Here is a 144,179-nt window from a genome sequence, read left to right on the forward strand (position 1 = left end):
GTAACCCAATAAAGCTTGGACAAGGACTGAGACGGAGGGACCCGCTATCTCCTCTCCTTTTCTTGCTTGCCATCGACCCGCTACACCATATCCTCCGGAAGGCAGCGGAACAAGGAAATCTACACCCGGTTGGTAGTCAGGCAATGCCTATTAGGGCCTCCCTCTACGCAGACGCCGCCGTCGTTTTTCTGGCCCCCAACAAGGATGATGTCAAATTCTTTGCTGAAACTTTGAAACATTTTGGAGAGGTCACTAGACCGATCACAAACTGCAACAAAAGCCTTGTCACCCCAATCGTTGTGAGAATCTCGACCTCATGGACATCCTTCAATCTTTCCCGGCCAATGCTCTTCATTCCTTATGAAATATCTTGGTCTCCCTCTGTCAGTGAAGAGGCTGAAGCGGATCCACTTTCAACCACTTGAGGATAAGATCACGGCCCAACTTGCGCCTTGGTTAGGAAAACATGTGGCCTCCCCTGAGAGGGTTGTTTTGGTAAAATCTGTTCGCACAGCCACTGCGATTTACTTCATGACAGCCTTGAATCTTCCGATTGAGCTCCTGAACAAGATTGATGCTCTGCGGCGGGCTTATTTATGGGCAGGATGTGATAAAGTTACCGAAGGCAAATGTAAAATTAACTGGGAGCAAGTTTGAAAATTAAAAACTCAAGGAGGCCTGGGTATCCTAAATTTAAAAAAGTTTGCCGCTGCACTGCGTATTCGGTGGTTGTGGTTTGAATGGATGGACCCGATCAAACCTTGGGTGGGTCTTGGGAACCCATGTGACAAGGCTGATCGTGCCATTTTTGGGGCTGCTACAAAGGTGGAAGTTGGCGATGGCCTCTGTGCTTCCTTTTGGGAGTCTGCCTGGCTCGATGGGTTACGACCCAAAGACATCGCCCCCAGCATCTTTCTGGTGTCTAAAAAGAAGAATTTCTCTATCCAAAAGGCCATGCACAACAACTTCTGGGTCGCCCAAATCAACATCAGCGCAAGCATCTCTATTGACCACCTAAACGGAGTTTGCTAATCCTTGGGAAAAGCTATCTTCTATCAATCTTAATCCGAACAGGGCGGACACCATCTATTGGAAGCTAATGAACTATGGACACTACTCCGCCAAGTCTGCCTACGAGGTCCAATTCAGAGGATTGATTGATACTGACCTCGTACAAACTCTTTGGAAGAACTGGGTGCCCCCCAATGCTAGTCTTTTTGCTTGGCTTGTCATAAATAACAGGATTTGGACAGCAGATCGACTCCAAAGAAGAGGATGGTCTAACTGCAACCTATGCCCCCTTTGTAAGCACATCCAAGAAACAGCGGCTCATCTTCTCTTTTATTGCAGATACACAACAAGAGTTTGGGACATGATCAAGGGATGGCTAGGTATGCATGATGTGAACCTACTACAATGGGGTCAAATGGAGTCTGTTAAAGAGTGGTGGAGCCTTAATGCAACCAGCAGGATGCAATTCTGACGACCACTCATCTCCCTAATGCTTCTCATATCATGGGAAATATGGAAGGAACGCAATGCCAGGGTCTTCCTCAACGTTGTAGTGCCGGTTGGAGTAATCGTAGCTAAGATTAAAGAGGAACGTAGTCTATGGGGTCTTGCTGGGGCGAAGTATTTGCGTACTCTAATGCCTCGAGAGTGATGTTTTGTAATCTAGCTTGTGGCCAAAACCTCTAAACCTTCCTCCTTATTCAATGAAAATGGCAAATCTTTTGCCTAGTTTCAAGAAAAAATATGTATGTGTTTATTCCAAGTTCACCAAATTGCCATAGTCATTCCCATCGTCCCCAACTTCAAATGGCTTGCATAATATCCGTCCACTCCCTCCTCAAAGTTCTGGCAAATTCAAAAATTGCCCAAAACAAATTTGTAATGTTATGCATCATAAATCTCAAAGTGCCTTCCTTTTATTTTTTTTAGCATTGCATGAGAGCTGCTAGCTCCACTTGGATGAACCCTCCTACCCAAAGATTAAAATCACCCATACAAAAGAATAGCCTAGCACTTTACATCCTCTTAATAATTTGTTGCTCCATCACTAACCCTAACATAGCCCAATATCACCAAGGACACCTACACGCCAGTGCCTTCATCTTGTCTCTCCCTTCTCCCTGCCACTTGGTCCACTTGTGAGTTCGTTATAGAAAGAAAAGCTTCACAAGATATTGAATGCACTGCAGTTTACATGGACTAGTCGGCAAAAAGCTTGAAAAACATGTGGTTTCTTGATGGATTAAGTAGGTCCATTAGGCCTAATAGGAGATCTCGGGATCCAAAAAGAAATTGTATGAGACCGGATCTCATAGGCGAGGATGTGAGACCCATCCCGATGAGTGACACGTGGCACACACAATCTTGAAGCATCTAATCCCACTGTGCCCACCGATTTGCAATCCCGACTCCTATTCCCGATTCCAATTCCGTAGTTCGCTTCACGTATCGTAAGGATCTGTATGAGATATGTACGTAACCATGGGGAGCTAGGGTTCGCTTCTCCTCCTGCGAAGCTCTTCCATGGCGGCACCGAATGACCTCGGCGGTGGCGGCTGCACAATACCTCCCAACCAAGACTTGTTGTCCATGGCCACGTCGAATGACCTCGTCGGCAGCGGCCGCATGGCTCCATGCTACCATATGACTCTCCATCCATGGCCGGCCGCGCCGAACAATCTTGTTGCCGGTGGCCATGTGGCATGATGCTATGACGACTTCTCATCTATATGCCACGCCAAATGACCTCATGGCCGGCAGACGCGCAATGGTAGCCGTGCGGCAAGATGCATCCAGCTGCTATGTGACGCCGCACTTGTCCACGACGGCGAACTCCGTTGGTTCCAGTGTCAGCTAACATGTCACGTCTGTCCAGGCTCTTCCACTCCCGGTAGTGAACAATATGATTTCATGAGAAGCAGTACATGCCTACATCCTACATGGATCGATCTGTTTGTACTCATGAACTTGTGATATACAAGCAAATAAGCAACGAAATTGATGCATCCTGGTGCTCACTAGTAGAAAAACGACCTTATGTTCACCTCATTAGTTCCGGTTCAATTACAAACTGGCACTAATGTGACTATTAGTGCCGGTTCCAACGGTTAGGAGGGCGGCACTCATTAGTCCCGGTACGTGTTGAACCTCTAGTACCGGTTTGTGCCATGAAATGGGACTAAAGAGGTGGTGGCAGGTTGGTGTCAGGTGGGGCCCCACCAACACCTTTAGTTCCGGTTTGTGGCACTAACCGGGACTAGAGATGCACCTTTAGTCCTGGTTTGTATAACCAACCGGGACTAAAGATGCCTCTATATAAACCCTTCATCGAGCCTTCCCGGTTTGCATATGTAGGTGTGGTTTACTTAGTGCCTTCCCGTCCCCGTCCTAACCACCGTCGATCGCCCGCACCGTTCTGTCGCCGGCACCACCTTGGTGATCCTCTTGGTCTTATCTTTTTATATATAAAAAATCATGTTTATGTGATTTAGATATATAGTTACTTGTATAATTTTCTTACCCGTACGTTGTTTGTTATACATAGTGCCATGGTTTTGATATCCGTCCCCGTCGGCCCTCGTCCAGTTTATGATTTAGATGTGGTATATTCTCTTTTATAACTATTTGTTGCATTTCGTGTTTATGACAAATTATGCCCATCAAGTTGACATAGATATTTTTTATCTAGGAGGTATGTGAACCAGAAATTCCAACCGACCCTCTTGCCCAGAGGTTAAATTTAGTTGAAAAAGAAAACGAGTATTTGAAAGAAAAATCGAAAAGAATTGAAGAAGAGAAGATGAAACTGGAGTTGTATGTTGCCGATGTCGTTGATGATCACAAGATCAAGATGGTGAAAATGCGCTTGAAGGTTAGAAAGATTAGAAAATGCCATTGATAGTGAGGCTTGGTATCATTATCATGTTGGATCAATTGTTACCTTAATTGCGATCTTGATCGCATTTGTTGTTGCATTTAAATGCTTTAGTTAGAGAGTTTGTATGTTGTTTTATGAGAATAAGTGTGTCTGAACTTTATGTATGAACTTGTATTAATTTGGTATTTTCGGTGTGATGTCTGCTAGAACTACGCCGGTATTTCCCCAAAGAGGAAGGGATGATGCAGCACAACAACGGTAGGTATTTCCCTTAGTGATGAGACAAAGGTTATTGGACGAGTAGGAGAACCATGCAACACTACGTGAACGTCATTGCACACAAATAACAAATACTTGCAACCCGATGTATTAAAAGGGTTGTCAATCCCTTTTGGGCAACGACGCTAGAAATTGGCAAGTAGACGGGATAAAATATGATAGATTGGATAAATAGATCTCGACGGAACGCAAGATAAAATAAATAAGAATAAATTGTAGCAAGGTATTTTTGGGTTTTTGGAAATATAGATCTGGAAATAAAAGCAAATGAAAATAGATCACAAAGGCAAAAATAATAAGGAAGATACCCGGGGGCCGTAGATTTCACTAGTGGCTACTCTCGAGAAAAATAGAAAATAGTGGGTAAATGAATTACTATTGAGAAATTGATAAAACTTCAAATAATCATGATGATATCCGGGCAATGATCATTATATAGGCATCACGTCCTAGATTAGTAGACTGACTCCTGCTTGCATCTACTACAATTACTCCACATATCGACCGCTATCTAGCATGCATCTATTGTATTAAGTTCATGGAGAAAGGGAGTAATGCAATAAGAACGATGACATGATGTAGACAAGATCTATTTATGTAGAAATAGACCCCATCTTGCTATCCTTAATAGAAACAATACATACGTGTTGGTTCCCCTTCTGTTACTAGGATCAAGCACCGTAAGATCGAACCTATCCCAAAGCACCTCCTCCCATTGCAAGATAAACAGATCAAGTTGGCCAAACAAAACCCAAATATCGGAGAAGAAATACGAGGCTGTAAGCAATCATGCATATAAGAGATCAAAGGAGACTCAAATAACTTCCATGGATAAAAAGAAAGATCTGATCATAAACTCAAAGTTCATCGGATCCCAACAAACACACCCCAAAAGAGTTACATCATATGGATCTCCAAGAGACCATTGTATTGAGAAGCAAGAGAGAGAGAGAGAGAGAGAGAGAGAGAGAGGAAGCCATCTAGCTACTAACTACGGACCCGTAAGTCTACAAAGAACTACTCACGCATCATCAGAGAGGCACCAATGGACATGGTGAACCCCTCTGTGATGGTGTCTAGATTGGATCTGATGGTTCTGGAACTTGCGGCGGATGGAATTGATTTTTGTCAACTCCCCTAGGATTTCTGGAATATTGGGGTATTTATAGAGCAAAGAGGCGGTGCAGGAGGCCACCAAGGTGGGCACAACCTACCAGGGCGTGCCTGGGCCTCTAGGCGCGCCCTGGTGTCTTGTGCTCACTTCGGGCTCCCTCTTCAATACTTCTTTGGCCCACTGGATGTCTTCTGGTCCAGAAAAAATCCACAAAAAGTTTTATTGCGCTTGGACTCCGTTTGGTATTGATTTCCTGCGATGTAAAAAACAGGCAGAAAACAACAACTGACACTGGGCACTATGTCAATAGGTTAGTACCAAAAAATAATATAAAATGACTATAAAATAATTGTAAAACATCCAAGAATGATAATATAACAACAAGGAACAATCAAAAATTATAGATACGTTGGAGACATATCAGCATCCCCAAGATTAATTCCAGCTCGCCCTCAAGTAGGTAAATGATAAAAATAGAAATTTTGATGTGGAATGCTGCCTAACATGCTCATCTCATATTCTTTTCTTTGTAGCATGGACATTTGGACTTTTATATGGTTCAAAGAAATAGTCTAGCTTTGACATGAGTACTTTAATACTCAAGCATATTAACAAGCAACCATGTCTTTCAAAATGTCAACGCTAAAATAAGTTATCCCTAGCCCATTATGCTCAGTCATTGATCCATTCATGAAACACACTCGCATATTAGCTACACCGAATGCTCAAGTACGATCATAGTGCCCCTTAGTTGGTGCTTTATAAGAGAAGATGGAGAGTCAAATAAAAAAATAAAAATTGCATAAAGTAAAAGAAAGGCCCTTCGTGGAGCGAAGTAGGGATTTGTAGAGGTGCCAGATCTCAAAGCGAAAAAGATAGAGATAAACAAAATTTGGGAGGCATGCTTTTCCTGTCAACGAAAACGATCGAGTAATTCCCAATACTTTCCATGATAGATATGTCATAGGCGGTTCCCAAACAGAAATTAAAGTTTATTCCTTTTTCAACCATACTTTCACTTTCCATGGCTAGCCGTATCCACGGGTGCCTTCCATACCAACACTTTCCAGGGAATTTATTATTTGACAACATAAATTAAATTCATTTTTCATTTCGGGACTGGGCATCCCTAATACCTTTGCCTTACTCTTGTGCAATGACAAGTGAATAAACACTCATCTTGAGAATAACACATCTAGCATGGAAATATACTAGCCACTCCCTACCGTTTCATGAGTGGTACGAGCACACAAAAGAGAAATTTATTTTGAAAATTAGAGATGGCACATACAAATTTTCTTAGAACGGCAAAAGAATACCACATATAGGTAGGTATGGTGGACTCATATGGCAAAACTGGTTTAAAGGATTTTGGATGCACAAGTAGTGATCATACTTAGTGCAAAATGAAGGCTAGCAAAAGATTGAGAAGCGACCAACCAAGAAACAAAAAATCTCATAAGCGAGCATTAAGCATAATTAACACCGAATAATGCACCACAAGTAGGATGCAATTTCATTGCATAGCTATTGACTTTCGTGCATGCATAGGGAATCACAAACCTTAACACCAATATTCTTACTAAATCATAATTACTCACCAACATGACTCACATACCACATCATCATATCTCAAAACTATTACCAAGAATCAAGTTTATTTTGTCCAATGATCTTCATGGAAGTTTTTATTATATCCTCCTTGGATATCTATCACTTTGGGACTAATTTTCATGTATTGCTTTTGATAAGCTCAAACAAATATAAGTGAAGATCATGAGCATAATATTTCTTTCTCTCAAATTAATTTAAGTGAAGCAAGAGAGAATTTCTTCAAAAATACTAAAGCACACCATGCTGAAAAAGATGTGAGTGAAGCACTAGAGCAATTCCATAGCTCATAAAGATTTAAGTTAAGCATAGAGAGCAATTCTAACAAGTCATGGCATAATTTTGGCTCTCTCAAATAGGTGTTTCCAGCAAGGATTCATAACTTAAAACAAATTTCAAAACAAGCAAAGACTCATATCATACAAGATGCTCCAAGCAAAACTCATAGTATGTGACGAATAAAAATATAGCTTCGAGTAAAATACCGATGGTCGTTAGAAGAAAGAGGGCATGCCACTCGGGCATCCCCAAGCTTAGTTGCTTGCTTCTCTTTGGATAAGAGCTTGGTATGCCATGGGCATCCCCAAGCTTAGGCTCTTCTTACTCCTTATTTCCTCATCCATCGTAACATCACCCAAAACATGAAAACTTCAATCACACAAAACTCAAGAAAACCTTCATGAGATCCGTTAGTATGAGAAAGCAAATCACTACTATAAGTAATGTTGCAAACCCATTAATATTTTATTCTTGCATTATATATACTGTATTACAACTTTTCTATGGCAAAAACTCTTCAAAGAAAACCATAGAATCGTCAAACAAGCACACAACGCAAAGAAAACAGAATCTGTCAAAAACAGAACAACATGTAGGAATCTGGATATTTCGAATACTTATGTAACTCCAAAAATTCTGTAAAATTAGGAATACGTGATTAATTTGTATATTAATCTTCTTAAAAAATAATTGGTATTTTATCACGCTTCTTTTAAAAATGAGAAGCGTTTTCGTGAGTGCAAAAGTTTCTGTTTTTCAGCAAGATCAAATCAACTATCACCCAACATGATCCTAAAGCCTTTCCTTGGCACAAACACTAATTAAGACACAAAAAACACAATCATAACAGTAGCATAGTTGTTCAAACACTCAAGAACAAAAATCAAAAGACAAAAAATAAATTTCATTCATTGGGTTGCATCCCAACAAGCGCTATCGTTTTACGCCCCTAGCTAGGCATAAAACACGGATCTAAGTATTGTCATCCTTGTTTCTAGATCCATAAGACTCCCTCATGATTGATTAGTATGGTGGCCTAATTCTTGTTCTAGGTAAGTATTCCATATCTTCCTTAGTGTAAATTGAAATATAATATTGCCTTCTTTCATATCAATCACGGCACCAATAGTACGTAAAAACGGTCTACCAAGAATAATTGGACAAGACAGATTGCAATCATATCAAGAACAATAAAATCTATGGGCACATAATTCCTATTTGCAAGAATAAGAACATCATTAGTTCTTCCCATAGGCTTTTTAGCAGTAGAATCCGCCAAGTGCAAATTTAAAGAACATTCTTCAATATCGGTAAGACCAAGCACATCACATAAAGATTTCGGAATTGTAGAAACACTAGCACCCAAGTCACATAAAGCAAAACACTCATAATTTTTAATCTTGATTTTGATAGTAGTTTACCACTCATCATGTAATTTTCTAGGAATTTAAACTTCTAATTCCAACTTTTCTTCCAAGGATTTCACCAATGCATCAACAATATGTTTAGTAAAAGCTTTATTTTGTTCATAAGTATGGGGTGAATTTATCATGGATTGCAACAAAGAAATACAATCAATCAAAGAGCAAATATCATAATTAAAGTCTTTGTAATCCAAAAGAGTGGGCACATCACTAGTTAAAGTTTTGACCTCTTCAAACCCACCTTTATCAATTTTCTCAACAAGATTTTCACCCTCCAAATTATTGGGACGCCTTCTAGCTAAATTAGACTTTTCTTCAGTCCCTTTATTATCAATCCTAATTTTACTAAACAAAGAATCAATATAAGAAACACCAATCATTTGAATATCTTCATCATTCTTATGAAAGCAATCACTAGAAAACACTTTTTCTAGAAATTCTCTTCTAGCTCTAAGCATAGCGGTTCTTTTCTTACTTTCTTCCATAGAAACATAAAGAGCTTTAATTGATTCCTGAAGCTTAGGCACAAAAATTTCATCTTGAGATTTTCTACATCATGAGAAATTCTATCAACACTTCTAGACAAATCATCAATCTTATTCATCTTTTCTTCCATTGTAGCATTGAAAACTTTTTTAGTGTTGATAAAATCTTTAATATTATTCTCAAGATAAGAGGTGTTCCTATTATTATTATAAGAAGGATTACCATAGGAATTACCATAATTATTAGAGGAATTACTAGGAAAAGGCTTAGGATTAAAATTACCTCTATAAGCATTGTTATTGAAATTGTTTCGCGATATAAAATTCACATCTATGGCATCACTATTTTGCTCAATCAAAGTAGACAAAGGAATATCATTGAAATCAATAGGAGCACTTTTATTAGCAACCAATTTCATAAGAGCATCAACTTTTTCACTCAAAGAAGAAATTTCTTCAACCAAATTAACTTTTTTTACTAGTAGGAGCTCTTTTGGTATGCCATTGTGAATAATTTGGCATGATATTATCAAGCAATTTGGTGGCTTCACCAAAAGTAATTTCCATAAAAGTACCACTCGTGGCGGAATCTAAAAGATTACGAGAAACAAAATTCAACCCCGCATAGAAAATTTGTATGATCATCCAAAGTACCGAAAACTTGATCTTTCATAACAAGATTCAACAAAGTGGTATTAATATCACAAGACTCCGCACTAGTGGTGGGAGGAGCAATCAGAGTGCTAATAAAATCATTGTTGTTGGTATTGGAGAAATCACACAACTTGGTGTTCTCTTGAGTCATTGTGGCTATGCAACAAGATTGCACTCAAAAACAGATCCGGCAAGAAAACGGCGAACGAAAAACAGGGTGAATAAAACGACAAATTTTTGTGAAGTGGGGGAGAGGAAAATGAGAGGCAAATGGCAAATAATGTAAATTTCAGGGAGATGAGATTTTTGATTAGGAACCTGGTAGATGTTGATGATGTCTCCCCGGCAACGGCGCCAGAAATTCCTTTTGATGTCTGCTAGAACTATGTCGGTATTTCCCCAAAGAGGAAGGGATGATGCAGCACAACAACGGTAGGTATTTCCCTTAGTGATGAGATCAAGGTTACCGAACCAGTAGGGGAACTAGGCAACACTACGTGAATGGCATGTGCACACAAATAACAAATACTCGCAACCAGACGTATTAAAGGGGTTGTCAATCCCTTTTGGGCAACGGCGCCAGAAATTGGCAAGTAGACGGGATAAAATATGATAGATTGGATAAATAGATCTCGCGGGAACGCAAGATAAAATAAATAAGAATAAATTACAGAAAGGTATTTTTGGGTTTTTGGAAATATATATCTAAAAATAAAAGAAAATGAAAATAGATCGCAAAGGCAAAAATAATAAGGAAGAGACCCGGGGGCCGTAGATTTCACTAGTGGCTTCTCTCGAGAAAAATAGCAAACGGTGGGTAAATGAATTACTGTTGGGCAACTGATAAAACTTCAAATAATCATGATGATATCCAGGCAATGATCACTATATAGGCATCACGTCCAAGATTAGTAGACCGACTCCTGCCTGCATCTACTACTATTACTCCGCACATCGACCGCTATCCGGCATGCATCTAGTGTATTAGGTTCATGGAGAAATGGAGTAATGCAATAAGAACGATGACATGATGTAGACAAGATCAATTTATGTAGAAATAGACCCCATCTTGTTATCCTTAAGAGCAATGATACATACGTGTCGGCTCCCCTTCTCTCACTGGGATCAAGCACCGTAAGATCGAACCCATCATAAAGCACCTCTTCCCATTGCAAGATAAATAGATCAAGTTGGCCAAAAAAACCCAAACATCGGAGAAGAAACACGAGGCTATAATCAATCATGCATATAAGAGATCAAAGAAGACTCAAATAACTTTCATGGATAAAAAGATAGATTTGATCATAAACTCAAAGTTCATCGGATCCCAACAAACACACCGCAAAAAGAGTCATATGGATCTCCAAGAGACGATTGTATTGATAATCAAAAGAGAGAGAGAGAGAGAGGAAGCCATCTAGCTACTAACTAAGGACATGTAGGTCTACAAAGAACTACTCACGCATCATTGGAGAGGTACCAATGGACGTGATGAACCCCTCCATGATGGTGTCTAGATTCGATCTGCTGGTTCTAGAACTTGCGGCGGCTGGAATTGATTTTCGTTGACTTCCCTAGGGTTTCTGGAATATTGGGGGTATTTATAGAGCAAAGAGGCGGTGCAGGAGGCCACCGAGGTGGGCACAACCCTCCAGGGCACGCCTGGGCCTCCAGGCACACCCTGGTGTCTTGTGCTCACCTCGGGCTCCCTCTTTGGTACTTCTTTGGCCCACTGGATGTCTTCTAGTCCATAAAAAATCCACAAAAAGTTTCACTGCATTTGGACTTCGTTTGGTATTGATTCCCTGCGATGTAAAAAACATGCAGAAAACAGCAACTGGCACTTGGCACTATGTCAATAGATTAGTACCAAAAATGATATAAAATGATTGTAAAACATCCTAGAATGATAATATAATAGCATGGAACAATAAAAAATTATAGATACGTTGGAGACGTATCACGGTGCTGCGTAATGAAGATGAACTGACAATGGATGTACGATGACCAATGCTCTCTCCAGTTTGTTAATGGCGTGCGTACTTTTCTACTCGTGGCTGAGGCAAACAAGCGGGCGGATGGTTTTATGTGTTGTCCATGTGTTGGCTGTAAGAATGATCGGAATTACTCTAAGTCAAAAACCATTCACGTCCACCTGTTTGAGTTCGGTTTCATGCCCCACTGCAATGTTTGGACCAAACACGAAGAAAGAGGGGTTATGATGGAAGACAATGAATAAGAAGAGGACGACGACAGATATCCTGGCCATGGGTTCCCTGAATACGATGATACAACAATGGGGGAAGAAGCTGAGCCAGCAATGCGGGAAGAAGCTGAAGAAGAGGCATCAGATGACCCCGTTGATGATCTTGGTCTGGCCATTGCCGATGCAAAGAGAAACTGTCCAAGTGAAAAGGAGAGGCTGAAGTTGCAGCGCATGTTAGAGGATCACAAGAAATTGTTGTACCCAAATTGCAAAGCTGACAAGAAAAAGCTGGGCACCACACTGGAATTGCTGCAATTGAAGGCAGAGAATGGTGTATCTAACAAGGGATTTGGAAAGTTGCTAATAATGATAAAGAAGATGCTGATAACCCACAAGTATAGGGGATCATTTGTAGCCTTCTTCGATAAATAAGAGTGTCGAACCCAACGAAGAGCTAAAGGCAGATCAAATATTCCCTCAAGTTCTATCGACCACCGATACAACTCTATGCACACTTGACGTTTGCTTTATCGGAAACAAGTATGCAACTATTTTGTAGGTGTGATGCTAGAAATACTTTGCAAGATAATAAAAGTTATATGTTCAATAAAAGGGTATGTGCCACAAGAAAGTAATTTGTCCCTAGGCAATCGATAACAAGTACCAGTAATCATTCTTGTAATTTTATATGAGGCAGAGGTGAAGGAAATATTCCCTAGAGGCAATAATAAAGTTATTATTTATTTCCTCATACCATGATAAATGTTTATTATTCATGCTAGAATTGTATTAACCGGAAACATGATACATGTGTGAATACATAGACAAACAGATTGTCACTAGTATGCCTCTACTTGACTAGCTCGTTGATCAAAGATGGTTATGTTTCCTAACCATAGACATGAGTTGTCATTTGATAAACGGCATCACATCATTAGGAGAATGATGTGATTGACTTGACCCATTTCGTCAGCTTAGCACTTGATCGTTTTAGTTTACTGCTATTGCTTTCTTCATGACTTATACATGTTCCTATGACTATGAGATTATGTAACTCCCGATTACCGGAGGAACACTTTGTGTGCTACCAAACGTCACAACGTAACTAGGTGATTATAAAGGTGCTCTATAGGTGTCTCCAATGGTACTTGTTGAGTTGACATAGATCAAGATTAGGATTTGTCACTCCGATTGTCGGAGAGGTATCTCTGGGCCCACTTGGTAATGCACATCACTATAAGCCTTGCAAGGATTGTAACTAATGAGTTAGTTGCGGCATGATGCATTACAGAACGAGTAAAGAGACTTGCCGGTAACGAGATTGAACTAGGTATTGAGATACCGACGATCGAATCTTGGGCAAGTAACATACCGATGACAAAGGGAACAACGTATGTTGTTATGTGGTTTGACCGATAAAGATATTCGTAGAATATGTAGGAGCCAATATGAGCATCCAGGTTCCGCTATTGGTTATTGACCGGAGACGTGTCTCGGTCATGTCTACATAGTTCTCGAACCCGTAGGGTCCGCACGCTTAAAGTTCGATAACGATCGGTATTATGAGTTTTTGTGTTTTGATGTACCGAAGGTAGTTCGGAGTCCCAGATATGACCACGGACATGACGAGGAGTCTCTAAATGGTCGAGACATAAAAATCGATATATTGGACGACTATATTCGGACACCAGAAGTGTTCCGGATGATTTCGGAGAAAACCGGAGTGCCGGAGGGTTACCGGACCCCCCCCCCCCGGGAGAAATAATGGGCCTTATGGGCCTTAGTGGAGATAGAGAGAGGGCTGGCCTAGGGAAGGCCGTGCGCCCCTCCCCCTCTGGTCCGAGTTGGACTAGGAGAGGGGGGGCGGTGCCCCCCTTTCCTTCTCCCTCCCCCCTTCCTTTCCCCCTCCTAGTAGGAGTAGGAAAGAGGGGAGTCCTACTCCTACTAGGAGGAGGACTCCTCCTCCTGGCGCACCATAGAGGGCCGGCCGGCCTCCCCCCTTGCTCCTTTATATACGGGGGCAGGGGGCACCTCTAGACACAAGTTGATAATTGATCCCTTAGCCGTGTGCGGTGCCCCCCTCCACCATAATCCACCTCGATCATATCATAGCGGTGCTTAGGCGAAGCCCTGCGTCGGTAGCAACATCATCACTGTCAACACGCCGTCGTGCTGACGGAACTCTCCCGTGAAGTTCTGCTGGATCAGAGTTCGTGGAACGTCATCGAGCTAAACGTGTGCTGAACTCGGAGGTGCCATACGTTCGATACTTGGATCGGTCGGATCGTGAAGACGTTCGACTACATCAACTGCGTTCTCATAACGCTTCCGCTTATGGTCTACGAGGGTACGTGGACGATACTCTTCCCTCTCGTTGCTATGCATCACCATGATCTTGTGTGTGCGTAGGAATTTTTTTGAAATTACTACGTTCCCCAACAGTGGCATCCGAGCCAGGTTTATGCGTACATGTTATATGCATGAGTAGAACACAAGTGAGTTGTGGGCGATACAAATCATACTACTTACCAGCATTTCATACTTTGGTTCGGCGGTAGGGATGAAGCGGCCCGGACCGACATTACGCGTATGCTTATGCGAGACTGGTTCTACCGACGTGCTTTGCACACAAGTGGCAGGCGGGTGTCAGTTTCTCCAACTTTAGTTGAACTGAGTGTGGCTATGCACGGTCCTTGAGAAGGTTAAAACAACACTAACTTGATAAACTATCATTGTGGTTTTGATGCGTAGGTAAGAACGGTTCTTGCTCAGCCCATAGCAGCCACGTAAAACTTGCAACAACAAAGTAGAGGACGTCTAACTTGTTTTTGTAGGGCATGTTGTGATGTGATATGGTCAAGACATGATGCTATATTTTGTTGTATGAGATGATCATGTTTTATAACCGAGTTATCGGCAACTGGTAGGAGCCATATGGTTGTCGCTTTATTGTATGCAATGCAATCGCCCTGTAATTGCTTTACTTTATCACTAAGAAGTAGCGATAGTCGTAGAAGCAATAGTTGCCGAGACAACAACGATGCTACGATGGAGATCAAGGTGTCGCGCCGGTGACGATGGTGATCATGATGGTGCTTCGGAGATGGAGATCACAAGCACAAGATGATGATGGCCATATCATATCACTTATATTGATTGCATGTGATGTTTATCTTTTATGCATCTTATTTTGCTTAGATCGACGGTAGCATTATAAGATGATCTCTCACTAAATTTCAAGGTAGAAGTGTTCTCCCTGAGTATGCACCGTTGCGAAAGTTCATCGTGCCGAGACACCACGTGATGATCGGGTGTGATAAGCTCTACGTTCACATGCAATGAGTGCAAGCCAGTTTTGCACATGCAGAATACTCGGGTTAAACTTGACGAGCCTAGCATATGCAGATATGGCCTCAGAACACTGGAGACCGAAAGGTCGAGCATGAATCATATAGAAAATATGATCAACATATTGATGTTCACCATTGAAAACTACTCCATCTCACGTGATGATCGGACATGGTTTAGTTGATATGGATCACGTGATCACTTAGATGATTAGAGGGATGTCTATCTAAGTGGCAGTTCTTTAATAATTTGATTAACTGAACCTTAATTTATCATGAACTTAGTACCTGATAGTATTTTGCATGTCTATGTTGTTGTAGATAGATGGTCCGTGCTGTTGTTCCATTGAATTTTAATGCGTTCCTTGAGAAAGCAAAGTTGAAAGATGATGGTAGCAATTACACGGACTGGGTCCGTAACTTGAGGATTATCCTCATTGCTGCATAGAAGAATTACGTCCTGGAAGCACCGCTAAGTGCCAAACCTGCTGCAGGAGCAACACCAGATGTTATGAACGTCTGGCAGAGCAAAGCTGATGACTACTCGATAGTTCAGTGTGCCATTCTTTATGGCTTAGAACCGGGACTTCAACGACGTTTCGAACGTCATGGAGCATATGAGATGTTCCAGGAGTTGAAGTTAATATTTCAATCAAATGCCCGGATTGAGAGATATGAAGTCTCCAATAAGTTCTACAGCTGCAAGATGGAGGAGAATAGTTCTGTCGGTGAACATATACTCAGAATGTCTGGGTACCATAACCACTTGACTCAACCGAGAGTTAATCTTCCTTTTGATAGTGTCATTGACAGAGTTCTTCAATCACTGCCACCAAGCTACAAGAGCTTCGTGATGAACTATAACATGCAAGGGATGAATAAAACAATTCCCAAGCTCTTCGCAATGCTAAAGGCTGCGGAGGTAGAAATCAAGAAGGAACATCAAGTTTTGATGGTTAACAAGACCACTAGTTTCAAGAAAAAGGGTAATGGGAAGAAGAAAGGCAACTTCAAGAAGAACGACAAACAAGTTGTTTCTCAAGAGAAGAAACCCAAGTCTGGACCTAAGCCTGAGACTGAGTGCTTCTACTGCAAACAGACTAGTCACTGGAAGCGGAACTGCCCAAGTATTTAGCGGATAAGAAGGATGGCAAGCTGAACAAAGGTATATGTGATATACATGTTATTGATGTGTACCTTACTAATTCTCGCATTAGTGCCTGGGTATTTGATACTAGTCTTGTTGCTAATATTTGCAACTCGAAAGATGGACTACGGATTAAGCGAAGATTGGCAAAGGACGAGGTGACGATGCGCGTGGGAAATGGTTCCAAAGTCGACATGATCGCAGTCGGCACACTACCTCTACGTCTACCTTCGGGATTAGTATTAGACCTGAATAATTGTTATTTGGTGCCAGCGTTAAGCATGAACATTATATCTGGATCTTGTTTGACGCGAGACGGTTATTCATTTAAATCAGAGAATAATTGTTGTTCTATTTATATGAGTAATATCTTTTATGGTCATGCACCCTTAAAGAGTGATCTATTCTTTTTGAATCTCGATAGTGGAGATACACGTATTCATAGTATTGAAGCTAAAAGATGCAGAGTTGATAATGATAGTGCAACTTATTTGTGGCACTGCCGTTTAGGTCATATTGGTATAAAGCGCATGAAGAAACTCCATTATGATGGACTTTTGGAATCACTTGATTATGAATCACTTGGTACTTGCGAACCGTGCCTCATGGGCAAGATGACTAAAACACCATTCTCCGGAACAATGGAGCGAGCAAAAGATTTGTTGGAAATCATACATACTGATGTATGTGGTCCGATGAATATTGAGGCTCGCGGCGGGTATCGTCATTTTCTCACCTTCACAGATGATTTGATCAGATATGGGTATATCTACTTGATGAAACATAATTCTGAAACATTTGAAAAGTTCAAACAATTTCAGAGTGAAGTGGAAAATCATCGTAACAAGAAAATAAAGTTTCTACGATCTGATCGTGAAGGATAATATTTGAGTTGCGAGTTAGGTCTTCATTTGAAACAATGCAGAATAGTTTCACAACTCACGCCACCCGGAACACCACAATGTAATGGTGTGTCCGAACGTCGTAATCGTACTTTACTAGATATTGTGCGATCTATGATGTCTCTTACTGATTTACCGCTATCATTTTGGGGTTGTGCTTTAGAGACGGTTGCATTCACGTCAAATAGGGCACCATCTAAATCCGTTTAGATGACTCCTTTGTGAACTGTGTTTTGGCAAGAAACCAAAGTTGTCATTTCTTAAAGTTTGGGGCTGCGATGCTTATGTGAAAAAGCTTCAACCTGATAAGCTCGAACCCAAATCGGAGAAATGTGTCTTCATAGGATACCCAAAAGAGACAGTTGGGTATTCCTTCTATCACAGATCCGAAGGCAAGACTTTTGTTGCTAAGAATGGATCCTTTCTAGAGAAGGAGTTTCTCTCGAAAGAAGTGAGTGGGAGGAAAGTTGAACTTGATGAGGTAACTGTACCTGCTCCCTTATTGGAAAGTAGTTCATCACAGAAACCGGTTTCTGTGACACCTACACCAATTAGTGAGGAAGCTAATGATGATGATCATGAAACTTCTGATCAAGTTACTACCAAACCTCGTAGGTCAACCAGAGCAAGATCCGCACCAGAGTGGTACGGTAATCCTGTTCTGGAAGTCATGTTACTATACCATGACGAACCTACGAACTATGAGGAAGCGATGATGAGCCCAGATTCTGTAAAATGGCTTGAGGCCATGAAATCTGAGATGGGATCCATGTATGAGAACAAAGTGTGGACTTTGGTTGACTTGCCCGATGATCGGCAAGCCATCGAGAATAAATGGATCTTCAAGAAGAAGACAGACGATGATGGTAATGTTACTGTCTACAAAGCTCGACTTGTTGCGAAAGGTTTTCGACAAGTTCAAGGAGTTGACTATGATGAGACCTTCGCACCCGTAGCGATGCTTAAGTCCGTCCGAATCATGTTAGCTATTGCCGCATTTTATGATTATGAGATCTGGCAAATGGATGTAAAGACTGCATTCCTGAATGGATTTCTGGAAGAAGAGTTGTATATGATGCAACCTGAAGGTTTTATCGATCCAAAGGGTGCTAACAAAGTGTGCAAGCTCCAGCGATCCATTTATGGACTGGTGCAAGCCTCTCGGAGTTGGAATAAACGTTTTGATAGTGTGATCAAAGCATATGGTATTATACAGACTTTTGGAGAAGCCTGTATTTACAAGAAAGTGAGTGGGAGCTCTGTAGCATTTCTAATATTATATGTGGATGACATATTGGAAATTGGAAATTACATAGAATTTCTGGATAGCATAAAAGGATACTTGAATAAGAGTTTTTCAATGAAAGACCTCGGTAAAGCTGCTTACATATTGGGCATTAAGATCTATAGAGATAGATCAAGACGCTCAATTGGACTTTCACAAAGCACATACCTTGACAAAGTTTTGAAGAAGTTCAAAATGGATCAGGCAAAGAAAGGATTCTTGCCTGTGTTACAAGGTGTGAAGTTGAGTAAGACTCAATGCCCGACCACTGTAGAAGATAGAGAGAAAATGAAAGATGGTCCCTATGCTTCAGCCATAGGCTCTATCATGTATGCAATGCTGTGTACCCGACCTGATGTGTGCCTTGCTATTAGTTTAGCAGGGAGGTACCAAAGTAATCTAGGAGTGGATCACTGGACAACGGTCAAGAACATCCTGAAATACCTGAAGAGGACTAAGGATATGTTTCTCGTTTATGGAGGTGACAAAGAGCTCATCGTAAAAGGTTACGTTGATGCAAGATTTGACACTGATCCGGACGATTCTAAATCGCAAACCGGATACGTGTTTACATTAAACGGTGGAGCTGTCAGTTGGTGCAGTTCTAAACAAAGCGTTGTAGCGGGATCTACATGTGAAGCAGAGTACATAGCTGCTTCGGAAGCAGCAAATGAAGGAGTCTGGATGAAGGAGTTCATATCCGATCTAGGTGTCATACCTAGTGCATCGGGTCCAATGAAAATCTTTTGTGACAATACTGGTGCAATTGCCTTGGCAAAGGAATCCAGATTTCACAAGAGAACCAAGCACATCAAGAGACGCTTCACTTCCATCCGCAATCAAGTCCAGGTGGGAGACATAGAGATTTGCAAGATACATACGGATCTGAATGTTGCAGACCCGTTGACTAAGCCTCTTCCATGAGCAAAACATGATCAGCACCATGGCTCCATGGGTGTTAGAATCATTACTGTGTAATCTAGATTATTGACTCTAGTGCAAGTGGGAGACTAAAGGAAATATGCCCTAGAGGCAATAATAAATTTATTATTTATTTCCTCATATCATGATAAATATTTATTATTCATGCTAGAATTGTATTAACAGGAAACATGATACATGTGTGAATACATAGATAAAAAGATTGTCACTAGTATGCCTCTACTTGACTAGCTCGTTGATCAAAGATGATTATGTTTCCTAACCATAGACATGAGTTGTCATTTGATAAACGAGATCACATCATTAGGAGAATGATGTGATTGACTTGACCCATTTCGTCAGCTTAGCACATGATTGTTTTAGTTTATTGCTATTGCTTCCTTCATGACTTATACATGTTCCTATGAATTGAGATTATGTAACTCCCGATTACCGGAGGAATACTTTGTGTGCTACCAAACGTCACAACGTAACTGGGTGATTATAAAGGTGCTCTATAGGTGTCTCCGATGGTACTTGTTGAGTTGACATAGATCAAGATTAGGATTTGTCACTCTGATTGTTGGAGAGGTATCTCTGGGCCCACTCGGTAATGCACATCACTATAAGCCTTGCAAGCATTGTAACTAATGAGTTAGTTGCGGGATGATGCATTACAGAACGAGTAAAGAGACTTGCCGGTAACGATATTGAACTAGGTATTGAGATACCGACGATCGAATCTCGGGCAAGTAACATACCGATGACAAAGGGAAAAACTTATGTTGTTATGCGGTTGGACCGATAAAGATCTTCGTAGAATATGTAGGAGCCAATATGAGCATCCAGGTTCCGCTATTGGTTATTGACCGGAGACGTGTCTCGGTCATGTCTACTAGTTCTCGAACCCGTAGGGTCCGCACGCTTAAAGTTCGGTGACGATCGGTATTATGAGTTTTTGTGTTTTGATGTGCCGAAGGTAGTTCCGAGTCCCGGATATGATCACGGACATGACGAGAGTCTTGAAATGGTCAGGACGTAAAGATCGATATATTGGACGACTATATTCAGACACCGGAAGTGTTCCGGGTGATTTTGGAGAAAACCGGAGTGTCGAAAGGTTACCGTGATACGTCTCCGTCGTATCTACTTTTCCAAACACTTTTGCCCTTGTTTTGGACTCTAACTTGCATGATTTGAATAGAACTAACCCGGACAGACGTGGTTTTCAGTAGAATTGCGATGGTGTTATTTTTGTGTAGAAATAAAAGTTCTCAGAATGACCTGAAAATCAACGGAGAATTATTTTGGAATATATAAAAATACTGGAAGGAAGATCCACGTCAGGGGGGCCTCCACCTATCCACGAGGGTGGGGTGGCGCGCCCCCTGCCTTGTGGGCCCCTTGACGCTCCACCGACCTCAACCTTGACTCCATATATTCACTTTCGTGGAGAAAAAAATCAGGGAGAAGGATTCATCTCGTTTTACGATACGGAGCCGCCGCCAAGCCCTAAACTCTCTCGGGAGGGCTGATCTGGAGTTTGTTCGGGGCTCCGGAGAGGGGAATCCGTCGCCATCGTCATCATCAACCATCCTCCATCACCAATTTCATGATGCTCACTGTCGTGCGTGAGTAATTCCATCGTAGGCTTGCTGGACGGTGATGGGTTGGATGAGATTTATCTTGTAATCGAGTTAGTTTTGTTAGGGTTTGATCCCTAGTATCCACTATGTTCTGAGATTGATGTTGCTATGACTTTGCTATGCTTAATGCTTGTCACTAGGGCCCGAGTGCCATGATTTCAAATATGAACCTATTATGTTTTCATCAATATATGAGAGTTCTTGATCCTATCTTGCAAGTCTATAGTCACCTATTATGTGTTATGATCTGTTAACCCCGAAGTGACAATAATCGGGATACTTACCGGTGATGATCGTAGTTTGAGGAGTTCATGTATTCACTATGTGTTAATGCTTTGTTCCGGTACTCTATTAAAAGGAGGCCTTAATATCCCTTAGTTTCCGCTAGGACCCTGCTGCCATGGGAGGGTAGGACAAAAGATGTCATGCAAGTTCTTTTCCATAAGCTCGTATGACTATATTCAGAATACATGCCTACATTACATTGATGAATTGGAGCTAGTTCTGTGTCACCCTAGGTTATGACTGTTACATGATGAACCGCATCCGACATAATTCTCCATCACCAATCGATTGCCTACGAGCTTTCCATATATTGTTCTTCGCTTATTTACTTTTCCGTTGCTATTGTTATCATCACTACAAAACACAAAAATATTACTTTTGCTATCGTTACCTTTTACCACCATTACCACTACTATCATATTACTTTGCTACTAAACACTTTGCTGCAGATACTAAGTTTCCAGGTGTGGTTGAGTTGACAACTCAGCTGCTAATACTTGAGAATATTCTTTGGCTCCCCTTGTGTCGAATCAATAAATTTGGGTTGAATACTCTACCCTCGAAAACTATTGCGATCCCCTATACTTGTGGGTTATCAAGACTATTTTCTGGCACCGTTGTCGGGGAGCATAGCTCTATTCTTTGAGTTACTTGGGATTTATATCAGCTTATCATTATGAAGAACTTGAAAGACGCGAAAACAAAAATTTATCCCTCAACTACGAGGGGAGGTAAGGAACTGACATCTAGTTTCTACACTTGATTCACCTTCTGTTTTGAGTAAGCTTGCAACACCTAAACCTGCTTCTGCTATTAATTCTGATATGTCGCATGTTATTGATGATGCCACTTCTACTATGCATGATACTTATGATGAAACTACTTCTATGCTTGATACTACTATGCCAGTTGGTGAATTTCTTGATGAACATCTTGCTACGGCTAGAGAGAATGAAATTATTGAAACTAATAATATTGATGAAAGTGATGATGAAGACTCTCCCCCTAGATATGAATTACCTGTTTTTCATGAGGGTTATGTTATGGATGAAGAAATTGCTAGAGATTTTCTTGCTTGCAATGATAGGAGTGTAGCGACTAGACCTCAAACAGTCTGATCTATGTGCTCCAGTGTCATCCCTGGATCAGTAATGCTGACACCACACAGTACTCGAAGGATTTATAACAGAGTAGCAATCACACACTTATTACATCAAGTGTCTCCATAGAGAACTTATTACAATAAATATGGCTTAAGGCCATCTAATAACGATAACAGCAGAAGGCTTGGAAGATAAGTGAGTCCATCAACTCCAACGACATCACTGAGTATAGAACCACGACCTAAAAACTCCTTAATCGTCGTCTGAAAAATCTGCAACATTAACGTTGCAGCCCGAAACGGGACAACACATGGAATATGCTGGCAAGGTAACGCATAGAGACATAGAGAGTAATGGAATGAAACTATACTATATGCATATTTGGCTGGTGGAAAGCTCTATGGTTACAGTTTTGCGTAAAGCCAATTTTTCCCTACTTCAAAGGAATAAATTATTTAACTATCATGGTAGTTGTTAAACATTGAGAATGGTTGACAGCATCTCAATCCCAATTAAGCATCATCATTAAACAAAACCCAACAAAATTAATTTAGAGTAACATGTTGAGATTCACATGATAATCCAAGTACTAGATACTCAAGATGTCCATAACCGGGGACACGGCTAACCATGATTAGTTTTACACTCTGTAGAGGTTTGCGCACTTTTCCCCACAAGACTCGATCGCCTCCGTTTGGTTTCTCGCACTACATGGTGTTTGAGAAGACGGATGACCGAGACATAGTCTTTCAGAAGCGCTAGCACCTTAAGCACCTTACGATCGGGTAGATCGTACCACCTACATCCCCTACATCTGCTAGTCTACCACTGTAAGAGTTTGCACGACTTAGTCAACTATGCTAGAGCCCATAATAGCTTGTGGCTGCACACAGAAGTCTCTAGTATGAATAGTCTCATGATCCCTTTGAGCCTGGGTGGCAGTCCAAAAGAAAACAGGCAAGTCCTGGAATACCCAGGTGCCTCAATCCACCCAGATGTGTGTTTAAGTTGCCACGTTAGATAAACCATTAATTAACAAACTCACATCTGTCATGGATATCACTCACCCAATCCATGTCTACTAGCATAGCATGGCATAATAAGCAAATGCAGAAGTAACTCCCAAAGGTTTGATAATAAACAGGTAATAGGTACTACCTCAACTACTTCCCATCCCACAATTTAATTAGATCCTAATCATGCAATGTTTGAGGATTGATCTAATGCAATAAAACTGGGTAGTAGGAAAAGTATGATCAAAGTGTTACTTGCCTTGCTGATGATCCGGGAAACCAAGCGATTCGAAGTAACAAGCGGCGCACTCCGGGTATTCTATCACAGACAAACAAACAAGCATACAATAAGTACTCATCTAATGCACAGGTAAAAGTCAAATAAGAGATCTAACCAGAAGGTTCAACGTAAGAACTCTGGTTGGTAAAAAGAATCAAATCAAACAAAGCAACGCAAGTCCAACGGTGAAAGAAAACAACTTCGTTCTACTAATCTGGATCTAAGGCAAATTTAAAGTAGCAAAAACTTGTTTAAGTTGGTTAAACGGATAGAGGGTTTCGATACGAAACTCCAGGCGCTTGAATCACCTGATTCTGATAAACGAGCGAAAAGTTATACTAAAACAAAAATCGGATCAGGAATCGCGATCAGAAAAATCGCGGATTTAATCCGAGAAAAAGAAAAACGACGAACGTTCGTTAGAACGAACGAACGGACGAACGCTCGCTATTTAAATAAATTGGAAAAACCGATCTATTTAAAAAAACGAAACTAAAAAAACCGACGGAAAAACCGGATGGTTTTTCGAAAAAAACAAAAAAAACGGCGCGGAAATCGAGGCGCAGCGAACCTCGGGCGGCGGCAGCGTCGGCGGCGTCGGCGGCGGGCGCTGGCGGCGACGCGGCGGCGCTGGGGGCGGCTCGGCTAGGGTTTGGCTGGGGCTGGGCCTCCTCCCGGCTTATATAGCCTAGTCGGCCGGAGTCCTAGTCGGACACGGCCCGTTAGGTCGGTTCATTTTTTTAATAATTACGCGTGGAAGAAAAATTAAAAGAAATACTAAACGGACTCCAATAATCCCGAAATAAATTTTCCCGGGATTGTAAAATCAAGCCGCACAAGGTGAACATTTATTTGGGGCCTAAATGCAATTTTGGAAAACGCACATTTTTCCTAAATTCAAATAAAATAACGAAAAACTCCGAAATAAAAATCTTATTTGATTTTATTATTAAATCCTCAATATTTCTTTATTTTGGGAAAGTCATTTTATTCCCTCTCTCATATTTTTGTAATAGAAATAATTGATGATAAAATAAATAAAATCAAATGATCATATTCTCATAATTTGAGAAAACTCAAATATGAAAATAACGAAATCCCCAACTCTCTCCGTGGGTCCTTGAGTTGCGTAGAATTTCTAGGATCAAAACCAAAAGCAAAATAAAATATGATATGCATTTATGATCTAATGTATAACATTCCAAATTGAAAATTTGGGATGTTACAAACCTACCCCCCTTAAGATGAATCTCGCCCTCGAGATTCGGGTTGGCTAGAAAATAGGTGAGGGTGGTCCTTGAGCAAATCTTCCTCTTGTTCCCAGGTGGCTTCGTCCTCCGTGTGGTGGCTCCACTGAACTTTGCAAAACTTGATAACCTTGATGCGAGTGACTCGGGTGGCAAACTCGAGAATTTTAATTGGTTTCTCCTCATAGGTCAAATCGTTATTCAACTGAATAGTTTCCAATGGCACTGTATCCCTCAAAGGTATGTCAGCCATCTCCGCGTGGCATTTCTTCAACTGGGAAACGTGGAACACATCATGAACTCCTCAGCTGAATAGTTTCCAATGGCACTGTATCCCTCAAAGGTATGTCAGCCATCTCCGCGTGGCATTTCTTCAACTGGGAAACGTGGAACACATCATGAACTCCTGACAATCCTTCGGGCAATTCCAACTTGTAGGCCACTTCTCCCATACGCTCCAAAACTCGGTATGGTCCTACAAATCGTGGCGCTAACTTTCCTTTAACCCCAAAACGCTTTGTTCCCCGAAGTGGTGATACTCGAAGATAAGCTCTATCTCCAACTTCATAAACTATCTCCTTGCGTTTTGAATCCGCACAACTCTTCTGTCTGGACTGGGCTACCTTGAGCCTATCGCGAATCAATTTCACCTTCTGTTCAGACTCTTTAATCAAGTCAGGTCCAAACAACTGCGGTCTCCAACTTTGTCCCACGACAACGGTGTCCTGCACATCCTTCCGTACAAGGCTTCGAAAGGGGCCATCTTCAAACTGGTTTGGTAACTGTTGTTGTAAGAGAACTCTGCATATGGCAAATTATCATCCCAACTAGATCCATAATCTAGCGCACAAGCTCTCAACATATCCTCCAAAATCTGATTGACTCTCTCGGTCTGTCCATCTGTCTGTGGATGAAAAGCTGTACTGAATTCTAGCCTGGTTCCCAAAGTTTCATGCAACTGCTTCCAGAACTTTGAGGTAAACCGGGTTCCTCTATCCGATACGATACTCCTCGGAACTCCATGCAGACATACGATCCTGGTCATGTATATCTTTGCCAACTTTGCACTGGTGTAGGTAGTCTTTACTGGGATGAAATGAGCTACTTTCGTCAATCGATCAACTACAACCCAATCGAGTCATAGCCTGAACGAGTCCTGGGTAATCCCGTGATAAAATCCATGCCTAATTTATCCCACTTCCATTCGGGTATCGGCAATGGTTGTAACAATCCTGCTGGCTTCTGATGCTCTGCCTTTACTCTCTGACATACATCACAAACTGCTACATACTCCGCAATATCCTTCTTCATTCCGGTCCACCAGAAAATATCTTTCAAATCCAAATACATCTTGGTATTTCCTAGATGAATCAAATATGGTGAATCATGTGCCTCTTGCAGAATCAACTTCTGAATCTCCGGGTCATTGGGCACATAAACACGGTCTTCAAACCATAGGGTGTCGTTCTCATCCTCACGAAATCCTTTAGCCTTTCCTTTGCTAAGTTTCTCCTTAATAGAGGCAATCTCCTTGTTAGTCTTCTGAGCTTCTCTGATTCTATCCATCAAAGTTGACTGAATCTCCAATACTGCTACATAGCCTCTCGGAACTATTTCCAAACATAGTTCACGAAGATTTTCTGCTAACTCCCTTGGTAATTCTCCCATCATTAGGGTGTTGACATGACTCTTACGGCTTAATGCGTCAGCTACTACATTAGCCTTTCCGGGATGATAATGCAATTTCATATCATAATCCTTGATGAGCTCCAACCATCTCCTTTGTCTGAGGTTTAACTCCTTCTGGGTGAAGATGTATTTCAAATTCTTATGATCCGTGTACACCTCACGATGATTTCCCATCAGAAAATGTCTCCATGTTTTCAATTCATGCACTATGGCTGCTAACTCCAAATCATGCATAGCATAATTCAACTCATGAGTCTTAAGTTGTCTTGAGGCATATGAAACAACTCTCCCTTCCTGCATAAGCACTGCTCCAAGTCCTCGACGTGAAGCGTCGCAATACACCTCATAATCCTTGGTGTGGTCTGGCAAAATCAACACTGGTGAGGTAACCAAACGTTTCTTCAACTCTTGGAAACTAGCCTCACATTCCTCCGTCCATATGAACTTGGTATCTTTATTCAACAACTCAGTCATAGGCTTCGCAATCTTTGAGAAATTCTCAATAAATCTCCGGTAGTATCCTGCGAGTCCAAGAAAACTCCGTATCTCTCCAACCGTGGTTGGTGCTTCCCACTTGGTCACGGTATCAACTTTAGTGGGATCCACTGCTATACCTTCTCCAGATATAACGTGTCCGAGGAATCCGACTTCCTTCAATCAAAACTCACATTTGCTGAACTTGGCATATAATTGATGTTCTCTGAGCTTTCCAAGTACCAAACGCAAATGCTCCTTATGCTCCTCTTCATTCTTCGAGTAGACCAGGATATCATCAATGAACACTACGATGAACTTATCCAAAAACTCCATAAATACTTTGTTCATCATGTTCATAAAATAGGCAGGTGCGTTAGTCAGACCAAATGACATAACGGTATACTCGTACAGCCCATACCTGGTGGTAAAAGCTGTCTTAGGTATATCCTGTTCTCGAATCTTCAACTGGTGGTATCCTGATCGCAGATCGATCTTGGAAAATACCTTAGCTCCTTGCAATCGATCAAACAGATCATTGATCATTAGTAGTGGGTACTTGTTCTTGATCGTTACTTCATTCAATCCTCGATAATCAACAACCATCCTTAACGATCCATCCTTCTTCTCCACTAGAAGTACTGGCGATCCCCAAGGCGAAGAACTTGGGCGAATATATCCCTTATCCAGTAACTCCTTAATCTGCTGCTTAATTTCCACCAAATCCTTTGCAGGCATCCTGTATGGTCTCTTTGATATTGGCCCTGTGCATGGCAATAGCTCTATCAAAAACTCAATATCTCTATCCGGTGGCATGCCTGGCAAATCTTCTGGAAATACATCAGGGAAATCCTTTACTACTGGTACTTCCTCCTGCACCACTCCTGTTAAGCAATTTACTTGAGTCCTCTTTGGCACATGCCGGGATACATACTTGATCCTTCTCCCTTCTGGGGTGGTAAGCAAAATTGACTTACTAGCACATTCAATATTCCCTTCATACTTTGACAACCAATCCATGCCTAATATCACATCCAATCCTTGGGATTCCAATACTATTAGGTCTGAGGGAAAAACATAGTTACCAATCCTTAATGGTAACCGATCACACTATCGACTAGCCATATATTCTGCTCCAGGCGAGGTTACTAACATGGGTGACCTAAGGGCTTGGGTTGACAGGTTATACTTATCCACAAACCCCCTTGAGATGTATGAATGCGATGCACCAGTATAAAAAAGAACGAGTGCAGTAAATGACTTAACCAAAAACTTACCTATTACTGCATCAGGCTGAGCTTCAACCTCCTCCACGCTAACGTGGTTCACCTGTCCCCTGTTGAAAGGGTTCGGCTTCTTCCCAGAGCTTCCATTGCTATTTCTATCTTGCAATTCAGGGCATTCATTTGCATAATGTCATGTCTTCAAACACTTAAAGCAAGTGACTTGGCTCAGGTCCTTCTTGGCTGGGGTTGATGGGTTGGTGCGATTCTGGCCATTGCTTCCTCCATTCCCATTACCATTCCTGGTGCCATTGTGGTTGTGCGAGCTACCTCCTCCATGGGTATGTTGAAAATGTCCTCCCGGTCTAGGGGTAAAACGTGGCTTCTGCTGAGCTCCTGAATTGTACTTTCCTTGTCCATACTTCCTCTTGCGATTCTCAATTTGCTACTGCTTGCCTTCAATCATAAGAGCACGGTCTACCAATTCCTGGTAGTTGTTGAAGGTTTCTACCATCAATTGCATGCTCAACTCATCATTCAATCCTTCTAGAAACTTCTCCTGCTTAGCTGCATCCGTAGCAACGTCATCTGGGGCATAACGTGCTAACTTACTAAAGTCCTCCACATACTGGCCAACTGTCCGTCCTCCTTGGCGCAAGTTGCGAAACTCATGCTTCTTCATGGCCATGGCTCCTGCTGAAACATGGGCAGTACGAAAAGCCTGTTGAAACTGGTCCCATGTGACAGTGTCGACAGGGAAAGTGGCTGTGAAATTCTCCCACCATGATGCTGCGGGTCCTTCAAGCTGATGTGCGGCAAACTTCACCTTCTCCGCATCCGTGCATCCTGCTGTGGTCAACTCTCTAGCTGTCTTGCGGAGCCAATCATCTGCTACTATCGGCTCGGTGCTACTGGAAAACACCGGCGGATTCAGCCTAAGAAATCGGGCTAAGCGATCAACATGTGGTGGTGGTGGTGGTGGTGGGTTGTTGTTGTTGTTGTTCCCCTAGTTCTGATTCTGGACTAGCAACTGCATCAATGTGTTCTGCTGCTGGATCAACTGGGTGAGCTCCGGTGGAAAGGTAAATCCGGGGTCACGTCTCGAAGGCATCTGAGGGTTTAGAAAAGATGAGATGTAAGAATAGAGGGGGTCTAAAGAGAAAATACTATCCATATGCACATGAGGCAAAAGCAAACAATTCACTTCATTCAATCAAACAAGGGCATACAATCGATCTAACTATCGCAAAAGTGCTCGGACTACTGTATTTACATGGTGGACTACTACTACTGATGGGGTGATCTACTAGAAATATTCTTCAGTTGCAGACTCCATGATATCTGCTCCAGCTTCATCAATATAGTCATCATCGCTATCATCTGGATCCGAATCGATGTCATCGATGATGATATAGTCTTCTGGGCGAATCTCCTTGGGTTCTTTGTCTTCATCTACTGGTGTAGGGCCTCCCATAAATATCCCGATCTTCTTGATCAGATCGTCATTCTTCTCCACCAATACTTCAATTTCCTCTTCATAATCTTCACATGTAGCCTTGAGTTCTTCCTCCAGTTCCTTGATTCTAGTCTTAGCCTCCTTTAGATCTATCGTGTCGGCGCACATCTGGTTCTCCTGTCGTCGAATGTGCTGGTTTAACTCCTGGATAAAAGTTGCAATTGATCTATCCTTTCTGGTGCTGATCATCTCCCAGTGCTCATCTCGGTGCCCACAAATCTGGTAGATAGTATCCTTGAGATCATTGCGGTAGACTTCTCCAATGCGTCCCATGGCGATGTGAGCTGCCATGCTCTTTCCTAGACTCCAAGTTGGTGCATCAAAAGAAAACTCTATGGGCTCAGTGACTGGCATGAACGTCCTTCCTGGAACTTGAACTTGAATCATCCAACGCTCTTCTTCAGGTAAAGTGGCGTTGTAGGTTCCGGTGAAGCTTGGTACTCCTATGTTCAGGTATCTAGTGACTTCCTTCAAGTGACGTCCAAAGGGTGTATCTTCATCCGGTTGTATGAACTTGTTCCTTGCATCCGCCATCCTAAAAGAGTAGAAAAGATGAGAAGTCAGAAGAGAAGAGAGTGAGTAGTGATCTAGGTCTTTAGCTTAGTGGTCGTGTCCTACAGTCAGCGTGTGCTCTGATACCATCTCTGTAGCGACCAGACCTCAAACAGTCTGATCTCTATGCTCCGGTGTCATCCCTGGATCAGTAATGCTGACACCACACAATACTCGAAGGATTTATAACAGAGTAGCAATCACACACTTATTACATCAAGTGTCTCCATAGAGAACTTATTACAATAAATATGGCTTAAGGCCATCTAATAACGATAACAGCAGAAGGCTTGGAAGATAAGTGAGTCCATCAACTCCAACGGCATCACTGAGTATAGAACCACGACCTAAAAACTCCTTAATCATCATCTGAAAAATCTGCAACATTAACGTTGCAGCCCGAAACGGGTCAGCACATGGAATATGCTGGCAAGGTAACACATAGAGAGTAATGGAATGAAACAGCTATACTATATGCATATCTGGCTGGTGGAAAGCTCTATGGTTACAGTTTTGCGTAAAGCCAATTTTTCCCTACTTCAAAGGAATGAATTTATTTAACTATCATGGTAGTAGTTAAACACTGAGAATGGTTGACAGCATTCTCAATCCCAATTAAGCATCATCATTAAACAAAACCCCACAAAATTAATTTAGAGTAACATGTTGAGATTCACATGATAATCCAAGTACTAGATACTCAAGATTGTCCATAACCGGGGACACGGCTAACCATGATTAGTTTATTACACTCTGCAGAGGTTTGCGCACTTTTCCCCATAAGACTCGATCGCCTCCGTTTGGTTTCTCGCACTACATGGTGTTTGAGAAGACGGATGACCGAGACATAGTCTTTCAGAAGCGCTAGCACCTTACGATCGGGTAGACCGTACCACCTACATCCCCTACATCTGCTAGTCTACCACTGTAAGAGTTCGCACGACTTAGTCAACTATGCTAGAGCTCATAATAGCTTGTGGCTTCACACGGAAGTTTCTAGTATGAATAGTCTCATGATCCCTTTGAGCCTGGGTGGCGGTCCAAAAGAAAACAGGCAAGTCCTGGAATACCCAGGTGCCTCAATCCACCCAGATGTGTGTTTAAGGTGCCACCTTAGATAAACCATTAATTAACAAACTCACATCTGTCATGGATATCACTCACCCAATCCACGTCTACTAGCATAGCATGGCATAATAAGCAAACGTAGAAGTAACTCCCAAAGGTTTGATAATAAAAAGGTAATAGGTACTACCTCAACTACTTCCCATCCCACAATTTAATTAGATCCTAATCATGCAATGTTTGAGGATTGATCTAATGCAATAAAATTGGGTAGTAGGAAAAGTATGATCAAAGTGTTACTTTCTTTGCTGATGATCCGGGAAACCTAGCGATTCGAAGTAACAAGCGGCGCACTCCGGGTATTCTATCATAGACAAACAAACAAGTATACAATAAGTACTCATCTAATGCACAGGTAAAAGTCAAATAAGAGATCTAACCAGAAGGTTCAACTTAAGAACTCCGGTTGGCAAAAAGAATCAAATCGAACAAAGCAACGAAAGTCAAACGGCGAAAGAAAACAACTTCATTCTACTAATTTGGATCTAAGGCAAATTTTACAGTAGCAAAAACTTGTTTAAGTTGGTTAAACGGATAGAGGGTTTCGAGACGAAACTCCAGGCGCTTGAATCGCCTGATTCCGATAAACGAGCGAAAAGTTATACTAAAACGAAAATCAGATCAGGAGTCGCGATCAGAAAAATCGCGGATTTAATCCGAGAAAAAGAAAAACGACGAACGTTCGTTAGAACGAACGAACGGACGAACGCTCGCTATTTAAATAAATCAGAAAAACCGATCTATTTAAAAAACCGAAACTAAAAAAACCGACGGAAAAACAAAACGGTTTTTCGAAAAAAATAAAAAAACCGGTGCGGATATCGAGGCGCGGCGAACCTCGGGTGGCGGCGGCGTCGGCGGCGGGCGTCGGCGCGGCGGGGCGGCGGTGGCGGCGGCGGGCGCTGGCGGCGGCGGGGCGGCGCTGGGGGCGGCTCGCCTAGGGTTTGGCTGGGGCTGGGCCTCCCCCCGGCTTATATAGTCTAGTCGGGCCGGAGTCCTAGTTGGACAAGGCCCATTAGGTCTATTCGTTTTTTTAATAATTACACGCGGAAGAAAAATAAAAAGAAATACTAAACGGACTCCAAAAATCCCGAAATAAATTTTCCCGGGCTTCTAAAATCAAGCCGCACAAGGTGAACATTTATTTGGGGCCTAAATGCAATTTTGAAAAACGCACATTTTTCCTAAATTCAAATAAAATAACGAAAAACTCCGAAATAAAAATCTTATTTGATTTTATTATTAAATCCTCAATATTTCTTTATTTTGGGAAAGTCATTTTATTCCCTCTCTCATATTTTTGTAATAGAAATAATTGATGATAAAATAAATAAAATCAAATGATCCTATTCCCAAAATTTGAGAAAACTCAAATATGAAAATAACGAAATCCCCAACTCTCTCCGTGGGTCCTTGAGTTGCGTAGAATTTGTAGGATCAAAACCAAAAGCAAAATAAAATATGATATGCATTTATGATCTAATGGATAACATTCCAAATTGAAAATTTGGGATGTTACAAGGAGTGATCTTAAGAAATTATTAGCTAAGCTGAAACAAAAAACTCTGAATGCTAGAATGAAATATGATCCTGCTTATGGTACTTCACCTATTTTTGTTACTGATAAGGATTATGATTTCTCTGTCGACCCCGAGATAATTACTTTAGTTGAATCTGATCCTTTCTATGGCTATGAACCTGAAACTGTTGTGGCACATCTTACTAAATTAAATGATATAGCCACCCTGTTCACTAATGATGAGAAAACTCACTATTATTATATCCTTAAATTATTTCCGATCTCATTAAAGGGTGTTGCTAAGATATAGTTTAATTCTCTTGATCTTAGTTGTGTGCGTAGTCCCCAGAATATGATTTATTACTTCTCTGCTAAATATTTCCCTGCTCATAAGAAACAAGCTGCTTTAAGGGAAATGTATAATTTTGTGCAAATTGAAGAAGAGAGTCTCCCACAAGCTTGGGGGAGGCTTCTTTAATTACTTAATGCTTTGCCTGATCATCCTCTTAAGAAAAATGAAATACTTGATATGTTTTATAATGGACTAACCGATGCTTCCAGAGACCACATGGATAGTTGTGCTAGTTGTGTTTTCAGGGAAAGAACACCAGATGAAGCTGAAATTTTATTGAATAATATATTAACTAATGAAAATAATTGGACACTTCCTGATCCAATTCCTGAACCAACTCCTAAGCCAACTACGAAGAAGAGGGGTATTCTATTTCTCAGTCCTGAAGATATGCAAGAGGCAAAGAAATCTATGAAGGAAAAATGTATTAAAGCTGGAGATGTTAAGAATTTACCTCCTATTGAAGAAATACATGGTCTTAATTTACCGCCTGTTGAAGAAATACACGGTCGATAACCCGACACAGGTAGTAAAGGTAAATTCTCTCTATAGATATGATAAAGCTGAAATCCCATCAACTAAGTTTGCTAGCCCATGATTGGATGAGTTTGATGACTTTATGGTTAAACAAGCAAACGTCAATGCTTATTTTGGTAGAGAATTAAAACGCAATGCTGATATGCTTGAACACTTGGGTGATTATATGGTTAATATTAAAGGTGAACTTAAAGTTATTAGTAAACATGCTTCTATGGTTACCACTCAAGTAGAACAAGTACTTAAAGCTCAGAATGATTTGCTCAATGAATTCAATAATAAGAAGAATGATAATGCTATTAGAGTTATGACTAGAGGTGGTAAAATGACTCAGGAACCTTTGTATCCTGAGGGCCATCCTAAGAGAATTGAGCAAGATTCTCAGAGAACTAATATTGATGCACCTGGTCCTTCTAAGAAGAAGAAAAAGAAAAATGATAGGACTTTGCATGCTTCTAGTGAACCTATTGTAGACACACCTGAGAGTCCCAATGATATTTCTATTTCTGATGCTGAAACACAATCTGGTATTGAACATGAACCTAGTAATAATTGTAATGATGATGTTCATGTTGATGCTCAACCTAGCAATAATAATGATGTAGAGATTGAACCTGCTGTTGATCTTGATAACCCACAATCAAAGAATCATCGTTATGATAAGAGAGACTTTGTTGCTAGGAAGCACGGTAAAGAAAGAGAACCATGGGTTCAGAAACCCATGCCTTTTCCTCCTAAACCATCCAAGAAAAAGGATGATGAGGATTTTGAGTGCTTTGCTGAAATGATTAGACCTATCTTCTTGCGTATGCGTTTGACTGATATGCTCAAAATGAATCCTTATGCTAAGTATATGAAAGAAATTGTTACAAATAAAAGAAAGATACCGGAAGCTGAAATTTCCACCATGCTTGCTAATTATACTTTTAAGGGTGGAATACCTAAGAAACTAGGAGATCCCGGAGTAGCAATTGTACCATGCTCCATTAAAAGAAACTATGTTAAAACTGCTTTATGTGATCTTGGAGCCGGTGTTAGTGTTATGGCTCTCTCTTTACATCGTAGACTTGATTTGAATAAGTTGACACCTAGTGAAATATCTTTGCAAATGGCTGATAAATCAACTGCTATACCTGTCGGTATTTGTGAGGATGTGCCTATTGTGGTTGTAAACGTTACTATTTTAACGGACTTTATTATCCTTGATATTCCCGAGGACGATAGTATGTCTATTATTCTTGGAAGACCGTTTTTGAATACTACAGGGGCTGTTATTGATTGCACCAAAGGCAATGTCACTTTTCATGTTAATGGCAATGAGCATACGGTACACTTTCCGAGGAAACAACCTCAAGTTCATAGTATACACTCTATTGGAAAAATTCCATCGATTATTTTTGGAGGTTTTAAATTTCCTCTTCCTACTGTCAAGAAGAAATATGATATTCTTATTGTTGGGGATGTGCATATCCCCGTTGAGGTAACCTAGTGTTATTCGAAAATTCTCCGGTTCCATGTTATTCAGAATGAGTTTGTTAACAAGACCTGATCAACCTTGTTAGTGGACTCCTTTTGATGAGCATGAGATGGATGAATTTAGAAAACACAACTCTTTGTACCCTCTTTTTACTTTCTATTATTTATATTAAATAAAGCAAAAATAGTAATTTTTTCTGTTTTCTGAATTATCAATGCAATAAAAAATACCCCGAAAATATAAGTTGTCCAAATGCCCTGAAAATTAAATATGATTTTTTCTAGAATATTTGAGAATATCTGGCACTGAGAACACAACAGGGGGAGCAAGCACGTGGCCACGAGGGTGGAGGGCGCCGCCTACCCCCCTGGGCGTGCCCCCCTGCCTCGTGGGCCCATGGTGGCTCCCCTCCACTTATTTCGGCTACCACACACTCTTTATTCCTCCCACAAACATCACTAACCAGCTCAAACCCGAGTCCAAGCTCATTTTGCTGCCATTTTCGATCTCCTTGCTCAAAGCACCTCTCACAAAACTGCTTGGGGGGATTGTTCCTTGGTATGTGACTCCTCCAATGGTCCAATTAGTTTTTTTTCTAGTGCTTTATTCATTGCATATTTTTGCTGCTTCGGTGACCCTGTTCTTAAGCTTGCATGTCAAATTTATGTGGTCAAAAGTAGTTTTGATGCATGATATTGCCTCTAGGCACTTGTAGTAGTTGCTATCAATATTGTTGAGTTTGGTTCACTTTTATTTTGAAGTTACTAAAAATTTTGAAATTTTTCAGAGGAAAAATATGTTTAGGAAAATGTACCAAGGTGGTCCTTCAAGGAAGCAAGGACCCAGGCTCGCAATATGCGATGCCAACGAAGAACCACCGAGGGAAGCTCAAGTGCGGGCTTGTGAATGGCCTTCAGAGGACTTTATGGATCGAGCAAGAATCAAGGAAGAATTTAACGCATATGTGCGTAATGCTGATCTTGAGAGCTTCGAGGAAGATAAGTGCTGCCAGTACCACTATCTCACTGATTCCTTTGTGAGGAGGCAAAAGGGAGATATGTTATAACAAAGGAGGAGGCGGACGAGTATAAGAGGAGGACGGAGATGGCCCGTCTCCAAGCGGAAGCTCATGAGGCAATAGTTGTTGCATCTCAGTATGACCCCAGCTACAACTTTGGATATCCGCCAGGCCAGCCGTGGCCATAGACCAACTTAGGCCAAAAGCCTAAGCTTGAGGGAGTACGTATTTCTCACCGACATTACATTCATGTTCACACACTCATTGCTAGTTGTCGGTGCTCATACTTTTTCATTGTATCATCCATGATAGTTTATTTTCCTTTTTATGCTTTCTTCTTGTGTGTTTAATAAACCTTAATAAAAACAAAAACAAATTAGTTGTAGCTTTTAATTACTTTACTTTCCATGCTTGTAGTAGTAATTAAAAAGAAAACTCAAAAAGATTTCTCGTTCTTCTTTTGCTTGTTGGGAGCTTTCCCATGTAAATAGTTTTATTTCTTTTCTTGTTCTTTGGGGGTCGATAGGAGAAGACCATAATGAAAATGTTAAAGTGGCTCTTATATGCATTATCGTTGATCTGACAAAGATCCCATATTACCTTGTCTTCTCTCTCTTGAATTGAATGCTTGCAGATTCCAGCTTAGTCCAATGCATGTGCACTATTATTATTATCCACACTATTTGGTCGTCCAAGTGAAAGGCAATAATGATGATTATATGATGAACTTATTGAGATGAGAAAAGCTGGTATGAACTCGACCTCTCTTGTTTTTGTAAATATGATTAGGTCATCATTCCTGATTCAACCTATTATGAATAAACATGTTTGCAATGACAATTAGATATTATAGTTGCTTATGCCATGCTTAATCAGCTAGGAGCTTATAATGGTTTACCTTGCGTGCCAACATGCTATTAAAATGGTTGTGATGTGGTATGATAGGGTGGTATCCTCTTTTGGATGATTCGAGCGGCTTGACTTGGCACATGTTCACGCATGTAGTTGAAACAAAATCAACATAGCCTCTATGATATTTATGTTCATGGTGCATTATATCCTACTCATGCTTGCATTCGGTGTTGATTAATTTTAATGCATGTTCATGACTGTTGTCGCTCTCTAGCTGTTCGCTTCCCAGTCTTTTGCTAGCCTTCACCTGTAGTAAGCGGGAATACTGCTTGTGCATCCAATTCTATAAACCCCAAAGTTGTTCCATATGTGTCCACCATACCTACCTATATACGGTATCTACCTGCCATTCCAAGTAAATTTGTATGTGCCAAACTCTGAACCTTCAAATAAACATTCTGTTTTGTATGCTCGAATAGCTCATGTATCAACTAGGGCTGTCCGTATCTTCCATGTTAGGAGGGTTATTCTCAAGAGGACTGGACTCCGCTCCTCACTCACGAGAAAATGGCTGGTCACCGGGATGCCTAGTCCCATGCTTTATGCAAATCAAATCAAAATAACTGCAAACAAAACTCCCCCGGGACTCTTGTTAGTTGGAGGCACTCGTTGTTTCGAGCAAGCCATGGATTGATGCTTGTTGGTGGAGGGGGAGTATAAACTTTACCATTCTGTTTGGGAACCGCCTATAATGTGTGTAGCATGGAAGATATGGCCATCTCTTGGTTGTTATGTTGACAATGAAAGTATCCGGCTCAAAATATTATTCATATCTATTTCAAAACCGAGCTCTGGCACCTCTACAAATCCCCGCTTCCCTCTGCGAAGGGCCTATCCATTTACTTTTATGCTGAGTCATCATCCTCTTATTAAAAAGCACCAGTTGGAGAGCACCGCTTGCATTTATGTTTTGCGGTCTCAGAAAGGGCTAGCGAGATACCATCTTGTTATATCATATCATGATTGTTTTGAGAAAGTGTTGTCATCCGAGATTTATTATTATTTCTCGCTAGTTGATTATGCCATTGATATGAGTAAACATGAGACCTAAATGTTATTGTGAATATGGTTAGTTCATAATCTTTGCTGAAAACTTGAATGCTAGCTTTATATATTTACAACAACAAGAGCAAACATAGTTTGTAAATGTTTTTCTTTATCACTTTTAGTTTATCAACTGAATTGCTTGAGGACAAGCAAAGGTTTAAGCTTGGGGGAGTTGATACGCCTCCGTCGTATCTACTTTTCCAAACACTTTTGCCATTGTTTTGGACTCTAACTTGCATGATTTGAATAGAACTAACCCGGACTAACGCTGTTTTCAGCAGAATTGCCATGGTGTTATTTTTGTGCAGAAATAAAAGTTCTCGGAATGACCTGAAAATCAATGGAGAATTATTTTGGAATATATCAAAAATACTGGAAGGAAGATCCACATCAGGGGGCCCTCCACCTGTCCACGAGGGTGGGGGCGCTCCCTACCCCCTGGGCACGCCCCTGCCTCGTGGGCCCCCTGATGCTCCACCGACCTCAAACTTGAGTCCATATATTCACTTTCGGGGAGAAAAAAATCAGGGAGAAGGATTCATCGTGTTTTACGATACGAAGCCGCCGCCAAGCCCTAAACTCTCTCGAGAGGGCTGATTTGGAGTCCGTTCGGGGCTCCGGAGAGGGGAATACGTCGCCATCGTCATCATCAACCATCCTCCATCACCAATTTCATGATGCTCACTGCCGTGCGTGAGTAATTCCATCATAGGCTTGCTGGACGGTGATGGGTTGGATGAGATTTATCATGTAATCGAGTTAGTTTTGTTAGGCTTTGATCCCTAGTATCCACTATGTTCTGAGATTGATGTTGCTATGACTTTGATATGCTTAATGCTTGTCACTAGGGCCCGAGTGCCATGATTTCAGATATGAACATATTATGTTTTCATCAATATATGAGAGTTCTTGATCCTATCTTGCAAGTCTATAGTCACCTATTATGTGTTATGATCGTTAACCCCGAAGTGACAATAATCGGGATACTTACTGGTGATGATCGTAGTTTGAGGAGTTCATGTATTCACTATGTGTTAATGCTTTGTTCTGGTACTCTATTAAAAGGAGGCCTTAATATCCCTTAGTTTCCGCTAGGACCCGCTGCCACGGGATGGTAGGACAAAAGATGTCATACAAGTTCTTTTCCATAAGCACGTATGACTATATTCGGAATACATGCTTACATTACATTGATGAATTGGAGCTAGTTCTGTGTCACCCTAGGTTATGACTGTTACATGATGAACCGTATCCAGCATAATTCTCCATCACCGATCTATTGCCTATGAGCTTTCCATATATTGTTCTTCGCTTATTTACTTTTCCGTTGCTATTGTTATCATCACTACAAAACACCCAAAATATTACTTTTGCTACCATTACCTTTTACCACCGTTACCACTACTATCATATTACTTTGCTACTAAACACTTTGCTGCAGATATTAAGTTTCCAGGTGTGGTTGAATTGACAACTCAGCTGCTAATACTTGAGAATGTTCTTTGGCTCCCCTTGCATCGAATCAATAAGTTTGGGTTGAATACTCTACCCTCGAAAACTGTTGCGATCCCCTATACTTGTGGGTTATCATACCGGACCCCCCCTCCGAGAGAAATAATGGGCCTTATGGGCCTTAGTGGAGAGGGAGGGCTGGCCTAGGGCAGGCCACACGACCCTTGCCCTCTGGTCCGAATTAGACTAGGAGAGGGGGGCGACGCCCCCCTTTCCTTCTCCCTCTCCCCCTTCCTTTCCCCCTCCTAGTAGGAGTAGGAAAGAGGGGAGTCCTACTCCTACTAGGAGGAGGACTTCTCCTCCTGGCGCGCCATAGAGGGCCGGCCGGCCTCCCCCCTTGCTCCTTTATATACGGGGGCAGGGGGCACCTCTAGACACAAGTTGATCATTGATCCCTTAGCCGTGTGCGGTGCCCCCCTCCACCATAATCCACCTCGATCATATCATAGCGGTGCTTAGGCGAAGCCCTGCGTCGGTAGCAACATCATCACCGTCAACACACCGTCGTGCTGACGGAACTCTCCCGTGAAGCTCTGCTGGATTGGAGTTCGTGGGACGTCATCGAGTTGAACGTGTGCTGAACTCAGAGGTGCCGTACGTTCGGTACTTGGATTGGTCGGATCGTGAAGACGTTCGATTACATCAACTGTGTTCTCATAACGCTTCCGCTTACGGTCTACGAGGGTACGTGGACGATACTCTTCCCTCTCGTTGCTATGCATCAGCATGATCTTGCGTGTGCGTAGGAATTTTTTTGAAATTACTACGTTCCCCAACAAGAGGCATGAGTTAACATACTTTCTCTACTTGGATCATATGCACTTATGATTGGACCCCTAGCAAGCATCCACAACTACTAAAGATCATTAAGGTCGTGAAACCCAACCATAGCATTAAGTATCAAGTCCTCTTTACTCCCATACGCCATAACCCACTTATCCGTGTTTAGGCTGATGTCACCCCCGCAACACTGACAATAAGTAAACCATGAACATATTGCAACACCCTATAGCGGGGCCCCCTCACGTTTGTGCGAGACGGAGGGTACCGTAGGACAGCACCATAAATAAAATATACAATCATACCAACCAAGATCACAATTAACCCATAGGACAAAGCGGATCTACTCAAACATCATAGGATAACCATAGATCATTGGGAAATAATATATGGAGTTGAGCACCATGTTTAAGTAGAGATTACAACGGGGAGAAGAGGTGTTACACTGCTGCATAGAGGGGGAGAAAGTTGGTGTTGACGGTAACAAGATTGTTGATGTAGATCGTCGTCCCGATCGTTGCCCCGGCGGCACTCTGGTGCCACCGGGAGAGAGGGGGAGAGAACCCCCATCCTTCTTATTCTTCCTTGCCCCCCCCAGATGGGAGGAGAGTTCCCCCTCTCTGTTCTCTTCTGTTTCACTCTCTCCAGATCTGGCCAAAAACCGTTTCTTATATTCCGGAGATCCGTAACTCTGATTGCGCTGAGATTTTAACATGATTTTTTGGATATAAGCTTCCTTGCACCTGAAGTAGAGCTCCAACTGACGTGCGAGGTGAGCACAACCCACCACCGCGAGCCAGGCTCCTCTAGCGCGCCCTGGTGTCTTGTGGGTTGTGTGTGCCTCCGTTTGCGGTGATTCCAACTCCCAAAAATCACATATATTCCAAAATAATTCTCCGTGAAATTTTATCGCATTTGGAATTCATTTGATATGGATACTCTGTGATACAAAAAATGTAGAAAACAAGAACTGGCACTGGGCACTGGATCAACAAGTTAGTCCAATAAATCATATAAAAAGTTGCCAAAAGTATGTAAAAGTTGTATAATATTGGCATGAAACAGTCAAAAATTATAGATACAGCGGAGACGTATCAGCATCCCCTTAATTCCTGCTCGTCCTCGAGTAGGTAAATGATAAAAAAGATAATTTTTGATGTGGAATGCTACCTAGCATAAACTTGATCATATATCTAATTATGGCATTAATATTAAGACATAAGTGATTCAAAGCAATAGTCTATAATTTGACATAAAGACATCAATACTCAGGCATCCCAATAAACAATCACGTCTTTCAAAATATCAACGCTAAAGAAAGCTATCCCTACAAAATCATATAGTCTTGTCATGCTCTGTCTTCTTAACACAAAGTATTTATCATGCACAACACCGATGACAAGCCGAGCAAGTGGTTCATACTTTTTAATGCGCTTCAGCTTTTTCAACCCTCACGCAATACATGAGCGCAAGCCATGGATATAGCACTATAGGTGGAATAGAGTATGACGATGGGGTAAATATAGAGAAGACAAAAAAATAAGAAAGTCTCACATCGATGCGGCTAACCAACGGGCTATGGAGATGCCCATCAATTGATATCAACATGAGGAGTAGGGATTGCCATGCAACGAATGCACTAAGAGCTATAAATGTATGAAAGCTCAATATGAAACTAAGTGGGTGTGCATCTAATCCTATAATGAAAAATTCCCACTAGTATATGAAAGTGACAACATAGGAGACTCTCCATATGAAAAACATGGTGCTACTTTGAAGCACAAGTGTGGTAAAGGATACTAACAATGCCCCTTCTCTCTTTGTTTATTTATTTTTATTTTTATTTTTTTTCTTTTTCTTTTTCTTTTTTTCTTTTTCTTTTTTTTTCTTTTTCTTTTTTTCTTTTTTTTTTCTCATTGTCCGGAGTCTCATCCCGACTTGTGGGGGAATCATAGTCTCCATCATCCTTTCCTCACTGGGGCACTGCTCTAAAAATGAATAATGATGATCATCACACTTCTATTTACTTATAACTCAAAAGAAATAAAAATTACAACTCGATACCTATGACAAAGTATGACTCTATGTGAATGCCTCTGGGGTGCCCTACCCCTCCTTATATATGTTGAAGGGGCGACTTACATGACTAGTCCTAGTAGGACTAGGATTACTCTATTACAAGTGGAGTCCTAGTGTTGCTTCCTTTGTAAGGGAACATTCCTTATGCTTTCCTCTTAAACCGGCCCACCATAGCTTGAGCCGGACTTCCATGAACTGCCTTCTGGGCCACCGGGCCTTGTCGTTCGCCTGACCCGCCCGTCGGGTTACTAATGAGCCGCCACGATCGGGCGGGTTACCCGTGAATCACCAAGCTCCGGGCGGGTCACCGGTGAGTCGCCAAGATCCAGCCGGGTTACTCCTAGGGGTATATCCCGACATTAGCCCCCAGTTTAATTTGGATTTATCCATGTTAAACTGATCTGCAAAAACAAACACAAGAACAAATTTGACAGGCTGTGCTCCGGGTTAACAATTCTTGTAAGCTGCACCTGATCATCCTTAGGTCCTTGTCATTTCCTTCTTCTGGAAAGTCCGGGTGAATAGGCCAGCCTCATAATTAATTTGCTGACATTGGCTTCTCACAGCAATATTGTGAAGAATGATCCACTTGAGTCGGCTTCTAAAGCGCCGGCTTAAAAATATTGGTCTTGAAATACTCATCTGATATTCAGCAAGCTTGAAGATGTAGAACTTGTCGGTTTATCATTGCCAAAACTACCAGTTTGTAAATATTGATGGCACCGGGTCATAATTGTTGCTTACGTTGGGTCATAATTGTTGTAGACACCGGGTCAATCTGGTTTACTCAAAACTAAGAATTTGAAGATTTTTCTCCCTTATATCCATATTACATGTAGCCCCCAAGTCTTGAGCATAACAAAGTGATGACTTAACACTTGCTTCAATATAAATACTACCACTTTGAAGAAATCCATGTTGTTCATCTCAATCACTAGTAAAGACTGAATACTCCATATATGTGGCCCCCAAGTGTCGGGTTGTCATGCTTGCAGCAACCTAGGACTTGTAATTACCTTATGCTCATAAAAACTTCAACCCGTGTAGCCCCCTGCTACCTCTTGAGCACTGCGTTGGTTTTCCCTTGAAGAGGAAAGGGTGATTCAGCAAAGTAGCGTAAGTATTTCCCTCAGTTTTTGAGAACCAAGGTATCAATCCAGTAGGAGGCTACGCGCAAGTCCCTCGCACCTGCACAAAACAAATAAATCCTCGCAACCAACGCGATAAGGGGTTGTCAATCCCTACACGGCCACTTACCAGAGTGAGATCTGATAGGTATGATAAGATAATATTTTTGGTATCTTTATGATAAAGATGCAAAGTAAAATAAAAGGCAAGTAAAAAGCAAAGAAATAACTAAGTATTAGAAGATTAATATGATGAAGATAGACCCGGGGGCCATAGGTTTCACTAGTGGCTTCTCTCAAGAGCATAGGTATTTTACGGTGGGTGAACGAATTACTGTTGAGCAATTGACAGAATTGAGCATAGTTATGAGAATATCTAGGTATGATCATGTATATAGGCATCACGTCCAAGACAAGTTGACCGACTCCTGCCTGCATCTACCACTATTACTCCACTCATCGACCGCTATCCAGCATGCATCTAGAGTATTAAGTTCATGAAAACAGAGTAACGCCTTAAGCAAGATGACATGATGTAGAGGGATAAATTCATGCAATACAATAAAAAAACCATCTTGTTATCCTCGATGGCAACCATACAATACGTGCCTTGCTGCCCCTACTGTCACTGGGAAAGGACACCGCAAGATTGAACGCAAAGCTAAGCACTTCTCCCATTGCAAGAAAGGTCAATCTAGTAGGCCAAACCAAACTGATAATTCAAAGAGACTTGCAAATATAACCAATCATACATAAAAGAATTCAGAGAAGAATCAAATATTGTTCATAGATAATCTTGATCATAAACCCACAATTCATCGGTCTCAACAAACACACCGCAAAAAGAAGATTACATCGAATAGATCTCCACAAGAGAGGGGGAGAACATTGTATTGAGATCCAAAAAGAGAGAAGAAGCCATCTAGCTAATAACTATGGACCCGTAGGTCTGAGGTGAACTACTCACACTTCATCGGAGGGGCTATGGTGATGATGTAGAAGCCCTCTGTGATGGATACCCCCTCCGGCGGAGCTCCGGAACAGGCCCCAAGATGGGATCTCATGGATACAGAAAGCTACGGCGGTGGAATTAGGGTTTTGGCTTTGTATCTGATCGTTTGGGGGTACGTAGGTATATATAGGAGGAAGGAGTACATCGGTGGAGCAACAGGGGGCCCACGAGGGTGGAGGGCGCGCCTGGGGGGGCTAGGCGCGCCCCCTACCTCGTGGCCTCCTCCTTTGTTTCTTGACATAGGGTCCAAGTCTCCTGGATCATGTTCGGTGAGAAAATCATGTTCCCGAATGTTTCATTCCGTTTGGACTCCATTTGATATTCATTTTCTTCGAAACCCTAAAATAGGCAAAAACAGCAATTCTGGGCTGGGCCTCCGGTTAATAGGTTAGTCCCAAAAAATAATATAAAAGTGGATAATAAAGCCCAATAATGTCCAAAACAGTAGATAATATAGCATGGAGCAATAAAAAATTACAGATACGTTGGAGACGTATCAAGCTTCCCCAAGCTTAATTTCTGGTCGTCCTCGAGTAGGTAAATGATAAAAACATAATTTTTGATGCGGAGTGCTACTTGGCATAAATTTAATGTAATTCTTCTTAATTGTGGTATGAAATTCAGATCCGAAAGATTCAAGATAAAAGTTCATATTGACATAAAATAATAATACTTCAAGCATACTAACTAAGCAATTATGTCTTCTCAAAATAACATGGCCAAAGAAAGTTCATCCCCACAAAATCATATAGTTTAGTCATGCTCCATTTTCATCACACAAGAATGCTCTCATCGTGCACAACCCCGATGACAAGCCAAGCAATTGTTTCATACTTTAGTAATCTCAAACCTATAAACTTTCACGCAATATATGAGCGCGAGCCATGGATATAGCACTATGGGTGGAATAGAATATGATGATGAGGGTTATGTGGAGAAGACAAAAAGAGAAAGTCTCACATCAATGAGGCTAATCAATGGGCTATGGAGATGCCCATCGATTGATGTTAATGCGAGGAGTAGGGATTGCCATGCAACAGATGCACTAGACCTATAAATGTTTGAAAGCTCAACAAAAGAAACTAAGTGGGTGTGCATCCAACTTGCTTGCTCACGAAGACCTAGGGCACTTGAGGAGGCCCATTGTTGGAATATACAAGACAAGTTCTATAATGAAAATTTCCCACTAGTATATGAAAGTGACAAAACAAAAGACTCTCTATCATGAAGATTATGGTGCTACTTTGAAGCACAAGTGTGGCAAAGGATAGTAGCATTGTCCCTTTTATTTTTTTATTTTTTATTTGGCCTTTCTTTTTTTGGCCTTTCTCTCTTTTTTAGGACAATACTCTATGAATGATGGTCATCACACTTCTATTTATTTACAACTCAAGAATTACAACTCGATACTTAGAACAAGATATGACTCTATATGAATGCCTCCGGCGGTGTACCGGGATTGCAATGAACCAAGAGTGACATGTATGAAAGAATTATGAACGGTGGATTTGCCACAAATACTATGTCAACTACATGATCATGCTAAGCAATATGACAATGATGAATGTGTCATGATTAACGGAATGGTGGAAAGTTGCATGGCAATATATCTCGGAATGGCTATGGAAATGCCATAATAGGTAGGTATGGTGGCTGTTTTGAGGAAGATATAAGGAGGTTTATGTGTGAAAGAGCGTATCATATCACGGGGTTTGGATGCACCGACGAAGTTTGCACCAACTCTCAATGTGAGAAAGGGCAATGCACGGTATCGAAGAGGCTAGCAATGATGGAAGGGTGAGAGTGCGTATAATCCATGGACTCAACATTAGTCATAAAGAACTCACATACTTATTGCAAAAATCTACAAGTCATCAAAAACCAAGCATTACGCGCATGCTCCTAGGGGGTAGATTGGTAGGAAAAGACCATCGCTCGTCCCCGACCGCCACTCATAAGGAGGACAATCAAAGAACACCTCATGTTTCAAATTTTCATAACGTTTACCATACGTGCATGCTACGGGACTTGCAAACTTCAACACAAGCATTTCTCAAATTCACAACTACTCAACTAGCACGACTTTGATATTATTACCTCCATATCTCAAAACAATCATCAAGCATCAAACTTATCTTAGTATTCAAAACACTCATAAGAGAAAATTTTACTAATCTTGAATACCTAGCATATTAGGATTATTTAAGAAAATTACCATGCTATTTAAGACTATCAAAATAATCTAAGTGAAGCATGAGAGATCAATAGTTTCTATAAAACAAATCCACCACCGTGCTCTAAAAGATATAAGTGAAGTACTAGAGCAAAACTATATTACTCAAAAAGATATAAGTGAAGCACATAGAGTATTCTAACAAATTCCAAATCATGCATGGCTCTCTCAAAAGGTGTGTACAGCAAGGATGATTGTGGTAACCAAAAAGCAAAGACTCAAATCATACAAGACGCTCCAAGCAAAACACATATCATGTGGTGAATAAAAATATAGCTCCAAGTAAATTTACCGATAGAAGTAGACGAAAAGAGGGGATGCATTCCCAGGCATCCCCAAGCTTTGGCTTTTAGGTGTACTTAGATTATCTTCGGGGTGCCATGGGCATCCCCAATCTTAGGCTCTTGCCACTCCTTGTTCTATAATCCATCAAATCTTTACCCAAAACTTGAAAACTTCACAACACAAAACTTAAAGTAGAAAATCTCGTGAGCTCCGTTAGCGAAAGAAAACAAAAGACCACTTCAAGGTACTGTAATGAACTCATTATTTATTTATATTGGTGTTAAACCTACTGTATTCCATCTTCTCTATGGTTTATAAACTATTTTACTAGCCATAGATTCATCAAAATAAGCAAACAACACGCGAAAAACAGAATCTGTCAAAAACAGAACAGTCTGTAGTAATATGTAGCTAGCGCAATATCTGGAACCCCAAAAATTCTAAAATAAATTGCTGGACGTGAGGAATTTATCTATTAATAATCTTCAAAAATAATTAACTAAATATCACTTTCCAAATAAAAATGGCAGCAGTTCTCGTGAGCACTAAAGTTTCTGTTTTTTACAGAAAGATATCAAGACTTTCCCCAAGTCTTCCCAACGGATCTACTTGGCACAAACACTAATTAAACACAAAAAACACAAACTAAACAGAGTCTAGATAAATTATTTATTACTAAACAGGAGCAAAAAGCAAGGAATAAAAACAAAATTGGGTTTCCTCCCAACAAGCGCTATCATTTAACGCTCCTAGCTAGGCATAAAAAGCAAGGATAGATCTAGGTATTGCCATCTTTGGTTGGCAATCCATAAGTGGATCTCATAATAGATTCATAAGGTAATTTAATTCTTTTTCTAGGAAAGTGTTCCATGCCTTTACTTAACGGAAATTAGAATCTAATATTTCCTTCCTTCATATCAATAATTGCACCAATCGTTCTAAGGAAAGGTCTACCAATAGGACATGAAGGATTGCAATCTATGTCATGAACAATAAAATCTATGGGTACATAATTCCCATTTTCAACAATAAGAACATCATTAATTCTTCACATAGGTTTCTTAATAGTGGAATCCGCAAGGTGCAAGTTTAGAGAGCAATCATCAAAATCACGGAAACCTAACAAATCACACAAAGTCTTTGGAATCGTGGAAACACTAGCACCCAAATCACATAAAGCATAGAACTCATGGTCTTTAATCTTAATTTTAATAGTTCGTTCCCACTCATCATAAAGTTTTCTAGGGACAGAAACTTCGAACTCAAGTTTTTCTTCATAAGATTGCATCAAGGCATCAACGATATGTTTAGTGAACGCTTTATTTTGACTATAAACATAAGGAGAATTTAGCACGGATTGCAACAAGGAAATACAATCAGTCAAAGAGCAATTTTCATAATTAAATTCCTTGAAATCCACAATAGTGGGTTTAGCAACATCTAGGGTTTTAATTGAAGGAAATATGCCCTAGAGGCAATAATAATGTTATTATTTTATTTCCTTATATCATGATAAATGTTTATTATTCATGCTAGAATTGTATTATCCGGAAACATAATACTTGTGTGAATACATAGACAAACTAAACGTCACTAGTATGCCTCTACTTGACTAGCTCGTTAATCAAAGATGGTTATGTTTCCTAACCATAGACATGTGTTGTCATTTGATTAATGGGATCACATCATTAGGAGAATGATGTGATTGACATGAACCATTCCATTAGCTTAGCACCCGGTCGTTTAGTATGTTGCTATTGCTTTCTTCATGACTTATACATGTTCCTATGACTATGAGATTATGCAACTCCCGTTTGCAGGAGGAACACTTTGTGTGCTACCAAACGTCACAACGTAACTAGGTGATTATAAAGGAGCTCTACAGGTGTCTCCAAAAGTAAATTTTGGGTTGGCGTATTTCGAGATTAGGCTTTGTCACTCCGATTGTCGGAGAGGTATCTCTGGGCCCTCTCGGTAATGCACATCACATAAGCCTTGCAAGCATTGCAACTAATGAGTTAGTTGCGAGATGATGTATTACGAAACGAGTAAAGAGACTTGCCGGTAACGAGATTGAACTAGGTATTGAGATACCGACGATCGAATCTCGGGCAAGTAACATATCGATGACAAAGGGAACAACGTATGTTGTTATGCGGTCTGGCCGATAAAGATCTTCGTAGAATATGTGGGAGCCAATATGAGCATCCAGGTTCCGCTATTGGTTATTGACCGGAGACGTGTCTCGGTCATGTCTCCATTGTTCTTGAACCCGTAGGGTCCGCACGCTTAAGGTTTCGATGACAGTTATATTATGAGTTTATGAGTTTTGATGTACCGAAGGAGTTCGGAGTCCCGGATGAGATTGGGGACATGACGAGGAGTCTCGAAATGGTCGAGACGTAAAGATCGATATATTGGACGACTATATGCGGACATCGGAAAGGTTCCGAGTGATTCAGGTATTTTCGGAGGTACCCGGGAGTTACAGGAATATGAGGAAGAAGCAATGGGCCTTAATGGGCCTTAGTGGGAAGGACCAGGAGGTGGCGCGCGTCCCTCCCAAGCCCAGTCCGAATTGGACAAGGGGTTTGGGGCACGGCCCCTCTCTCCCTTCCTTACCCTCTTCCCCCCTTTCCCCGCTTCTCCTAGTTGGACTAGGAAAGGAGGAAACCTACTCCAACTAGGAGTAGGAATCCTACTCCATGGCGCGCCCCTCCTAGGGCCGGCCTCCTCCCCCTTGCTCCTTTATATACGGGGCAGGGGGGCACCTCTAGACACACAAGTTGATCTTCATGATCGTTCTCTTAGCCGTGTGCGGTGCCCCCCTGCACCATAATCGTCGATAATATTGTAGCCGTGCTTAGGAGAAGCCCTACGACAGTAGAACATCAAGATCGTCACCACGCTGTCGTGTTGACGGAACTCTTCCTCGACACTTTGCTGGATCAGAGTCCGGGGATCGTCATCGAGCTGAACGTGTGCTAGAACTCGGAGGTGCCGTAGTTTTGGTGCTTGATCGGTCGGGCCGTGAAGACGTACGACTACATCAACCGCGTTGTCATAACGCTTCCGCTATCGGTCTATGAGGGTACGTAGACAACACTCTCCCCTCTCGTTGCTATGCATCACCATGATCTTGCGTGTGCGTAGGAATTATTTTGAAATTACTACGTTCCCCAACAGTGGTATCAGAGCCTAGGTTTTATGCGTTGATGTTATATGCATGAGTAGAACACAAATGAGTTGTGGGCGATATAAGTCATACTGCTTACCGGCATGTCATACTTTGGTTCGGCGGTATTGTTAGATGAAGCGGCCCGGACCGACATTACGCGTACGCTTACACGAGACTGGTTCTACCGACGTGCTTTGCACACAGGTGGCTGGCGGGTGTCAGTTTCTCCAACTTTAGTTGAACCGAGTGTGGCTACGCCCGGTCCTTGCGAAGGTTAAAACAGCACCAACTTGAAAAACTATCGTTGTGGTTTTGATGCGTAGGTAAGATTGGTTCTTGCTAAGCCCGTAGCAGCCACGTAAAACTTGCAACAACAAAGTAGAGGACGTCTAACTTGTTTTTGCAGGGCATGTTGTGATATGATATGGTCAAGGCGTGATGAGATATAAGTTGTTGTATGAGATGATCATGTTTTGTTGAAGTTATCGGCAACTGGCAAAATCCTTATGGTTGTCTCTCTATTGCATAAGATGCAAGCGCCAAATAATTGCTTTACTTTATCGCTATGCGATAGCAATAGTTGCAAGAGCAATTGTTGGCGAGACGACCATGTGACGACACATTGATATAGATCAAGATGATGGAGATCATGGTTTCATTCCGGTGACGATATAGATCATGACAGTACTTTGGAGATGGAGATCAAAGGCGCAAGATGATGATGGCCATATCATGTCACATATTTTGATTGCATATGATGTTTATCTTTTATACATCTTATTTTTGCTTAGTTTGACGGTAGCATTTTAAGATGATCTCTCACTAATTATCAAGAAGTGTTCTCCCTGAGTATGCACCGTTGCAAAAGTTATTCGTGCTGAGACACCACGTGATGATCGGGTGTGATAGGCTCTACGTTCAAATACAACGGGTGCAAAACAGTTGCACACGCGGAATACTCAGGTTAAACTTGACGAGCCTAGCATATACAGATATGGCCTCGGAACACGGAGACCGAAAGGTCGAACATGAATCATATAGTAGATATGATCAACATAGTGATGTTCACCATTGAAAACTACTCCATCTCACGTGATGATCGGACATGGTTTAGTTGATTTGGATCACGTGATCACTTAGATGACTAGAGAGATGTCTGTCTAAGTGGGAGTTCTTAAGTAATATGATTAATTGAACTTAAATTTATCATGAACTTAGTCCTGGTAGTATTTTGCAAATCATGTTGTAGATCAATAGCTCGCGTTGTTGCTTCCCTGTGTTTATTTTGATATGTTCCTAGAGAAGATTGTGTTGAAAGATGTTAGTAGCAATGATGCGGATTGGATCTGTGATCTGAGGTTTATCCTCATTGCTGCACAGAAGAATTATGTCCTTGATGCACCGCTAGGTGACAGACCTATTGCAGGAGCAGATGCAGACGTTATGAACGTTTGGCTAGTTCAATATGATGACTACTTGATAGTTTAGTGCACCATGCTTAACGGCTTAGAATTGGGACTTCAAAGACGTTTTGAACGTCATGGACCATATGAAATGTTCCAGGAGTTGAAGTTAATATTTCAAGCAAATACCCGAGTTGAGAGATATGAAGTTTCCAACAAGTTCTATAGCTAAAAGATGGAGGAGAATCGCTCAACTAGTGAGCATGTGCTCAGATTGTCTGGGTACTACAATCGCTTGAATCAAGTGGGAGTTAATCTTCCAGATAAGATAGTGATTGACAGAATTCTCTAGTCACCATCACCAAGTTAGTAGAACTTCGTGATGAACTATAGTATGCAAGGGATGACGAAAACGACTCCCGAGCTTTTCATGATGATGAAATCGATGAAGGTAGAAATCAAGAAAGAGCATCAAGTGTTGATAGTTGAAAAGACCACTAGTTTCAAGAAAAGGGCAAAGGGAAGAAGGGGAACTTCAAGAAGAACAGCAAGCAAGTTGCTGCTCAAGTGAAGAAGCCCAAGTCTGGTCCTAAGCCTGAGACTAAGTGCTTCTACTGCAAAGGGACTGGTCACTGGAAGCGGAACTACCCCAAGTGATTGGCGGATAAGAAGGATGGCAAAGTGAACATAAGTATATTTGATATACATGTTATTGATGTGTACTTTACTAGTGTTTATAGCAACCCCTCAGTATTTGATACTAGTTCAGTTGCTAAGATTAGTAACTCGAAACGGGAGTTGCAGAATAAACAGAGACTAGTTAAGGGTGAAGTGACGATGTGTGTTGGAAGTGGTTCCAAGATTGATATGATCATCATCGCACACTCCCTATACTTTCGGGATTAGTGTTGAACCTAAATAAGTGTTATTTGGTGTTTGCGTTGAGCATGAATATGATTTGATCATGTTTATTGTAATACGGTTATTCATTTAAGTAAGAGAATAAATTGTTGTTCTGTTTACATGAATAAAACCTTATATGGTTACACACCCAATGAAAATAGTTCATTGGATCTCGATCGTAGTGATACACATATTCATAATATTGAAACCAAAAGATGCGAAGTTAATAATGATAGTGCAACTTATTTGTGGCACTGCCGTTTAGGTCATATTGGTGTAAAGCGCATGAAGAAACTCCATGCTGATGGGATTTTGGAATCACTTGATTATGAATCACTTGGTGCTTGCGAACCATGCCTTATGGGCAAGATGACTAAAGACTCCGTTCTCCAGAACAATGGAGCGAGCAACAGATTTGTTGGAAATCATACATACTGATGTATGTGGTCCGATGAATATTGAGGCTCGTGCCAGGTATCATTATTTTCTGATCTTCACAGATGATTTGAGCAGATATGAGTATATCTACTTAATGAAACACAAGTCTGAAATATTTGAAAAGTTCAAAGAATTTCAGAGTGAAGTGGAGAATCATCGTAACATAAATAAAAGTTTCTACGATATGATCGCAGAAGTAAAATATTTGAGTTACGAGTTTGGCCTTCAGTTAAAACAATGTGAAATAGTTTCACTACTCACGCCACCTGGAACACCACAGTGTAATGGTGTGTCCGAACGTCATAACCGTACTTTATTAGATATGGTGCGATCTATGATGTTTCTTACCGATCTACCACTATCGTTTTGGGGTTATGCATTAGAGACAGCTGCATTCACGTTAAAAAAAGGGGCACCATCTAAATCCGTTGAGACGACACCGTATGAACTGTGGTTTGGCAAGAAACCAAAGTTATCGTTTCTTAAAGTTTGGGGTTGCGATGCTTATATGAAAAAGTTTCATCCTGATAAGCTCAAACCCAAATCGGAGAAGTGCGTCTTCATAGGATACCCAAAAGAAAATGTTGGGTACACCTTCTATCACAAATCCGAAGGCAAGACTTTTGTTGCTAAGAATGGATCCTTTCTAGAGAAGGAGTTTCTCTCGAAAGAAGTGAGTGGGAGGAAAGTAGAACTTGATGAGGTAACTGTACCTGCTCCCTTATTGGAAAGTAGTTCATCACAGAAATCTGTTCCTGTGACTACTACACTGATTAGTGAGGAAGCTAATGATGATGATCATGTAACTTCAGATCAAGTTACTACCGAACCTCGTAGGTAAACCAGAGTGAGATCCATACCAGAGTGGTACGGTAATCCTGTTTTGGACGTCATGTTACTTGACCATGACGAGCCTACGAACTATGAGGAAGCGATAATGAGCCCAGATTCCACGAAATGGCTTGAGGCCATGAAATCTGAGATGAGATCCATGTATGAGAACAACATATGGACTTTGATTGACTTTCCCAATGATCGGTGAGCCATTAAGATTAAATGGATCTTCAAGAGGAAGACGGACGCTGATAGTAGTGTTACTATCTACAAAGCTAGAATTGTCGCAAAAAGGTTTTCAACAAGTTCAAGGTGTTGACTACGATGAGAGTTTCTCACTCGTATCTATGCTTAAGTCTGTCCGAATCATGTTAGAAATTGCCGCATTTTATGAAATCTGGCAAATGGATAAACAAAACTACATTCCTTAATGGATTTATTAAAGAAGAGTTGTATATGATGCAACTAGAAGGTTTTGTCAATCCTAAAAATACTAACAAAATATGCAAGCTCTAGCAATCCATCTATGGACTGGTGCAAGCATCTCGGAGTTGGAATATACGCTTTGATAAGTTGATCAAAGCATATAGTTTTATACAGACTTGCGGTGAAGCCTGTATTTACAAGAAAGTGAGTGGGAGCACTACAGCATTCCTGATAAGCATATGTGAATGACATATTGTTGATCAGAAATAATGTAGAATTATTCTGCAAAGCATAAAGGAGTGTTTGAAAGGATTTTTTCAAAGAAAACCTCGGTGAAGCTGCTTACATATTGAGCATCAAGATCTATAGAGATAGATCAAGACGCTTGATAAGTTTTTTCAATGAGTACATACCTTAACAAGATTTTGAAGTAGTTCAAAATGGAACAGTCAAAGAAAGAGTTCTTGCCTGTGTTACAAGGTGTGAAATTGAGTAAGACTCAAAACTTGACCATGGCAGAAGATAGAAAGAGAATGAAAGTCATTCCCTATGCCTCAGCCATAGGTTCTATAAAGTATGCCATGCTGTGTACCAGATCTATTGTATACCCTACACTGATGTTGGCAAGGAAGTACAATAGTGATCTAGGAGTAGATCACTGGACAGCGGTCAAAATTATCCTTAGTGGAATAAGGATATGTTTCTCGATTATGGAGGTGACAAAAGGTTCGTCGTAAAAGGTTATGTCGATGCAAACTTTGACACTGATCCAGATGATTCTAAATCTCAATCTGGATGCATATTGAAAGTGGGAGCAATTAGCTAGAGTAACTCCGTACAGAGCATTGTTGACATAGAAATTTGCAAAATACATACGGATCTGAATATGGCAGACCCGTTGACTAAACTTCTCTCACAGGCAAAACATGATCACACCTTAGTACTCTTTGGGTGTTAATCACATAGCAATGTGAACTAGATTATTGACTCTAGTAAACCCTTTGAGTGTTGGTCACATAATGATGTGAACTATTGGTGTTAAATCACATCGCAATGTGAACTAGATTATTGACTCTAGTGCAAGTGGGAGACTGAAGGAAATATGCCCTAGAGGCAATAATAATGTTATTATTTTATTTCCTTATATCATGATAAATGTTTATTATTCATGCTAGAATTGTATTACCTGGAAACATAATACTTGTGTGAATACATAGACAAACTAAACGTCACTAGTATGCCTCTACTTGACTAGCTCGTTAATCAAAGATGGTTATGTTTCCTAACCATAGACATGTGTTGTCATTTGATTAACGAGATCACATCATTAGGACAATGATGTGATTGACATGACCCATTCCATTAGCTTAGCACCCGATCGTTTAGTATGTTGCTATTGCTTTTTTCATGACTTATACATGTTCCTATGACTATGAGATTATGCAACTCCTGTTTGCCGGAGGAACACTTTGTGTGCTACCAAACGTCACAACGTAACTGGGTGATTATAAAGGAGCTCTATAGGTGTCTCCAAAGGTAAATGTTGGGTTGGCGTATTTCGAGATTAGGATTTGTCACTCCGATTGTCGGAGAGGTATCTCTGGGCCCTCTCGGTAATGCACATCACATAAGCCTTGCAAGCATTGCAACTAATGAGTTAGTTGCGAGATGATGTATTACGAAACGAGTAAAGAGACTTGCCGGTAACGAGATTGAACTAGGTATTGAGATACCGACGATCGAATCTCGGGCAAGTAACATACCGATGACAAAGGGAACAACGTATGTTGTTATGCGGTCTGACCGATAAAGATCTTTGTAGAATATGTGGGAGCCAATATGAGCATCCAGGTTCCGCTATTGGTTATTGACCAGAGATGTGTCTCGGTCATGTCTACATTGTTCTCGAACCCGTAGGGTCCGCACGCTTAAGGTTTCGATGACAGTTATATTATGAGTTTATGAGTTTTGATGTACCGAAGGAGTTCGGAGTCCCGGATGAGATCGGGGACATGACGAGGAGTCTCGAAATGGTCGAGACGTAAAGATCGATATATTGGACAACTATATTCGGACATCGGAAAGGTTCCGAGTGATTCGGGTATTTTCGGAGGTATCGGGGAGTTACTGGAATACGAGGAAGAAGCAATGGGCCTTAATGGGCCTTAGTGGGAAGGACTGGGAGGTGGCGCGCGTCCCTCCCAAGCCCAGTCTGGATTAGACAAGGGGTTTGGGGCGCGGCCCCTCTCTCCCTTCCTTCCCCTCTTCCCCCCTTTCCCCCTTCTCCTAGTTGGACTAGGAAAGGAGGAAACCTACTCCAACTAGGAGTAGGAATCCTACTCCCTGGCGCGCCCCTCCTAGGGCCGGCCTCCTCCCCCTTGCTCCTTTATATACGGGGTCAGGGGGCACCTCTAGACACACAAGTTGATCTTCATGATCGTTCTCTTAGCCGTGTGCGGTGCCCCCCTCCACCATAATCCTCGATAATATTGTAGCCGTGCTTAGGAGAAGCCCTGCGACAGTAGAACATCAAGATCGTCACCACGCCGTCGTCTTAACGGAACTCTTCCCCGACACTTTGCTGGATCGGAGTCCGGGGATCGTCATCGAGCTGAACGTGTGCTAGAACTCGGAGGTGCCGTAGTTTCGGTGCTTGATCGGTCGGGCCGTGAAGACGTACGACTACATCAACCGCGTTGTCATAACGCTTCCGCTATCGGTCTACGAGGGTACGTAGACAACACTCTTCCCTCTCGTTTCTATGCATCACCATGATCTTGCGTGTGCGTAGGAATTTTTTTGAAATTACTACGTTCCCCAACATTAATTTCTTCGATCCCACTTTCATCAATTTTAGCATCAAGATCTAAAAACTCCGAATTCTTGGAACGCCTTCTAGGTAAAGGTGGATCATATTCAGTTCCATCATTATTAAGATTCATATTTCAAAACAAAGATTTAATAGGGGACACATCAATAACTTTTAGATCTTCATCTTTATTTTCATAGGAACTAGAAAAACATGCTCTTACAAAGGCATCTTTCTTAGCACGCATCCTAGGGGTTCTTTCTTTGCACTCTTCAATGGAAATTCTCATGCCTTTGAGAGACTCATTGATATCATGCTTAGGTGGGATAGATCTAAGTTTCAAAGAATCAACATCAAGAGAAATTCTATCAACATTCCTAGCGAACTCATCAATCTTAAGCAATTTTTCTTCAATCAAAGCATTGAAATTCTTTTGCGAAGTAATAAATTCTTTAATATTAGATTCAAAATCAGGGGGCATCTTATTATAATTTCCATAAGAATTGTTGTAGGAATTACCATAATTATTAGAGGGATTACTAGGATAAGGCCTAGGATTAAAATTTCCTCTATACGCGTTGTTACCAAAATTCTTCCTACCAAAAAAATTCACATCCATAGATTCATTATTATTCTCAATCAAAGTAGACAAGGGCATATCATTAGGATCAGAGGAAACATTCTTACTAGCAAATAATTTCATAAGTTCACCCATCTTTCCACTCAAAACATTAATTTCTTCTATGGCATGCACCTTTTTATTAGTAGATCTTTCAGTATGCCATTAAGAATAATTAACCATAATATTATCTAGGAGTTTAGTAGCTTCTCCTAAAGTGATTTCCATAAAAGTGCCTCCCGCGGCTGAATCTAAAAGATTTCTAGAAGCAAAATTCAATCTGGCATAATTTTTTTGTATAATCATCCACAAATTCAAACCATGAGTAGGGCAATTACGTATCATTAATTTCATCCTCTCCCAAGCCTGTGCAACATGTTCATGATCAAGTTGCTTAAAATTCATAATATCGTTTCTAAGGGAGATGATCTTAGCGGAAGGAAAATACTTAGAGATAAAAGCATCTTTGCACTTATTCCAAGAATCAATACTATTTTTAGGCAAACACGAAAACCAAGCTTTAGCACGATCTCTAAGCAAAAAAGGAAATAGCTTCAATTTAACAATATCGTTATCCACATCTTTCTTATTTTGCATATCACACAAATCAACGAAGCTATTTAGATGGGTAGCGGCATCTTCACTAGGAAGGCCGGAAAACGGATCTTTCATGACAAGATTCAGCAAAGCGGCATTAATTTCACAAGATTCAGCATCGGTAATAGGAGCAATCAGAGTGCTAATAAAATCATTGTTTTTGGTATTGGTAAAGTCACACAATTTAGTGTTATCTTGAGCCATCGTGACAAGCAAGAAATCCAACACACAAGCAAACAAAAAGCAAGCGGGCAAAAAGAGGCAAATAGAGAAAGAGAGGGATGATAGAGAGAGAGGGGGCGAATAAAACGGAAAGGGTGAAGTGGGGGAGAGGAAAATGAGAGGCAAATGGCAAATAATGTAATGCGGGAGATAAGGATTGTGATGGGTACTTGGTATATTGACTTTTGCGTAGACTCCCCGGCAACGGTGCCAGAAATCCTTCTTGCTACCTCTTGAGCACTGCGTTGGTTTTCCCTTGAAGAGGAAAGGGTGATGCAGCAAAGTAGCATAAGTATTTCCCTCAGTTTTTGAGAACCAAGGTATCAATCCAGTAGGAGGCTACGCGCGAGTCCCTTGCACCTGCACAAAACAAATAAATCCTCGCAACCAACGCGATAAGGGGTTGTCAATCCCTACACGACCACTTACGAGAGTGAGATCTGATAGATATGATAAGATAATATTTTTGGTATCTTTATGATAAAGATGCAAAGTAAAATAAAAGGCAAGTAAAAAAGCAAAGAAATAACTAAGTATTGGAAGATTAATATGATGAAGATAGACCCGGGGGCCATAGGTTTCACTAGTGGCTTCTCTCAAGAGCATAGGTATTTTACGGTGGGTGAACGAATTACTGTTGAGCAATTGACAGAATTGAGCATAGTTATGAGAATATCTAGGTATGATCATGTATATAGGCATCACGTCTGAGACAAGTAGACCGACTCCTGCCTGCATCTACTACTATTACTCCACTCATCGACCGCTATCCAGCATGCATCTAGAGTATTAAGTTCATGAAAACAGAGTAACGCCTTAAGCAAGATGACATGATGTAGAGGGATAAATTCATGCAATATGATAAAAAAACCATCTTGTTATCCTCGATGGCAACAATACAATACGTGCCTTGCTGCCCCTACTGTCACTGGGAAAGGACACCGCAAGATTGAACCCAAAGCTAAGCACTTCCCCCATTGCAAAAAAGATCAATCTAGTAGGCCAAACCAAACTGATAGTTCAAAGAGACTTGCAAAGATAACCAATCATACATAAAAGAATTCAGAGAAGAATCAAATATTGTTCATAGATAATCTTGATCATAAACCCACAATTCATCGGTCTCAACAAACACACCGCAAAAATAAGATTACATCGAATAGATCTCCACAAGAGAGGGGGAGAACATTGTATTGAGATCCAAAAAGAGAGAAGAAGCCATCTAGCTAATAACTATGGACCCGTAGGTCTGAGGTGAACTACTCACACTTCATCGGAGGGGCTATGGTGATGATGTAGAAGCCCTCCGTGATGGATACCCCCTCCGGCGGAGCTCCGGAACAGGCCCCAAGATGGGATCTCATGGATACAGAAAGCTACGGCGGTGGAATTAGGGTTTTGGCTCCGTATATGATCGTTTGGGGGTACGTAGGTATATATAGGAGGAAGGAGTACATCGGTGGAGCAACAGGGGGCCCACGAGGGTGGAGGGCGCGCCTGGGGGGGTAGGCGCGCCCCCTACCTCGTGGCCTCCTCCTTTGTTTCTTGACGTAGGGTCCAAGTCTCCTGGATCATGTTCGGTGAGAAAATCACGTTCCCGAATGTTTCATTCCGTTTGGACTCCATTTGATATTCATTTTCTTCGAAACCCTAAAATAGGCAAAAACAGCAATTCTGGGCTGGGCCTCCGGTTAATAGGTTAGTCCCAAAAAATAATATAAAAGTGGATAATAAAGCCCAATAATGTCCAAAACAGTAGATAATATAGCATGGAGCAATCAAAAATTATAGATACATTGGAGACGTATCACCCCCAAGGGCCGAGTCATTATGCAATGATGAGCAGAGACTTTGTAGATATGATCATGTAGACTTGAACATCAATGTGTAGCCCCCAAGGGTCGGCTCAGCAAGATAATACTGAGCTGGGACTTTATGTATACTTCTTTGAAAAGAATATCATATGATGTAACCCTCACCATGGGGCTCGAACCCACGTCCACAAGGTTAAGAGCTTTGTGCTTTACCAACTGAGCAGTGGACCCTTCAATATAATGGAATAAGACTTGTGTACCTTGAATTGTTGACAGGAGCAATTGGTAGCCCCCAAGGGCCGGCTCATTATGATGTGATGAGTCGGGTCTTCAATAAGGCCAGTAAAAATGATTTTGCATTAGCCCCCAAGTGTCATGGTGCATGCTTGCAGCGACATGAGACTTGCATATCTGATGTAATCTCAACTTGAATAATGTAGCCCCCAAGTGCCGGGTCGTAAGCCTGCAGCGACTTGGGACTATTCCTTACATTGTAGAATAAATCATGTCCATTGATAAAATAATAGCCATTGCGCTGAAGTGACTTATCGGTCGACAAGTAAATCTGGAGTTTAAATACTCAGTGGCTCTTGGCCGATAGCGACATAATGCGCATCCATTGTAATCCGGGATGTTTGTAACCCAGCGGCTTATAGCCTTTGTGAAAATCAATAATTGATAACCCTTTTGAAACACCAATATCATTTTTTGACGATGGGCTTTGAACTTAATCATTTACATAAGTCATAGCTCTGCAAATCCTGCACAGAGTTTAAACAACATATGCCCTGGCGACTTAACATCAAAACCAGGGCAGGTTATCAAACCTCAGATAACAAAAATGAATATCATACCTGTGATACTTATGAATATTGCCGGCTTATCATGCCAGTAAGGGTAATAACCCTGAAGATATAGAACACAACGCCCTGTCCACTTTAGTCATGCCGCCTGCTTATCACGCCATATGCAGCAAGGGGTAATATCCAAAACTTAGAGCACAACGCTGCCAAGTATATAAGACCATCATATACTGGCGACTTATAGTCCAAAGCCAGGTCGGGTTAATAAACACCGGATAATTTCTCATCATACACTGGCGACTTATAGCCAAAGCCAGGCCGGGTTAATAAACACCGGATAATTTCTCATCATACACTGGCGACTTATAGTCAAAAGCCAGGCCGGGTTAATAAACACCAGTGAATTATAATCATAAAGCCTTATAAGCCTCATCAAATAAACCTCAAAAAAGAAAATCTGTCGAATAAAAACAAACGAAAAAACGAGGCCTTTCATGGGCTGCCAGGCCGAAAATCGAGTGCTTTCACGGGCCGCACAGCCACTGAGTTAAACCTATATACAAACCTTATAAGATGGACCTCACATAACCAATCATCATTTTAGCTTTGACAAGTTCAGTGTCTGCATAAGATTGACTTGTCAAACGTTCAGCGGGTCATTCCAGGATTACCTGGGTGGAGTGGCTTACTTAAAAAGGCAGGATAACCTGGGGTTTTAGGTGAATACACCTGGCTTTCAAGCCTGGCTTTTAAGCCTATTACAAGGGTTATAAAAACTCTTCGTTCTTTAGAACAAAAGAGCCCCCAAGCAATATTTTTGAGTTGTGCTCAATGGCCGCCTATGTTTGAGTTGTGCTTTTGCAACAGACTCTCTTTGGTCCTTGTTAACCTGGGAAGCAAACCCCCAAGTGTTTTGTAAGCATGGCGTATAAGCCGGATCAAAGGGTAATTATAGCTTCACTCAATGAGCAGGAAGCCCCCATGTAACCATAATAAGATAAGCCCATAAGGCAGGATACCCATGTTTGAACCGCGCATCATGGTAGCAAGTTCTCTTTGGCAACCTTTAATTTTTCTGAGAACTCGAACTTGCGAGAGATTAATTCTTTTTGAACCGTAAATTTAAACCGGATTTGAAAGCTTCAAAACTTTGTGGGAGATAGATTATCCTTGAGCCGAATTGTGAACCGGATATTTCAGAGCTTTGTGGGAGACAGATTATCCTTGAGCCGGATTGTGAACCGGATATTGAGAGCTTCAGAGCTTTGTGGGAGATAGATTTCCCTTGAACCAGATTTTGAACCGGATATTGAGAGCTTCAGCGCTTTCTGGGAAACAAGATTTTCCCTTGAAACGGATTGTAAACCGGAAGCATCATTGCGAGCCGGAATTTGCTGACGGCCTTGAAATTTTTATCAATATAACAGCAGCCCCCGGGATCAGGTTATCTTCCCTCCACTGACCCGGAGTTCTTAACTTGCTTTAAACTGTCAGGTATTTTACTGAGTCATATCATTGTAGCCCCCGAGTCTTAAGATGACTCGAGGAGTTGGCTTGAGACTCTCCATACTTGACCGTGATATGAACCGGCATATAGCTTGAACAGCGGAACACTGTCATATGTTGAAGCTGGAAGCAAGGTGGCAAGTTAATGATCTTCGCAACACTCATTATATATCCTTGGCGTCGATAACGTGATATGAATCTACGGAAACTTGAGGTCGACCGTGGCGGGTTATAAATGACCCCATATGATTTGTGTCAGTAATCTGGCCAGCGGTTCATCCCAGCTGGATGTTGAAGTTAATCAAACTGCGGTGACGGCGACTTGTGCGCCTGTCTATTGAGTCATCCGGTGCAGGCGGAGGCTGATAACATATTATGGCTTGCTTCAGAATTGTTGAAGTAGATGCTCGTTAAGCAATTTGTGCATACAGGTGCGACCCGGTGTGTTGATGTAGACCAGACCACGAGAGACGGATGGTAAAGACGACCACAACATCAGAAGCGGCACAGACAGACGAGTCGGCTGTGATGTTGTAAGCCGGCGCAGACGGGTGAGCCGGCTGTAGGTGTTGTTGTTGTAGACTGAGCCACCAAGGCAGCGGCTTGCACACACATTTATTGAACAATGCGGCATGGTTAGATGCTGGTGCTTGATAATATTGGTGCGAGCTTTATATCCGTGACAAAACGATCTTTCTTTGCAGTGGATAATTGTCCTTCATAGAAAACATCGTGGGCCAGAGCAATTGTTCTTGGATAAATTAATATGTATTTAAAAATAGATAGAAAAAATAGCACCTGGTATTTTTATCGGGTGAATTCGGATGCTGATAATGGATAAACAACTTGGCGACTCAACACAGCCCCCAAGTAGGAGCGGCTCAAAGTGATGCATCTGTGGCTGGTCCCTCCTTTTTGATGGCAGGCTAGGTTCCAATTTGATTGATTTTTCATATGTGCAAACAGCACCCCAGCAGTATAAATGTGGAAGCTTGTATTGTACGTTCACATCATTGCAAAAAATGATGCTGGCGCATGCTCCGTATCCGCGGTATAACAACCCCTTTGTAGTGAATATTGTCCTGATATTTTTGTTAGATGGCTGCAAACCAAGCAAACCAAGCTTTGACATGTAGATCAAACCATTCTTCGTCTTTTTTACTCAATCAAACTCCTTGGTCTTTTGTTATCTAGTAGCGTCCATACCCATAAATATCTCTAGAGATAAGAAGCGAATAACTCTGGTGACAGTTGAAGCAAGTCGACAGCTCAACAGTAGGAGAACAGCGGGGTCAGAGTCCCGTGATAGAGGTAGGGCGACTCGTGGTCGGAGGCTCGGCCGTGGCGAGCCACGGTGAGTCAACGAAGCAGGGGGGGCTCATCCGCAATCAGAGGTAGAAAGGCGGCTCAAGGGAGCAGCGCGGCGGTTTAGCGAAGATGGCCACGGGGCGGCGGCTCTAAAGGCCGCGTGTGTAGCAGAAAACAGTGCAGAGGCGACTAAGGCCGTAGTGGCACGGCGGCTCTCCGCAAGGATGAGACGGTAGCGGAGGCGCGAGGCACTGGGTGGCTCGAGAACAAGTATGGGCCGGCGGAAGTGGATCCAGCGGGTCAGCTCATGGAGGCATGGGCGGAGCCGTAACCGGTCCGTAGCAGGCGGAGGTGACTTAACGGGGCCCAGCAGAGGAGAGCACGGCGGCGACTCTGTAGTGATGGTGATTTGATGCAGCGGACGGATTTTGACAGTGGTGTCTCTATGAGCAGTAGTGGTGGATATGCGTGGTACTCTCGAGCCGCTGCTGAGCTTGCTTCGTTCGTATACACAAGAACAAACGTGGTCGCAATGGCAGAGGCGACACGGCCGCTGAGGTGGCAAATCCGGCTCCCTTGACAGTTCTTGTTTTCCATATTTCTATCTTCCTCAATCCGTGTGTGTGTCAGGCAATTGCATGAGAGAATAAAACAGATCCAGTAGTACTCAACTATACTAATCTTCATTACGTACTAGTGGAAGTACTTTTTGATTTGTCCTCCACGCTTAAAATAGCAGGAGCAATAGTTGATTCCCTCAGGACTCGTAGCTTGGGATTTCTTTATGTGGAGTAGCAATATTCCGGCTGATTGGACTGCTTCTTGTCGATAGAGTAGCAATCAGACCCGGACACTGACCCTGCAGCGAAAAATGCTGATAGCTTCGGTTGACTGCCGTAGCAGTTTGGCTTCGGCGGAAAAAATCTCCTCTCGAACTCGGCGAGTTATGGTAGTCGCACTGATGCAACCCTAATTTCCTCTGGGTCTTAAATATTGAACACGCCGTTTTGACTAATTGGCAGGTCTTGACGGATTGATACTGTTGCCTCCGATTAGACCATAAGTCGTATGTATAGATATGATCTGCAGTGGAAAAACTCCTTCGCCTCAGGAATGTGCTCCATAATTTGATCTGGCGGTAGATTGCCGGATCACAAGCACACGTTGTGCCGTGCCATGCAACCCTAACTTTTGATGTAAATATTTTTCAAACCGGCTCTTCTTCATAGAAAAAATTGTGAACTTCTCGATTCCTGAGAAAGATCCCTCCAAGAACTCTACATCACCGTGCGCGAGCCCCATGGTGGGCGCCAACTGTCATGGAATTGTCACGGCAGATGTCTTAGTGTGAGGACTTAGTCGTGAGGCTAACACATCTTTGTAGTAGCTTGAAGGGGTTGGTCAGAATCGAGAGACGCAAGGTTTTACCCAGGTTCGGCCCCTCACGGTGGAGGTAAAAGCCTACATCCTGCTTCATTGATGTTGATGATGATGATCACAATTACAAGGGTGCTCTATCTCGAGAGCTATTGACTTGTCTGTCTAAACCTAACTTGTGAAAACTTGTAAAACTTGTCCCTCTTGGGGTGCCCTGCCCCTCCTTATATATGTTGAAGGAGCGGCTTACATGACTAGCCCTAGTAGGACTAGGATTACTCTATTACAAGTGGAGTCCTAGTCTTGCTTCCTTTGTAAGGGAATATTCCTTATGCTTTCCTCTTAAACCGGCCTACCATAGCTTGAGCCGGACTTCCATGAACTACCTTCTGGGCCACCGGGCCTTTTCGTTCGCCTGACCTGCCCGTCGGGTTACTAATGAGCTGCCAAGATCGGGCGGGTTACCCGTGAATCGCCAAGCTCCAGGCGGGTCAGCAGTGAGTCGCCAAGATCCATCCGGGTCATACATCCAGTCGGGTTACACCGCGGGGTATATCCCCGACACCAACCAAGATCACGATTAACCCATAGGACAAAACGGATCTACTCAAACATCAAAGAATAACCATATATCATTGGGAAATAATATATGAAGTTGTGCATCATGTTTAAGTAGAGATTACAACGGGAAGAAGAGGTGTTACACTGCTGCATAGAGGGGGAGAAAGTTGGTGTTGACGGTAGTAAGATTGTTGATGTAGATCGTCGTCCCGATCGTTGCCTCGGCAGCACTCCGGCGCCACCGGGAGAGAGGGGGAGAGAGCCCCCCTCCTTCTTCTTCTTCCTTGGACTCCCCCCTAGATGGGAGGAGAGTTCCCCCTCTCTGTTCTCATCTGTTTCACGCTCTCCAGATCTGGCCGAAAACCGTTTCTTATATTCCGGAAGATCCGTAACTCCGATTGCGCTGAGATTTTAAGAAGATTTTTTTCCGGATATAAGCTTCCTTGCGCTTGAAGTAGAGCTCCAACCGACGTACGAGGTGAGCAAAACCCACCACCGCGAGCCAGGCTACTCTAGCGCGCCCTGGTGTCTTGTGGGCTGTGTGGGCCTCCATTTGCGGTGATTCCAACTCCCAAAAATTAAATATATTCCAAAATAATTCTCCGTGAAATTTTATTGCATTTGGACTTCGTTTGATATGGATAATCTGCGATATGAAAAGCATGTAGAAAACAGGAACTGGCACTAGGCACTAGATCAATAAGTTAGTCCAATAATTCATATAAAAAGTTGCCAAAAGTATGTAAAAGTTGTATAATATTGGCATGAAACAATCAAAAATTATAGATACGACGGAGACGTATCAGATACTTCCAAAGGACAACGAATTGCCCGAGAGTACATACGAAGAAAAGAAGGCTATCTGCCCTCTAGGATTAGAGGTGCAGAAGATACATGCATGCCCTAATGACTGCATCTTCTACTGCAGTGACTACGAGGATTTGAATGCATACCCGGTATGCGGTGCATTGCACTATAAGATCAGCTGTGTTGACCCTGGTGATGTCGAGGGCGAGCGCCCCAGGAAGAAGATTCCTATCAAGGTGATGTGGTATGCTCCTATAATACCACAGTTGAAATGTTTGTTCCAAAACAAAGAGCATGCCAATCCATTCAAAAAAAAGAGCATGCCAAGTTGATGCGATGGCACAAAGAAGACCGTAAGAAAGATGGGAAGTCGAGAGTACCCGCTGATAGGTCGCAGTGGAGAAAAATGGAGAGGAAGTGGAGGGACTTTGCAGATGACGCAAGGAACATATGGTTTGGTTTAAGTGCAGATGGCATTAATCCTTTTGGGGAGCAGGGCAGCAACCATAGCACCCGGCTTGTGATTCTATGTATGCATAACCTTATTCCTTAGTTGTGCATGAAGCGGAATTACATTATGATGCCAGTGCTCATCCAAGGCCCTAAGCAAACCGGCAATGACATTGATGTGTACCTAAGGCCATTAGTTGAAGAACTCTTACAACTATGGAATGAAAAAGGTGTACGTGCGTGGGATGAGGACAATCAGGAAGAATTTGACCTACATGCGTTGTTGTTTGTGACCATCAATGATTGGCCTGCTCTCAGTAACCTTTCAGGACAGACAAACAAGGGATACCGCGCATGCACGCACTGTTTGGATGATACCGACAATATATATTTGGATAATTGTAAGAAGAATGTGTACCTGGGACATCATCAATTTCTTTCGAGCGGGCATCCCGTAAGAAAGAAAGGCAAGCATTTCAAAGGTGAGGCAGATCACCGGACGAAGCCTCGCCACCGTACTAGTGATGATGTACATGATATGGTCAAGGATTTAAAGGTAATCTTTGGAAAGGGTCCTGGCGGACAATCTGTTCCGAATGACGATGACGGACGCGCACCCATGTGGAAGAAGAAATCTATATTTTGGGACCTGCCCTATTGGAAAGACCTAGAGGTCCACTTTGCAATCGATGTGATGCACATGACGAAGAATCTTTGCGTTACCCTGCTTGGCTCCTTGGGCGTGTATGGGAAGAAAAAAGATACATCGGAGGCACGGGAGGACTAGCAACGTATGCACGGAAAAGATGACATACATCAGGGTCATACCAGCTATGCTCTTACCAAAGAAGAGAAGGAAATCTTCTTTGAATGCCTGCTCAGTATGAAGGTCCTTTCTGGCTTCTCGTCGAATATAAATGGAATAATAAATATGGCAGAGAAAAAGTTCCAGAACCTAAAGTCTCATGACTGCCACGTGATTATGACGTGACTGATTCCAGTTGCATTGAGGGGGCTTCTATCGGAAAACGTTCGATTAGCCATTGTGAAGCTATGTGCATTCCTCAATACAATCTCTCAGAAGCTAATCGATCCAGAAATCATATTAAGGTTAGAGAATGATTTGGTGCAATGTCTTGTCAGTTTCGAGTTGGTATTCCCACCATTCTTCTTCAATATCATGACGCACGTCCTAGTTCACCTATGCAAAGAGATTGTCGTTCTGGGTCCTGTATTTCTACACAATATGTTCCCCTTTGAGAGGTTCATGGGAGTCTTAAAGAAATATGTTCATAATGGTGCTAGGCCAGAAGGAAGCATCTCCAAGGACCATAAAAATGAGGAGGTCATTGAGTTTGTGTTGACTTTATTCCTGACCTTAAGCCGATTGGTGTTCTGAATCGCGGCATAAGGGCAGACTGGGTAGAAATGGCATGCTAGCTAGGACCGAAACAAATAATATGTATGGACGGGCATTCTCTCACTCAAGCACACTACACAATTCTACAAAATTCCGCTTTGGTGGCTCCATATATTGAGGAACACAAGAATATTCTACGCTCCAAACACCCAGAGTAGTCTGGCGACTGGATTACACGTGAACAAACGGGGACTTTCACCGGTTGGTTGCAGACATGTGCCATGCATGATGACACTATTGAAGATGAGATGTACTTGCTGTCCCAGTTACCATCTTCGAATATAATGACTTTCAAAGGGTACGAGATAAATGGAAATACATTTTACACGATCGACCAAGATAAAAAGAGCACCAACCAAAACAGTGGTGTCCGCTTTGATGCAGCAACCAAGAGGGGAAAGGACACATATTATGATTACATAGAGGAGATATGGGAACTTGACTATGGATGTGGTTTGAAGGTCCCTTTGTTTCGGTGCAAATGGGTCAATCTGACATGAGGCGGGGTAACGGAAGACCCGCAGTACGGAATGACAATAGTGGATCTCAACAATCTTGCGTACGCAGACGAACCATTCATCCTAGCCAATGATGTGGTGCAGGTTTTCTATGTGAAGGACATGTCTATGAAGCCAAGAAAAAGAAAAGATAAGGAAGTTAATACATCATACGATGATCCAAAGCGCCACATAGTTCTTTTAGAGAAAAGAAACATCGTGGGAGTGGATGACAAGACAGACATGTCAGGAGATTATGAAAAGTTTCATGAAATTGCTCCCTTCACAGTGAATATTGACCCGAGCATCTAGTTAAATGATGAATATTCTCCATGGTTACGGCGCAAAGGGACACATGCGAAGAAAAAGTTTTACATCCAAAGATCCCACTCTGGGATGTGACCGGCTTCTCTAGTGAGTTTCCGGACTTATATATCTGGAAAGTCCCACTTTGGACAAACCATAGGGAATCTTTGTAATAGTTAGTGTGCTTATGTGTTTTGGCATTTTAAATATGTAATTTTGTGCTTCGGACAAACGTCATCAATTTTCAACCCTTTTTGACTTCATTTGCTATTTTTCATGCATTTACTGATTTTTTTATCTAAATGACCCTGAAATTGAAAAGCAGTACAAATGAACTCTGAAAAGATTGAAAGTTAGCATGGTATCATCATTTCACCCACATAGCATGTGCTACAAAGTTGAGAGGGTTACGTCAAAAACTGGATGCACTTCGTGTACAAAATGGACAGTCTCTTTCAAAGTATCATGGTTTCGGACAAAAATTCATCTGTTACAAAGGCATTTCATTTTTTAATCTTATTTCAACTCCATACTTTTTGCGCATTTAGTATGAACCATTCAAAGCCACGTCATGAATTTTCAACCCTTTCTGACTTCATTTGCTATTTTTCATGCATTTACAGATTTTTTTAGCCAAATGACCCTGAAATTGAAAAGCAGTACAAAATGAACTCTGAAAGGGTTGAAAGTTTGCATGGTATCATCATTTCACCCACATAGCATGTGCTAAAAAGTTGAGAGTGTTACGGCAAAAACTGGATGCACTTTGTGTACAAATTGGACAATCTCTTTCGAAGTATCAGGGTTTCGGACGAAAACTCATCTGTTACAAAGGTATTTCATTTCTTAAAATAACCTAAGAATTAACAAATTGAATATAATGATAAAACACACTAATATTAAATAGCGGAAAAAAGAATCACTGGAAAATCTATTTTTAAAGTAAAGTTATTCACAAACTAGTGATTCACACAAAATTCAAATAATTCAAATTTAAACTATCCAAATTTGAAAACTACTGGAACTAACAGAAAGTTTATAATTTTTTTACCTAAAGTAAAAAGAATCACAAAGAAACTCTAAATAAAGCAAAAAACGACTCAGAAATAAAAGAAAATAACTAAAGCAGAAAAAAGACCGCCTACTGGGCCACAGCGGCCTGCATACGACTAGAAAGCCAACGTGTAGTTGGGCCAGGATGTAGGCCCGCAAAGCCCAGTAGGCCCATCAGGACAGAGCAGGAGAGGCCCAGAAGGCTTGCATTTGAGAGGAGCTCAATGCAGTGCCCACGCCGGGGCTTATAAAAAGGTCATGCCGCTCCTCAACTAGCAAGGTGGGACTAAACATCCACCGCGCCCTCGCCTGGCAGTGCACTACCTTTAGTCCTGGTTGCTGGCTCCAACCGCGACTAAAGGCTCCCCTTTAGTCGCGGTTGGAGCTACCAACCGGGACTGAAGGCCTAGCTTCCCGCCGCTTGGCTTGGCCAAAATTGACCTTTAGTCCCGGTTGGTGGCTCCAACGGGACTAAAGACCTCCACATATATATACACAACTTGAATTTTTTTAGTTTCCCTCTGCTCCATCGTCTCTTCGACCATGAACAGAGGAGATCGCCGCCGCCCCTGACGCACCGCCTGCCCCGACGCACCGCCCACGCCGTCGCCGCCCCCATCGGGCCGCCCCCTCCTCGAGCTCGCACGCCGTCACCATCATCGTCGCCGACGAGTCGCCTCGCCTCGCCGGCCGTCGCCCCGCTACGAGCCCCTGCCGCCATGGCCGCCCTCCCATCGATCGAGCCCGCACACACATGCATGAACACACACACACATTTTCTTATTTTTTTTGTTTTTGTTTTACCTTTTTATACTTTTAGTTATAGAAATGTTAGATGAATTAGATATATAAATGTTAGATGAATGTTTTTTAGTTTTTTATACTTTTAGCTATAGAAATGTTAGAGGAATTTTAGATATATAAATGTTAATTAGATGGATTTTGACATTTTTTCACTAGATGATTAGATGTATATTGAAAAAAGTTTGAATGATGCATATTTCACGATGCAACATTTGATCCAATGTAACTAGATGCAAGAATTTTGACATATGTCAAAGTTTGAATTTTGAAATATGCAACATTTGATCATATGTCAAAGTTTGATCTAGTGAAATATGATCAAATATGCAACATTTGATCATATGTCAAAGTTTGAATTTTGACATAGATGAAAGAATGACATAGATGTACATTTGAGAGGAAGTTTGAATTTTGACATCCAATGTATCTAGAATTTTGACATTTGATACAATGTATAGCAATTAGTATTTGCAAAATTGCATATTTTAATGTTGTATTTGCAAAAGTTTGTTATGTATTTGCAATTAATTAGTATATGTATGTATAGTACAATAGATTCTCCTAGTCCTATAATAAGGGATTTATCAAGAATGCCGCCATTATGGATGTGCACAAGTTGATCCATTTTTTTTCTGATCTCATCTATAGATATATTCTTCTATAGTTCATGTTGCCTGTCAAGGTATTGAATAAATCCATGGCTTCATCATTAGCCGGAAGTAACAGGCGCATGATGGTACGAAGCTCTCGAAAGTTGTTTTGGAACGGAGTTCCTGATAGGATAATTTGCTTTTTGGTACGAAGTTCAGCAAAGGCCTTCCAAATAGCGATATTCGGAAGGCTCTTGCTGAACTTCATAACAAAAAGCTAATTATCCTATCCGGGACTCCATTCCAAAACAATTTGGAGAGCTTCGTACCATCATGTGCTTGTTACTTCTGGCTAATGATGAAGCCATGGTTTTCTTGAATCATTTGATACTAGACAACGTGACATATAGAAGGGTAGATGAGATCAGGAAAAATATGGACCATTTTCTACACATCCAGAATGGCGCCATTTTGTTAAATCCCTTAAAGGTTAAGAGAATACGTTATGATTCTAAATCATGTTCCTAGCCAGGGACTGAAGGTTCCTCGTATATTAAGAAATCACAACCCAAGCATTTAAAAAATGTTACATTTGCATAGAATTTGTTCTCAACATCAACGATGCCCGACTCGCATCCTCGTCGTCGACCCATTCGCGACGACGTCCTGCTTCAGAGGCACCATGTCCGGGACTGGGCTCTGCCGGGCTGGCACTGGGAGGTGCTACCTTCAGGGGCGCGCATCTTGGTGAGGAACCCGGGTCCCGTCGTTGACCCGGTGTTTCTTTGGTGGCGGGCGCGTGGGCCACATTCGGTGGTCAGTGCGGAGGCTGGCATCCCCCGCGAAGGTCGTACGTCACCTTGTCAGGGAGGAGGACGAGCACGTCCATCTCTACATGGTTGCATTGGACGTTAGGTTCTCCAATACCTGGCAGGTTCTTCAGGGATCTCACCGGAGCTATGATCATGTGATGGTTCCTTCTCTTTGGGTGTCCACCACGAGTGAACTAGATTATTCGATGGTATTCGATCTGTATTAGCTAGTGATGTATTCAAGATAATATTTGAGATTATATTATTCAATAATATTAGAGATGATGTATTCGAGATTATATTCGATGATGCATAATAATTATCTGGATTATTCAAGATGCATATTATGTATTATGATTCATTTTTTCCTTATTGATTGCATGCATGCATTCTAATTTGAATACTACATTGTTTTATATTTCTTGTGGATTAGTTAAATAAAAGCTATGGACAATACCAGCAGAGAAGGAGAGGAGGCCCTGTTCGACATCATACACTCCCCTCGCCCAGATGAGTTTGAAGAAGCTGATGGCTCGCAATATCCAAACCCTATAGGTGAGGGTATGATATTTGATAAAGACGAACGAATAGATGAAGTCGAGAACTATGACGACGAAGGAAACATTGTTCTTGAAATAACAAAGACCGGCAAGGTATATTTATATAAGCAGGCATCTGGTGATCATCACATGTTTTAATTGATTTGTATTATATATTAACGAATTGATCTTTCTTCTTTCAGCCCTCCGGATCGAGCAAATCTTCTACAAGCAGCAGGACAATTCGAGGCCTTGCCAAAAAGTTAAAGGATGGCGTAAAGTACAACATCAATGCCATCAAAACTAATGGTGAACCGCGCGAACCTACGAAGAATGGAGCAACTTCATTCGTCAATGCGGAGTTATTTTCAGGGACCAAATCCCGATCTCCATTCAAGAATGGAAAAGGGCAGCAAAGGGACATCCAGATGTTACTTTTGTCGACCAAAGAGCAAAAGATCGGCTTTGGGAATCTCTCATGTCACATTTCACCCTACCAGATCATTTCACAGATGCATATGTGGAGAAAGTCAAGAACTATGCTCTTAGGAAGATGGCGATAGCATTAAACAATCACAAGAAAAATATATGCGCCGCGTACGTGAAAGGAGAACAGAAGACTCCAGAATTCAAGGGAACACTAGAGAAGGCAAGAGATCACTGGGACGCTTTTGTGAAGTTCAAGGAATCGGAAGTAGCTCAGGAATGGTCGAGAATAAACAGATCGATGCCGTGAAAAAGCAGTGGCACCATAAGCTGGGGCCAGGTGGCTACGAGGTGGCCCGGCCTAAGTGGGATCTCACTGAGCAACAGATGATGGATGCGGGGGTCACTCTAGTTACATTGAGCTGGGCCCCCAGGTCCAGGACTTGGTTCTATGCACATGGGGGGAGGTTGGACCCAAAGACAGGCGAGGTTTTGGAGCGGGCAAGTCTTAAAGGAGCCGACCTCAGTTTATTTGGTGCAATAGAAGAGGCTCGAACGGGGGTGTTCATGCCTAATAGAGAGAACGACGAGCTTACACGTGCCCTGCAGAATCCTGAACACCCGGAAAGAACACGAGGCAAAGGCGTTGTTCCGTGGTTTGAGGGGTTTGCGGACTGGAACGCCGACTACAGAAGCCGTGCGAGAGAGAAGCAGCGGGAGGAGAAGAAGAGGAAGCTGGAGGAGGAGCAGAGGAAGCAGGAAGCAGACCGCCTTCAACGCCTAGAATCAAGGCACGCAGAGTTGGCACTCGCTTTCCAGCGGCAGTAGTAGCAGATCGACTCACTTAGCCAGGAAAAGGGGGTCTCGGCAGCGGCAACAACTAGCGGATCTAGCATTGGATAGCACCGTCCCATCCATGTCGAGAAGTAGCGTGGGTTCCGCCCCATGCGATGATGCACTGCTGGATAGATACCCTATGGATGATATCATAGATACGACAACTTGTGAGCTAAACTTTAAAATGAAGAACATATCCATGAAGGTGGCGGACGGCGTTGCTTATACAAATCCCCCTGAAGAAACCTTCCATTGTAATCCGATTCCAGGTGGCTATGCTCATGTAGGGATTGATGAAGTGGTGGCACAATATTCGGGGCTAGAGCTTGACATTCTTGGAGGTGACGACGAGCGCACACTGGGAGAGACCATATACATCGTATCATTCTATGGAGAAAGGATTGCATCGTCTTTCCAAGGCCACTGACACCGCGTCAGCCGACTCCTCCTCCAAGTCCGCTACCGCGTCAGTAGTCCCGCTCCTCCAAGTCAGCCACCGCCTCTGCACACTCCTACTCCTCCAATTCCGCCACCGCGTCAGCCCACTCCTCCTCCTCCAAGTCCGGTACTGTGTCAGTCGACTCCTCCTCCAAGTCAGGCACCACGTCAGCCGTCTCTGTCGCCTCAGCAGGCTCCGCCGCCCACGCAACAGCGGAAGAGAGGCGTCGCAGCTACGGCGGCTAGTGATATAACATGGGGCAAGAAATACAAATTTGGTCCAAGCCCCAAGCCTGTTCCGAGGTTGCCTTATTACCTGACTGACGCGGGAAACAAAGTCGAAGTGAGGGCCCAAGTGAAGGCCCATTTTGGACCAAAACGCCCCCACCGCCAGAGGATAAAGTACCTGAGCATGTCATTGACCACTTTATTCATATGATTGAACCACCAGCTCCCAAGCATAGGGACTCAGACTATGAGGCCAAATCAAGAAGTCATATCAAGCACAAAAAAAGGAGTCGAGCTCGAGCTCGAGCCAAGCAGCTGACAAAAAAGCGGGAAAACTGTTCCCCAGCTGGGAGAACAGGCGGTGCAATCGATCCTCCCACTCATTATACCAACACATGTGAGTACCAGCGCCGATCAGCTGGTAATAATCGACGATCATAGAAGGATGGCTAAAGAGGCTGGTGTCACTCTTTATCAACTCCTAGAGATCGAGCCCATGGAAACGTCTAAAGAGGAGCAACTAAAACGGAAATATGCACGTGGCGAACCTTTGGTCAAGCCTGAGGAGATCAAGCATCTATCAACGAGAATGTATGAATTGCATGAATGGTACATGAGAGAATCCTAGACTACCGATCAAGAGTCCCGCACGGTGAGAGTCAAGCCAGAGCATTACTACCATGAAAATGCTTTGTGGGTTGAGTTTCTAGAACTGTTTCAGTTATTCAATCAAGACACTCTCAAAAAATCTATCATCAGTTGCTATTGTCTATAAGTGATTTCTTTCTGTAATTTAAGTCTCTAGCTAGTTGTAGTGCTCGTTGATCATTACCTGTAATTATCCTCACTATATTCTTTTCTGTGGTATTATGCAGAATGAAGATCTATGAAATGAAAAAAGCTGGACACTATAGCATTGGGTTCATTGATCCAAATACCATTAATCAAGAGACATGGTCAAAAGAATGGTCGAGAAAAGACACAAAGAAAAGCTTGCTAGAGTTTTTGAAGCGACTAAATACCCAACTAGACATACTACTTCCTTACAACTTCAGGTGAGTGACACTGTCTTGTACTAAAAATTCCGTTTTTGCTTACTAGATGTTAATAAGTGTAGTTGATGAGTTATGCATATACCTGCTTAATTATACAAACGTGTGCACATGCAGTTTTCACTAGATCCTGCTAATCAGTGAAGTTGACAAGGGAAGAGTTCAAGTACTGGACTCACTACTTAAAGACGTTAATGACTACACAATCGTGGGGGGATGGTCGATAGGTAATTTCAATCATTATCGAACTATATGCTGGCCTCTTTAATTCATCATTTCCTGATATCAACTAATTAATAACTTCTTTATTCATTTTCTTTGCCGACGGGCAGGGCTTGGGAAAAGTTCATCAAACATGTTCAAGGCCCATGGAACAATAGCTAAAATGGGTGCGACCCAAGGTAATTAAGTAGTACTAGCTAGCTATGTCTGTGCATCTCTTTAATTCTAGTTTCAATTCCATTATCATGCTTCATTAATTATTATCTGATTGAATTCTATTCTTGTAAAGGCCCTGAAGCAGGCGCCGGGGACTGGTTTATGTGCATACTACGTTTGCGAGAACATTCGCATGATGACGTCCGAAAGGAGCAGAATTGATAGAGAGCAATGGGTACGTTTGCCAGAACACTATTCATAATTTTTACATCATTATCTAATATATATACATACAACTAATACATGCATATTGGTCTCCTTCTTTAAAGATGAAGGATATGCGGGATAAGCTCCTACCATAGGATCGCGTACGAGCAATTCAAGAGGAAATAGCGTGATTTTTGCTCGAACGGGTCATAGATCCCAAAGAAGAATACAATTACCGTTGTAATGCCTCCATGTAATGATCTAAAAATTGTAGGAGAAATTGTATATACCAAATTGTATATATATATACATGTGTATGTGAATGGTCGTGCGAGAAATTGATGATATATATATATATATCAGTTCTATGAGAAATTCTATTTATATATATGCATAACGTGTACAATATGTAGTAGTGTAAAATATGTTTAAAATGAAAAAGAATTAAATGGAAAACACAAAATTAAAAGGAAAATTAAACCAAAAACCCCTAAACATTTTAGTCTCGGTTGGTGTAACCAACCGGGACTAAAGGCCCCTAGCACCCCGGCACGGGCTCGTGTCACGTGGTGGGCCTTTGGTCCCGGTTCGTGTTGAACCGGGACTAAAGGGGGGCTTTAGCCCCCATCTTTTAGTGCCGGTTCCTTATGAACTGAGACAATAGTTTGATTCTTTTTTTTTATCAGGAACACCTTGCATTCCAGAATTACGGGAGACCAGCCAGATCGGCGGTCACAGCACGGGTTACATCAACAGAGAGATTATCCTGCCACACCTGTTGACTACCAGGTTCGGCATCGGCCCCTATAGCAGCCAACACATGAGCTGGGAGGTTACAGATACGTGGGCAGAACATGACCCTATAATCAATGAAGTTTAGCTGCAGGAGGTACTTTGCCTCACGGAAAAGCACGCCCAAGGGTCCACGGTCTTGGCTAGTGGAGGAGATGGCCTGTTGCAGGCCTTGGCAGTCCGTTTCAAAGAGGACCCGTCCCATACCAAATGCTTCTGCGAGCTGGATCGACTTGACGAGGGCTTCGGCTTCCGCCTGGAGCGCGCTTGTTTGGTGCTGGGGCCGTCCAGCCGCGCTGAAGATTACATCTCCGGTTCCATCTCATCCGATCACTCCCCAACCTCCATTACCAGAAGAAGACTGAAATGCCGCATCGATATTCAGTTTGATGAACTCTGTAGGTGGAGCCACCCATTTTGGAACGATTTCACTAGCTCGATGCTCTTTTTCCCTGAGGTACTCCAACCACTCCAGAGTTAGGCAGCTCACACGCGCCTGGAAGGCCTCCGGGGATAACCTCTGCTTCTTATGATTTGCGTTATTTCTCTCAGACCACCAGGTCCAGAGCAGACATATCACCCGCAGTTTTGTTAACTCCTGGAGCTTAAAAACCATGGCCAGCAGTGCTTTTGGTGTATCACATTGTAGCAATTTCTGCCTGGTATACTCAAGCCCACATGTCCTCCATAGTCTCTTTGCCTCTTTGCATCTAAGAAAGAGGTGACCGCCATCCTCCAACTGTCTATGGCTGATCACACACCGGGCATCAAGTTCAACTCTGATGCGCTGGACATTTCGCAAGAGCAGGTGGCTATTATGAGCAAAACGCCATAGGAAGTGGTGTACCCGAGCTGGGCATCGGATCTTCCAAAGTGTTCGCCAAAAGCTAGTTTCGTCAGACTCCCCTGATGAGCTCTCCCCCACTTGGCGCATTTGTTGCTGCAAAACCATTTGAACGTGGAATCTGTAGGCCGATCTGACTGAAAACATGCCCTTGCTATCGAAGTGCCAGGCCACAAAATCCTCATATTGGTCACAAAATCGGTATACTTAGGATAGTATGCGCATCCTCCGGGCAGAAGGTTTGCTGCACCAACTCTTTGTCCCAGTGGTTCATGGAAGGATCAATGAGCTCCGACACCTTGGACAGGAGGTGTGCACATCGGAGCGTACGCGGTCTCCTGGTATCGTTTGATGGGAGCCATGGATCTTGCCAGATGTTAATCTTATCGCCTGACCCAACACGCCAGATCATACCAGCCTTGATCACTTGCATTCCTTGTAGGAGACTCCTCCAAACATAGTTCATCCCTGGTTGAGGTACGGCTGAAAGCACATCACTCTATGGGAAGTATTTTGCTCGCAGGACACGTGCACACAGTGAGTCCGGCACTTGAATCAGCCTCCAAACTTGCCGAGCTAGCATTGCAATGTTGAACGAGTGCAGATCACGAAAGCCTAGCCCTCCACGCTCTTTGGGCAGCGTCATTCTTTCCCAGCTCATCCAATGATGTTTATTTTCATCCTCTTGATTTGCCCACCAAAATTTGCATATCATCTGGCTAATGCTTTCATAGAGAGCTTTGGTCAGGTCGAAACAGGTCATCGCGTACGTGGGAATGGCTTGCACCACTGTTTTGATCAAAATCTCCTTACCCTCCTTCGATAGCAATTTGATTTTCCAGCCCTTCAGAATCTCCCATATCTTGTCCCTGAGATATTCAAAACACTTTTGCCTGGATTGGCCCACATAGGTTGGCAGACCCAAATACTTCCCCTATAGGCTCTCAGATCGCAGCCCCAGAAGGCCAAGTAAATGTTGTTTCTTGCGACTTGGGGTGTTTTTGCTGAACTGAACGGCCGATTTCTCCCGGTTAATGACCTGTCCAGAACCCCACTCATACACTTGGAGGATGTGGTTGATAACTTGGATACTCTCTTGTGTAGCCTCAATGAGCAACAGGGAGTCATCAGCAAACAACAGGTGGCTCACTGATGGGGCTTCAGCTGCGAGTTGGATACCCTTAATTTGCCTAGTGGCCTCCACGTGGTTTAGAAAAGATGACAAGCCCTCCGCACAAAGCAGGAAGAGATACGGGGAGATGGGGTTCCCCTGCCGCAGACCACGCTCCGGGATCACCACATCCGTGCATGCCCCATTGATTTTGAATCTGTACATCACCGTCCTGATGCATGTGTTGATCAGATTCATGAAACCTTGTTCGAAGCCCAGCTGAATCATTACCTTCTCCAGGAATCCCCATTCAACCTTATCGTATGCCTTACTCATATCGAGCTTTAGTGCCATATAAGAGTTCCTCCCCGTACGCTTGCGTTTCAGGAAATAAGTCATCTCGTATGCCAGAATAGTGTTATCTGAGATGAGCCACCCCGGGACAAAAGCGCTCTGGTTGGGTGATATGATCTCATCAAGGATACACTTGAGTCTGTTGGCGATAACCTTGGACACGAGCTTATACACAATGTTGCACAGGCTAATAGGGAGAAGATCCTTCAGAGTCTCAGGGTTCTGAACCTTTGGGATAAGGACCACCAAGGTGTCGTTCCATCCCTCAGGTATACTGCCGCCTCGCAACACTTGTAGCACCTCGTTCACCACATCATTGCCAACAAGTTACCAATAATGCTTATAGAACAGAGCTGGGAGCCCATCCATCCCTGGGGCCTTGAGATCACCAATGTCATCCAGGGCTCTCTTGACCTCCTCCGCAGAATATTCAGCCCCAAGGAAATCATTCATCTGAGGGGTCACCTTTGGAGCAATATGGTTTAAGATGGCATTCACATTGGCACCTGCTACAGAAGTAAAAAGAGAGGAAAAATAGTTAGTGATAAGATTCTTCATCCCCTCTTCATCCTCAACTACCGCACCATCTTCCCTCCTCAACTTTTTAATGGTGTTCTTTCTCTTCCGCTCGGACGCATAGGCCTGGAAATATTTTGTATTACGGTCACCATACACCACCTAGTTTGCATGAGCCCATTGACGCCAAATAAGATCTTCTTGCTCCTCAAGTTTCTCCAGCTAGAAACAGAGGGTCTGCTCCCTTCTCACCATCCTTTCCGACAGGGGTTGTTGTCTAACTTGCTCCAATTCAGATTTTATCTTCTTGATTCTCTTCCGTAGGTCACCCAACACCTCGCGGCTCCAAGTATCTAAGGATTTCATCACAGTTGCCAATTTCGAGCTCACCCGCGGTCCATGCGCTCCCTCCCAAGCCTCCTTGACAATTCCATCGCACCCCTCCTCCACTAGCCACCTTGCTTCAAACCTCATCTAGTGCTGCCCAGTTCCTGCTCTCTGCATCCTCGGGCTCCCATCTCTCATCAGGATAATAGGCCTATGGTCCGAATGGTGGGGGTCACCATTTACAACTTTGTATGCAGGGAATCGATCACACCATTCGGGTGTTGCCACCACACAGTGAAGCCTCTCACGAATATACCCATCAATACGGTAATTTTTATTTCTCCAAGTAAAAACATCCCCCTCGAACCCGAGGTCATGCAGATTACAAAAGTCTAGGGCATCACGGAAATTTTGCATGTATCTATGAGCACACCGAGCACCGCCTTGCTTTTCATGACTAAATAAAATCTCATTAAAGTCACCACAGCAGACCCATGGCAATTGGATTTGTTGCTGGAGTATGCGAAGTAGCCGCCACATTTCTATGTTCCTCTCCATGTGCGACTCGCCATAGATCCTAGTCAGACGCCACTTGAAACCATCCTTCTCTTCAACTGTTGCATCGATATGCATCCGGCCCATCCATCTTAGAGTCAAATTTATTCCTCTTCTCTAGAACAATGCCAAACCACCACTCTTTCCCGTGTTATCACGAGCCACCATATGAAATAAACCCAACTTGTCCCGGAACTTCTCCATCCTCCTCCTGTCCATTTTTGTTTCCGACAAGAAAATAATGTTGGGTTCCTCCTTCTTCTAGAGCTCCAGAAGACCACGAACTGTCGGGCCATTCCCCAAACCCCGGCAGTTCCAGGCGACTATTTTCATTTGTTCTCGTAGGGCTGTCCCGTCAGCCCCGCGTCCTCATGAGTGTCAGAGTCCACCTGTGCTCTAACCGTTCCCTTCTTCACCCTTTTCCCTGTACCCGCATCCTCCAGCTCCATTGGTACGGCCTCTCTCTTACGATTGCTCTCCTCCTGACCTGTGACCAGCCCTTCACCGGTACTAGTTGAGCCTCTGCCTTCCCTCCCCTTGATCTTCCTATAGTGCCCCGGAGTCCTGTTTTGCTTTCCCCTTTGTGCTTCCCCCTGTCCTGGTGCAGTTACGTCGATCATCATCGGCGCTTTTTGCATGGCCTCGATCACTGCGCCACCCACATTCAGGGTCCCATCACCCGTCTCAGCCTGTTCCCTTTAGACGGGTGTATCCACAGTAGCCCTAGCCCCTTCTACCCTCCCACCACATGTCCCCTTCTCCTCAAACCCCCCGGACTCTGTGCATCCAACAGACACTTGCTCCCGTTGCATGGCCTCAGGAGCCAGGTCATCACGGGTATTCAACCCTTGTTCATCCCCCTTTTGTGATCGATCACTACCACGCTGCTCCTCCAGGCCGAAAGTTAGCCGCTTTGGCGCCCCCCCCCCCACGGGTGGATTCCTGGCCCTTCTTCAGTGGACTCGTCACCTCTTGACCCCTCTCCTCTTCCTCAGCAATATCCGCCCAACTATGGCTCCCTTTCTTCCACGAAGGCGCGTCACTGCCAGATACAGTACAGCCCTTCCAAGATCCCATGCCCCTGCTACTCGTGCCTCTACCCCCTGACATGGATCTACTATCTCCCCACTTCCCTCTTGCCATTGCTCCACCACGCCGAGGCATGAATGCCCTCAGTCATGGGCCGAACTGCTTCTTCTCCCCCCTCTTCAGCTTCGTCCCACAGGCTGTATTTGTATGGCCTAAGATTCCACATATATAACAAAAGTCGGGGAGGTACTCATATTCAAACGGGCACCAATTCTTGTCCTCGACCTCCTCCTTCTTTCCCTGTCCGGTTCCCAGATCAGAGCCTTCTTCCTCCACTTCCCCCTCCAGCAAGAAACCCCTCATGAGTGGCGTGTTAATGTTCATCCTGACTTTTATCCGCAGAAATTTGCCTACAGCCTTCTCATCCGCTCTAGCATCCACTTCCAGGACTTCCCCAATCAGCTCGCCGATCTTCTCCCCCACCTCCCTGGTCATCAGACCTAGCGGTAACCGTAGGACCCGCACCCAGATTGGGATCGTGTCAAAAGCATAGTCCTCCAATCGCTTGGCGGCCACAAAGTCTTCGATCACAAGAAGATCATTACCGAACTCCCAGGGCCCTCCTTCGACCGCCATCCTCTTTCCTGAATCCTTCCCAAAAGTGAAGATGAACTTGTTCTCCCCCACCTCCTTACAATCTAGCCCCCTGATGGGGCACCAGATCCTCCCTAGCATCTCCACCATCGCCTCCACTAGCACTGGTTTCTCCGATAGCAGCTTCGCCAGGGCTTGGGGTTCCACTACCCCGGTCTTTCCAGATCCACTCCACCCGATCTTGATGCTCTTTCGTTCCTTCTCAGACAACTTCAAATTCTGCAGAAGCCCTTCGACCATGTCCATCCCTTCCTCCTCCCGAGACGACTCACACCAATGCAAAACCAAAACGCAACTAGGGGACTCGGCGGTGTACGATCGCAATCCCTAGATCTCACGAAAGGCTTATGGTGGATGGGTTGGTTTACGGGGGAAGACGGTGTAGTGTCGATGGGATCATGGGGATCGAGGTAGATGACAGACGGCCGCCTGATGGAAACCCTAGATCGCCTTTCAGTCGCCAGGAGCTAACCTAACCGCCACACATGGGGCGGACCCTCGTTGTCCACATGGCGACAATAGTTTGATTCTGCACTAGGGGCTGATGTCGACAACGACTTGGTACGACCACTCACAACGTTTTAGGCGCAGTAGCATGACCGTGGAGTCTAGCTAGAAAGCAATCAATGAGCGAGTGTGCCGGCAAGGAGCAGTTAGACGCGCCTCCACGAGGAATTGGTCCAGCCATTCACAACGACGCCTTGGCGCACGGCCACTGCGAACGTGCTGCGCCGGGCCAACAGCGTGGCGTGCATTCGCCAAGGACGAGCCGCCGGATAGGCCGCCGTCGACGAGCTCCTTCGGTGAGGCCATGGACGAGAGGTCGTCACTGCGTTGTGTCGTTTGGTCGCTGCAAGCGAGAATAAGAAAACTCTACACAGACGTATGTGTTACAGCATGATGAAGTACGTGTAGGAGTGGCTTTGAAATCGGGAATCAACTATTGGATTTGAGAATGAACGGCAAGTGGGACTGGGATGCTTTGAGATTGTGTCGGCCACGTGTCACTCATCCAATTGGGTCTCACATCCTTGCCTATGAGACCTGGTCTCATAGGATTTTTTTCCAGGATCCCTAGCCAGCCAGAAATGACATTTTCACTTGCATCACAAATGTCATCACAACAACTATCTAGGACTTAGTCCAAAGTCTTTTTCGGGCCGAGTGATAGAAGTAAGAAATCATGTAGGCGAGGATGCGAACATAGCGACTCCAGTTCAATAGTAAAGATGATGAGTTAAGGTCTCCTTGAGCTAGCTCTTTTCCCCTTGTTTCTATTTCCTTGTAATTAATCTTTTCCTTCCCATGAAATTTCAGTAACAAGATAAATTTAGTATAATAGTAACAAGTTAAGTATTATAGTAAAAAGATCAGTAGATGTCAGTTTTTAGTACAACGGATATTATATTATCACCAAAATAATTAATGAAATAGAAACTTAATGACAAGGTATATCATGTTATAATCCACATTGAAGGTATACACACGACAAATACATATTATGTGTTGATTCTGTGGCAACAAAGAAAAGAAAACATCTACTTTACCAACGTGTGTTCAGTTGTTAACCAATGTGTTCGCTTGTTCTTCTAAACAAAGGATCATCATCTCATACAATACGATGTAATATGCAGTGATATTTATGCGGGCAAAGAATATAACTTATCCATTTTATTTCCGTTTACAAAACCAATCATTCTTCTGTGTGGCACAATCTAAACTCTATAGCACTCTACCTCCAACTATGATGTACTCCCTTTGTCCCATAATATAAGATCACATATCGGATATGTGATCTTATACTATGGGATGGAGGGAGTAACAAATTCAACATTTGACACAGACATGGTGTGCTTATAAATTTTTAGATCACATATCGGTCTTTTTACATAGTAGGCACTTGTCTTTTTCATGTACGGGGAGAAAAAAGGGATAAAAGAAGGCAACAAGCCAGCTTGGCAATACAACAACAAATGCTAAGTGTGAAATGCCTAAAACTGGAGGTTAACATTCTTAGTAACTTCAGCAACAAACTCTTCCAGCTTTCATATCTTTGTCCTAAAAAATCTCTGATTCCTTTCTTTCCAAGTTTGTCAGCCTGCATGAGAGGCAAGGGAGAACTTCTTTTCGCATTTATCTCAATCTAATAATTTCTTGCTTAAGACATCTAAATCTTGCAATATGATAACTAGATTTTTATATTCCATGGCAATGATTCATATACTTTCCTACTATGCACTATCATAGCACCAGTCATTATAAACAACACTTTCCTGGTTCCCGTCAAGTATCCTCGAGATTTTAGTCTAAATATCAATTCAGCATTGTTAAGAAAAGTTTACCGCATTGAATAAACCTAGCAAGAAATATACCTAACCGAAGTGCTGCTACTAACTATACATGAAAGTTTTAAGCTGGAGATTTTCCTACTCAAGAACATCCATTCTATTGGGCTAACATACCGTGGACACAGAAAACAATTATTTATAGGCATACTAATAGGAGGACCTACTATTTAACAAAGTTTAATGATTATAGATCAAGCTTTACACCGCCATATAGGAAGAGTATAATTAGTATGACAGTGCTTGGTATCCTACAATAAAATCTTGTGCAAAGTGGAAAAGAGAAACTAAAAGACAACATAAAAGATGCATTATTCAGAGATTTTATGTAAGGTTAGACCAACAAATTCAAACATCACATCCCCCTCCATCCACGGAGGAAAACATCACCACCAACATCATACCTCGAGGAGAACCGAGCTCATCTTCCTTGCTGCATTTACTAGCCAAGGTAGCTACTTTATTAGCCTAATTCCCGTTCTTCATAGACTAAAGGGCAAAAATACATTTAGAGAAGACTATGTCAGAAATGAAATATATATGTCAAAGATTAACCTCGGGAAGAGTGTACTTGTCCTGGTGAATATGTAAGGTTAGATTAAAGATGGATACTACTTATGAGTAGCTAAAGATGGGATAATGCTTGCCCTAGAGATCTTATATTCCCTAGTATGAGCACAAATAAAAACTATCAGGTTCCATCAAGAGAAATCATCAGAAATCAGCTTTAAATAATCGAGGCTCCATCAAGAAGAAACATTTAGAATCAGAAAGATGTGGATACCTTCTATCTGTATACCATCAAATAGGTCAGTCGTTAAAATCATTGAATTCAGTAGATGTGGATTGGAGAAGAGAAAACAAAAGATGATCTGAAAGGCACAACTAGAACATTCAGAGATCATGTAACGTTAGACAAACAAATTCGGAACTATTTTCTCCTTACTGCATCAAGATGACTGTCATATCAATCATAATAGCATGAAGTTCACAGGAAAATCTCTAGGATATAAGAATATTAAATAATTATTAATTTTATAATTAAAATAGTGGAATGTCAGCCCAACAATGGAAATTCATCAAAATAATGAAGAAAAAAATTCTAATCAACACTATGATTTGACAACGAGTAAATCAAAGTTTGGGAGTATCATTCATAAAGTGTTTTTCTCGTCCACATCAAAAATCCAAAAGACATAGCGAATGAGGTCAGAACCTGGACCATATTAATTCGTTCAAAAATTGTGATAAAATCATCTAATGCACTACATGATTTCATAATCAAGTAACTACATGATCCATGTTGTCAAGATTTTAGTGGGTGTTCTTCCAAATGTAATGGCTGACTTCGTAGAAAAAACAATACACTATATATTTCATAAATCAAGAAATCTCAGACCATGTTATTCCTATACTGCTATAAATAACAAATTCAAAACCAGTTGTTGCTAAACCTGCCAAACCAAATATTGCTAAATCTGCTAGACATAATAAGAGGTAAGGGAGATATCATTTTTGCACCTTCTCCACATTGTAGATGATGAGGGCAACGAGGTGGTGCCAATGAGCATGTTCTGCTTCAGCAACCCTGACGGACGCCTCACCTCAAGTGCCCTGTTGCCACCAGCACCCCCACCCCCCTTCTCCGGCGGAACCGACCTCTTCTCCATGGGGCCCACAGACCCATCCAATGAGTCCAAGGAGAAAGAGATGGAAATATGTTACTCCCTCCGTCCCATAATGTAAGAGTGATTTTGACACTAGTGTAGTGTCCAAAATGCTCTTATATTATGGGATGGAGGGAGTAGCAATTTATGTTCCCCGTGTTTGGAAATGGTAACTTTGTAAGCATTCTACTATATATTCAGGTATAGGATAACATATAGACAAATATTTCTTCTAAATTATTTTCTGTTTATCATAGAAACCATAAAAAGACGTCATTCTGCATTTAAATTTTGTTCTGCCACTTTGAACAAAACCTTAAGACTTTCAACTTTCGTGTCACCTTTTGGAAATTTTTGCCTACACACAATTACAGATACTTTCGACTCAAGCTCACCAATCATCCAGATCCCGATTTGTGCTTGGCCACTGGTACGAACACCCAAGCCCTGTAAACCTGCAATTGAACAAAAGATGATGCACAAGAAAATGTCAGGATAGCTCAGTTGGTAGAGCAACGGGCTAAAAATCCTGGTGTCACCAGTTCAAATCCGGTTCCTGTCCGAGAGAAATAAAGATCCACCGAACAGGTATTGATCCAAATATAGAGCATGGTTTATTCATCTAAGTGGATAAATCCATAATATCAATATAGAGGCACTTCTTTTTCTTTTAGAGAAGTTTAAAATTACATGGTAGAGCATTAGAATTAGCAGGGAGAGAGAGAGGAACAAACATCACCTTGTCAATGTTGCCACAAAAGGGCCCTCGAAAGCCTCTTCATTTTTGCTAGGTCTGTACAACCATACTAAATCTCTCATGGTAGATTCTTTTTCACTTCAGCCATCAACACATCAAATAAGTCCCTAGAAGATAAGATCAAAACAAAAGGTCTCAAAGCATTTCCAATATAACTCATCCCTACATTTCTCTATATTTCCTGGTACACAACATCTACCTTGTATCAAAAAAAATCAAAGATACATGATACACCTTCCCCCAAATGTCATGCCTTATTGAAGTTCAACCTGCTTAAAATGTAGGACTTAGTAAGATTGGAAACATGCCTAGCGTTAGCTAGTTGTCAAAACTGACTACAAATGTATATTATATTAACAAGAAGTATGAAAAGAAAGGAGGAATGCACTAAGCATATGTGTAAGCGTACAGAAAATACTAAAGTCTAAATATTGATGTGATAATTTCCTTTTGAGCCGTTGTTCACTTACTTTTGTACAATTGTTATGGCCAGGCCAATGATTTGACAAATTGTAATATTTTTAAGAAAAAATAAAGGGGCTAATGGATTACAATTTTGGTACCACTCATTTAGTTGAGGATAAGCCATGATGCACCAAACTATGTCTATTGCCGGTTCTACTGCGTTGACTTCACGTGCCCACTGCTTGAGCTGGCAGTGAGAGGAATGCAAGGATGCACCCTCGTCAATGCACATGGCTTCCGTTCCCTTCTGGAATTCATGGTCGCTGGATTCATCATTGTCATCCTCTTCTTCACTCCCATCATCTTCCTCTTCCCTCCCACAACCCCTAGCAGGCTTTGTTGGGAAACATAGCATGCAATTTCCAAAATTTTCCTACGCTCACGCAAGATATATCTAGGAGATGCATAGAAATGAGAGGGGGAGAGTTTGTCTACGTACCCTCGTAGACTGAAAGCGGAAGCGTTTGACAACATGGTTGATGTAGTTGAACTTCTTCTCGTTCCGACCGATCAAGCACCGAACGTACGGCACCTCTGAGTTCTGCACACGTTATGACGCCCGAATAATTAAGCTACAGTAACCTCTGCTATTGTTGTCACATCACCTCGATTAATGTTGCTAATCTCACGTTAGTTTGATACCGATTCAAATTCAAATTCAAAATAAAGGCAAACCTCAAAAGTTTTCTAATATTAAAACCAAAATGTTTGGGATGTGCCAGTTGATGCATAGGTGATTAGGGTGAAGAAACCACATTTTTATAAAATATTTAAATGCAATAAAGTAATTATAACAGTAGTTAAAACAGTTAAATAAATGCCTATTGAATTTTATAAAATATTAAACTATTTTATTTTGGGTTGAGAATTAAGGTGGTAGTAGTATATTTATAATTACAAATTTAGGTGCTAGTGTTTATTTTTATAAAACAGTAAAGGTAAAAATAAATAGAAAAGAAATTGAAAAAGAAAAAGTAATAAAAAACAAAAAAAAACTTTTTAAAAAAGAAGGGAACCCCCCCTCCTGGACCAGGCGGCCCAGCTCACACCAGGCCGGCCCACCTGGCCCAGTAGGCGGGCCCAGCCGCGCCTACTAACCCCCTGGCACCCAAACCCTAGACGAGTCGCTCCCCACTCCTCTTCTCGTTCCCCCACTTCCCCACGATCCAGATCGGGGCAACCGCCCCGACCCCGACGCCGGCGCCACCTCCCCACCGGATCGCCCCACCCTATTCTCCTCTCCATCGGCCCCTCGTCACCGGGCCGCCACCGCTCCGCCGTCGCCCAACGCCGCCTCAACCTCGTCTCCTCCCAACGATGCCATCACCAGACCCCGCCGCCGCCCGGACCTCGACGCGCCCCCACCTCGCCGGACTTCCTCCCTAACATCTCCGTCGCGCATCCCCGTCTTCCTCCTCACGCCCCGCTGCCTCGTACCCTACCACTTCCCCGTGAGCTCCCCCCTCTCCTCCTCATGTCTCCCTCGAGCACGCGCTCCCGGCCACGGCCACGTCGCGCGCACGCGCGCGCACGCCACCCGCATCCCGCTGCGTGCCCGCTCTCCCGTTCGGCCACACCTCAGCCTGCCGCAACACGCGCCCACAGCCGCCACGCTCGGCGCCCTACTGCACCGACAGCCACGCGCCACCATGTCGTCACCGCGCTCCGCACCTACTCCCCTGCTGCTCGCCATGACCCCGCGAGTGCCCCGTTCTGTTCGGCAGCACCCGCCTCCACTAGTCGCGCGCCCGTCGTTCCCCGCCTCTGCCTGCGCCCTTGCCGCGCCCCACCTCTTCCCCGTGCCCGTGTGCCGCTGCCGTCGTTGCTCCTTGCTGCTTTCCCCTATTGCCGCTCGCTGGAGGCCGTCGCCCGCACGCGCTCTGCCTGCTGCTACCCCGCCTAGCCTCACCGCGTCGTCCCGCTCCGGCCACGGCCTCGCCTAGTGCGGCCCCTCTCCTACTTACGCCCCGGCGCCCCCACCGCCAGCGTCGACCTCGCCCTCCTCCAGGCAACGCCCCCCTTCGCCGATGCCCCATAGCGCCCTGCCGGACGGGCAGGCGCTCGTCGCCCGGGTCCGCCTCCGGTGGCCGGCGCCCACGCCGACCAAGCGCCCACCACGCCCCGGTGGCCTCGCCTCGCCTCCCCGGTCGAGTTCGGCCCTGCACGGGTGCGCCCGTAACCGCACCGCTAGCGCCCACACGCCCGCAATGGCCTTGGGCCACTGGCCGAATGGGCCCAGCCCCAGAACGTTTACAAAAAAAATTTAATTAAAAATAAATAATTATAATAATTATTAATTAATTAATTAAATGATTAATTAAAGAATTAATTAACTTAATTAATTTTGATTAATTAAACTAAACAATTAATTAAACTAATTAATCATAATTAGATTAATCTAATAACTAATTAAACTAACTACTATTAGTTAATTAATCAACCAATGACAGCGGGGCCCACCCCTAATTAATCCTAAATAGGTTAATTAATATGTTTAATTAAAATGTGTCACTGACCGGTGGGACCCACACGTCAGGTTGACCAGTCAACCCCTGTTGACTGCTGACATCAACATGACATCATGCTGATGTCATAAATCCATTTTTGAATTAAAATAATTAGATAAATGCTAAAAATGATTTAAATCTTTTAAAATCAATATAAAATAAACCGTAGCTCGGATGGAAAAACTCTGTACATGAAAGTTGCTCAGAACGACGAGACGAATCCGGATACGCAGCCCGTTCGTCCGCCATGTATCCCTAGCATAGCGAACACGCAACTTTCCTCCTCCGATTCATCTGTCCGAAAAGGCAAAACACCGGGGATATTTTCCCGGATGTTTCCCCCCTTCACCGGTACCACCTCATACTGCGTTAGGGCACCCCTAGCACCGCTACTTGTCATGTCATGCATCGCTATGCATCTGTTTGCATTATATTCATTGTTTCTTCCCCCTCTTCTCTCCGATAGACTACGAGATTGACGCCGCTGCTGGTGCCCCGATCGACTACGTTGTTGACGACCCCTCTTTCTTGCCAGAGCAACCAGGCAAGCCCCCCCTGATCACCAGATATCGCCTACTCTTCTCTCTACTACTTGCATTAGAGTGGTGTAGCATGTTACTGCTTTCCGTTAAGCCTATCCTAATGCATAGCCTGTCATTGTTGCTATAGCTATTGATACCTTACCTGCAATCCTAAATGCTTAGTATAGGATGCTAGTTTATCATCAGTGGCCCTACATTCTTGTTTGTCTGCCATGCTATACTATCGGGTCGTGATCACGTCGGGTGTTGATCACGGGTATTTACTATACATACATACTATACATGTTATGACTAAAGTCGGGTCGGCTCGTTGAGTACCCGCAAGTGATTCCGATGTTGGGGGCTGGAGGGGCAGGTGGTTCCACCCAGGTAGTGGTGGGCCTAGATTCCCAACGGGCCCTGACTGTTACTTTGAGGCGGAGCGACAGGGCAGCCGGAGACCACCTAGGTGAGAGGTGGGCCTGGCCTTGGTCGGCATTCGCGATTACTTCAAAATAACACGCTTAATGAGATCTGGGTATTTGATCTGAGTCTAGCTACTGGCCTATACGCACTAACCAACTACGTGGGAACAGTTATGGGCACTCGACGTCGTGGTATCAGCCGAAGCCTTCGTGACGTCAGCGACTGAGCGGCGCGTGCCGGGTTCGATGGGAACGCCTGCTCTTGTATAAGGGAGGCTAGGTCTGCTCACCGGCCGCGTACACAACATGCAGGTGTGCAATGGGCGATGGGCCCAGACCCCTGCGCCATAGGATTTAGACCGGTGTGCTGACCTCTCTGTTGTGCCTAGGTAGGGCTGCGACGTGTTGATCTTCCGAGGCCGGGCATGACCCAGAAAAGTGTGTCCGGACGAAGGGGGTCGAGCGTGTTGGGAAATGTGGTGCACCCCTGCAGGGAAGTTAATCTATTCGAATAGTCGTGATCTTCGGTAATAGGACGACTTGGAGTTGTACCTTGACCTTATGACAACTAGAACCGGATACTTCATAAAACACACCCTTCCAAGTGCCAGATACAACCGGTGGTCACTCTCTCACAGGGCGACGAGGGGAGGATCGTCGGTTAGGATTATGCCATGCGATGTTACTTGGTGAACTTACCATCTACTCTCTTCTGCTGCTGCAAGATGGAGGTTACCAGAAGCGTAGTCTTTGATAGGATTAGCTATCCCCCTCTTATTCCGGCTTTCTGCAGTTCAGTCCACATATGTTACCCCTTTTCCATTTGATACCAATGCATACATATGTAGTGTAGCTCCTTGCTTGCGAGTACTTCGCATGAGTACTCACGGTTTCTTTGCTCCCCCTTTTCCCCCTTTCTATACCCGATTGCTGCGACCAAACAATGGAGCCCAGGAGCCAGACGCCACTGTTGACGACGACTCCTACTACACTGGAGGTGCCTACTACTACGTGCAGGTCGCTGATGATGACCAGGAGTAGTTTAGGAGGATCCCAGGCAGGAGGCATGCGCCTCTTTCGATTTGTACCCCAGTTTGTGCTAGCCTTCTTAAGGCAAACTTGTTTAACTTATGTCTGCGCTCAGATATTGTTGCTTCCGCTGACTCGTCTATGATCGAGCTCTTGTATTCGAGCCCTCGAGGCCCCTGGCTTGTAATATGATGCTTGTATGACTTATTTTATTTGTAGAGTTGTGTTGTGATAACTTCCCATGAGTCCCTGATCTTGATCGTACACGTTTGCTTGTATGATTAGTGTATGGTCAAATCGGGGGCGTCACAAGTTAGTATCAGAGCCAACTGCCTGTAGGAATCCCCCTTCCACACTCCTTGCCCGAAGTCGAGTCTAGACATTGCAAAACTTTTACTAACATGGCTGTGTGTCTCATGGGCCCACGTCGCCATTTGGGTGGTATTAGGATCTTTTACTCCTCGATCTTTACTATGGGACTCTAATCTCTCTTCTATTTGGGTTAAATGAATTTTGCTAAATCTAACATTAGGATCTCGTGATCACATCCACCCGGAGAGCCCCTTGTTACAGATGATCGCCTGCGGCACCAGAAGACTCTGAAGTTACTCTACAATGTTCTCTCGAGACTTTGTACCATCACTTTTGCAATTCCCTTTCATCGATAAACCCCCTGCGGATGACCCCGTAGACTTGTCACTCATACAATCATTCCCGATGATCTTATTATTACAAGATACCCGAAATACTCTATTGTTCCGAGAATCCTTTGAGCTTACTGCCTTGCAGTTCCTTGTCACCTGAATACCCCTGCAAATAATTTTGTGCACCTATTGAGTATCCACTCATACTCAGTTGATTCATGTACTTCACAAAAGTCTTCATAATACCATTCGTTCTTCTAAAAATCTTCAACAGCCTATTGTTCTTGAAATTCTTGCTTGCTTGCATTATGGTTAACCCCATAAGTTTAGTAATCTTATCGGCACCCTTTGTCACTATTATTTTGAGTACATTAATTCGACATGTTTGCAGATGCTCGCAATCATCAAGCAATTAGACTCCCTTCGGCTCAGACGTCACTCCGGACATGAGCTAGTTCTCGACCAATCAATTTGTCGTCGATTGTACTCCCTATGTCTATTCGACTATCCATCTTTGATCAGAGCATTTGCTTCTGATTCTTCATTTTAGAAATCATAATTCCCTTGTTATCTAAGCATCGAATTATTCAGATGTTCTATAATCCGATGCATTTGCATTCTTTCTTTCCCTTATTGAGTACCGATACTCACATCAGCTCCGTTGTGGACCCCCAGGCCCATTGCTGGGTTATTATCCGTTAGTATCCTTCACAAAAAATTCTTGTGAGTTATTCCCATGATACATAATGTCTTTTGACAATCTGTATCTTCTGCTTTGTCAACCATGCTCTACTTCCGATCTTGAGTTATTTGCTCCTGAAGTTTGTGGTATATGTTCCTAAAATGCCCCTATGGGTTGAACCTATACCTTCCCTAACCATATGCACCCGAGAGCTTCCACGAGTCATACTCTTCTGGTGTTTTGCCAGATAATATTTCAACACTACAACTTCATCGAAAGCGAGAAGTGAATGAAAGGTTGTGCATTGGAGAAGTGGGAGTCGACCTTGAACTTTGTGTTCATGCCCATGGACACGGTGTAGATCCTATCATGGAAGTTTCTTGTGATAATAACTATTGCCTTGATGAAATATCATCTGAATCTGTGAATTGATCCTTTGCAATCGTGGTTCTGACCGTAATTTCTCTTTGATTCCATTCCTCGGACAAGTTAAAGTACTTGTCTTCTGCACATCAATACCTCTCCGCAACCTCTATTGTGATCTACCTTCGAGTATTACCCCGTGGTATCTCGATAATATCACATAACCATATTACTTCTTATGAGTTCTTCAAGGATTAATTCTCACTGATTCCAATTAACCCCCGGGTTCTGAGTTGATAGACACTCAAGGACACCTATAAGTGAATCAATTCTGCACTTTGATTCAATAACTCTAAGCAACCTTCATTGTTTATGAGTTTATTAATCCTTCAAGTCATTCCTAGCCTGATCGGCTATACCATTATTGGGATAATTTTTAACTGTGCTACCTGGTCCTTCTTCATGGAGCACAAATTTCAACAGTGAGCTAATCTTACGTCGATCTTCCTTGTCATATCATTTCTCCTTGAATAACAGACTTGATTTCGAGTTTGTTTCATACCCATGGTTCTGATAACTTTCGCTTCACCCTTCCTTTGCTTGATGTCATCGATGATCGATTATATCCTCATGAAACCCCTCGGCAAGTGTGTCGTGATCATCATCAACATTTTAACCCCTTCCAAGATATCAATTGAATTCATGATGAGAAGTACCATCCTTTCCCTCGATGATTTGTGTTACCATCGACCACTTTATTGCCTTCCGTTCAACGCAAACTTGTTCGTGTTTTGTGATATGCCTTGAGATCCTTGCTATCCAGCATTAGTTCTTTACCTTGGAGTATTACCATCTTTTATGTCAAGAATGTCGTGAGAATTTCACCACCTCTTAAGTATTCTTGATACAAGTGAAACTCCTTGCCATATCCATTCGCTCCTTGGTCCGCGTGTTGATTCTAACCGGAAAACCGTCAATTGAACTATGACGTGCGAATTCAGAACTTCTAGCAAGCCTATTACTTTGAAGTTAATGGTTGAAATTCCAATCTGAGACCATTGGTTATCGAATCACCATTCTGACATTGGTCATGCTACCTAAGCCCGTATTTCGGTTGTGCCCTTCAACCAATGCTAATTGTGTATGTTTTTCTCAAATATACATCATTATATCATTTGATCTGACAAATGTTATCTCCTGGTTCATATAATTGAGGAAATCCATCTTGTTGGAAATCTCAATGACTTAGCGCTAAGTCCATCAGCCACCTCCTCATCCTCTCCTTGGTTTAATAATGAACTCTTGTTTCGGAACTCGCTTCCCTAGTTCGTTTCCCAAGAATCTACAATGTCATCTCGTCAATTTGTGTCGCACCCTTTTCTCCTCAGGCATCCTGAGTCTGAGGTATCCTAACACCAATCAGATCTGAATCTTGATCAGATATGATGGTTGGAACATATGTCCAAAAGTTATAAACATCGGTCTTTATATATGACCCGGTAAGGTGATGTTATGCCTAGCACACCTGGCCGGAGGACCTATTGTCATAGTTTCCTATTTAGCAAGGTTAACCCTTCTTCCATGAGGAGATCGTAAGACTTATTCTATATGTTGTTCCTGATGAATCCTTTGTGTATCCAAGTTCGATCGTTGCTTGAAGACCATGTCAATGTTATCTCGAAGCATTTCTGTGGTACTCCGATTTTCAACAAGAACATTTGAAGCCCAATGCTAAATGTGTCTTGCTCAATTATCCAAACACCGTCGTGTGGGTAATGTCATGAAATTTCTCTCCCCTACCTAAAGAGTTTTCTACATTATATCATGTCATGGATATCATGATCTGCTTGTCCTTGGGAAGGATATACCCCTGAAATATGTGTTTAAACACATTTTATTTTCCATTATTCTGTTTAATCTGGTAACCAAGTTTTTCCTTTCCATTGTTTGGTTTAACATTTCTTGTGATCTATACGATCTAAGCAGTAATAATTCACCGCTTATGTAAACACCTTGGTGTACAACTCTGTCGGTAAGACCCTGTTACTATTGTTGATGACATTTCGGTAACTGGACAAGAACCTTGCCTATTGGTCCGCCTCGTTCAACGAGCAGGACAATGGTTCTCTTCGTCCCTCGCCCTTGGTACCGACATTGTTGCCGACATAACTGACAGGCTATCCTCTGACATGCCTTGTTATCATGACTGTGCAAAATATCACCGCCCTTTTTACTTTTAACCCACATGGTGGGCCCATAACCCATAGTTCCACAGGATTGAAACCTGACTCTCCTGTACACCCCCTGTTCAAGGTTTTTCCTCGCACGTGGCCTCGTATGTAATTCCTGAGCCACCTTCCAAGAGATCATCAATTCTGGTATCATACACAATACTTATTCCCGTTGCTTGGAACCCCTTTCACGCCCTGTTTCAGGCATTGAACGATTGCCTGCCCGCTCGAAACTTCCCATGATACCTCCTTACTTTGCTCTCGATATTTTCTTAAAGTTTCAATTCGAGAGTTACTTTCCTCCACCTTCCCCGATGTTATCGACTAGATAGTCAACCTTGCAGAGGTCCATTCCCCCGAAATACCCACCCTTTATTCCTTCGTAAGTACGATGGACTTCTCGAAGAAAGGATGCCGACTTCATCATGATGACCTAAACCAACGAAATGATGACATCAATGAAATGGATCGATCTCTTCGAGAAGAGCAACCAAGACCGAGAAGATTCGTTAGAATTTCATAACCAGATCTTTCCCCCTTACTACACCCCTTAAATCTCGGGACGAGATTTCTTATAGTGAAGGAGAATTGTGATGCCCGGATAATCAAGCTACAGTAACCTCTGCTATTGTTGTCACATCACCTCGATTACTGTTTCTAATCTCGCGTTAGTTTGAAACCGATTCAAATTCAAATTCAAAATAAAGGCAAACCTGAAAAGTTTTCTAATATTAAAACCAAAATGTTCGGGATGTGCCAGTTGATGCATAGGTGATTAGGGTGAAGAAACCACATTTTTATAAAATATTTAAATGCAATAAAGTAATTAAAACATTAGTTAAAAGAGTTAAATAAATGCCTATTGAATTTATGTAAGGGATTACGCCTCTTTCCTGGCAGAGAAGACGGACGAGGACTGGCGGCCCCGGAGCTACCTCCACTACCTCGCCGCCGCGTCCAGTCCGACCCTGCCTCCTGCAAGCACGGCGACTTCTTCGACACCGTCTGGGCGGCCCATGACCTAGCCATGCTAATCTCTTCGGGTCAGTACAGTAAAGTGGGCAATTTGGGATTTATTTTTCTGAAACTGAAATTGAGGAAATTTTGACACAAATAAATGTGGAGACTGGATTGTTTGGTCAATTGGTTAATTAGCACGTACAACAGAGACAATTTGTTGCAACATTAACATGAGTGTGTGATGTAGAGATAATGAGATATGCACCGTGGTTTGCGTGGGATAATATAATCGAGTTTGTTGTCCACGGCCAAACATTCTCGTGATTCTGTTGAATCCGTTGAGGAGGCCTCGTGGTTATCTATTTTTTCACGTTTCTCGCGTAGTGGGTAGTGCCCCTCCCGCAGCCGTGGAGTCATGTTACCGAATTATTTGGCGATCTGGCGCTGATTTCTTGGCGCGCTCACCAAAAAATTCTCACGCGCCTATGCACCACGCACCAAATCAGGTCCTAAACTAACCGCCATAGTCTCCTGATCCTCTTTGAAAGCAAACACGTCCTCATTCTCCAAACCAATTTAGCTCGAGGGGTGCCCGGTGTCCCTCTACTTCCACTCGGACGTGTGGTTAGGACTCAGGAGTTCCTCTGCTTCCTTTGCAATGGCCGATCAATCGGCATGCGGCGATCACAATGGGGTGCCACGGTATCATTCTCTTCTCCCTCCCCATTCCCCTCTCTCCTTGTCTCTGTCACACACCCCTTAAGTACTTTTCTTAAATTCTGTCTTGCGTGATTGTGCTGATTGTACATTATTTCTACATTGCAATTTCTTTGCTGGACGATCCATCAGTAATGATTTATTGGCAGTTCATAACTTTAGTTTGGCATGTTTTCTTGGTATAGGAGTTGATCTTGTTTTTTTGTTTCTTTCTAAAATATGTTAGTCGTGAACTAATTTTGTAAGAAGCGGAGAGAATATTTGTAGAACCTTAAATCTAGGATTTAGCTGGTATGCTCACATAAAGGTTATGTTTTATGTGTTTACTACAGTAGCAACTTTAAGGTGCTTTCACCCGTTTTTGGTACAACTCGCTTGGTACTGCAGTAGGTAATTTTTTGTTCAGTTAATTAAACTATGAATCTATCATATGAATTCACTTTCTTTCTGATTCATACCACAATTATATGGTACACTACATGAAAAAGTAACTTATCTCCAACTAGTATGTGCTTCTGATGGCCATGAATAACCTGAACAGTTCCCTCAGTTTCTAGTTCAGAAAGTTGAAATAGGTATTAGTAAACTTGAACATTAGTTAGCTTATTTGGATAGAGCTCCTAATGACCATCTTGTTAGTTATGGTCAATGTAGGACAAATATAAAATTGTTTGATTGATGTTTCTCGCTATTAAAATATAATTAATGTATATTACACTTTACATTCATGATTAAATCCAATGCTTATACTATACCTCCCGCTTCCATATATAACTAATGTATAAAACCCAACTGGTTCTACATTTTTGTAGCAATGTAGATGCCAACCGTAGTTGGATGTACAAAAAGAGAGATGAGGGAAGTTGATCAGTGAAGCTTGGCAACATGGAGTCGATAATTTTCTAGATCATGCATTCTCATTGCATGATGCTGCAGTAGACATGGAATCCCATTGTCCTTGCAGCAAGTGCTTTTGCCGTTATAAGTGCACAAGGGATGTCCTGACCACACACTTGTGCAACATTGGGTTCATGTTAGAAATAATAAGTCTAAAACTGGTGGGTGGGTGGTAGTTACAATTCTTTATTTGGTCACAACCATGACAAATCTACTTGGTTTATCTATGAAGTGTTGGAAGCTTTGATGATTATGCATATGCTCATTTCCAAAAATGCACAAGTAACTAACAAAAAAAATTGGGATTGTTTTTTGCAGTGGCATTTCAAGTGTGACCAATCAGAGCAAGAGAAGGCAGATGGTGATTTGGAGGAGAACCTAACTAGGAAAGTGAAGCAGATGCTACATGAGGAAAAGGCGGCAACCATCAAAAGATTAAATAAGAAGGGACAATTGCCTACATAACTAACAAAAGTGGATGAGGATGTTAACCGCTGGCCAACTAAGGAAGCTTTAATTTCTGCAAAGAGAGTTGACTTCGGTACAGACGTTGGTTGGCATCTACAATGTGAGCACTGGAGTATTGCTGAATTGAGAGGGTTATGTTTAACCAACAAGAGGAACAGACTTGCTAATGGGGACACGGTCTTCCATTGCAGTGGTGCGAGAGATGTTATCGCCACACGTCAATTTCTGGTACTATTTTCCTCAAACATCTTTCTACTTAGTATTGAATAAGAAAGTTTCATTTACATTGGATGATGTGTCAGACTTTTGAAATGCAGAAACTCAAAACCGAAAAGACCCTGGAATTTCCGGTGCTTGGCTTCACACACACAAATTGCATCGAGGGACTGATGAAGAGCAGATACGCAGTGAAAGAACTGATGATCGTTGGGTTAGTAAAAGATTGTGACTTACTTCATTATAATCATGATGAGAACTATGTGCATAACACTGTATTTTACCATTAATTTTTAATTTGAAAAGGAGGATTTTGATAAGGCAATGACAAATGCCCATGGAGAAAATTGGGAAGAGGAGCACCCAGATTTGGATGGACAAATCATCTACGAAGCAGTAGGTATAATGACACATGGCAGGCTGGGAATTGCTAATGAGTTGTTTAGCAAAGCAGAGAAGGCGAAGTTTAAGTCTAACAGGGCGATTACCTCGCAACCGGTGCGGTCTGCTAGGGAGGACCGTCTAGAAAGAGAAAATAAACATTTGTAGCGGGAGATCAAGCATCTTAGAGGGATTGAGCTTGTTGTTCAGGTAATCTGGTCTTCTCTTATAAATTGGAGTCTGAGTGAATAGGGTTGTGCTGACTTGTGATGTTTATTGTCTTTGGCTGAGAAAGGGGGACTCGACTTTGATGGCATAATGCAATCAGCAGCAGATGACTTTGTAAGTTATACCCATTTCAATGGTAGGGTTGCAGCAGATGACTTTGTAAGTTATACCCATATCAATGGTAGGGTTGCAGCAATTGAACCATTATGTAATGTTTCTTTTGTGTATGATACATAGTCCCCATCATATTCTGAAGGCAGATTTCAAAGGGGACAAGGTGATGTGCCTCACCACGAAACCGAAAAGGTTAGTTCATTATCGTCGTGCCTGCATGTCTAGGGATGACCTCTCCTTGTTCTATTATTTTTGTGTTTCTCTTTGCATATGTATTAGCACATTTAGACCATATATCAAGAAATATTTTGTGTGTGCAAGTCAGGTGCATGATTTTGGGCCATTGAAAGTAGTGGCAGAGGAAGATCCTTCATATGCTTTAATTACATATTTATGAAAAGAAATGCATGGTTAACTATATCAACGCATTCCTTTAAAGGATTATATCACCCAAGAGAAATGACTACTGCTACATGTAAATACTTGATGGTTGATAGAACAAGTTTATCTGCACTTCTATAAGAAAAAAATGATGTGAAGACCAAACTTGATAGCCTACAGTTGCCATGATTGTTTCTCTGTACATATGCCTTGTTTACTCGCATATCTTAATTTGCTATTATTTCTTATGTGCGTAACTAGATAAAGTTAACCATGTTAATTCGAAAATCATCAATAGGCAAACATATAATAGTATGAACAATAGTTTATTTGTACTTCATATATAATTTATTCAGGTCGCAGGGAAAGAATTAGTAGGCATTGAAGACTTTAGGCTATCCACCTGGAATATTTTTCTTATGAATGCTCTTCCTTTTTAGCTAAGCATTGTCGAACCATGTTTGGTGAAGCCTCTGTACATATGCATTTCAATTATAATACATATACATGCAAGGATTAGTTCACCTTGGGACACATGCTGCTAGTATATGCTTTTGACTGTTGTTTGAAACAAGTTCACATGCACATCTCTACAAATGTACTTTATGAAGTTATTACTGGGAGCTAAACTGATGCTTGCTATCTCTTAAAGCTCGGCCATACACACTCATGATCACTCTAAATTGCTAGTTTCGGGATTCCAATTAGCTCCATGCTAGGAACTGTATGAGCAGTGTAATCTAAAATATTGTTGGTGTAAATTTTAGGTGAGCTTTTGCCATTAAAACTATTTGAATGGAAATTTATAGTAACCTATTTTTGTACATGTCGTTCTTAATTAGTTTACTATATTCCCAAACTAGCCAATAGTGTTCTATTAGTTTACTCATTTGGCTGTGTCATGTGATTGCAAAATGTAAACACTGCTGATAGTGGGGTTGCAGATAGATATGCACTGTACTTGGAGTATGTGTATGAATATGTGTTCCTGCTAATTCATGTTTCCTTTGAAAATTTCATTTGAAGAATCAAAAGGTGAATAGGCAATCATATTGTTAGATAATCATATTGTTAAAATAGCAGCTACTCCCTCCGCTCCGAATTACTTGTCGCAGGTATGGATATATCTAGATGTATTTTAGTTCTAGATACATCCATTTCTGCGACGAGTAATTTGGAACAGAGGGAGTAGCAGCTAACTTGTCAATTAGAAAAATTAGGTTTGGTCCTTGTAGGTCACTTACATTTCAGCTACATTATACTGACAAATAGTCTTGTCATTACATAGGGAATGGGAAGCAGGACTGGAGGCAGTATGAGTCATGGGAATGATGATGAGGGTGACTACTATGGCAATGAGGTATATGATAACTATGGCGAGGGTGGTCTGTCGATGATGTGCAATATGATAACTATGGCGATGAGGGATATAATGACTGTGGAGATGAGGGATATAATGACTATGCCAATGGCGATGGTGATTGGCTATAAAAATCTAATGATCTTTAAGTCATGCCAAAATGAAGTTATGTTAGATATTTGAAACACTTTATCTTATGGACAAATTTGTCTGAACAATTTATCTTATGCAAAATGTGACCTATCAATTACTATTTTGTTCTACATTCGGCATTTAATAATTATGGTTAATGCAATTTGGATGCAACTCAATACCTGTGTTTGTGTATGATATGCATTTGAAATGCCAATATTCTGAGTCATTACTATCGTGTGAAACACCCCTTGGTGAAAGAAATATCTAAGGGGCGAGTAATGCCCTATGGTAGAACAATTGTCTCGGTTACACAGAATGCCAATGGGGACTTCAAACTGTTGGTGAATTTATAACTTGACGGTGTTCGCTCACCCTTGACTAACAGGTTTCCTGAAGGGTTGTATGCACTGCAGATCATATAATGAGCTGACGATTTGTTTCTCCTCATGGCTATAACTAGGCCCGGCAGGTCAAATGTACCGTCGACTATTCTGAAAACCGACGGGAAGCAATTGTTGGGGAACGTTGCAGAAAACAAAAATTTTCCTACGGTTTCACCAAGATCCATCTAGGAGTTCATCCAGCAATGAGTGATTAGATGCATCTACGTACCTTGTAGATCGCGAGCGGAAGCGTTCAAAGAACGGGGATGATGTAGTCAAACACGACGTGATTCAAATCACCAATGATCTTAGCACCGAACGGACGATGCCTCCGCGTTCAACACACGTACGGAACGGATGACGTCTCCTCCTTTCTTGATCCAGCAAGGGGGGAAGAGAGGTTGATGAAGATCCAGCAGCACGACGGCGTGGTGGTGGATGCAGGGCGTCACAGTAGCAGGGCTTCGCCTATACTACGAGAGAGAGACGTAACGGGGAGAGAGGAAGCACCAAAGGCTGAGGTATGAAATCCCTCCTCTCCCCCACTATATATAGGAGGGCCAAGGGGGGGTGGTGCGCAGCCTAGGAGATCTAATCTCCTAGGTGCGGCGGCCAGGGGAGGGTTTCCCTCCCCCCAAGGCACCTTGGGGTGCCTTCCACCACTTGGACTCCTCCGTGGTGGAAACCCTAGGCGCATGGTCCTAGTAGGGCTGGTGCCCTTGGCCCATGAAGGCCAAGGCGCACCCCCTAAAGCCCATGTGCCCCCCCGGGACAGGTGGCCCCACCCGGTGGGCCCCCGGGACCCCTCCGGTGGTCCCGGTACAATACCGATAACCCCGAAACTTGTCCCGATGGCCGAAACAGCACTTCCTATATATAATTCTTTACCTCCGGACCATTCCGGAACTCCTCGTGACGTCCGGGATCTCATCCGGGACTCCGAACAACATTCGGGTTACTGCATATTCATATCTTCATAACCCTAGCGTCACCGAACCTTAAGTGTGTAGACCCTACGGGTTCGGGAGACAAGCAGACATGACCGAGACGACTCTCCGGTCAATAACCAACAGCGGGATTTGGATACCCATGATGGCTCCCACATGCTCCACGATGATCTCATCGGATGAACCACGATGTCGAGGATTAATCAACCCCGTATACAATTCCCTTTGTCAATCGGTATGTTACTTGCCCGAGACTCGATCGTCGGTATCCCAATACCTTGTTCAGTCTCGTTACCGGCAAGTCACTTTACTCGTACCGTAATGCATGATCCCGTGATCAACCACTTGGTCACCTTGAGCTCATAATGATGATGCATTACCGAGTGGGCCTAGTGATACCTCTCCGTTATCCAGAGTGACAAATCCCAGTCTCGATCCGTGTCAACCCAACAGACACTTTCGGAGATACCTGTAATGCACCTTTATAGTCACCCAGTTACGTTGTGACGTTTGATGCACCCAAAGCACTCCTACGGTATCCGGGAGTTACACGATCTCATGGTCAAAGGAAAAGATACTTGACATTGGAAAAGCTCTAGCAAACGAACTACACGATCTTGTGCTATGCTTAGTATTGGGTCTTGTCCATCACATCATTCTCCTAATGATGTGATCACGTTATCAATGACATCCAATGTCCATAGCCAGGAAACCATGACTATCTGTTGATCAACGAGCTAGTCAACTAGAGGCTTACTAGGGACATATTATGGTCTATGTATTCACACGTGTATTACGATTTCCGGATAATACAGTTATAGCATGAATAAAGACAATTATCATGAACAAAGAAATATAATAATAATACTTTTATTATTGCCTCTAGGGCATATTTCCAACAGCAATACCCATCGGAGAGTATATGCCCAATGAGGAACCGTCAGCTATAAATGTCGTTAGTTTAAGATGAGCCAGCAGGTCACAACAACATGCCCGACGGGTCCTCGTCGGCTAACTACCGTAGGCGACAATATTACCCGACCGTACCGTCGGCAATTACTGTAATGGCCGATGAAGCAAGGCCGACGGGAGATTGCCGACGGTGTACCGTCGGTTTTAGTAATAGTTGACGGTGATCAAAAATATCCGACGGTGATTGGACCCTCGGTTATAATGAAATATCTAGTAGTGAGATCAGATAAGGGATTGGGCCTCTTTCCTCTTGATACTTTGTGTAAGTGCACATTCTTTCAAACAAGTCATTTTTTTAAAACCATCATATTTGTATTTTTTGGACCAAATTGTTTCCCACCCTATTAAAGAAAGTTAACATATCATGCACTTACAACATCAATGCTAGAAATAAAATTTTGGAAGTTTACTTTTATTAAAATTTTCTGGAATAAAACTATTGGTTGTTCCACATGTTTATTGAAGTCGTCTATTGAAACATATCACAGAGGGCTAAATTCAACCGTCGGTTATTGAATACCCCACCGGGTATTTAATCTAATAGGCGAGAGTGACTTATGCACCGTCGGTCATTTATACTTATAGCTGAGAGTTTTGTTTTAACCTTCGGCTATTAAATTTCATCGTCGGGTATTACATGTAATCTCCATGGGTATAGCCAAAACCGTGGGATATTACAATGAACTGTCGGGCATTGGGTTGGATAACCGAGAGTTGGGTTTTCCCCGTCGAACAATTTAGGACACCGTCGGTTATTAGTGGTCATACCCGTGAGTTGCCAATAACTGTCGGCCATTGCCTCCCTCGTAGGTTATTACTGTAATGACCGACGGGCCGTCGGCTATTAGATGTAACCGTCGAAAATATGGGGATTTCTAGTAGTGCATAGACCGAAAGCAGAAGCGTTTGACAACGCGGTTGATGTAGTCGAACTTCTCGTTCCAACCGATCAAGCACTAAACGTACGACACCTCCGAGTTCTGCACACATTCAGCTCGATGACGTCCCTCGAACTCTTGATCCAGCAAAGTGTCGAGGAAGTAGATGAGTTCCGTCAGCACGAGGGTGTGGTGACGGTGATGGTGAAGTGATCCGCGCAGGGCTTCGTCTAAGCACCGTGAGAATATGACCGAGGGTGTAATCTGTGGAGGGGGGCGCCGCACAGGGCTAACAGATGTTGTTGTGCTCTAGGCGCCTCCCCCTCATATATATAGATGAGAGGGAGAGGGAGCAGCCAAGGGGGCGCCCCAAGTAGGAGGAATCCTACTTGGGCACCCTCCCAAACCTGTGCCCCCCCTCCTCGCCATATGTGTGTGCGGGGGAAAGGCAGGGGAGGCAGGCGCCCCCCTTTTCCTTTCTCCCTTGAGGAGGGAAAGGCAGGAGGGGTTTCCCCCTTCCCCTTTCCTTACCCTTGGGATGGCCAGCCAGGGCAGGGGCTCAACAGCCCCTTGTTGGCTGGTCTGTCCCCTCCTTGGACCATTAAGCCCATACCTATGTCGGGGGTGCCCGGGACCCCTTCCGGTGATCCGATATATACCCAGTACCCTCCAGAACACTTCCGGTGTCCGAACACTGTCGCCCTATATATCAATCTTTACCTCTCGACCATTTCAATACTCCTCGTCATGTCCGTGATCTCATCCGGGACTCCGAATAACATTCGTCACCAAATCACATAACTCATATAATACAGAATCGTCATCGAACATTAAGCGTGGGGACCCTACGGGTTCGAGAACTATGTAGACATGACCGAGACACCTCTCCGGTCAATAACCAATAGCGGAACCTGTATGCTCATATTGGATCCTACATATTCTACGAAGATCTTTATCGGTCGAACCGTAATGACAACATACGTTATTCCCTTTGTCATCGGTATGTTACTTGCCCGAGATTCGATTGTCGGTATCTTCATACCTAGTTCAATCTTGTTACCGGCAAGTCTCTTTACTCGTTCCGTAATATATCATCCCACAATTAACTCATTAGTCACATTGCTTGCAAGGCTTCTTATGATGTGTATTACCGAGAGGGCCCAGAGATACCTCTCGGATACTCGGAGTGACAAATCCTAATCTCGATCTATGCCAACCCAACAAACACCTTCGGAGATACCTGTAGAGCATCTTTATAATCACCCAGTTACGTTGTGACGTTTGATAGCACACAAGGTATTCCTCCGGTGTCCGGGAGTTGCATAATCTCATAGTCAAAGGAATATGTATTTGACATGAAGAAAGCAGTATTAATAAAATTGAACGATCAATAAGCTAACGGATGGGTCTTGTCCATCAAATCATTCTCCTAATGATGTGATCCCGTTCATCAAATGACAACACATGTCTATGGTTAGGAAACTTAACCATCTTTGATTAACGAGCTAGTCTAGTAGAGGCTTACTAGGGACACGGTGTATTGTGTATGTATCCACACATGTATCAATTTTCCGGTTAATACAATTCTAGCATGAATAATGAACATTTATCATGATATAAGGAAATATAAAATAACAACTTTATTATTGCCTCTAGGGCATATTTCCTTCAGGCTTCTCCCTCTGTTGTTTGGCCTTGTCGCGGCGCCCTCCTCGGCCATCGTTGCCCGTCTTGCTAGACCCACTTGCACCATCCTGGCCCTTCTCCTTGTCGCGCTTTTCATATTCAGCTTTCTGTTTTTCGGTGAATTGTTCAACTTGCCAGCACTCCTAGAGATCATGACCCTTAGTGCAGTGAATCTTGCAGTACGGCCTGTCAGACTTGCCGGTCTTCCCGCCCGCCGCGGCTGCCTGGCGATCAGTGCATGCGATAGCTTCCTTGCCGGAGCCATCCGTTTTAGATACCTTGGCAGCGTTAGGATTACCGGCGCCTTCCACAGCCATAAATGTCTTACCCTTGCGCTTTTTGTTGCGCTTTCGTCCTTTCTTTTTGGGGGTGACGGCATCATCGTCCTCAAAGTCAACTTCTACGCCGGCATCCTCCCCGAGAAGTCTTCTCCCCTCCTCAGCACGCGCACACTTGTCCACCAATGTATAGAGCTCATTGACGGTCCTTGGCAATCGGACGTTCATATTTTCACGCATATTTCGATTGCGCATGTTCATGTGAAATGCGGCAATCACAGCTGAATCTCTGAATATATCTCTGCAGATTTTCACCCTTCCTTTATGGGATCAATTACAAGTCACCGAGCCATACAGGCCCTTTTTGGCCCTCGGTAAAGGCACCAACAAACTTGTTGCAGAGATATGACCACAAGGAGATGGAGTTTTCTGGCAAGTTCATCAATCAAGACCTCGCATTGGTCTTGAGCACCAATGGGAAGCAGTTGGCGAGGATCTTTTCATCTCTTCCCCCTGCAGCTTGCATGGCAATCATGTAGATGCCCAAGAATTCTGCCGGGTTCAGCTTGTCATCGTACTTCTCCGATACTTCTGGTTTGAACGCCCGGACAGATGGCCAACGGACTTGCCGCAGTTCACGAGTGAAAGCGGGGTATCCAACCTCGTAAGGTAGATACCCGCCAACAACGGGCGCAGGCTCATCAAAGACTGGACTGTTGTTCTCGTCAGACTGACGATGCGCTTCTCGGCGTCATTCAAAGGTGGTGTGGGCATCCTCTACCCGCCTGTCTTGCGGCACTTGCCGTTGATCCTGTCGTGCCTGTGGATCTGAGGAGGCCATTGACATCTTGTCGGGCTCCGCAGTTCACTGGGTTTGTCGCAACTGGTGACGTTGCTATTGTTGAGGTTGTTGCCGTGGAGGCGACTGTACTGTTGGTGCAGCACCTACGACACAACCATCAGTTTGAGCTACAAGTGTTGTTTGCGGAAACCGTGAAGGCTCCGCTCGCTGTGACTTGCTTGATTCTGCAAATCCAATTAAGCTCTAGATGGTAGATCTCCATCCATCCATCTTATCTGCTGTCGGAGGGAAATTTAGCGGCATCTGGGCTCGCGCCATTGCCTCCATTGCCGTTGCTGGCATGATCGGGAGTGAAGAACGCAACATTGCTCGACTTTGGGCAAAGCCAGCAGGAGCGCCATTGCGATCTTGCCGCCGTGGCTCACGCGCAGCAGCGGGTTGGCATGACGGGAGTGGCGCCGGGGGATCTTGGACTTGATCAACATGCGTCTTGCCGTGCGGGCGCTGCTGCGTATGGTCAACAATGCCGCTTGGAGTCACGTCACGCCCATCTTGCAATGGTCGTGGTGTTCGCCTTGACGCTACTTCTCTGGCCGGTGCTGGTGTTGCTGCAGCGGGAGGATCTTAGCTCATGCCGGACCGGGCGATATCACTCCGGTGACTGCGCTCGCTGGTGCGCCGAGGAGGTGGGAGGTGTGCGTCGGCACTGCCTGCGCCGTTGTGGCTGTGCTCGCCAGTTGGTCTAGGAACTTGACCGCCTCTAGCGCCTCCGCCTCCTGCTCCAGTCGCGGTGGGCACGGCTTGAATAAAAAGTTCATGAATTTGAAAATAGTTCATCGATTTTGGAAAAATAATTTCACTAATTTGAAAAAAAAACCGCGCATTTAAGAAAACAAAGAAAAGAGAAAAAGGAAAAGGAAAGAAAAAAACAGAATAATACCCGCAAACTGAAGGAAAAAAACAAAGTAAAAAAGCAATTGTACTAGCGCCGACACAATGCTGTTTGATTTACGTGTTTGCTATATATCGCTTATAGTGCACACCAATCGTCGTCTTGCCGAAAAGAGCGCTTAAGTGGACCGGCCCAATTAGCGCGGCATCGAAATCTTCTACTCTGATTTTGATGGTTTGACCGGATTGTGATTGCCTCAGATTCTATGACAGTGATCCAGGACTTATAAGCCAATTCTGGAGGAGTGCATGCAGCAATGATCAAGGAGATTATTGAACGAAAGAAAGAGTTCTTAGATTGTTCTTTTGTTTTCCAGTCTAGGTGCAGAAACTTCGAAGCTAATAATTTAGTTAAATTTTCTTTATCTTCACACTTTGGAAGACATGTGTGGCATCGTTTAAATGATGTAGCAATACCCCCCCGAACATCTTTGTTTAACAAAGTTTGATGGAGATTCTAAAAGAAATGGTTTTCATGGTTTGAGGAAGGCCCGGGATCGGTTCCTTTCCTTTTTTCTACTTTGAGTTTGTTTTAGCCGGTTTTCACTTTTTGTTTTCTAATTTCCATTTTTGTTTTCCCTTTTTTATTTCTGTCTTTTATTTTTCCTTTAGTTGTTTTCCTTTCCTTTTTTCTTCAAATTCATTAATTTTAATTCATCATGTTTCAGTTTACGAACCTTTTTAATACACTTCAAACATTTACACAAGACACGTTAAACATTTTATTTAACACATTACAGATGCAGACACTAATATATACACACATAAACTCACCCCTATGAATGAATGTAGTTAAACATTCTACAGCAACACATTGTACATGTTGATTGTTTCATCTAAATGGACGTTAATTTTTTTCATACTCGTTGAACATTTAAAAAAAAATGTAAGGTGAACATTCTTTACACAAACGCCAAACTTTTTCCAATACATATTAATCATTTTCTCAATACACGGAGAACATTTTTCATACGTTGAATATTTTTCAAATACATGGCAAACTTTTTATAAACACACACGTAATTATCAAATACATGTCAAATCTTTTTCTAAATGCACGGTGAACATTTTTTAAAATACTTTGATTTTTTTAAATATGCATGTTGAACTTCTTATATAAAGAATATGGTAAACATTTTACCCTGATAGTTGCCACATGTGTGCCACGCATACATGGCAACTCCAAACATTTTTCATGGCAAGTTTAGTGACATGAGGATGTCAACTTTAGTTGTCAAGCAAGGCAACTTCCTTTTCGGATGACAAGTTTCAGCTTATTTTTAGGTTTGTTTTTTTCTTTTCAGATGACAACTATAGTTGTAAAAAAGGCCAAGCCTAGAGTGCTTTGTGCTATACGTGTAACACTTATCATTTGTTTCTTTTTTGAAATACCTTGACGAGTCCTTCTAACTGGCGTCGGGCTCCATCTCGCCTCTGCCGAAGGAGCTACTATACAGGCCCATTTTTATTGAGTTTTTCACTGTTTACAGAGGTTTCTTATTATTTTCCACTGTATTTTCTTATTACTTTACTTTATTTTTTATGTTTCATTTTTATTTGGTTCGGTTCTTTCACCGTTTTCATGGTTTTCTTCATTATTTTCCCTTTTTCCATTTACTTTGTAACACATGAATACATTTTTGGTACACATCTTATATTTTCTAATACATTAGAAACATTTTTCATGCACTTTTCACATTTTGTGAAAATATTTTATTTTTTATACTTCATAAACTTATTTTATAATGCTTGTACATGTTTAAAAAAATATAACCTACACTTTTTTGAATGATATGGAATATTTTATTTTAGCTACATGATTTGGTTTCAAAATTGTGTAATTTTCTTAAACAAAATACCATGTACGATATTTTTGCCTTTTTTTGTTAATAGTAAATAATAATCCTGTTATTCCAAAACTGGTAAAGACAACTTGAAATGTTGAAAAATGGGAAGGACACTATGAGCAACAACGTCCAAGCTGGCCGTCAGTGTGAACTACGTCCAGGGCCTGACGCTAGTATTATCAGCGTCCAATGCATGGTTCAGGCGGAACGAAGAACAAGAACAACGACCGGCAGCAAAATGCACGCGTGAAGAAACTGACTATGGCATGAGTAACAAAAATTAAGAAGAGACGACCCACTTGGTTGGACCACCCTGGCAGTGAGTGAGTCGGATTCTTAGGAGTTGGATATGCTTGTAAGGGCATCACCAACGTGAATCCCTAAACTGCCCGTAATTTTTAGGGTCGAGCAGTACGAGCGTGATTTGTCATCCAATGCGATACTCAATCGGTCCGTGGATCGGTTTGGATGTTTGTTTCCCCGTAAAGTGGAGGCAAACTAGGTGGTCTCGCGGGTGTCCAGACTGATGTCACATATGCATCCGACAACCCGATCTCATTCAAAAACCATCACACATGAAACGGTTATGTGCATTCATATCGGCATGCGCCGTTCCAGAGCAGACTTGACGATCCAGTATCGACGTTGGTCAGAGGAACTCGGCCGAACAAGCAGGCGTTGTTGATTCAATGCAGACGCGACGACTGAGAAGCCTACTCTGGCCACTGTGTCGCATTGAAGCTGGCATCCAATCCCTTCGCATGGTCGCGATGCCTATTTACGTAGGAATCAGAAGCTGTCCACACCCTCTTCGCTCCCTACTGCTCTGGCACCGTCCACACTCTTCGCACCTTGCTGCTCCGGCGACATCCAATACTCTTCGATCCTCTCTTCTTCCACCCTCTTCGCTCCTTGTTGCTCCGGCGTCAAGGACACCGTCGCACCATGCCCAAATCATGGTTCCCCATGCCATCAGGCGGCCGGGGCGGCTTCGGATCTTCCTCTTGATCGTGTCGCCGCCGCCGTCACTCTCCAGGGTCGTCTTCCTCAATGGTCGTCGGTGACGAGGACTAGGCGGCTGCTAGGCAAGGCTGTCACACCCTGCACCTTCTGCTGCTGGAAGGACTACTCCGACTCTGACGACGACCCGACCGGCCAGGGCGGCCACACGTATGAGGTCAGCGTTCCCTACAAGTTAACCTCCTATTTTTTTTTAAGTTTTTAGTTAGATGGATGAAATACCGTCCATTTTATGCAAATTATGTCTGAACTTTACCGAATTATGTCGTGTTAGATAAAATTTGTGTGGTTTATTAAAAAAAATTGAATGGATGCGACCATGGTTGGAGGGCCGGCTCCCTCATTATTGTCTGTGGACTAGTCCAGACGAGTTCGTGAACGGATACACGTGTCCCTTTTGAGGCAATATTGGAGATATCATAAGTGAACTATGTTGTTGATGTGGATATAAGTATTGTCGCTCTTATTCATATAGCTTATCTGCATGAAACAAACTGAATTGGAACCTGATACTTCCCCTCTGGTATTTTCCCTCTGTAATCAGACCTGATACTTGAGAGAGAGAGAAAGAGCAATAATCCCATGTGTTTGAGGAGTAGTGGCTGGGTTTGTAACATCGGCCGATGTTGCTTACCGCAAGGCGAGGTCTAGCAGCGATGATTGCACGCGAACTACATTTTGCAGCTCATTGATTTACCATATGCCAATTGGAAACCACTCAGTTTAATTTAACTAGAGCATTAGCCGAACCACATAACTGGACGCTCTTGGCAATAGCGTCCAGATATGGACATGATTCTTGGTGGCGTCCAGCGCTGGACGCCGTTATTCATGACGTCCATCCTATTTTTAAATTTTTCACCCACCCTTTATCATTTTTGGAATTACCGAACTGTTAATTATTATTAATAATAAATCAGATATTTTTTACATGCGCAAAAAATTTCTAAATATCATGAACATTTTTAATGTTATCAATATTTTTTTAAAAAAATACACAAACAAAAACTTCCACTATGTTAACATTTTTAAAATTCACCGTGAACATTTCTAAAAATTTAAGTTTTTTACATATATGTATTTCTGTTTTTTTTTTGCAAAAACATAAAAATAGAGAGAGAAAGGACATAACAAAACAAAAAAATGTATGTGTACATGCCTGATTATGAGAGCTCCCGCCTTTGATTTATGTGTTTGCTATATATCGCTTATAGTGCACACTGATAATCATCTAGCCGAAAAGAGCGCTTAAGTAGACCGACCCAATTAGCACAGTATCAAAATCTTCTACTCTGATTTCTGATGGTTTGACTGGATTGTGATTGCTTCAGATTCTACGACAGTGATCCGGAATTAGAAGCCAATTATGGAGGAGTGCATGCAACAATGATCAAAGAGATTATTAAGTGAAAGAAAGAGTTCTTAGATTGTTCTTTTGTTTTTGAGTCTAAGCGCAGAAACTTCAAAGCTAATAGATTTTGCTAAATTTTCTTTATCTTCACGGTTGAGACATGTGTGGCTTGATTTATTTGCTGTAGCAATACCCCCAACATCTTGGTTGAACCAAGTGTGACGGATATTCTAAAAGAAATCGTTTCGATGGTTTGAAGAAGGTCTGGGTTCGGTTCCTTTCCTTTTTGCTACTTTGAGTTTGTTTTAGCCGATTTTCACCTTTTCTTTTCTAATTTCTTTTTTTCTGTCATATTTTAGTTTTTAGTTTCTATTTTCATCAAATTCATTATTTTAATTCATCCTATTTTAGTTTACTAATATTTTTAATACACTTCGAACATTTAGACAAGACACGTGAAAATTTTTATTTAACACATTACAGATGCACACATTCATGCATACACACATAAACTGACCCCTATGAACGCACATGGTTAAACATATTATAGCAACACATTGTACAATTTTCTTTTCTTTATTTTTCTGTTTTTTTATTTTCCCTATTCATTTTGTATTTTTCTGTTTTCATTATACACGTTGATCGTTTTCATCTAAATAAACGTTAAACACTTTTCATATACTGGTTCAACATTTTTAGAAAGAAATATGGTAAACATTCTTTAATAAAACACCAAACTTTTTTCAATACAAATTAATATTTTTCTTAATACATGGTGAAGAGTTTTCATATGTTGAACAGTTTTGAAATACATGACATACTTTTTATATACACACATAATTATTAAATATAGGCCAATTCTTTTTCTAAATGTGCGGTGAACGTTTTTGAAATACTTTGAATTTTTTGAAGTATGCAGGTTGAACTTCTTATATATATGGTAAACATTTTTTAGACACGTCAATTTTTTTTAAATATGCGGTGAACATTCTTTAGTTACATAGATAAGTTTGTTAAATAAAATTTTCACATTTTCATGAACATGTTATAAAATGTAAAGACCTTATTTTATTAAAACAGCTCAATATTTTTAGAATGTCATGCGCATTTTTTTGAATGTTATGAACAATTTTCAAAAGAAAATGCCTGAATAATGTTTTTAGGCTGAATGGACATTTTTAATATGTGGTGAACCTTTTTAAGATTTATTAAGACAATCAGTGAATTATATATGTTAGAATATTTTTAAATATAAAAAGTTTGTAGAAATAAAACAATGAGGAAAATACGAATATTACAGACTATTACTAAACAATGGAGCGAAGGAACAATACAAGCACTCTCTACTGGGCCATCCCACATAGGGTTTTAGGTGACGCTAGACTACACCCAGTTGTACGCGAGAATTATTTTTTGCTCGACGAGTCCTTTGTTTTTTTTAACCAAAATAACCACCACACGTGTGCCACGAAAACATGGCAATTCTGAATGTTTTTTTATGGCAAGTTTAGTAACTCAAGGATGTCAACTTTAATTGTCAAGTATGACAACTTTAAGTTTCAGCTTTTTTTTAGGTTTGTTTTTTATTTTCTGATGGCAACTTTACTTATGGCTGGAGTGCTACGTGCCACACTTGTGGCACTTATATTTTTTTTAAATAGCTGGACGAGTCCTCCTAACTGGCCTCTTCTGCACATGTTCGAGGATCTGGAACCACGTGGAAGCATAAATGGGCCGGCCCATCACTCGCTTGTGTGATCACTCGTTCAGGGTGCACCTAGTTCGTCTCATTCGATGGTTGACCGGTCCAAACTGGACCAGTCAACCATTGACTTTTGAAAAATTGCAAAAACAAAAGAAAGACCCACAAGAAATAAAAAAACAGATTGCAGATTCAATAAAAGTTCGCCACAAACAAAAAAGTTCATGATTTTGAGAAAAGAGTTCACGAATTTGAAAACAGTTTGCGGATTTTGGAAAAATAGTTTCAAGGATTTATAAAAAGTTCATGGATATTGAAAAAAGGTCATTGATTTGGAAAAAAGTTCATGATTTTGAGAAAAGAGTTCACGAATTTGAAAACAGTTTGCGGATTTTGGAAAAATAGTTCAAGGATTTATAAAAAGTTCATGGATATTGAAAAAAGGTCATTGATTTGGAAAACAGTTCACGGATTTAATAAGAAAAGAGTTCACGAATTTGAAAACAGTTTGCGGATTTTGGAAAAATAGTTCAAGGATTTATAAAAAGTTCATGGATATTGAAAAAAGGTCATTGATTTGGAAAATAGTTCACGGATTTAATAAGAAGTTCACGAATTTGAAAACAGTTTGCGGATTTTGGAAAAATAGTTCAAGGATTTATAAAAAGTTCATGGATATTGAAAAAAGGTCATTGATTTGGAAAACAGTTCACGGATTTAATAAGAAAAGAGTTCACGAATTTGAAAACAGTTTGCGGATTTTGGAAAAATAGTTCAAGGATTTATAAAAAGTTCATGGATATTGAAAAAAGGTCATTGATTTGGAAAATAGTTCACGGATTTAATAAGAAGTTCATCGATTTTGGAAACAATAACCTATGATTTTGAAAAAATTCCATAATTTTTAAAAACTTTATGTATTGTGAAAAAATGTTCATCACTTTTTTATAAAAATATCATCAATTTCCAGTTTTTTATCAAATTTTAATAAATTCCATCAATTTCGAAACAAAGTTGATCGAATTAGAATATGGTTCACGGATTTACAAAAAATAAAAAATTGAAAATTGAAAATTGAAACTCAGAAAGCCCAAGTTTTTTTATAGGGGTCGTAGAAAGCTCAGTGTACGTGGGGGGTGTACGCCTTGTGTGAAATGGCTTTTAAACGGCTATATTATTATTTTTGTGTGATTTTTAAACGCCGGGCTCCATCATACCTCTCAGAAAGCGCTACTATAACGGCCCATTATTATTGCAGCCTCGTAATTTTTTTTCTGCGTGATTTTTTATCAAGTTTTTCACTGTTTCCAGAGGATTCTTATATTTTCTTCTGTATTTTCTTATTATTTGTAATTTATTTTTTATGTTTATTTTTTATCTGGTTCACTTCTTTCACCATTTTTCTGGTTTTCTTCATCTAGTTCTTTTTTCCATTTATTTTAATTTTCTAAAACATGGCTACATTTTTGGTACACACTGTACATTTTTAAATATGTCAGAAACATTTTTCATACACGTTTGATATCTTGCCAAAAAATATATTTTATATTCATAAACATATATTTGAAATGCCTATACATGCTTAAAAATAACATACACTTTTTTAATGGTACATAACATTTTATTTTAGTTACATGATTTGCTTTCATAACTGTACAACTTTCTTAAAAAATACTGTTTACGATTTTTTAACGTGATAAATTGATAAATATGATGAACATTTTTCAACGTTATCAACATTTTTAAAGTTACACTTACAATAAAATTCCACTACGTTAACATTTTTTAAATTCACGATGAACATTTCTAAAAATTGAAGTTTTTTAAATGTATGTACTTCTGATTTTGCAAAAACATAAAAGTAAAGAGAAAAAGAACATTAAAAAACAATAACTGTATGTGTACATGCCAGATTAAGAGAGCTCTCATCTTTGATTTACGCGTTTGCTATATATCGCTTATAGTGCATATCGATCATCATCTCGCCGAAATGAGCGCTTAAGTGGACCAGCCCAATTAGCACGTTATCGAAATCTTCAGTTTCTATGACAGTGATCCGGGAATTGAAGCCAATTCCGGAGGAGTGCATAGGCCATGATGAAAGAGATTATTGAATGAAAGAAAGAGTTCTTAGATCGTTCCTTTGTCTTCGAGTCTAGGCATAGAAACTTCGAAGCTGATAGTTTAGCTAACTTTTCTTTATCTTTACAGCCGAGACATGTGTGGTGATTTAAATAATGTAGCAATACACCCGAACATCTTTGTTGAACAAAGTGTGACAGAGATTCTAAATGAAATGGTTTTGATGGTTTGAGGAAGGTCTGGGGTCGGTTCCTTTCCTTTTCTCTACATTGAGTTTGTTTTAGCCGATTCCCACTTTTCCATCTCTAATTTCCATTTTCCCCTTTTTTTGTCTTTAATTTTCCTTTTAGTTTTTTATTCTTGTTTTCTTGAAATTCATTATTTTTAATCCGTCCTGTTTTTAGTTTACGAACCTTTTTAATACACTTCAAAAATTTATACAAGATGCGTTAAACATTTTATTTAACACATTACAAATGCACACACTCATAAATACACACATAAACTCACCCATATAAACGCACTTAGTTTAACATTTTACAACAACACATTGTACAATTTTCTTTTCATTCTTTTTCTGTTTCTATTTTTTTTAGTTTTATTTTCCCTATTCGTTGTTTATTTTTTCTGCTTTTAGTATACATGTCGATTGTTTTCATCTAAATAGATGTTAAACATTTTTCATATACTGGTTGAACATTTTTAGAAACAACTAAGGTGAACATACTTTAAACAAACGCCGAATTTTTCCAATGCAAATTCATCATTTTTAGAAATAAATGGTATAATTTTCATAAACACAAGTAATTATTAAAAACATGTCAGTTCTTCTTCTAAATGCACGGTGATTTTTTAGAATAATTTCAATTTTTATAAATATGCATGTTGAACATCTGATATATATGGTAAACCTTTTTAGATATTCTATTTTTTTAAATACGTGGTGATCATTTTTTAATTACCGATCTAAGTTTTTACATAAAAAATTTCACATTTTCATGAACAGGTTATAAAATGTAATGATCTTATTTTTTAAGATACAGCTTAATATTTTTAGAATGTCATTCAGATTTTTTTGAATATTATGAACAATATTCGAAAGAAAATGCATGAATAGGTTTTTTACACTGCATGGACATTTTTTAGTATATGGTGAACCTTTTTAAGAATTACTAAAACAATCCGTGAATTATATATATTAGAATATTTTTAAATATAAAAAAGTTTATTGAAATAAAACAACAAGAAAAAGACAAATATTACACGCTATAACTAAACAATGGAGTGAAGGAACAATACAAGCAAGCTCTACTGAGCCATCCCACATAGGGTTTCAGGCAACGCTAGGCCACCACTCGTTGTACATGGGAGCTATTTCTTGCCCGCTGCAAGACATAGCTCAACGAGTCCTCTGTTATTTTACTCTAATAACTGTCACATGTGTGCCACGAATACATGGCAACGCCGAACGTTTTCTATGGCAAGTTTAGTGATCCGAGGATGCAATTTTAGCTGTCAAGCATAGCAACTTTCTTTTCGGATGAGAAATTTTAGCTTTTTAGGTTTATTTATTCTTTTCGGATAACAACGTTAGTTGTAAAAAAGACGAGTGCCAGAGTGTTTTTTTATATAGCCCGACACTCATGCACCTGATTCGTGAAAAAATGGGCTGGCCCGTCACTCATCCAGCATGCACCTGATTCGTCTCGTTCAATGGTTGGTCGGTCCACAGTTGACCAATCAACCATTGACTTTTGGGAAAACACAAAAACAAAACAAAAATCTGCAGGAAATCAAAGAAACATTGCAAATTCAATAAAGGTTCACCACAAACAAAAAAAGTTCATGGTTTTGAGAAAAGAGTTCACGAATTTGAAAAAAGTTCACGGATTTTGGAAAGAGAGTTCGAGTACTTGAAAAAAGTTAATCGATACTGCAAAAGAGTTCATTAATTTAGCAAAAAGTTCATCGATCTTGAGAACATAACCTTTGATTTTGAAAGAAAGTTCATAATTATTAAAAGAAATTATGGAGTGTCAAAAAATTTAGCGAATTTTCATAAAAAGATCATCGATTTTGAAAAAAATCTCAATTTTTAACAAACTCCATAGATTTAAAAAAAAGTTCATTGAATTTGAATGTGGTTCACGCATTTCAAAAATAAAAAATTAAATAGGAAAATAGAAAAAATGAAACTCAGAAAGCCCAGGTTTTTTTGAGGGGTCATAGAAAGCCCGGGTATAAAGGGGGTTGTACGCGGACGCGGATTTTTGTGACATGGTGCCACGCGAGGATGTTATCCTAACCAACGATTACTGCCATGCGATTCATACTTAATATAGTGCTTGACTGGACCGTGGCAATACTTAGGAATAAGTGAGTGAATACACAACATTAATACAGTACACGTTGGCCAGCTATTTTATTGAATTTGGTGGAGAGAGACTGGTATATTTATGGTCAAGGTGCAGGGCTACAGGCTACCCGTCAGTGTAATTAACATTTGTGACCTGGGTCCGGTGGTAGTAAATGAGGCTTGCTCCTAGTAAGTAAAAATTACTCACCCAACCTGCACTGTGGATCCTTGGTCAACCTAGTTTATGGGATTCAGTTCGTCTGATGGTGAAGGTTGTTGCTCCAGTGTTTGCTACTACTAGGTTCTTGCTTGCTTGCCTAAAAAAAGGTTCTTGCTTACTATGCATATTCACAGATAACCCTGTATTGCAATAGCACGCCTGCCAAACTGCCTTTTTTAGGCCAGATGAAAATTGAATCTCTCCTGTTATGCTAGCAGAAGTTGGTTATGAACTTGTTCTAACACCTTTACAACAAAATCAAGGTTCCCTGAAATAAAGCAACTTCTGTTTGTTTTCTCCTTTGAATGGCGATCCAACTGAATCACACAAATATTTTTCTCCTTCAGACCTGTTTAGAAGATGAGTATTTCATAGTAAAGGGTTTCAATATTTAGACGACAAATGTGTTTGGGAAGAAAATGGAGGAAATAAAGAAGGCAACAATGGGACTTCTCTTTGTTTTTCTTCTTTGCACTGATCCTCGATAAGCTCGACAACCACTGAACTCAACCCTGGGCAACCATCCTCGTCGCCTTGTTCATTTAGCTATGACCCATTTTAGTTGGACGGCCAATCAGTACCCAATAATGTTTCATTTCACCATGGTCTTCCATGTACAAGCTAGTAATTAGTTTTCCATCAAGCTCCTCAATGTACTAGTATGTGCTACCTGGTTCACCTACCGTGCAAACAACTTTGTGTTATGATTCGTCAAGCAATAAATAAAATGGGTGTGTTCAATATCAACTTCGGCATTACAAATTAATCAAGGTTCCTGGCAATATCTAACCATGCTAATCTCCTGCAAAGACTGTCTGCACACACAAAACATCAGCAAGCAGATAAATAAGACGTGTGGGGCACACGCAGACTGCGATAAATTTCCCACATACTGCCAACGCTCCTTTAAATAGCTGCGAGCTGCCAAGTTGTAAATGTATGGCAGGCAATCAAGGAACCCAGAAATGATTAAAATCATGCGTGAGGCTGCATTGTGGGCCGTCTGCTGCCGAGGTCAGAGGTAACACGCAAGCCATACAAGTTGTATGCAATGCATGGAATTAATTATACACGCTCGATGTATTCGAACTGCACGAATCACGTGGGAATGGACGGGCAGGATACCAACCTCGCATGGCTGCATGTCCACCCATGATTTATCGGTCTTGTATGAAATTTCCTTTAAGCGGCAGTAAGGGTTAGTTGGGTGGTTTGACTTGATTGTGATTGCTTCAGATTGTATCACAGTGATCCGGGACTTAGAAGCCAATTCTGGAGGAGTGCATGCTGCAATGATGAAGGAGATTATTGAATGAAAGAAAGAGTTCTTAGATTGTTCTTTTGTTTTTGATTGTTCTTTTGTTTTCGAGTCTAGGCGCTGAAACTTCGAAGCTGGTAGTTTAGCCTAGTTGAGATATGTGTGGCTTGATTTAAATGATGTAGCAACACCCCCGAACATCTTTGTGGAACAAAGTGTGACGGAGATAATGAAATGCTTTTGATGTTTGAGGAAGGTCTGGGGTCGGTTCCTTTCCTCTTTTTTTTTTCTACTTTGAGTTTGTTTTAGCCAGTTTTCACTTTTTATTTTCTAACTTCCATTTTTTGTTTTCCTTTTTTATTTCTGTCTTTTATTATTCTTTTAGTTTTTTTAATTTTTTCTTAAAATTCGTCATTTTAATCCGTCCTGTTTTAGTTTACGAACCTTTTTAATATAGTTTGAACATTTATACAAGACACGTTAAACATTTTATTTAACACATTACAGATGCAGACACTCATACATACACACATAAACTCACCCATATAAACGCACGTAGTTAAACATTTTACAACAACACACTATACAATTTTATTTTCTTGGTTTTTCGGTTTCTATTTTTTTCCCTATTCATTTTTTATTTTTTCTGCTTTTATTATACACGTTAATTGTTTTCATCTAAATAGACGTTAAACATTTTTCATATACTGGTTGAACAATTTTAGAAAGAAATAAGGTGAGCATTCTTTTAAACAAACGCCAAAATTTTTCCAATACAAATTAATCATTTTCTCAATACACGGTGAGCATTTTTCATACATTGAACATTTCTTAAATATATGGCAAACTCTTTATAAAAACATGTAATTATTAAAAACATGTCAATTCTTTTTCTAAATGCATGGTGAACATTTTTAAAATAATTTTAATTTTTCAAAATATGCATGTTGATCTTCTTATATATATGTTAAATATATTTTAGACATGTCAATTTTTTTTTGAAATACGTGGTGAACATTTCTAAATTACACATCTAAGTTTTCTAAATAAACTTTTCACATTTTCATGAAAATGTTATAAAATATAACGATCTTATTTTTTTTAAACAGCTCAACATTTTTAGAATGTGATGCACATTTTTTTTAATGTTATGAACAATTTTCAACAGAAAATGTGTGAATAATTTTAGACTGCATGAACATTTTTTAATATGTGGCGAACCTTTTTAAGATTTATTAAAACAATCCATGAATTATATATATTAGAATATTTTTAAATATAAGAAGTTTATTGAAATAAAACAACAAGGAAAAGACAAATATTACACACTATAACTAAACAATGGAGCGAAGGAACAATACAAGAACACTCTACTAGGCTATCCAGGCAAAGCTAGGCTACACCTCGTTGTACGCGGGAGCTATTTCTTGCCCGCTGCAAGACGTAGCTCGACGAGTCCTCTACTTTTTTACCTTAATAACTGCCAGACATGTGCCACGAATACTTAGCAACTCCGAATGTTTTTATGGAAGGTTTAGTGATCCGAGTATGTCAATTTTAGTTGTGAAGCATGACAACTTCCTTTTTGGATGGCAAGTTTCAGCTTTTTTTAGGTTTGTTTTTTCTTTTCGGATGGCAACTTTAGTTGTAAAAATGGCCAGTGCTAGAGTGCTTTGTGCAACATGAGTGGCACTTATCATTTGTTTTTTTGAAATAGCTAGATGAGTCCTCCTAACTGGCGCTTTCTGCATAGGTTAGGGGATCTAGAACCCACGTGCAAGCATAAATGGGCCGGCCCATCACTCGCTTGTGCGATCACTCGTCCAGGGTGCAGCTGGTTCATCTCGTTTGATGGTTAACCGGTCCATAGTTGACCCATCAATCGTTAACTTTTGGGAAAACGCAAAAAAAAAAAAACAGAACCCCGCAAGAAATCAAGAAAAGATTGCAAATTCAATATAGGTTCACCACAAACAAAAAAAGTTCATGATTTTGAGAAAAGAGTTCACGAATTTGAAAAAAGTTCGCGGATTTTGGAAAGGAAGTTCAAGGATTTGAAAAAGTTCAACGATATTGCAAAAAAGTTCACTGAGTCTGAAAAAAACAACCTTTGATATTGAAATAAAGTTCGTAATTTTGAAAACATTTATGGATTGTGAAAAAAATCATATTTTTTTTAAAAAGATCATCAATTTTGATTTTTTTCTCAAATTTGAATAAAGTAAATATAAAATCGAAAAATAAAAATATAAAAATGAAACTCAGAAAGGCCAGGCTTTCTTTGAGGGGTCGTAGAAAGCCCAGGTGAAAAACGCAGAAAGAAAAAAAAATCAAATGAGAAGAATATTGGCCGATCCGCTAGTAGACCTACTATACAATGGGGGGGGGGGGAGGTACGCCTTGTACGAAATTGCCTTTAAGCGGCTGTAAAGGCGTCGAACCGGCGCCGGGCTCCATCTCGCCTTTGCCAAAGGCGCTATTATACCGGCCCATTATTGTCACAGATTTGTAAGTTATTTTTTCTATGTGATTTTATTGAGTTTTTCACTCTTTGCACAGGTTTCATATTATTTTCTTCGATATTTTCTTATGATTTTTACTTTATTTTTTATGTTTTGTTTTTACCTGGTTTGGTTCTTTCTCCGTTTTTCTGGTTCTCTTCATTTTCTTTCTTTTTTCCATTTATTTTAATTTTTAACACATGGCTACATTTTTGGTACACATTCTACATTTTCTAATATATCAGAAACATTTTTCATACGTGATTCACATTTTGCAAAACTGTTATATTGTATATATTTTTATATTTCATAAACATATTTTTGAAATGCATGTACATGTTTAAAAATATAACCTGCACTTTTTTGAATGGTAGGGAACATTTTATTTTAATTACATGATTTGGTTTTGAAAATTGTATAAATTTCTTTAAAAATTCCATGTACTTCTTTTCTTGACACGCTGATTTTTTTAAATATCATGAACATTTTTTAATGCTATCAACATTTTTAAAAAATTACACTAACAAAAAACTTCCACTATGTTAAACGTTTTTAATATTCATAGTAAAAATTTATGAAAAATTAAGTTTTTAAAATATATTTATTTCATCTTTTTTGCAAAAACGTAAAATAGAGAGAAAAAGAACATAAAAAGCAAAAATTTTATGTGTACATGCCTGATTATGAGAGCTCTCATCTTTGTGAATTTATGTTTCACCAGGAGCTCTCATCTCACATCTGAATTCTACTAAAAGAGATAGAATATCTCCTACCGAACATTTCACATTGAGCATGTGTACCTACTCATGAATTGATATATTGCATCCATGAAAATTATTGTGTTCTTCGTTTTCCCATGAATTAGAAAAACTAAACAAATAAAATATCTCTTGCCGAACCCTCACCGGTCGGGCATCCTGCTCCACCCCCCACCGCCACCTGGGCACACCACTAGGTGGCGGCGAGGCTCTCCTTCCCCTTGAGCGGCCCCAACAGCGCGAGGTACTGCGGGCCAGCATGAGCGCCGTGTTGACCGTGGAGAGCACCGTCGGTGACGCTGTGCGGTGCGACGTGAGCGTGCCTTGGGGTCGTGATGGTTACGTTGTGGGTGGCACATCCGAGGCGGTGGCTGGGTGTCAAGATGGTGAGGGCCTGCTCGAGTCTGGCATGGGTAACCGGCGGCGTGAGGTTGTGGTGGCAAGATGATGCAGGGCGAGGTTTAGGGTTTGGGCGGTAGCGGGCCTTGGGGATTGCCCCTTGGCCGGTTTTGAACTATCATATTTGGCCCGTGGAAGCATGCTATCCCGACAGTCCACTTGTGTGTGTGTGTGGGGGGGGGGGGGGGTAGGTGCCTCCCTGGCATCACGTGATGGGCAGTCGGGCCTCGCTAGCGCCGGGTATCCTCGTCTCAACCGTGGTGGGGGTTAGATTCTAGGTTTTGGCACCCATAGCCGTTTGTCGTGTGCAAGTGTGATGACATCTGTGTTGGTTAGCCCTAAGCATGGTGGTACTACAGCACAACAGTTCCGCCCTCGCGTTGTCCATCTCTAGGTGCTCGTTTTCTAGCGGCTTGGTGTCCTACTGCAATGGTGTGTTGATGAGTCAAAATTTATGATGTTTCCCCCTTTGTTTTGTGCCTACATAGTAGGTTTTTCCGGATTTACCGCGCTTGTGCACCTCTTTGTGCCTGTTTTTGTCAAAAACCATTTTCAGATGGTTCATTGCGAGTTTAAGGAAAGATTGCCAATAGATGGTGATAAAATCACATCAATAAACGTGAAATATGATTGCCATAAAAGAATAAATCAACTGCTAGAAGAAAGAAGTCATGTGGAGGAGCCCAGAGCGCAAGACGACGCTTGGTACGGGCACACACGCTCATACCACATGCCGCCGCCTCCGCCTGGTCGAATACTTTACCCACACATGATTGAATCATAAATTGGATGCCCACAACCACCAAAAACTCCTCCAGAAGACAGAACCCTAGCCTCCGGAAGGCTTGTGGAGGGAGCATTGGCATGGAGGAGTCCGCCATCACACCATCTTGTGCGAGGAGACGCCAACATTAATCATCTTCATCACCATCCATCTTCACCTCGGTGCAATACTGAATCCTAGTGGATCCCTATGTGTATTACTCGAATTTATCATTCATGTTTACCATCGCTATCGGGTATGATGTTTTTCATCTCCATGTATGAGTACTTCCCTTAGTTCTCGAGGATATGGGTGAACCTTGGTATGTATAAGATCTGGAACGCTTATAAGGATATGTGATTCTCTATTGAATGTTTGGTTCAATAGCCTCCGTGAATGTTGTGAAGGGTCCCCACTCAACATTTCCTCCTTGTATGGCCATGAAGCATATTACTATTGTTGTAAAGGTAGGATGTTGAGGTAATTCAAGGTGACAGTAAAAGCCCCCCACCTCACCTCCACAATTTATAGGGAAGTAACGAAGAAGACTTGTGTCCGTATCCACAGGGAAATCCTTAATTAACATAGTGAGAACTAGAGAGGGGAAACCACGATAGTGGCGTGCATGGTACAAAGTCTGCCTCGAGTAGAATGTATTTTGTACATCGATCCACCCAATTACAAACATCAAGAGTAGCTCAAGTACCCAACTTAGAACTATGCAATAGCATATGTTATGTTAGACACATACCAATGGGAATTCTGGACTCCCTAAGAACACTTTAATCCTCTGTTGCTTTCAACGCTTTATTTACTTTGCTACACTCTGTTAATTCTTTTTCGTTATTTACTTTTGCCCGCACTCTACTAAAAATCAATACAACATTTCACCTTTATTTTGCTTTGCGTCTACAACGAACTTGTAGGAACATTTCCACAAGTCTCTATAAGGGATAAAGCCCATTTCTTGTGCTCCGTGTGGGATCTATACTCTTACTTCAAAAAGGCTACATCTAAACCCCGCACACTTGCTGACCATTAAGATTTTTCTGGCGCCATTTTCGGGTGATATGTCCATTCTGCATCACTATTTACTACCGTAATTTATCCTACTTAAATGATATGTTTCACAATATGATGCAATTCTAACATCCTTTCTCTCTTAAAATGCAAGGTATACAAAGAGAGAGAAATTCTCGGACTGCTGGAAATATGGACCAAGAATACAACAAAAGAAAAAGAAATTTTCTGAAGCTCCAAATGTAGCGGGGATTTTTACTTAATTATTTCCAGAAAATATGAAGCCATACACCAGAAGATGGGTGAGAGGGGACCACTAGGTCTACATGCGACCTGGTGGCGTGGGTCCACCCATGGTCACGCTAGGTGGCCGCGTGGGGTCCTAGTGGCTCACCTCTCTCGATGCCCTTTGGTCATAAAATTTCATTTGCCTTAAAAAATCATATAAAATCCTTAGGAATTTTCGCAGTTTCCTGCGTGGCAGAACTTTGGTGGAGCACTTTTGCTCTCCGTGGAGCAATTCTACCGGGAAAACATCCCTCCGGGAGGGGTAAATCAAAGCCATCATCATCACCAACACTCTGCTCATTTGATGGGATCATCATCTTCATCAACATATTCACCAGCACCATCTCATCTCCAAATCCTAGTTCATCCCTTTTGTTCAATCTTTGTATCCAACCTCAGATTGCTAACTAGGAGCACTTATGTGTGTTGATTACAACTTGTAGTTGATGCATAGGAGATTTATCAATGGAAGATTGTTATGTTCAAATTGTTCATCATATATTTGTACCTACTGATCATGATCCATATGATGTCTTGTGAGTAGATCCAATAGTTCTTGTGGACATGAGAGAATTCTTATTGCTAGTAATCATGTGAAGTTGATTAACGTTTATAATGTTTGATGATATGTTGTGTTATGTGAATTACATGACACTTCATCATCCTTCGGCCTAGGGGAAGACACTGTTGAATTAGTTTGTAGATGATGGGTTGCGAGAGTGATAGAAACCCAAATCCTAGTTTATGAATTCTTACGTGAGGGGATGTTTTGGATCCTATTGTTTAATGCTATGGTTAGATTTATCTTAATTACTTCTCTTGTATTTGTGGATGCTTGCATGCATGGTATAATCATAAGCAGGTATTTGTTCAAGTAAGGACAGTACCTTCTCTTCAGTCCACCCACACAACACTTATCGAATCAATGAAATGTAACTTTATGAATCACGGTGAAAGTAACTTGACGAGATTCATGTGTGTCTATTATAAGAAACACCACCAGCCTGTCCTTAGCATACATAAGGATTGGGCCACTTGCTGCACTCTATTACTTTTGTTCCTACTTATCTTGTTGCAAATTATCTTGCTATCACACTATCTATCAAACTATCTTTACAACATTTAAAGTGAAACCTTGCTAAAAACTACTTGCCAATTTCCTTCTGCTCCTCGTTGGGTTTGACACTCTTACTTATCAAAAAGGCTATGATAGACCCCCTACACTTGTTGGCCATCAAGACTCTTTTCTGGAGTCGTTTTCGGGGAGTGTATGACTCTTGGTAAGGATTTTTTTATTGCTATACGTGATGTTTTTATTGTTGTTTGCTCTTTTGCTTCACTATGGAAAATAATCCCTTGAGAGGATTGTTTGGAGTGACTTACTATTGTCGCGCTGTGCAGAACACACATGAGACACCAAAGACAGAAGGTGACCCTTTGCCGATTCGTGGCATGGGGCACAAAGCGTGAATCAACACCAATAGAAAACATGTAGATCACACGATGATCTACCCAGGTTCGGGCCGCATGTTGCATAATACCCTACTCAGAAAGTATGATTTTAGTTATGGTGGTGGACAGAGAGCTAAAAGAATTTATCGGGAAAGGATGCCTTGAACTCCTAAGTGTATCTATTAAGTGTCCAACCGGCCTCACTTTTTTAGTAGCTCAGTCCTCCTTTTATAGTCCAAGGGGTACCATAGTAGCTACGATAGTCTGTACATAACTTTGACAATTAGGTGAGTGCATTAAATGCTTGATGAGGTGTTGCCATATTCTAGCTTCCAGGAATGAACGCCCGTCTTGTCACTGCTGCTTTAGGTGTTTACCTGGTGTTAGTGCGACACGTACTAACACAGGTGTTCGCAACGTGGTAAGTGGAGTGGTGAATCAGCCCCCACGCTATTGTAACTCAACTGGCACACCTACATAGTCAACACGTGTCGTGCGAGGTCTGTATGCACATATCTAGCACGCCATGAGTTGGGTGCGGTGGCTTGCTCTCTTCGCTTGCCGGGCGTGAGCCACATGGAATGGGTGTTCCTATAGGTGATGGTCATTCCAGGGTTTCCTCTTGCCTTGAGTCATTGCCGGGTTGCTTGGGAAACTTCCCCTAGCGCACCTTGTTGCCAGTGTGGTGAGATGTGACAGGTCTTGACAAAGATCTGCATACCACCGTGGTCCTAAACCCACAATGGGATGTGGAATTCTTCTGGATTTTGTAGTCAGCAAGAGTCTTCATGAAGATCTGCATACCACCACAGATTTGTGATAGGAGTTTGGTTGTTAGAGGCTTCCTTTGTTGGTTTCTCCACCAAGGAGGCTATTGTGGCCCATGCACAATTGGATCCATGAACCCAATAGTCACGGTACCGACACTTCTCCACGTGCACAAGTGCCTAGGGAGGAACCTCCATCTACTGAAAATGTTTACTTTGAAATTCCTACTGGCATCCTGGAGCAAGTACAATCTAACTACTATGCAGGAGATGGAACTATTCATCCTGATATGCACATGCTTGTTATACTAGAACTATATGGTTTATTTAAGCTTCCAGGTTTCACGAAGAAAGAATTTAATAAGAAGTTATTTCCTTTATATTTGGAGGTAAATTCATTGGTATGGTTTAGGTTATTGGATAATCCACACTCATGGGACTGGAAGTGGCTCAAATGTGCTTTCCATTAAAAAAATTATCCTATGCATTTGGTTCATCTCATGATCGGAATTATATCTTTAATTTTTGGCCTCATGATGGAGGAAGTATTGCTCAAGCATGGGGGAGGCTTAAAGAACTAATACTCAAATGCCCCAACCGTGGGCTCTCTAGAGATATTATTGTCAATAGTTTTTATGCAAGACTTCCTTTGCGAGATATTGAAATGTTTGATGCTTCTTCTACTGATTCCTTTATAATTAAACACAAATTGATTACAAATGGCATCTTATCAAAAGAATTTAAAGCAATTCCAAAGATTGCTATGGTTAGATTAATCTTAATTGCTTCTCTTGTATTTGTGGATGCTTGCATGGAGGGTATAATCATAAGTAGGTATTTGTTCAAGTAAGGATGGTATCTTAGCTCCAGTCCACCCACACAACACTTATCGAATCAATGAATGGTAATTTAATGAATCATGGTGAAAGGAACTTGACGAGATCCCGTGTGTCTGATGGCTCAAGAATTTGTGATGTTTTCCTAGTGATTCTTGCTTGTTTTCATCAGATTCCTATTACTCTTCAGATATTTCTAACGCTAATCCCTTGAAAGAGAAGAAAATCCATTTTCCCAATATTTGGCAGGAAACATCAATTATGGAAGGAAACTAAGAGGGATTTCTACAAGTCAAGCCAAATGGAGCAACTTCCATGAAGAGATTCATGTCATCAGGCGCAATAGAGCAAAAGACAGTGTTCCATACGACCACAAGCATTCATATGAGCGGTCGTATGGACTACCATCAGTTCTGCCACATCTATACAAGCCTCTTTCGTGAATGGCTCAGGAGGGAGAGAGAACCCTAGCCGCCGCCACACCACCCAGAACAGGAGAAGAGAGGATCTGAGGAACCATCGAAGATCTTCTTAGTTTTGGTGCTTTCATCTCCATCATCATCATCACCCATTTCACTATTGTAAGAAGAACTCCAATTTGGGAGAACAATTCTAACTCTAACCAATCTCATTTGGAGATCAAGATTAGTTGAATTACCCATTTCATCTTATTGTGGATCTTCATAGTATAATCGACATGGTTTTCATGGGTTTTATCTCTGTTGTGATTGATTCCCCTCTTATGATGTGTGAGTAATTCCCCCTAGGCATGGGAGATGTAGGTAAGTGGTAAGATTAATCTGTGCCTATTCTATATGTTGTCATTTGCATTCATAGTAGCGTGATCTATCTAGTATGTTGTTGCACTATGGTGAACTCTATGCATGTTTTCCAATTTAAGGGCCCAGGCAACATGATCTCAAGACCTACACATGGAACACATATTGTTTAGGAAACCTATGACCTTTGATGTGACAAGTGGAGATATATCTAATTATCTATGAGGACCGAAGACAATATGAGATAACGGCGATCCATTAAACTTAATGCTTGGTTCCGGTCTAAGGACCTTAATTGTGGAGGCGACCACTCTGTGTCAACGGTGAAGTAGAACCATAGAATGAAATATAATCCCGCGTGGAGGAGTTTCGTAACCTTAGGGCTATCCTCCTACAAAACACATATATCAAATGCTACGAGTACAACACAAGGTAATTAGTATTACCATCGCACTGGCACACTTTATACATTCTTACCATGAACTAAAATCTCTCTGCGCCTAATCTCTTCATTGCAGGAAACACAACTTTTAGCCTTACTCATGTTATTCTCTTTGAGTAGTTCTTACAGTTGTTACTTCAAACGCCATTTTATACTTGCCAAATCTGGTTTATCCGTGATTCAAGACAGTAACAATATTTGTAGAAGCACAAGCAGTTAATTCACACAAGATCCGTGACACCTTGTGTGCGACAAAAGCGCCACTATAAATACTCTCCTCCGCTCTTCGTTGGGATGATTACTCATTGGGATACTTCTGCGAAAGTGCTACATTACCCTATTTGTCTTGCATGCATCAAAGCATTTTCTGACGCCGTTGCCGGGGAGCTAAGCACAGAGTATTTGTTTTGTATCTATTTTTGCAGGTGTTGTTATTTTATATGCTTCTTGTAAGTCACAGGGGGTCTACTCGTTCGGGAAAACATACTTACCAGATTATATTGCTCATTTTCCTCAGGAGCAACAAGCTTTAATAGAAAAATACAAAAAATAGTGAAACAGTTGAGCTTAACAATTGGTTTGTAGAAATGTTGATTACTCCGAAGCCAAAGAAAACTATTAGGGATCATTGAGCTCTAGTATTAACTTCCAGATCTCCTATAGTGTATCCTACCAATTATGACAAAGAGTATTCGATTGACCGTGATCTTATTGAATAACTTAGAAAGCATGCCTTTGCAGGAACTGAAGAAGAAGACCCTCAAGCACATCTCATGTTTTTTGATACTTCATGTGGAACTTTTAAACAAAAGGATGTGTCACGAGAATTCATATTATTAAGACTCTTCAGGTTAAGGAAGATGCTTAGAAATGGTATAATTAATCGATTGCCTCAAGGGAGCATAACCAGCTGGCTTATGTGTGCTAAAAAGTTCATGGCTAAATTTATCCCAAGCTCGAAAGTTTACATAAAGCTTTAGAGAGATATTCTAAATTCTTGAATTTATGCCCTAACCACGATTATGCTCAATATGTTATACTTCATATGTTTTATCATCAAATTAACAAGGAATCAAAATCCATTCTTAATTTAATTGTAGGAGAATGATTTATGTCTTTAACTCTTGAAGAAGGGAAATAACTTATAGAGAAAATTGTGTCTACACAAGAACAGTGAAATATCGAGGAGCCAATCAAGCCTACTGGAAAATAATATCATATTGAAGACATGAAAGAATTTAAAAAGGTTACTCAAGAGAAAGGTGAGCCTGTTGAACAAGTTATTAATGAAAAAGTGGATATATTCAGTATCTATTGTCAGGAGGATGAACTTAAAGATACAATGAATAAGTTCAAATTTAATCAAGACAACTTCAACAGAGACTTCTGAAGGTGCATCTACCATAATGAGAAAGTAATAACCTACCTTTATCGAGAGGTAGAAGGGTTAATTCAAGTGGTAAAGAATCTCGATAAACACTATCATATGATAGAAACTCCATGTTCTCAAATTTCTGAAACTCAATCTTTGGTTCTTGCTCAATTAGATAAAGATAATCTTGTTTCTACTAATGAAATTTTGACTCGTACTGGTAAAAGACCACATGAACCTAAAGGCTCAGAATGGCAAGAGAAGGAGCAAGAACAAAGAATAATAGAGAGTCAAAGCCAAACTCAAGAGAGTTGAGAACTTCTCTTTGGTGAGGAAGAACTAGAAGAACAGGTCCATCAGGATGCCCACAACAATCAAGCAGAAGCTGGCAAAGAAGTTGACTCGAATGCTGAAATAGTAGATGGTGACGATAACAAAGAAGAAGTAACTTCGGAAGTTGAAAGAGTCGAAGAACCAAGGGTGGCTAGGAACACCCGACCACCTTATCCCACCAGTGGAGAAAGTAGCCAAGCAACGAGGAATAAATAAAGAGGTAAGGAAAAGACTCCGGAAGTGAAAGAGCCGAAGAACCAAGGGTGGATAGGAACACCCGACCACCTAATCCCACCAGTGGAGAAAGTAGCCAAGCAACAAGGAATTAATAAAGAGGTAAGGAAAAGGAGAAAGACAAAGGTAAAACAAAGCAAACACTTCCTTACCCCAAAGCTGTCAGACCACCTTCGAATGATGCACTTTATTCCTCCTTTTTACAAGCAATAGCCGATCTTAAAGTTTTGATGCTTGTAATTGATATATTAAAGATTCCTACTTTTGCCATGTTAATGCGTGTCATCATTAACAATAAGAGAAGTACGAATTTAAAGGAACATGTGGCCACAATAACAGAGTATCCCTTTTTGAACAAGATATTGGAAAATTTGGGAGACCCATGTATACCCACCATATCTTGTTCAATAGGTAATCTTGATATAAATAATGCTCTTTGTGATGTAGGGGCAGGTGTTAGTGTGATGCCTCTAACTCTCTATCACAAATTGAATTTAGCAGAATGTATGCCCACAAGCATAACCTTGCAGATGGCATATAAGTCCACAAAGAAGCCAGTGGGAGTGACTGAGAATGTTCCACTAAGATTAGATGGGCATGTTATACCTACTGATTTTGTTATCCTTGACATGCCCGAAGATGAAAAATTATCAATTATCCTTGGTAGACCATTTTTGAATACCATAGGGGGCAGTGCTGGACTGCTCCGAAGGGAAAGTAACTTTCAGAATTAGCGAACAAGAAATAGTGAAGTACTTCCCAAAGAAGCTAGGAGCAAAGGAGAAGTATGTGTTCCCTGATACGTCTCCAACGTATCTATAATTTTTTATTGTTCCATGGTGTTACATTATCATTCTTGGATGTTTTACAATCATTTTATAGCAACTTTATATCATTTTTTGGGACTAACCTATTGACATAGTGCCCAGTGCCAGTTGCTGTTTTTGCTTGTTTTTTACTTCACAGAAAATCAATACCAAATGGAGTCCAAACGCAGTGAAACTTTTTGGAGAATTGTTCTGGGCCAGAAGACACAAGATGGGCCAAATAAGTACCAGAGGGGTGCCTCAAGAAGGGCACAACCCACCTGGGCACGCCTGGAGGCCCAGGCGCGCCCTGGTGGGTTGTGCCCACCTCGGTGGCCTCCCACACCGCCTCTTTGCTATATAAATACCCCAATATTCCAGAAACCCTAGGGGAGTCGACGAAAAATAGTTCTAGCTGTGCAAGCTCCAGAAACCACATACCCAATCTAGACACCATCACGGAGGGGCTCATCATCCTCATTGGTGCCTCTCCGATGATGCGTGAGTATTTCACTATAGACCTACGGGTCCGTAGTTAGTAGCTAGATGGCTTCCTCTCTCTCTTTTGATTCTCAATACAATGGTCTCTTGGATATCTATTTGATATAACTCTTTTTGCGGTGTGTTTGTTGGGATCCGATGAACTTTGAGTTTATGATCAGATCTATGTTTTTATCCATGAAAGTTATTTGAGTTGATCTCTTATATGCATGATTACTTATAGCCTCGTATTTCTTCTTTGAATCTTTGGTTTAGTTAGGCTGACTAGATCGATTTTTCTTGCCATGGGAAGATGTGCTTTGTGATGGGTTCGATCTTACGGTGCTCAATCCCAGTGACAGAAGGGGAAATGACACATATGTATCGTTGCTATTAAGGATAAAAATATGGGGTCTATTCCTACATGAATAGATCTTGTCTAGATAATGTCATTGTTCTTATTGCATTACTCCGTTTCTCCATGAACTTAATACACTAGATGCATGCTGGATAGCGGTCGATGTGTGGAGTAATAGTAGTAGATGCAGGCAGGAGTCGGTCTACTAATCTTGGACGTGATGCCGGTATAATGATCATTGCCTGGATACCATCATGATTATTTGAAGTTCTATCAATTGCCCAACAGTAATTTGTTTACCCACCGGATGCTATTTTTCTCGAGAGAAGCCACTTATGAAATCTATGGCCCCCGAGTCTCTTCTTTATCATATTTGCCTTCGAGATCTATTTTTATTCGCTTTTATTTTCAGATCTATTAATCCAAAAACACAAAAATACCTTGCTGCAATTTATTGTTATTTATTTTATCTCGCGTTCCCGCGAGATCTATTTATCCAATCCACTACAATTTTATCTATCTTTTTACCCGGGAGGGATTGACAACCCCTCTTTTACGTCGGGTTGCAAGTATTTGTTCGTTGTGTGCAGGTACCATTTACGTAGTGTTGCGTGGTTCTCCTACTGGTTCGATAACCTTGGTCTCATCACTAAGGTAAATACCTACTATAGCTGTGCTGCATCATCCCTTCCTCTTTGGGGAAGTACCGACGTAGTTCAAGCCGCATCAAAAGGAATTTTTGGCGCCGTTGCTGGGGAGACATAATCAACATCTACCAGGTTCCTAATCAAAAATATCATCTCCTTGCGATTTACATTATTTGCCATTTGCCTCTCATTTTCATCTCCCCTACTTCACAAAAGTTTGCCGTTTTAGCCCTCTTATTCATTCGCCGTTTTTCTCGCCAGATCTATTTTTGAGTGCAATCTTGTTGCGTAGTCACGATGACTCAAGATAACACCAAGTTGTGTGATTTCTCCAATACCAACAACAATGATTTTATTAGCACTCCGATTGATCCTCCTGCCACCAGTGCGGAGTCTTGTGATATTAATGCCGCTTTGTTGAATCTTGTTATGAAAGATCAATTTTCCGGTACCCTAGTGAGGATGCCGCATCCCATATTAACACATTCATGGACTTATGCGATATGCAAAAGAAAAAAGATCTGGACAATGATATTGTGAAGTTGAAATTATTCCCATTTTCTTTGCGAGATCATGCAAAAATTTAGTTTTCTTCTTTGGCTCGCAATAGTATTGATTCTTGGGATAAGTGCAAAGATGCTTTTATTACTAAGTATTTTCCGCCCATGAAAATTATTTCCCTTAGGACACAAATCATGAATTTTAAGCAACTTGAGCATGAACATGTTGCGCAATCTTGGGAAAGAATGAAATTGCACTACAAAAAATGCACTTCCGTGATGATACGTGTTTGTCATAGTAGGTCACGTTTTCTTTCATGCATGTACATCCATGACGATTTTATGACAGAATCAAGATAGTCATACCTGTGCTGTCGTAGAAGTGTTCCATGACATTACCAAAATTATCACCACGGAAGTGTCCACTTCCATGACGATAAATCGTGCGTCACAGAAGTGCTTTCGCCAAGGGTGACCGACACGTGGCATCTACCGTAGCGGGTCGCCGTTAAGCTATCGGGTTCCGGTTTGGATCCAATAACCCATTAACAGCCCGGACCAATGGGGATTTTCCACGTGTAAAATTCTCAATGGCCAGAGTAACCACGTGTCGGCTCACCGTTGGGACAGATGTCATCCACTCATTGGACCGAATGCGCCTATGATTCATCGACATGTGGCACGACACAATAGAGGCCCATTCCTATGAAAAGGCCGCCCCGTTTGACTTGGTAAAAAGGTAGCGGGCCGGCCCACAGAAAGCCTATTAACGGCCTGTTCGCATATAGCCCATTTACAGTCCGCTAACTCACGGCCTACCGGAATTTGGCCCAGTAGCGTCATCTGGGTCGTCCAATATGATACCAGCCCATTGTAACTTTCAGCCCATGTATGTCCCATGACGTCTTTCAGCCCATAGGAGGCCCTTTGTAACTCTCGGCCCATTAAAGGCCCGAGATGAAACTGGCCCATAATGAACAGTGTATCGCTTTATACCCATTAACGACCCATTATTCCGTCGGCCGTTTCCAGCCCGTGTCAACTTTCGGCCTTCTAAGGGCCCATTTATTCTTGGGAACATTTCTAGAATTCCGTTAGTTACGGTCCATTACTGGCCTGTTCCGTTTGTGGGCCAAATTCAGCCTGTGGTTACATTTGGCCTGTTTGTGGCTCGTTAACCCGTTGGGCTATTTTCATAGCGTTTTCAAATACGGCCTATTAACGGTCCGTTATGGTCCACGAATAGTATGACCCATGTTTGGTGAAATGATTATACGCCCCGTAGAAGGCCCATGGATCCTACGGCCCGTAGAAGGCCCATGGATCATACGGTCCGTAGAAGGCCCATGGATCCTACGGCCCGTAGAAGGCCCATGGATCCTATGGCCCGTAGAAGGCCCATGGATCCTATTACCCATAGAAGGCCCATGGATCCTACGGCCCGCAGGAGGCCCATGGTTACAACAGTCCGTGTGTTGTCATGGTTATCGTGGCCTAGTTACCAAAAATAGGTTATTGTGGCCACTAGAAAAATGCGGAAAAAGAACTGAAGTGACTACAAGAAAATAACTAAACAAGACAATAAGGGAATAAATAACCAAGCAACTAACGCTAGGCTATTATGGCTATTACACATATTACATCCACTAGGCATCAAAGTTCGCCACCAGTGCAAATATAGGGAACAAAGCAGCATATTACATACACTGGCGTCTAAATTGGCCACAGTGCAAATAAACACAGCAACAAAACAAGTCCATAACTAAAACAACTTCAGAAGAGCTCAAGAAACGTTATCCTGGGTATCCACCATGCTGGCAATAAGCTTAGCAAGCTTATTAGCTTTTTCCTCTTTGGCCCTAAAATCCTCCAACGCTTGCTGTTACACCAGAAAGTATGCATCTGAATGCTCCAGGGACTTCCGCAGTCCTTCCGCTTCTTGTCGCAGCACATCTGATCGATGTCTTTCAGCTTGTAGTTGAGACTCAAGAAACCGAACTGATTCAGACAGTGAGTTTGAATAGCTTGTGTCAGCGGTAGTGGCCAGTAACTCGAACACTAAACCAAGACAGGACTTTGGGGTTGTCTCACTGTCTTCAAGATAGTTTTCCTTAGTTGTTTTATCAGCTTTGTTGGAGACCAACAAGGATGTCTCACTATCCTGAACCTTATCTGTATTACTTCCTTTACCATTGCTTAATAAGTCACTCTTCCCCAATATTCTATCAGCATTCTAAAAGAAGAAACACGCAGACACATAACAGGTTTAGCATGTACTAGTATATGAAACTCATTTCGGTAAACCAGTTCATTAGTAAGGTGGACAATATTAAACTACCAAGTCTTCTATTGCCAAGTAGTACATTATAAAAGCATCAAACAAACATATATCTATGTCCTATGGTCACTGCATTGTCTTGCCAAATCAAAATAGAGACACGGTTCAAATCATATCAGTTCAAGAGAAAGCAGCATTGAAAGAATACAAAGTGTGGGAAACTACACGGCATAACAAGATTTCAGATGGGTACCATGGGTCTACATGTACAACAACACTATTGGCTATGTTGTGATGCTAGTAATGTGCATGATATGAGAAGTCAACTGTATACACAATTGAAATTGAAATCAACAGAGCTATTTATAAGAGAAAACATGTTAAAGAAACATGCGTAAACATACCTGTTCTGCCATTGGAGTTTCGGTTGGATCCTTCAATTTAAAAATAAGTTTGTATGAGTAAATACAATGTTACAAGAGCAAAGCTGTATGCATGATAGCAATGGAATCTTAAATGAGAACATTTGTTCTTCAGGTTTAAGCACTTGTTCTACATGAACAGAGTACAGTAAGACGCAAGCATATAGTACTTAAAAAATGAGCTCATAGACCTTACCACATTCTTGGTTCGGGACCAGTACAGAACAAGGCATTCCCAGTCATCGTCCAGTAAATGTGTCTCAGGAGAATGTAAGGGAATTTGATGAGTTTCTTTGCGAGTGAAGTACTTTTTCTTCAGGTAATTCCGATACTGCCACCAAGCATTCTTGAAGATAGCAGAGGTATTAGCATAGGTTACCTTATCTTGAGTTTCCAAATCAGTCCTTCTCTATAGAGAAAAATGGGAAAATTTGCTATATTATAACCATCATGGAGGTAGAATGTATGGGACAAAGCAAAGTGATTGCCATGAATAACATTACTTACACATAACTCCTGGACAAACACCTGCAACTGGCATTTTCCTTCATCTTTAGTATAATATTTCCATGATGGGAAGATATGCACATAGGATTTAACAACATCAAATGCGATGGATGCTAAACTACGAATGGCTGGTTGTGCTTCCTCCACAGGAATAGGTGTACTAACTGGTGGAGTTGGGGTTCGTCATGGTAGTACTGGCACTTTGGGCATTTGTGGAGATGGTGCTGTGTCAACAGGAACTGGGTTACTATCTGCTGGGGTTGGGGTTAGATTGGGTGAAGCTGGTTCCCTATTCATCGCAGTAGGGGTAAAATCTGCGAGAGTCTGGGTTATGTGTGGTAGGGCTGGTTCTCGTGCATGTACAACCGAGGTGCTATCTCCACCAAGAGGTAGCACTATTTTATTTGAATACCGTGTTTTTACTCCGCTAGATACTGCCATCACCCGCTCCAATTCAAATGGCCGATAAACAGGAAACATAATTGAATGTACAAACATTGTATGAGAGACAGATGCAATAGATAGTGTGGAAAAAAGATGGCATTAAATAATTGACATGTATATTGTTTAAATAAAACAGATAGCATGACATAATTTCAGATATATGATGTCTATCTAAACTGGATAGCATAGCATAACATAATTTAAAGATATGATGACTAACTAAACATGATCACATGACATAATTCATATACATGTTATCTAAGTAATCAGGATCACATGATTAAATTCACATATGTGATTTATATGCCAAGCAGAGGGCATTCACACTCAAAGAAAATATGATCTATTTCATTTCTTTCATGCATATGTAAATCATTTTCATGGTCTAGCAGATATTGTTCTAGAGGATCAGTAGGAGGCACAACAATAGAAACACGACCAATTATTTCATCCTTACTACACTAGTACGCGTAGGTCCTATACAAACGATTTTTAACCCCTTTCCGCGAAGGCATTTGGAACCGTCGCCTAGTCAGTGTGGGCGATAGGGGGTCCTTCCACACGACCCAGAAACCGTCGGGGATATGCCCTCCTGGCACACACGCTCGGCAAAATGAGGTTGTGTGCGACCGACGAGCGCTCAAATATGGAAATACGTACAATAGAGCTAAAAAATACAATTATAGGGCGAAATTGTTTCCGGTCGCAAGTACATCCCACACATTCAGTCCCCGCTAAATGTTTACGTTCATATGTACATCCCACACAGTCGCTCCAAGGAAAACGTTTCCGTTCACAGGTACATCACACACAATTTTTCCCGTTAAATCGTTTGCGTTATTGAATGTATCACACACGCTCTGTAGAAGACACCGTGTGGCAAAGGCTGTCCATCACACAAAGTTTTTATGTGGTAAACGTTTGCGCAAGGTGGCCTAACGCAAACAGTTTTCAAGAGAAAGTCGTGTGTGATTGTTCATTGATCCAACACGGTTTCTTCCTAGAAACTGTGTGCGTTGCCTGAGGTCATCGCCCATGGTATTTTTTCAACAACCGTTTGCAATAGAAAAACCCAATTAGCAGGCTAATTCGCCATTAGCAAGCTAATTGCCCTATTATTAATAAACCATTTATTAATCTAATTGACATTCATATTAAGCACATAATATATTTCATTTCCATATTAAGGAAGTAGAATTTCATAATTGAAATACATCAGAGTACAACATGATATAGCTTCAGCACTCAGCTACCCCATTACACAACTACACCAGCATCAAGTTCCACATGAAACATATAGAACCTTTCGAAATTAGCATCATAGACGGTATATAGACAGATGCATCTCATCTGGAAAACTGCTAAAGCGGAAGGCGAATATTGAGCCTTCATTCATGTTGAAGGTCTCTACAACTTTAGGCCAGTGCCTATGGATGATTGACCATCCGTCCTTCGTCCTCTTCAGGAACACTTCAATATTGAACTGTGGGTGTTGTATGAAAACCTTCCTCGCCTCCTGACCATAGAGGTGGGTTGAGAGGTAATCATCAGTGAACTGCTTTGGAAAGGCCTGAAAACAAGGATGGTGCATAAATATCTTCTCTATATTGGAAATGGGGCAAAGGAATAAAAAAAAGGCAAGGTATAATAGTTAGTACCATCTTGTAGTGAACTGATGTCTTCTTCATTGTGCAGACAAAGATCTTGTTGTTTTTTGTCGCTAATTTATTTATCCTAACAAACTTTCTGAGTTTCTTGATTTGATTGATATTCATGGACAACTCATTTCCCCATATGCAAAAAGGGTCGAACAGTGGGTCAAAACCTCTGACAGCAAGACCTACATGTGCACGACCAAATTGTTAAAAACCAAAATATTAGAATGGTTCCTGCAATTGCACAATAATGTGCTATTAGACAACAGACCATGCACGTGCTAACCTCGATTGTAAACCTCAGTGCTTCCCATTGTTTCCCCGCAACACATATAAGGTAGTTAGTCATCAGGTTAAGTAAGGGTTCACATGCTATCAATAAAATATGTTGATGAAAAATAAGCACATTGCAGATTCATCAGATTAATTCAAGCCACATGGAAAACCCATTTAACCAAACCAAGCATGATTAAGAACTAGAAAATATAGCACTTGTATATGTTTCTCATGTATTAAGTGCAGCCAAATTCAATTTATTCCTCACATGCACAACAATACAAAATTCTACCCACGACAATTGGACATCACATTGCAGAATTGAACCAAGCAGTTAACTAAACACCACAACAAATGAACCAACATTAACTGAGCACCACATTGCACAATATAACATACTCCTAATAGAAGGTCAGACAATTAACCAAACAGTTACACTACAAAAAAAGACACATCAGTGACATTTAGGGTCGAACGAATTTTTTTCTGTCATACTTATGACACTTCTATGACGATAATTGTGACAAAACCCGGTATCATCATAGATGTGGTGGGGTCCTACTTCTATGACAAAAAATCATGACAGAAAATGGGCTTTTCGTCCTGGGCGGGCTAGAGACGCAGTTGCATGACATTCTTTGGGCCGTCCATGACAAAAAAACCATGGTAGAAGCGAGGGCGAGGAAATATCGGGGAGTTCCCAGTTACGGTGGGTGGTCGGGGGCCGAGCGATGCATGTTTCTCTCGTATGTACGCGCATGTGTGCGAGGCGTTGGGCTCTAACTGAACCCGAGCGATTGCACTGCAGGCTACACATTACTGAACCTGAGCGATCGATCGATCCCTTGCTGTTAACTGAACCCGAGTGTGATTCCTTCGCTACTGCTGGTAACTGAAGCCGATCGATGCTGCCTCTAGATGAACAGTGAGCATTGTTGAGGGGGTTTGGATGAACAGTTCCTGGTGGGGGGTTGGATGAACAGGACCCCGTGGTAGTAGAGGCTGTTGCCACTGGATGAACAGTACCCCGATCGATCGAGCCGGTGGATGAACAAGACCCCGTGGAAGGCTGGATGAACAGTAGCCGGTGGAGGGCTGGTTGAACAGTAGCCGGTGGAGGGCTGGATGAACAATAGCCCGTGGAGGGGTGGTTGAACAGGACCCCGTGGAGAGGGCTGGTTGAACAGTAGCCGGTGGAGGAGCACACGGTGGAGGCTGGATGAACAGGAGCCCATGGATGAACAGTCGCCTGTGGAGGCTGGAGGAGGTAGACGGTGGATGAACAGGAGCCCGTGGAGGCTGGAGGAGGTCGGCGGTGGAGATGAACAGTATCCCGTGGAGTCCCGTTTTGCGGTACGCCACACCCCTCCCGATGAACAGGACCCCCGTTTTGACCATAGCGCTCCAACACAAGTCCGTTTCCTCTGTTTTGCGATACTCCACACCCCTCCCGATGAACAGAACCCCGTTTCCACCGTAGGAGGTCTGTTTCCTCTATTTTGCGGTACGCCAGACCCCTCCCGATGAACAGAATCCTGTTTCCACCGTGGCCGGTCAAACACAAGGCCGTTTCCTCCATTCTGCAGTACGCCATGCCTTGTTTCCATCGGCTGTTCTATCGAAGCCGGTTGGCTCCCGATGAACACGACGACGCATTCCGTTCCAACATAGCCGGTTCCCTCCCCATGAACACGACGACGTTGCAGCTTCTCCGTTCTGACCCAGCCATGTACACGAGCCCTGGCCATACATATGCGCGAGTAGGCGTTCGAGACCCCGCCCATATGTATGTACGTGGCCGTATTTACTTCCTTGCACCCTGGCTGCTGTACATACGTGTACATGCTACGTGCGCGCCTCTACTACCACACATGCGTGCCTCTACTACGGCATGTGCCCTTCCTTACACGGTCACAGTTCATCGCTATAGCCTACAGACAGACCGATCGTATGTATGTACACGTTCGCGACCAGAATGACAGCGCTACGTACGCTTCAACCGAGTGGGTCCTGACTGTCAGGCACTTCCTTGCGTGCGAATATGTAGCTGGTGGGTCTCAGCAGTCAGGGGGAATTTTTTTTTCATGAAATACGGTGGCCCGTCCGGTGGGTTCCTGCTGTCAGGTGGAGGAATCATTATTTTCCGCGTAATAAGGAGGCACTTCCTTGCTACGGCCATGGACCCAGCTGTCAGCCTCTCCACATACAACACTCTTTCGACGGAAG

Source organism: Triticum urartu, chromosome 3 (assembly GCF_003073215.2).
Source record: "Triticum urartu cultivar G1812 chromosome 3, Tu2.1, whole genome shotgun sequence".
In the NCBI taxonomy this organism is placed as follows: Eukaryota; Viridiplantae; Streptophyta; class Magnoliopsida; order Poales; family Poaceae; genus Triticum; species Triticum urartu.